Genomic DNA, 121718 nt, shown 5'->3' with positions numbered 1-121718 from the left:
TCTTGAGATTTACAATGGCATTGCTGTCTATGGAGGCCTCACTGAGCCATCGGATTTTATCAAAAATATAGTGTTCCGAAGATTAACAAAGGTGAGTAATAAATTACATTATTTTCATTTTTTGGGTGAACTAATCCTTTACGTCACCAGCGGCCATTAGATGGTGTGGCAAAACGCTATAGTTTTAGGACCTGGATACAAAATATCAAGTTATCTATTTTAAGAAACATGCACAAATATAAAATATTTGACAAAAATAAATTTGCATGGTTTGAAATGCTGAAATGGTAGAGGTTGAGTTGCAAATGAGGAATGCAAATGGAGTATGGTGTGATTTTTAGGATTGTGGTTAGTGGATGTGATTTACTACACTGTGTGAAATGATTTAATACATCCAATAAAAATCATCAAAACACCAGTTGATTCGAATACATTAGATAGGAGATAATGTTATTATCTAATGCAATAGATTTGTAGTATTTATGTGTATATATATAGTATGTTTTCAAATACTTTTAGGGATTCTGAATCTCAGCAAACTGGCAGAAACTAGCATGGGATTTCACTCTGGACTAATGCACTTTCCATAAATCCAGGTAATTTGCATTTAGTAATTAATCATGCGAGCATTAGCCTGCATGTCCTCATTAAATCATATATATGAAGAACACTTTTTTGAACAATATTAAGTGTTGTTCAACCATGAACACTAATGAAGACCGAACTTTATTGTCTCGATCAAGAACTGAACTTATGTCAGTTAACAGTTATCCTGTTTCCTCAGAGGATAAGTATATTTATAAGATATTCATGATTCAAGCAGCGTTGTCATTTATTAGAAATGAGACATTTGAAAAAGCTATGTAATAATACACACACAATGATAGGCATAGTCCGTCAAACAGCGTCTTCACAGAAATGCAATACTTTTTCGCCATTTAGTTGATCCTGTCAGAAACTGTAAAGAAATTAGAAAATGTGGGTTATTCCCCAAGTCAATCTTCCACAGAAATCCTTTAGTTAAAACTGTTTGAGAAACTAAGCCGGAAGTAAATTACAAATTTTAACGACAATTTCCCCAAAACCGAACTATTAATCAAAGAGAAAACTGTGAAGCTAATTACAAAGTTGCCATGCTAATACTTAATTTGATCGACAGTTTCTCCCTTCATACAGTCAAGTTCCATATATTTACTGTTTTTTTTTCTGATTCATACTCAAACTAATTAAATATCCATTATTGTTATATATTTTCCATGATATTAATGAGCCAAAGGCCATATTTCAAACAAGTATTGCTCTGTAATGCTAAATCAATATTAGCCAACTGCTAAGCAGTTAGCCAACAGAAAACCGTTTAACGAGTTAAGAAAACCTGAAGATATCACAAAAACCAACATATTTATATTACTGAGTTTGTCAGTGTTGTTTCTTTAGGGTTTTTATGTACTCCGTGTGTATGTAGCATTAGCAAGATGCAATAAGCACTTCATAAAATCAACAAGAATGTCTGTTAAACAACATTTATAAGTAACAGTTCACCCAAAATGTAACTTATCTTTATTTACTCACCCTCAAATAGTTCCAAACTTTTATGCTGTTTTTTTCCCCCACAGAATGCACACATACACAATAAACAAATAAAGTTATTAATTAAAAATCTCAACATATTCAGATTTATTCTGTTTTAAGAACCAAACAGCAACTGAATCTTGCACATCATAACCGAACCAAACATAACGCACTAGTCAAATGGGCTATTTTTATGTTTTATGTCTTTTTTGAAGCTTTACAGACTATTAACTGTCATGAAAAATAGATGTGAAAAATCTTCTTTCCAATTATAACAGCATACAGGTTTGGAACATGAGAGTGAGCCGTTTCTTTAATCAAATAAAAATATTAAAACGTAATAGGAAGTGTTGCGTAAACAAGTTATAACCGTTTTCATCAGAAATCATCATACAGAGCATTTGTACAACATTCAGTTTTTGAAATACTCGTCTCTCTTTCAGATGAAGAGCGGTGGAGACGTCAGACTGTGTCCCAGACTTCAGACTGGAGATATGAAGAAAAGTGTCCGATATTGCAAGGAATGTGAGAGGTGATGCACCCAAAGTATCTGAGAGAAAGAGCCTCCGCCGTCCTCCCTGTAGGATCTTTGTTTAGTCTTTGTGCAAAGTCTGGTTAAGGTGCAGGTAAAGTGGTTTCTTCGTCAGGAGGTTGAGCTTTTTCCTCTTGAAGTCAGTTGGTTTCTTGTACCTAAAACCAGATTGCATTGCATATGAACTAGGGGTGTAACGGTACATGTGTTCGTCCTGAACCGTCACGGTTCGGTTCATACAGTCAGACGACGAATACAGTCAGTCACAGGCGATCCACACTCCAATCCAGAAGGGGGCGCACACGGTAATGCAACGCTGTTTGATAACCGACACAACAGGAAAAAGTGCAGAAGAAGAACAGACGATCTATGCATAGATATGTTTACATATAGTCTCTCAACCAGTGTTTCAACCGCAGAAAGACAACAATAAAACAGCTTGAGAATAATATCTCACGTAGCATTACATTTACCTCAGGCAAGTCATTCAGTGTCCACAGCATGTTAGTTCACTAGAGAAATTAACTCTAGAGGGAGCATTTCACTAAATATATGCACTATATTAGCTTATATATTCATTATATTTACTTTACCTGTTAGTAATATCTTAATTATTTAATGTTTAAATAAATATAAAAATATATTTTAGAGATACGTCGATATATCGGCTAATAATCGGTATCAGCCAATAAAAGCAAATTTTCACACTATTGGCTGACAACCAGAAGAAGGCAGGAAAATGCACTGCATTTGGGCTTTGTGTAAAGAAAATGCTAAGAAACCAGTTTGATGTTCAATATTAAGTAGTTATACAAATTAATAACATCCCGAAAGTTAAGAAATATTAATTTAATTGTGTTAATATTAATTTGATGTGTTTATAACAGATACCAGATACTCTGAAACAAGTTGATGAAATTGAGAGAGTTTTTATTTGCATTCCTTTCAAAATATAATAATTAAAAATATAAATATTAATTAAAATGAAATTATCATTAATTCAAAAGAAGGTATAAAAGGCAGAACCCCCAAACTATCGGTATTGTTATCGGTATCTGCAGAGATCACTCTGAATAATCGGCTATCGGTAACGGTGGAGAAATTTAGTATCGGTGCATCCCTAATATATTTAATAAAAATTAAATTTAATAGTTTGGGCTCTGTTGTGAATTGTAATTTTTAATATTATAGTAATGTGCAAGAAAGTGCTCCCTGTATATAGTTTACAGCTTTAGATGAGATAGAATTTTTTTTTATCCTTAAGAAAATGTTCATTATAATTGAATTTATTTGAAGAGAGAGACACAATTTGTTCAATAAACCACTGTTTAATGAAAAAAGCAAATTCATGTTTAGTTTTCTCCCCCCTGCTGTACCGAACCATGACTTCAGTACTGATGTACGTCATGTTTGTGTACCGTTACACCCCTAATATGAACTATTTGTTTATTAATTAAATGCAATTGTACTCACAGTTCTATAACAATGGGACCTGGTTTGATTTCATCCATTTCCATGAAAGCAAAACACTTAGTGCTGGTGAATCTTTTCTTGGGTTTGTAGTGTTTGAATTCAAAGAAAATAGCTGCACCTACAGAAGAGACAAACGCAATAATGATTAAGCGCAAAAATATAGTGCAGTGCTAACACCTTACAATAAGGTTTAATTTGTTATCTACATTATTTACCATGAACTAACCATGAAAAATAACTCTAAAGCATTTATTAATCTTAGTTAATGTTAATAATAATATATTATTAAACTCAAAAGTTGTATATGGACCCGAATTAACATGAAATGACAATGAACAGTCGTATTTGTTTTAACTAACATTAATATTATTGATTATTGCACATTGTTAATGTAAGTTAATGGGACTTAATTGAAAGTTATTACCAGTGTAATATATATCATGCAACATCCAAAACAAGCATGACTGCAACAAGCAATGCACAATGATTTTTTTTTCTGTCACTTCAGTTACTCTTAAGAGCAAAGTGAGACCTTTTGGTAGTTTTTCTAGGTGTTTCTGGATTTCCACTTCCACACTAAAATGAATATACGTGTCCTCCTTCCGCGTGGCCACTGGGGTGTCCTGAACTGGATTCAAGTCGATACCGTTCAGATCTGGAGAGGGGAAAAGGGAGTATATGTATGAAAAGGTCAGGGCAGAAAACATGACGTTAAGAACCGCTGCTGAGCTCTACCTTTAACACTGACTGTGATGTACGGGTCAATGCACTGTCCTGCATCCTTCAGACCGATCTTCTCTATCGTCAGCGTCAGCAAAGTCATTCCAGGCTCCGAGGGTAACCGTGGCAACAGAGTACCTGTCAAAGATGTCAAACTTTCATTAAAAAAATAAATTAACAAATGAGATTTTGTTTGCTTATTGACAAACAAAATGGATCAATTGGCCAGGGTTATTATTATCTTTAACTGAAACTGAAACCATAAAAATGTCCTTACTTGAAATTAAATAAACGTTAACTAAAATAAAATATTTACTAAAATATTTAAAAATGAACTAAAATAAATATTAACTAATTTTATTTCAGCTAGTTGCCAACATTTCTCATTTTTGTTTGATTTACGTTGACGTAGTAAAATAACTCAAACAAACTACAACCTAATGAAAAGTATACAGACATATTTAAAAATAAAAATGACAAAAACACACAACAAAATTACTAAATTTAAAAAGAAAAGAGAAAATATAACACAATTTTCCTTACTTGAAATTAAATAAACATATTAACTAAAATAAAATACAAATTAAAATTCGGGCAAGGCAACATTTCCCGTATCTAATTAATTTAAATTCTTTTTTTCCCCCAATTTGTTTGAGTGAATGATTCAATGACTCACTCATAAAGACTTCACTTGTTTCATTACTGGATGAATCAGCGTTTCTGAACGAATCTCTTGAGTGAATGATTCAATGACTCGCTCATAAAGACTTTACTTGTTTCATTACTGGATGAATCAGCGTTTCTGAACGAATCTCTTGAGTGAATGATTCAATGACTCGCTCATAAATTCTTCACTTGTTTCATAACTGGATGAATCAGCGTTTTTGAACAAATCTCGAGCGAATGATTCAATGACAGATACAACAGTAACTTGTCGCCACCTACTGGTGTAACGATGCAATTGATACAATCTTTATTTGAAGCATCAAGTTACTTTCAAAAGGTGATTTACTCGATTTTGATTTACTCGCTACTGTAGACATCAGTTTTTATATCCGAACTATAAACTTTTATCCCAGTACTTCTGTGATCATCTGAATTACTGTAATGCAGAATAATGATACTGTGTGGTTGAAAAGACTGTTTGTGAAGCTTTTTCATCTATACATGACAACGGCTCTCTCTGGATCAGAACGCATATCTGAATGTTTGCTGTGATTGAACTTGTTAAAAGTTTTATAGACAGAGCCGTATCACTGCCATTTAGGAATAAGATCACATGGGTGTTTGATTCGAACGTCATGTACTATGCAGTAAATCACCTGGCACCCTTGATGGGAATGACGGTGTTGAACCTGCTCCAGTACCAGCGTCCAGCTCCTCCTCAACCTCAAGGTTTTCCTCCTCACCTGGTGCGAGAATCTTCCTAAAAACACACAGAACTGTATCAGTAAAACATGTTTCATCTGTGAAAAGTAAATATAGTAAGTCTTGTAAATATCTTTGAGGTATAATATTGTGTAGATAATCATTATAGAGTGCAACAGTCGATTCCGGAAGTAAAAACTCCATTCAGTTTCTCTGTAGGATTTTTAATGATAACTTATAAACCTTTAAAGACAGTACTGTGAACAACAAGGTTGTTAATTGATGGTATTTGCTTCTGCTGTCAGCCCACACTATTTCAACTTAATTTTAAAATAATCGTGTTTAACAGCGGAATTCATGGTGAAAAACTACATTACCCATGATGCTGTACAGAAAATTCCACCAATCAGAATTGAAAAAGCAACGGCAATAGAGCTCTTTAGCTCCGCCCACTCACATGAAGCACTGCAAATGTATATCAGCATTTCTAAATGAGTAGTTTTATATTTCTGTAACATTTTTAATTCGATTATGCTGTTCTCAATGCTTCATGGGATTGTAGTTCTTTCCCTCACTAAAGCTGTTAAGTTCACGGTCTTGTGCCTTTGTATTTTTGTCTGATTTTTAAATACGTTTTGGCTTCAAATCAAAGTTTGTAATGTTATGATTCTCCTCGTAGCTGATGGGCTTGGTTCATGCTTTATAAGGCTTTAAAAACTTTTTAAAATGAGAGAAATTAATGGAACCAACACTGCTGAAAAAGGGGGTGGGCACTAATGCACTCTATAGTCAGAATCACTGGACTGACCAACCAGCATCCAGGACCAGAACTATCCGTTCCATAAATAAACATTGAAAAATTACCTCAAAGGCACTGGTTGGACATCAAAAGGGAAATCTTTGTTGTAAGTCAGAATGTTCTTAATAACTGTAGAGAAACAGAAGAATAGCAGTGATAAACTATTTTAACAGATATCAGCACTGTTGTTGTTTTAAATGAGTTTTAACCCTGTAAAATGGGTTATTTTTGGAAATGGAACAGTTTATTGAACCTTTAGACAAAATATAAAAGAAAATCTAAAAAAAAAAAAAAAGTTTGCATGTGTATTCTGTTTTGTATATAAAAAAGTATTTATTCAGGGGCACAAACTGAGCTAAAATACGCAATTTATTACATTCATATCCACATATTTCAATTATTCATATCCACGTGTACATACTGGGTTCCAGTTTTTTCAGGTCTTCTAACTTGAACTCCTCTTGAGATTGTGTGCACTAACAGAGACAAACAGCAGAATTAGTTTAAAAACTCATTAAACATTAAAAAGGCACTGATAATTTATTTATTATTATTATCAATTATTATATTCACAATGTGAGATAATAAATACACTGCTGGTGGGGTGATTTTAAAAATATCAATAACTAGATATTTACATTTCCTGAGCAAACTGTAAGTGGTGTTTGGCTGTGCATTAACCGCCATAATGACTTAAAGATGTTGTGGTTGGTTGTCAAGGTGTTGCCATGCAATTGCCTTAGCAACAAAACTAATTAACTTTCATATCGTCCTGTAGAGTCGTCAAAAACAATACTAACCTGTAAGGCTGCACTTCGCATTTCAAGGCATGTTGCAAACTTTCCCAGGGTTTTCTGGAAAATAAAAATGTTTATTTTGTGAGATAATAACAGACAGAAGATCTAAAATTAGTCTGACCACAAAATATCTTAATTTAAAATATGCTGTCAAATCGATTAATCGCATCGAACATAAAAGTTTGTATACATATTGTGTGTGTGTGTGTGTAATATATATATATATATATATATATAAATATAAAAAATAAAATTATATATACGCACACAAACTTTTATATGTGATTAATCGATTTGACAGCACTTTAAACATCGAGTTATAATTCAAAATTTGAAATTGCATTTACTGTCAACATGAAATCAAAATGGACAATTATTTTTTTTATGAAATATTGCAGTGTTTATTATAAATGCACATCATTATTTTTGTTAAATTCATGTGCCTCAATATTGAATCAGAATAACTTCCCCTCTGATGACGAGGGCGGGGCAACCTGTCACTCACATGAGATCCACCAATAGCAAACCACAACCATCCAATCAATCCTCCACAAACAAAATCAAGCCCCTGCCCTACATTTGTTCTGGTTTGTGAAGCCGTTTCACTCGGATATACGTCACAATAGGGAAGAAAAGACAATCGCAACTTATGTTTCATGTTGACTTTAAAATAAGTGATTGACAGCTGTCAACACATACCTTCTGTTCCTCTGTAAAATCATGCAAGTTTGATGACTGCACCTCTTTCTGAAGTTGCCTTGCGAGTCTGATGAAAAATCACAGTAATACGTTAGTAAATCATAATGTTTTCATTTTAACATGGAAACACTTAATATTTTTCTATTCACACGTTTCTGTTTCATAACTCACGAAAAAAAAAAAATTAATTGAAGAATTAAAACATTTGGAAAGTTAACTTTATGAATAAAATCCATGTTCTGGATGACAATATAAGGGAATAAGAGTCAGTTTTCTTTGTGGATAGTAAATGCAGTTTGTGTTCCATGAACAATAACACATAATCTACGTTAAAACCACAAAGAAAAGGCAAAAGTAGAGTGTAAAGAGCAGAAATGCTGGAGCTCTTGTGTCTGATGGCTGTCAGCATTGACCTAAATGGCATGAATTCAGATGAGGACAGACAGTGAAGCTCCACCCAGTACTGGAGGGTGTGGCGCGCGAGATAATGCAAACAGGCTGTCAAACACTCAACAGTTATTCACTCACTGGACATGATGCACATCTAGAACGCATTTCATGCATTAAATCGAACAATGCAAGATCATGCAAAATGAAGTACAAATAAATCTATAATGCGCCCTTGTGAAGGGAAATAAATTGCAACTTTGTGTAATTGCAATGCATCACTTGTCATGCCTTGTTCTATTTTATTTATTTTTTAGAGTAAAGAAAAAATTCTATCCAGCTCTGATCCAGACATCGCCAAACACATTTTTTTTTTTATTTTGATCAGAAATACGCAACTTACATTTGATATTCATCGATGGCTTCCACCAGCTGCCCCCACGAATCAAAGTCCGTGCCCTTTTTAAAACTCGCGTGCCATTTCTGAACGGTCTTGGTGACATCTGACATCTTCTCGGGTTAAAGTCGCGCGAAAGCTTTGGGTTCTGACATCGCTGGTGAAGTTTTATCTCCAGCGCCGCATTGTTGCGCACCGCCGGGGAAACACACTGGGCTCCGGATGCACCGGTGGCACCGCCACACACCGCCACAGGCCTGATGCGAGTGCAACCGAACTACCTGCTACTGCACCGGAAGACGAGCTTACTAGTGGCGTTTTCAAAATAAAAGTCCTAATACATGAGAGAGGGATCTCTTCATTATAATTCATGAGAACTCCGTTGACTTGTGATAGGAGTGTAAAACTAGTAAGTAATTGCGTTATATAAATAAAATGTACTTGCCTTAGTAATGCGTGATTAATATCACATCCATGTGAATTTTGTAAAAATTCAGTGTAAAAATTTTGTAAAAAAGGATCATATTTAACATAAAAGTTTTTATGTATGTATGTGTGTGTGTGTGTATATATATATATATATAAATTAATCACATTTAACATAAAAGCTTGTAAATATATAATATGTGTGTGTATATATACAGGTGCTGGTCATATAATTAGAATATCATCAAAAAGTTGATTTATTTCACTAATTCCATTCAAAAAGTGAAACTTGTATATTATATTCATTCATTACACACAGACTGATATATTTCAAATGTTTATTTCTTTTAATTTTGATGATTATAACTGACAACTAAGGAAAATCCCAAATTCAGTATCTCAGAAAATTAGAATATTGTGAAAAGGTTCAATATTGAAGACACCTGGTGCCACACTCTAATCAGCTAATTAACTCAAAACACCTGCAAAGGCCTTTAAATGATCTCTCAGTCTAGTTCTGTAGGCTACACAATCATGGGGAAGACTGCTGACTTGACAGTTGTCCAAAAGACGACCATTGACACCTTGCACGACACAAAAGGTCATTGCAAAAGAGGCTGGCTGTTCACAGAGCTCTGTGTCCAAGCACATTAATAGAGAGGCGAAGGGAAGGAAAAGATGTGGTAGAAAAAACTGTACAAGCAATAGGGATAACCGCACCCTGGAGAGGATTGTGAAACAAAACCCATTCAAAAATGTGGGGGAGATTCACAAAGAGTGGACTGCAGCTGGAGTCAGTGCTTCAAGAACCACTACGCACAGACGTATGCAAGACATGGGTTTCAGCTGTCGTGTCAAGCCACTCTTGAACAACAGACAGCGTCAGAAGCGTCTCGCCTGGGATAAAGACAAAAAGGACTGGACTGCTGCTGAGTGGTCCAAAGTTATGTTCTCTGATGAGAGTAAATTTTGCATTTCCTTTGGAAATCAGGGTCCCAGAGTCTGGAGGAAGAGAGGAGAGGCACACAATCCACGTTGCTTGAGGTCCAGTGTAAAGTTTCCACAGTCAGTGATAGTTTGGGGTGCCATGTCATCTGCTGGTGTTGGTCCACTGTGTTTTCTGAGGTCCAAGGTCAACGCAGCCGTATACCAGGAAGTTTTAGAGCACTTCATGCTTCCTGCTGCTGACCAACTTTATGGAGATGCAGATTTCATTTTCCAACAGGACTTGGCACCTGCACACAGTGCCAAAGCTACCAGTACCAGGTTTAAGGACCATGGTATCCCTGTTCTTAATTGGCCAGCAAACTCGCCTGACCTTAACCCCATAGAAAATCTATGGGGTATTGTGAAGAGGAAGATGCGATATGCCAGACCCAACAATGCAGAAGAGCTGAAGGCCACTATCAGAGCAACCTGGGCTCTTATAACACCTGAGCAGTGCCACAGACTGATCGACTCCATGCCACGCCGCATTGCTGCAGTAATTCAGGCAAAAGGAGCCCCAACTAAGTATTGAGTGCTGTACATGCTCATACTTTTCATGCTCATACTTTTCAGTTGGCCAAGATTTCTAAAAATCCTTTCTTTGTATTGGTCTTAAGTAATATTCTAATTTTCTGAGATACTGAATTTGGGATTTTCCTTAGTTGTCAGTTATAATCATCAAAATTAAAAGAAATAAACATTTAAAATATATCAGTCTGTGTGTAATAAATGAATATAATATACAAGTTTCACTTTTTGAATGGAATTAGTGAAATAAATCAACTTTTTGATGATATTCTAATTATATGACCAGCACCTGTACATATATACACACACATATAATATATTTACATATATAATCATATATATATATATATATATATATATATATATATAAACACATGTACATATTCCAACTTTTATGTTAGATGGGATTAATCGTGATTAATCGATTTAACAGCATTGATATATGATTAATCACGATTAATCACATCTAACATAAAAGTTTGTAAAAATATATGTGTGCAGATATATATATATATAATCACATTTAACACAAAAGTTTGTAAATATATAATATGGGTGAGTGTGTGTGTGTGTGTGTGTGTGTGTATATATACACACACACACACACATTTATAAACTTTTATGTTAGATGCAGTTAATCGCAATTAATCAATTTGACAGCATTTATATATATACAGTATGTATGTGTATATATATATATATATATATAGGCCTATATATATATATATATATACATCAATTTGACAGCACTAATATATATAGACACACACACACACACTGGTATTTAGTCCTTAAAATTTGATTTATTCTGTGTAATAAAAGTTTAAGAAATTCACACGGATGTGGTAGAGCTCTAATGTAAGTTGAATTAATTGGATTAATTTTTTTCTTCTTCTTTTTTTATGTTGTAACTCTTGTTCTTCCTTTCACCGAGTCGTTCTGACTTATATCGTTTTTTTGTGGTTTCTGTTCAGATATAAGTGAATATTTGCATCCATTTCCTTTAGGCTATATCTCCTTGCGTATACAAATTATTTTATTTCACATTCAAGTTACCAAAACATGCATCAAAATAAATTACGTAAGTGGGCGTGTGCATGACGTCACCGCACGAAATACGTCATACAGGAAGAGCGTTTATTGTTTTGGCGTTTCCTGATCCACATCTTTGGAGTATCGCCGATTAAAACAACAAACATCTGACAGTCGATACATCTCTGGTATTAATACATATCTCTTTTATTTAAAAAAACAAGCGTTATAAGTCTGTTGTCAGGTTTGAGCCGGTTTTGAGCTGCTGTGTTTACTCGAGGACTGCTGTTGAATAGCGAGTCTCTGACTCGGTTTGATTTTCTCTCAGGTTGTATTCATATTACGGACAGTATTAAGATCACAGATCAGCGTGTTTATATAGACGATAAAGCATCAGCAGTAGAGTTTTTAGCCAGTGTTTTGGTTCTGTGTCTGTTTGTATTCATATAGAGCTGTTGATAAACAAGGCCGAGATATAATAATGGACCTGCCTTATCAAATGACTCATTCACAGTTCACACAGCACTTCAACCGATATACAGTAGTTTGATCCTTTGAGTGATCTTTTGTTCATTAAATGTACTGAATATTAATCGATGTGAAATATGCTCAGGCATTTAGTTGCCCGTAACTTGTCTATCTGTCACAAACATTGAAAATGTCAATGTTAAAGGGATAGTTCACCCAAAAAAATGAAAATTCTGTCTTCATTTACTCACTCTCAAGTTGTTCCAAACCTGTTTGAGCTTCTTTGTTCTGCTGAACATAAAAGAAGATGTTTTGAAGAATGTTTGTAACCTAACAGTTGTGGAAAACAATACTAGGGAAGTCAATGGTGCCCCACAACTGTTTGATTAAAATGCATTAATAAAACAGAAATTGATAATAGCTTCTTTCTATTTGTTCAGGTATCTGGTTCAGGTCGCCATGACTCACTGGTTCCACCGAAACCCTCTGAAATCCACAGCGCCCGTGTCCTTCAACCTGTACGGGGTGGCGTCCAGCCCCGCAGCCAATAAGATCTGCAAGTGAGGATTGTATTCTGCTGGTATTATATACATTTTGTGGGCCATCATGATTGTTATGGTATAAATGTTAAATCTCTGTCTCAGTGACCTGAGAACGACGCGGGCCAGACTGCTGGACATGTTCACAGATGCCACGTGTACACCAGAGATAATGAAGAAATCCAGTGATGAATATTTCGCTCTTTTACAGGGTTTGTGAACTATTATATTTCATCTCTTGTGGCTCCGGTCAGATATTTCCATGTTGCAGCTTTTATTCATTTGCATTTATTTTGCTCAGAGGCATATTGTTGTTGTTTTTGTTGGCACTGTTGAAAGTTTTTCTAATTTCTTAATGCACGTAGGATTCATTTTGCCGCTGGATGGTACCACACAAGAGAACAAGCTCCGGTTCATCCAGAACTTCAGATGGACCGACACTTTACAGGGAAACATCCCAAGGTAACGATCACGCAATGTGGTTTTCAGCTGGTTTCGTATTTTACTGGCGACTCAACACAAAGTAGTTTATTGTGAACAAAGAAAAATCACTTTACTTTATATATAATGCACTATTAAATGCATCAGTTATGCCTTGTAATACACCTTATAGAAAGTATAACGCATCAAAACACATGACAAGAAACCAATTTCAGATGTAACAAGGAGTCTGGAAATATTATAATGCATTTTAACTTTGGTTACAAATATTTATGAAAAGATATAATGCATTAAAGTGTACATTATGAATACCTTTATATTGCATTAGACATAAAAGCTTCACGTTCAAACACTGAAATGTATTAATTATATTTATCAAGCTAGTAGTAATTACACAAAACAAACTTCAAATGAACCTGTATTTTCTTTTATCTTGTGTATTTTTGTTTGTGGTTTTTGAGGATGAAAGCAGGTCATGTGACATGTCCATGTTGACATCGATCTGATTTGACGAGCTTCTACCCAACGACAGATGAATTTGAACTAAAATAACATGGTTTGATTAGGCTAAAACTGTTGAGTAGGAGGCATGACCCTTTAAAAAGACATTCTGTGTTTTTCAGCGCGCAGCAGGATGCGGTTTTTGAGCTGGTGTCTATGGCGTTTAATGTCGCCATCTGGTACACCAAGTTTGCCTCACGATTGGCTGGAAAGGAGAAGTAAGTTCTTGGTCAGTGACGGCTTTTAGACAGTTTGTAAAAAAAAAAAAAAAATAATAATAATAATAATAAATAAAAAAAAAACTGTCAGAAAAGTTGCATCTACATCTTCTAGAGATGTACACATGCAGACAGGCACATCTAATGTTTTCAGAAGTTCAAAATAGTTTTTTTTTAAAGGCAACCAATTTCCCACATAGTTGTGCTAGTTTCATTTTTCTCCAGCGTTGGTGACACTAAAATGAAAACCTATTAAAAATAATATATATTTTTTTATTTGAAATAAAGCTGAAATAAAATAAAATTTAAATATTAGAAGAAAAAGTAAAACTTAGAAAAAATAGAAATGCTAAACCTAAATAGAATAAAAAAGCTAATAAAAGTGACATATGTAAATAAAATTTAAACTAAAATTAATGAAAATGATCATTAAAAAATGTAAAACTATTGGTAACTAAAATTAAAACCATTAAAAGTCACATTTTTTTATTTTATAATTCTAAATAAAGCCAAAATAAAATAAAATAAAATATATATATATTAGATGAAAAACTTAAACTCAGAAAAAAATAGAAATGTTGCCTTGGTACTTGAAGTATTAAAATGAATAAAACTAAAACTAAAATTGAAGCTAAATAGAATAAATAAGCTAATAAAAATGACATAAAATTTAAACTAAAATGAATGAAAATGATCATTAAAAATGTAAAACTATTGTTAACTAAAATTAAAACCATTAAAAGTCAAATTTTTTTATTTTATTATTCTAAAAGCCAAAAAAAAAAAAAAAAAAATATATATATATAATATATATATTAGGTGAAAAACTTAAACTCAGAAAAAATAGAAATGTTGCCTTGGTACTGGAAGTACTAAAATTAATAAAAATAAAAATAAATTATAGCTAAATAGAATAAAAAAACATACCATTTAAACTAAAATTAATGAAAATTAAAATTAAAAAATGTAAAACTGAAAATATAAAAATAAAAGGTAATTAATTATAAATAATAATAAACAATATAATGGTACATAAAAATACTCAACTTCATTGTATAATTTTGCTCTTTTTCTTCCCATGTAATTTCAAAGTCAATATTTAATTTATTCATTTTGATAAATAGCCTTGTAATAAATGAGATTACGTTCTGTAAGCTGGTCATTATCGCAAATTAAACTGACTGGACAACACCCCAGTCTGTAAAATACAAAATAAATTCTGTCAGGGTTTTTAGTTTCAATATTTCATTAAAGGCATTTTTACAAGTTTTTGGTTTTTACATTGTAGCATCACAGAGGATGAGGCCAAAGACGTTCACAAGAGTTTGAAAACCGCCGCTGGAATATTTAAAACCCTCAAGGTAAATTGTGCCTGACTTATGTTGTGGTGAATTAAAGCAAAAAGCCATGAGAGACCGTGCATTACGGTGATTTTACAACACAGAGTGCCTAAAACCCCTTAAATGTGGTAAAACCACTGTAATGCATGGTCACGAGTGGCATACTGTTTGATCCATGGTAATATTTCGCTTCTTTCCTGTCAGGAGACTCATATTCCTCGGCTCATCACTCCAGCAGAGAAGGGCCGAGACCTGGAGCCCCGAGTCATCGACACCTACATTGTGCAGAGTCAGGCCGAGGCTCAGGAGGGTAAAACATGCCTCAGTTTACAGTATCGCTCTCTTGTGTGGGTGTGTGTGTGTGTGTGTGTGTGTGGGTGTGTGACGGTTCTTGTGTGTGTTTTTAGTGACCATTGCCAGAGCCATCGAGCTGAAGCACAACGCCTCCCTCATCGCAGCGCTGGCATTCGAGACCGCAAACTTCTACCAAAAGGCCGGTAGGTTTACTACTGCTACTGTGTAATTTACTTTTTGCTTCTCTCTATTTAATTCTGCATTATAATTTGCCTGTATTTAACATTTTTGGGGTATATATTTACAACATGTTATTTATACAAACAAAAGTTTGGCATCATTTAGAAAGAAATTAAATCGATTAAAATTGACAGTAAAGACGTTTGTGATGTTACGAAACAAATAAATGCTGTTCTTTTGAACTTTCTATTCATCAAAGAATCCTGAAAAATAAAATGTATGACAGTTTCCACAGAAATATGACGCTGAATAATGATGCTGAAAATTCAGCTTTGATCACAGGAATAACAGTTATTAAAATTGTAATAATATTTTACAATATTAGTGGTTTTACTGTACTGTTAACTACATTAGCTAACATAAAATAGCAACAATCTTTCATAAAGTATAGCAATACTAATCATTTCATAATTTACTAATACTTTAGTTGTATCTGTTAAGATTAATAAATGCACTATGAACAAACATTAATGAATTTCTCATGCTTGTTGTACATAGGTTAAAGTATATAAAATAAATAATGTAAATTTAAAAAATTAAATACAGATGAAATATTGATTTGAATTGAAATAATTGTATTATGTGAGAAACATTGAGAGCATTTGTTTAGAAATATTCAAGTATTCATCAAATACCTCAAAGAGCCGTATAATAAAACATTATATATCATTTAGAAGATTATTGTTTTTCATATTATTTTTCAGATCACACTCTGAACACTTTGGATCCAGAATGCAGCAGTAAATGGAAGAAATACCTGCAGCTGAAGCAGCACTTCTACATGGCTTATGTGAGTCCATCTGAACAAACACATCAGGCTGTCTGTGATCATAATAATTTAAAGGGCCCCTATTATTCTTTTTGAGATTTAATCTTTCATGTAGTGTGTAATAGAGCTGTCTGTGAATGTAAAAGTTCTGCAAATATCAAAGTGCACGACAGATAAAGTTAAGAAAGAATCGATTCTGAACTGCCTGAAACGTCAGTAATTCCAGTCTTACTTCCTGCTGAACCTACATAGGTTTATAACTAATTTGCATAATGCCAGCCCTGTGGTCTTCATTGGCTGAACAGCGTCTACTTTGCCCCGCCCTCAAACACTGTAGTTGTAGCTGAGAAGAGTTTGGTTCGTGTTGTTCATGTCGAGAAGACTTCCAAGGGATTCAGACTCAAATTGATTCTGTAAAACTGACGCCACTGTTACTGTTCGTATCACTGTCTATCAGGCTCTGAAATTCAGATATGGTATTGAGTGTTTGGTTTCCGACACGAACTATAAGCAGTCAACCAATCGCAACAGACTGGGCCGTCTGACCAATCAGAGCAGAGCAGGCTCTCGGAAAGTCGGGGGTTTAGAGCTGATGCTGCAATAAAGTGTTTTTTGGCCTTGGATGCATGTATGTATGGAAGCTTGTTTCCACCACTGAATAATTTTTTTTTTTTTTTTTTAAATAATTGCAACTTTTTATCTCACAATTCTGACTTTTTTTCCCCCTCAGAACTGCGTGATAAACTTGCAACTGTAAGCAAAATGTCAGAATTGTGAGCTGACTTCTTTTCTCAGAATTGTGAGATATAAACTCGCAATTGACCCTTCGCAAAGACCCGCCCCCTCTTAGTTACTGTTGCTTTGTCCGACAAGCCATGGCGCCGTCACGCCACACAGAGTGAAAAATACATCGCGGAGCAAAGAGGACACTGACAACACTTCGACAGACAAGACAGAGCAGGTTACTTATGATATTAAACAAAGTCCCAACTTTCAAACTGTAATTTTTTTTTAAGAAAATCGAACAATAAAAAACGTTTTGTGGCTCTTTAATGTGTTGTGACAGATCGCTGTAGCGCCTCAGCTTAAGCAGCTTGTGAACCGATCATCTCTTCCTACTAGTTAATTTATAGCATCAAATAAACATGAATGAACATCAGAAGGTATGTTGTTTCAAACGCGGAAAGACGTCAGTACACACCATTTTTCAAGTTCCATTCCACCGAGGTTAATCTTCTAACTTCTGACTGCTTGATGTGCCATCTGAATGGCGGATTCGGCGTTATGATTGGTTATATTGCTTGTCAATCAAACTCCCGGCGAAGGGCCAATTGCGAAATATAATGTCCAGTTCTGAGGGGGAAAAGTCAGCTCACAATTATGACATTTTCTTACAATTGCAAGTTTATATCACACAATTCTGAGGGGAAAAAAGTCAGAATTGTGAGATAAAAAGTCGCAATTATCTTTTTTATGTTTTATTCAGTGGTGGAAACAAGCTTCCGTAATGTAAGGACCTTTCAAATGGGGCATTTTAACATTCAATATTGACTCAACCAATGGTTTTAGTTTGAGGTGGGACTTTCTATTAGTTTGAACAATGGCAGAGGAGTGGAATGTTTGGATGTGATCACTATTTTTGACATTTGGCAACACTATTGCAATCAGTATTTTACTGTGTGGTTTATATGATTTGCAGGCGCACTGCTATCATGGACAGACTCTTCTTGCGGGTGATAAATGTGGAGAGGCCATCAGATCCCTGCAGGAGGCTGAGAAATGTACGCAAAATTATGATGTGCTATTGGGTATTTTAGTGGACATATTTTGGTAACACTTTACAATAATCTTAAGGTTTACTAAGATCAAGTTTCTGATTATTGAGAGCTTTTAATAGTTAAATCACATGTGTGAAATCCTGTCTTCTAATGGCTGTAATGGCGGCAGGTTACTCGCGCGCTGAAGCCTTGTGTAAAGAGTACCGTCAGATGAAGGGTCCCGGCAGCACCGCCAAACCCTCGGAGCAGCTCTTCTTTAAGAAACTGGGCTCGTTCATCAAAAACACCCTGGAGAAATGCCAGAGAGAGAACGGCTTCATGTGAGTCAACAAACACATCTGAAGAAAATACTGTATGCTTCACATAAAGGGGCTCTATTATGCATTTTTTTTACATGTTCTTTAGTGTGTAGTGTTTGAGTTAGTTAATAGTGTGTTGAAACTGGAGGTTATGGTAAGGAGAAGGACATTTCCCAAACACCAATCACAACACACTGCTCCAGCCGACCAATCAGAGCACATTGTGCTTTTTAGAAGGAGGGGCTTCATAGAGACAGGAACTAAACAGAGCGTTACTGACAGACTGAGAAGAGCTGCAACATAATGAACATTCAAGCAGGAAAACCTGTTCTAGTAGGGTAGACTTTGCATAATAGGTCCTCTTTAACATGCATGATTATGATTTAACAAAAAAAAAAAAAAACTTTACTAGAAAACTCTATTTTCACAGCTGAATGTCTTTGTCAGTTACTTTCATAAGGTTCCTGCTGAAGCTCCTGCTCTGGAGTTGAAGGCCAGTTATGGATTGGCAGAACCGACTCCATTCGAGCTCCCGGCTCTCAGCGCTCAGTGCACACCTGAAGTCTACGCCACCTTTGACCTTACCAGAGGACCGAAAGATGACAAGGTGAGGAGATATTTCCCTTCCCGCTAATATATATATATATATATATAATATAGTCAATGGTAACCAAAACAGTTTGGTTACCAACATTCTTCAAAATATTTTCTTTTATGTTCCACAAAAAAAAAAGAAAAGTCATACAGGTTTGAAACGAAATGAGGGTGAGTATATGATGAGTATATGGGTGAACTATCCCTTTAATGTTTTTTTTTAATTTATATGAAAGTATAATATTATTTTAATGAAAAGATACTCTAAATAAGAAACTAAAAATGTCAGTAGGTGGCGTCTGAATGAGTAAGTCTTTAGGCTCGTTCGAGATTCATCGGCGCTGCACAGACCGATCGCGTATGACATCAAAGTACTCTCGCGGTACTATGCATCTCGAACAAGCCTAACGAGTCATTCATTCATTTGATTCATTCAAACAGCTGATTCAATCAGGAATGAAGTAAATGGCTCTCTTCATGAATGAGTCATTGAATCATTAGTTCACCCAATTGATTCGTTCAAAGCGTAGATTCATTCAGAAATGAAACAATTCTGTGTGTTGCTCGGAGATGCACAACAGTTCTGCTCTGGCTTTATTGGTAATATTTTGGTTGGCAAAATTGAGCAAAAACAGACAATATTGTGTCTAAAATATAAAACAATATTAACGTCTTATTTACTGAACTGTTGTATATAATCAATGTCACTTGCACTCGTGTTATTCGGGACAAAAACAGCACTTTTGTGATACTGCTTAACTGTATCATATGACAAAAAAATGAGACAAACTCATACAGCAGCATTTTTGCTCTGATATCTTGAATTTTATGGTCATTCTGACTGTAATCTATAGGCTCTATCATGCAGTTGTTGCTCATGTTCGTCACCATTACAGGGTTGCCAGGTTTTCACAACAAAACCCACTAAATCGCTACTCAAAACTAGCCCAGTTGCGTTTTGGGAGGTCCGCTGGTAAAATTAGCATAAATATCATGTTATTTGGGGTCGCTTCAACCTGCAGATATGAAAAACAACCTGCGGCAACAGTGTTAAAGTAGCCCAATTGTGTGTGTGTGTGTATATATATATATATATATATATAATATATATATATATATATATATATATATTAGTATACTAAACACAAATACTTTTATAGTATTTATTTACATATTTATATGCAGTTTTATGCAGCCAAAAGAAACCATTTTAAATCAAGCTGTATACTGACTTAAGCACTAATAATTTTTCCCTCCTTCCAGGCAAAAGCGAAGCATGATGAGGAGATCAAGCCAGTGAAGGAGCCGGATCTGAAGCCGCAGAAAGACACGGGCTGCGTCGTCTCTTAATCGCAGCGACGGACAGGTTCAGCATGATGTCCAGGATATCTAGAGGAGTCTGTAATCTTCAACACAACTGCTCTTCTTCGTGTCTCTGCTCAAATATATAACAATATAACATAGTGATATAACAGTGGCGTCTGTCTCGTGCTCGGATTCTGTTTAAGGTATTTTATCTACAAACGACAGATGTTATAATGAAGGATTGAGTGAGTTTGGTCATTAATCTGATGAAGAGTTAATCATCATAACCCAGATAATTAATCTGAATTACATGACCATTTAATACGCACTTGATTATCTTTCTGTAGTATTATACAGATTTTATTGAGATTTTGAAGGTTTATCGGGTCCACTGATTAGAGAATAACTTCTATAGGTCACTAAATTCATGTTTTCTCTTAATGTTTATAATTTGGCTCTTCATGTTGATGCTGGTAAATAAGACATTGTTCAACACAAATGCTAAAGTTTAACAGTCTTTAAACCAGGTACATTTCAGACAGAATTGTCATATTCCACCCCGTCTAAAGAAATAATTTGTGCATAAAGACAGTTCAACCATTTTAAGACCACAAATTTTCTGCATTAAGACATTGTTCTCAAAAGAAGTGAAATCATATATATATGGGGATATATAATATATATATATCCCCATCCCCTACAGTGGAAAAAAAATATAATGAAATAAACAAATATATTTTGATATTAAATTATAATATAAATATATTTAATATTATAATGTAATATTAAATATATTTATTTCATCAAATATATGTGTGTGTGTGTGTGTGTGTATATATATATATATAATTATTATTATTATTATTATTATTAATAATATTTTTTTTTTCCCACTGAAATATATTTCAACCAAAATATATTTATTTCATTTTATATATATATATATATATATATATATAAAATGTATTTAATTATATATTTTTTTCACTGTATATATATAATATATATAATATAATATTCTTGAAAATAATGTCTTAATGCAATAAATAGGGGTCCGAAAAACAGGCTTCATCCAACATATAATTTCTTGACTATTATTGTGAACTTCACTAAACAGATTATTACCTGTAACTCACTTTATACACATGAAATATCTGCTGTATGATTAATATTTGTTAGTGGGAGGAGAGGACAAGCACACTTTTATTTGGGTCGTGGTATAAAAGAAATGGAACGGTATTTTAGTTCATGAAAACATCCCAGATCAGGGACTCGTCAACTAGGTAGCAGAACTAAACAGGGTGCTGTGACGTGCCATCTGATTATAATCTCACCATCTATAATATCAGCTTTCAGTGGACGTAGTTTCATATGTATATATATTTACAGTCATATTTTCATTTGCTGATTTGAAACAAGTCCAAGTAATCCAAATATGGATCGTAGTGAGGGTCGTGCTGGACAAAACTCATGTCTTGATACCATCTGCTGATTTTCCCAGTGGTTTTGTGCTGGTTTGATTTGATAGGCTGGTTGTTTATTTTCTGTACGTTCAACACTGATGTTTGTCCGAATAAGTTCAACCATCTTTACGTTAGTAAATGTGACACTGACAGGTGCTTAGAAAAACGTATGCACTTTCACACCGAACACACGCAGGTACAGAAATGATCACTAAGATTGTTGCAAAAACTGTATCGCGCTTGTTATTTCGCTCCCTAACTTTAATTCAGACATGACAGAACATTGAAAATCAAGAGTTCATGTAATTATTAAGGGTAAATGATTGTCAAATATTTTGCTGTATATTTATTTAACACAGTTCTGCAGAGAACAAGACTTGTCAAATGACACTCCAGGGTTGCGTTTAGTTTTTGTAATTATTTCTTTTTCCATCTATGCAGTTGTATGGATATGTATTCATCATCGAATATACTCACAGATTATGATGTCAACCTGTAACTCACTGTCATGCATTTAATGGTTTTTCCCATTAAAATGTGTGTTAACTACACCTTGCATTGCTTGTTTTGTTTGTGCTCCAGATATGATTCCTCAAATCATACGTACCTCTTTCTGTAATACTGGTGATACAGGTATATCAACATTTATGAAGATGTCTACGTCAGTAAATATGTGCTTCGTCTGTCCTGGAACTAAGTTAGACAAACAACATCCGGGTACATGAAACTTACTTCCTCCTGTGATGGTGAAGGAAACTTTCTGCCGACTGTGATGGTGTAAGAAACATCACTATTTGAGGATTTTTATTGATTTTTTTTTGGAAGATATTCTCACCAAAGGAGCACAACGCAAGAAGGTTCTGGTAAAGTCACATCATGCATGCAGTCGTAAGTTAAATCATTAGATCAGCCGTCTTATCTCAAGAGCAGCAGGTCTGTATTGTCCTAGTTTTAGCTAACTTTTAACCAAGCCTTTATTTAATGTACATGCACTTATTGCAGCACCTGCCCTTGGTAAACACACCTTCACACTGCACTCAAAAAATAGGCTTAATTTAAGATTTGCACTACTGTTCAAAAGTTTGGGGTTGGTAAGATTTGTTAATGTCTCTTCTGCTCACCGAGGCTGTATTTATTTGATCAAAAATGCAGTAAAAACAGTGATATATTTTTACAATTTAAAATAACTGTTTTCTACGTGAATATATATAGTAAAGTGTAATTTATTCCTGTGATCAAAGCTGAATTTTCAGCATCATTACTCCAGTCTTCAGTGTCATATGATCCTTCGGAAATCATTCTAATATGCTGATTTGCTGCTCAAGAAACATTTATGATTATTATCAATGTTTAAAACAACCATATTTTGGTGGAAACCGTGATATATTTTATTTTTCAGGATTCTTTGATGAATGGAAAGTTCAAAAGAACAGCATTTATTTGAAATAGAATATTTTATAACATTATAAATGTCTAATTTTTGATCAATTTAATGATTAAAAGTATAAATTTCTTAATAAAAAAAAAAAAAAGAACTACTGACCCCAAACTTGCATATAAAATTTCCATCCATTTGGATCACACAGTTTTGGTATAAACTAATAAACATGTTTCATATGCAATATTCAATCTAATACTTTTCAATTAAATATTACTTCACTAGCCATATTTTGACCATGTTCATACTTTTTAACTGAAATTTAATTGCTTTCACAATGAACAGATACACAATTTGAATATATGCATTTTAAAAAATATGATTATTTGAATAAAATCAAACAAATGCATATATTTAGTAATAAACTGTCATGATTTTTGGAGTGCTGAAATGTTACCTGTTGTACTTGTTTCATTTATGATTTATGCATCATATAAAGTGTATTAGTTTATATTAAAACGGTCCAAATGAATGGATAATGTATATGCTATTCAAATACATAAATCTTAAATTTAGGCCTAAATATTTTTTGAGTGTAAAGAAGAGAACAAAACAATGCTTAAATTCCCTTGTGATGTTACTTATTAAATATTTGAAAAAGAAAAGATGAAGAAAAATTCTGCTTTAGTTTGTAAGTTAAAGTCATCATGAAACAGAAGTCGCCCTAGTCTTTTCTTTACTTTTGTGACGTACTGCTTCACAAACAAGAACAAATGTAGGGCGGGGCTTGATTTTGTCCGTGGGGAATTGATTGGATGGTTGTGGTTTGTTATTGGTGGATCTCATGTGAGTGACAGGTTGCCCCGCCCTCGTCATCAGAGAAGAGATGCTGCAAGAGGGAGGGGAAGTTATTCTGATTCAAGATTATGAGGAACATGAATTTAAAATAAAATAACAATGTGCACAGATAAATAATTTATTAGAAATACTGCAATATTCCATGATGTGCAGGAGCCGACGGGAGACGTCAAACCCCGACAGGTGATTCATTTCTCTAGTGGAGAGATTCTGACAGAGGATGACAGTGAGGAAGAGGAGGAACAACATCAGCTTCATCAAGCGCCCAGTGCTTCTGACCAGGTCAGACTCAATAACAGAATAATAGACCTTTTCTAAAATCTATGTCAGGTATGAAAATAATCAAAGTTCGTTTCATATTTTTACCTTTTAGAGAAACTGGACATGGAGGGATTATTCTCGGTTTTGGGGAACACAGATTTTAAGAACATCTTTGAGATGTAAGAATAACCTAAAAAGCACTTTTATTTCAAAGGTCACTGTGTATTTTTTCAAGAAGGATTAAGACAATAGCAGTGATACTTGCTTTAGTAAACAGTAAACTAATTAAAGCTGCAAGCAGCATTTACCGGGGTTCAAGCATTTAAGGCCTTTAAGCACATAAAAAGGTATTATATTTTATTTAGCAAGCATGTAGACACTTAGATCATAGATGGAAAAGACTGTTTACAGGCAATAGAGGCAATTTAGTGAGGAAAAATAGGGTTTTTAAAGGTTTTTTGACAGTTATAGCGCCACCTATTGCCCGATCTACACCACTTTTTTTTGGGTGTCCTCAGAGTGTGCCCATAAATATGCGTGTTAATTTTGGTGAAAATATCTTATTTCGTTTTGAAGTTATAGATACTTATATAGATGAGAGCATAAAATATGACCCAAGAACATGTTTGATTGCATTTTTTTGCCACTTCCTATCAAAATTTTGACATTTAGGCTTTCACGTTTAGTTAATCAGCTTAGGTTTGGTGTTTCCTACGATGGTTTCGTCTCGATTGGACTAACGGTTTCAAAGATATTCGCAAAAGTTTTTGAAGTGCTAAATCACAGCGCTGCACAAACCATAAGCTGAAACCTGACAAGTCTGGTAATGTTGGATCCGGCAAGGTTTCAGGAGTCTAAGCACGTGACTCCCATGAAAATAAGTGGACCACACCCAAAGTTATACACATTTTCATCCAAAACCATTAAAAACATATGTTTTTAGCAGTTATAGCGCCACCTATGGTCCGATCTACACAAAAATTGACCTGCTTGTTTAGAGTCATATGCTGCATGTCCTCACCAATTTTTGTGAAGTTCTGAGTTTACCTTTAGGCTTTATAGGCTTTTGGGTATATTTAGCCACGCCCACTTTTTTAAATGACCCTGTTACAGCACCCAAAAGGTAAAGTTCAACTTTTTTTGATAATTATTGATCTAGAGAGTCCAGAGAATTGTCCTGCACTGGTTTCGTTCCGATTGGGCGAAACACCTAGGACTAGTTCGCAAAAGTAGGTTTTTCAAATATTTGCAAATAATTAATGAACGGTTTGATTGACTGCATTGGTTCTTGAGGCAAAGTTGTTCAGAAAGAGGAGATCTATCCAATGATATGCATATTATGTGGATCTGTTAAACACCATGTGATTACTGAGGCATAAAAACTCGTTAGTGGCCGATTTCTTTTAAAATTCTTACAGACCTCTAGGCCCATGAGTCGAACATGCCCACCGAGTTTCGTTCCGATCAGCCTCCATTAACCTTGTCTAATAGGTGCTCAAACTTCATTGGCCGTTGGCGGCCATGTTTTTTGAGACACGCCAGTTTCCTCATAGACCATCATGCCCCCTTGGACCAAGACACTGCACGCCAAATTACAAGTCAATCGGACTAACGGTCAGGTGGTTATAGCTGTTTTCATGTTTTTTTCAAGTTATAGCGCCACCTAGTGTCCAATCGACACAATTTTTTTTATCCTGACCAAAGATTGAGCCCATATGTTTCGAGTTTGGTGCAAATATCTCATTTCGTTCTCAAGTTATAGCCATTTTAGTAAAAGTGGCTCCGCCCACATCATACATTTTGGGGCCCCTTAGTGACCGAGAATCAAAATTTCAAGTTTTTTTTTGATAATTATTGATATTCAGACTCCAGAGAGTCTTTCTGCACTGGTTTGGTTCCGATCGAGTGAAAAACCTAGGACTAGTTCGCAAAAGTAGGTTTTGGACAAAATTCAAAATGGCAGAAAATTTTTCCAGGCGCAAATGAAATCGGAGATATACGTTTTGTTCGTCTTGAGCCAAGGATTAGTGATATAAGACACTTGATTAGGACAAAGGACAAACGGTCTAGGAGTTATTAGCAATTTTCAACTTTTGATTACTGTAGCGCCACCTATTGACCGATTTTGACGAGTCCTTACAGTTTGGGCTGCCCGATCAGTTTTAGGGAAGAAGAAATAAAATAAAAATCTGAGCAATTACAATAGGTTTTCAGCACTTCATGCTTGAACCCCTAATTAAGCTTTTTAGTACAATACATCACAATATGTAATCAAATTAAATCACTTCATTTCTTTATAGTTTGTGATTTTCTTGGAGAGAAAATGGCTGGTTTACTGGGACTGAATGCTGCCAAATATCAGTATGCTGTTGACCAGTATCACAGAGATCATAAGGTAGTTAACATGTGGGTCATTTTTTTGTCCAAAAGCCTTAATAATAATAAAAAAGATATGACATCCAAAGTATTACAACTAGATCTCTTTTATTGAATCCAAAAGGTTTTAATTATATTTTGCTACATATAAAGGTATTTTAAAGATTTTGAAGTGTCAAAAGGTCATTTGGTTTAACTGTCTGAAGCACAATACAGCCATTTCATTTGAGATTAAAATATCTAAAAATGTAATAAATGTATATATTTTTTATTCTGGCATGATTTTATAACATCATATATCAACATAGTGCAAAACGGTATTAAAATTATGTGTAGAAGTCGTTGCTTTGTTATGAGAAAGAATGTCCGGAAAAATTAATTTCATTGATGTCATTTGGAGTAACCAATATAAAGGGGCCATTTTGGATCAAGTCATGTGGTCAATATCATGTGACCACAAGGAACACATGGTCGTGAGGCAAAGTAACTAACTCTCTCTTAACTATTTGAAAACTTGTTTTCACTTGCTCATACAATACACATGTCCCGAAACATCATGTCATTCGGTACAACCGCTATAAAACATGGAAAATGTTGTAATATTTTAAAAAACGTAAAATGTTTGATAGTCCTTTAGCTAGCTAGATATCAGCCTGTTAGCATTGTTTGAAAATATCATCATTTGGTATAACCAAAAGTGTCATTTGGTAAAACCGAAATTTTGGTTAAACCGAATTACTTTTTTGATGGCAAAAATGTCAAAAGCAGTGTTAATTGATTATAAAAATCACATAATCTCATAATCTCAGCAGAGTCTAAACCACAACTATATCGATAACAACACAGAGGAACGATTTTGTTAGACGATCAGCCAATCAGAATCCATCCTGCTTTAAAGAGCTCGAGCATTTAAAGCGACAGACGACAAAAATGCAGCAGCAATAAACAGAACGATATCGTACGCCGGTTTGGGACGTTAATAATATAGTTAAACGCTATTGTTATCGTTCATGGGCATTAATAGGCTAAGACACTTTTGAAAACGTAAGTACAAATGGATAACTTTGAGTGTTTTGTTTGTGCAGAATGAAACGGAAGGAGAGGTTTTGTCTTCAAGCACCAGCGTGAATGAGGAGAGAATTGATCTGTCAAAAATAGTGAGCAAACAGTATGGAGCCACAAATGTACAGGACCCGACAGAGCAACAAACCCTGAAAGAAACACTACAATATAAAGGAGAGCAGAATGAAGGATACAATTCTAATGAATAATGTGAATTGTAAAATTTTCCTGTTTAATTTATGACCATTAAACTAAATATGAAAGGCATTCTCTGGTACACTTGGTTCCTTCATGTTCAAAGTCTCATAAGGTTTCTAATACCTTTGCTCTCTCTTCACAGAGACCATATAGGCTACATTGACGCAGCCTGTGACTGAAGAGTACGCATGCGTGGGGCCCCTCACTACTTCAAACAGCCAGAAATCGCTGTAAGACTTATAAAGGAATAGATAGAGAGGCTAGAATGGCAACATAAAATATGTATCTAACATTTTTATTTATGATTTGTCAGGTACGATGTGTCCAAATGGTAATTCTATTATTTTAAATCACTTTTAAATTCAACGTTCAGGTGTAAATCACCGTCGAGACCGTTACTGACGCAGACGTCCATGAGACATTGTCACGTGTTACGTGTTACTTTTCTCAGCGCTGGTCATGATGAACTAATCACAGCCGTTTGTGATTGTTAGTTAAGAATTATTTTAAAAAAATGTATAGGGAAGCGACTAAGACAGATTTCTTATTTGTCAAGCACATCATAATTCTTATAAATAATAGATTAAAAAGATTATACATGTTTTTTGTCAAGTTTTTGTAATAAGACAAAAACAGTGCTGAAATTTGAATACAACCCAATGAGAATGAGGGATTGTGGGCCACCGAGCGCCCTCTGGAGGAATAATCGTTCATACCTCATAGGACACAGTTATTAGCTAGTAACATTTGCCGCCCAATGCTAACAACAATGGAGGAGAGGTTAATAGCAGCGGTGTCCGACTATCCCGAGTTATACAATTCTACAATAAATTCATATAAAGACGCTGCTAGAAAAGCCAAAGCATGGAGAGCCGTGAGTCTACAAGTTGAAATACCAGGTAAGACTTGAGGTTTATGAAGTTGTTTCTTGCTTACTAAACTGCTAGCTATCTGCTGTTAGCTTGTTGCAGAGTAGGCTAACAGGAATCCAGATTTAAAGATATAATTAATACCTCATTGGTACTGTTTTCATCATCATACAACTAACAGAACGTGTTTTTGAGCTCCAAAGGCATTTGATGGGTTAATCGGATAGATTTGACACTTTATTATATGAAAACCTGAGTTGTTTTGAGTTTGGTGACCTGAACAGTAACTAGTGAGATTTGATTTCATCCAAAGTTTGAGTTGCAAAGCTCAAAGAGAGCATTTTAACCAGAGTTGCATCAGTCATATTTGTTTTTGTATAGTCAAATAATAACAATGTTCAAAGTGTTACATATTTAGTAACGTTTCTGTCAAATGTGATGTATATGCATGCATACTTTTTTTTGATTCTGTATAATTTAGATCATAACTTAAAAAAGTACATTACTGATTATGTTTTATATATACAGGTGCTGGTCATATAATTAGAATATCATCAAAAAGTTCATTTTTTTTATTATAAATTATTTTTAAAAATGAAACTTTCATATATTCTAGATTCCCTACATGTAAAGTAAAACATTTCAAAAGTTTTTTTTTTTTAAATTTTGATGATTAGAGCGTACAGCTAATGAAAGTCCAAAATCCAGTATTTCAAAATATTAGAATATTTCCTAAGATCAATCAAAAAATGGATTTGCAAAACAGAAAAGTTCAAGTTCTTTAAAGTATGTTCTTTTGTGCACTCAATACTTGATCGGCAGGACATATTACAGCAAATGACTTGCTCCTAGCACAAATTACTGCATCAGTGAAGTGTGGCATGGAAGTGATCAGCCTGTGGCACTGCTGAGGCACTATTGAGCCTTCAGATCATCTGTATATTGTTGGATCGACTGTTTCTCATCTTTCTCTTGAAAATATCCCATAGATTCAGGTCAGGCATATTGGCTGGCCAATAAAGCACAGTAATATCATGGTCAGCAAACCACTTGGAAGTGGTTTTTGCACTGTGGGCAGGTGCTAAAGTCCTGCTGGAAAAGGAAATCAGCATCTCCATAAAGCTTGTCAGCAGATAGAAGCATAAAGTGCTCCAAAATCTCCTGGAAGATGGCTGCATTGACTTTGCACTTGATAAAACACAATGGACCAACACCAGCAGACGTCACGCCCCCCCCAAATCATTATTGACTTCAGAAACTTCACACTAGACTTCAAGCAGCTTGGATTCTGTGCCTCTCCAGTCTTCCTTCAGACTCTGGGACCACGATTTCAACATGAAATGCAAAATTTACTTTTATCTGAAAAGAGGACTTTCGACCACTGTTCACTTTCCAGTTCTTGTTCTCCTTAGCTCAGGTAAGATGCTTCTGACGTTGTCTCTGGTTCAGAAGTGGCTTGGTAGTCCTTTTCCTGAAGATGTCTGAGTGTGGTGACTCTTGATGCGCTGACTCCGGCTTCATTCTACTCATTGTGAAGCTCTCCCAAGTGTTTGAATCGGCTTTACTTGACAGTATTCTCAAGCTTGCGGTCATCCCTGTTGCTTGTGCACCTTTGCCTACCCAATTTCTTCCTTCCAGTCAACTTTGCATTTAATATGCTTTGATATACACTCTGTAAACAGCCACCCCATTCAGTAATGACCTTCTGTGACTTACTCTCTTTGTGGAGGGTGTCAATGATTGTCTCCTGGACCATTGCCAAGTCAGCAGTCTTCCCCATTAGTGTGGTTTCAAAGAACAAAAGATACCCGGATTTTATACTGTAGGGATGGTCATTTAATGAAACTCAAATGTAAATATTCTAATATTTTGAGATACTGGATTTTGGACTTTCATGAGCTGTACGCTCTAATCAACAAATTTAAAAAAAAAAACTTTTGAAATGTTTTACTTTACATGTAGGGAATCTAGAATATATGAAAGTTTCATTTTTTAAAATAATTTACAAAACTTTTTCACGATATTCTAATTATATGACCAGCACCTGTGTATGTATATAATATATATATATATATATATATATATATATATATATATATATATATATATATATATATATATATATATATATATACATTCATACATTTTCCATGCAAAAAACTTTTGTTATTGTTCCATTATTTTTTTTTTGTTTTTAATTAAATATACATATGCTTAATTGACTATTTGATTACTGTAAAATGTATTGTTTATTTATAAATTACTATGTATTGATTTATTGTTAATTATATTATTAATTTAATATACATATGCTTTAAGTACATCGTATTGATTATTATAAAGATAAGATTATATTAAGAACCTACATGTGCGTAAATCACTATCAATTTATTGTAAAATTTATTGTTAATTATATTATTAATTTAATATGCATGCTTACTCATATATTATTGTAAAGTTTAATTATATTAATGAATGAAATATACTGCTTAAATTATTTATTGATTATTGTAAGATTTACTGTTAGTTAAATTAATAATTTAATATACATATGCTTTAATTGCTACGTATAGATTATTGTAAAATGTAATTATATTAATGAATTATTATTATTATTATATACTTGTGCTTAAATGACTACTTATTGATTATTGTAAGATTTGATGTTAATTATATTAATTAAACCTATGTGTAAATTATTGTAAAAAATAAATATTAAATTAATAATTATACATATGCTTAAATCACTTATTTATTTATTGTAAATTATATTAATAATTTAATATACATATTCTTTAATTACTACATATTGATTATTGTAAAGTTTGGTAATTATATTATAATTAAATATACTTGTGCTTAAAATACTACTTATTGATTATTGTCTAATAAACCTATACGCAAATCACTGATTATTGTAATTTTTTGTTAGTTAAATTAATAATTAAATATACATATGCTTAACTTACTATGTACTTATTGTTAATTATGTTATTAATTTAATATGCATATGCTTTAATTACTACATATTGATTATAGGTTAGTAAAGTTTAATTGTTATTAATTAAATATACTTTTGCTTAAATTACTACTTATTGATTATTGTCAGATTTATTGTTAATTATATTAAACATACAAGTGCATAAATCACTATTGATTATTGTAAAATGTATTAAATTAATAATTAAATATACACATGGTTTAATTACCACATATTGATTATTTTAAACTTTGTTAATTATATTATTAATTAAATATACTTGTACTTGCATCTTACAATAATCAATAAGTAGTAATTTGTTTAATTTATAGAATTATCGATAAATGTTTTTTTTTTTTTTTAATTATCAATAAATGTGCATAAATCACTATTCATTATTGTAAAATTGATTGCTAATTATTAAATATCCGTTTGCTTAAATCGCTATACTTATTATTTTAAAATGTATTGTTATATTATGTAAGTATACATATGCTTAAACAGTAAAGTGCAAAAAAAATAAAAAAAATAAACTTGGTCTTATTCCGAGTGCCGATGATTAAAATCACGTCACTATAAATTTCATGTCATTTTTATGCATCATTTGAATGCGTATCATGCATATGTTAATCAGTGTTTGTTGTTTCTCTGGGCAGAAGAGGACTGTCGCAGGAGATGGAAGAGCTTACGGGACATGTTCATTAAAGACAAACGCGCAGAGCAGCGCAGGCGAGCGTCAGGAACGTCCCATCGCAGCTGGAAGTACAGTTGGCAGATGTCGTTTCTCACGCCTTTCATTCAGTCCAGATCGCTGGCCGCAGACGAGCCCGAGGAAGACCGAGATGAGGAGGACAAGGAAGAGGAGAGGACAGCGGACGGAAACTCATCGTTTGGCGTCCAGGACTTTGAGGGGGATCATGGGATGTTGGACGCATCCTCGCACTACTCTGCGTCGGGCTCGCAGGGACCGGGCCGCAAGAGAAAATGGCAGATGGAGGCCAATGAGGACTTGGAGGACGAGATGTTCTTGTTTAGTTTACTGCCGTATCTGAGACGGCTGCCTTACGCTAAGAAGAGCGCAGTCAAGTTAAAAATCCACCAGCTGTTGTATGAGGCAGAGTTTAAGTGATGTAGTTTCTTAATATTTTTCTATCTTTTATTGATATTGAAATTCTATCCACTGCATTTTTTTAACATTCATAACATATTGTATCAATGCTGGTAGATGTTTGTTTCATCAGAAATCAGTGATTAAACAGACATGTGCACTCTGACGATTATGTCTGAATACACAAATTCTTCTTTGAAGCTCTGTTTCAAAAAGGTGAAGCTAAAACATACGATTCTGGTGTATTATTACACGGTCTGTACACTGGGAAAAACGGTTTAGATGTACACTGTAACTTTTAGCACTCTAGTGGTTAAAAAACAAAACTTGGTGCATTTTGCTTCGGCTCTGCATGACTGCGGATGAATATGGTTAACCTACTCATAAAACATTCACTACTAGGCTTAAGATGTATAACCGGTTTAGATGACTAGCTTAAGACGTTACTGTAGCTATAGCCATTAATAGACACAGTACTTCCTTGAAAAACAGCCCATAATGAAATGACCTCTTCACAATAGATAATGCTTTACAATGAACTCTGTTAGAGAAATTATCTGTTCAATAAAATACATTACTCTGCGTAAACGGCAGACATTTTGAAATCCCTCAGTTCTCAAAAAGCTAATGTTGATTCTTGTTTTATTACAAGCTCTGTTGTGTTTTCTTTTTGCCAGCAGACCCTCCTCTGTTCGGTGTTTTTTTAAAACTGGTGATTCTCCAGAGGTTGGAGATTTAGCGGCTCCATTTCAACCTTTCTCGCTCGTTGTGACAATTAACCTCTGCCACTGCCACACCATACTAACTAACCTATGCTAATCTATGCCTCTCCCATACTATACTAACTAACCTATGCCACACAGTTAGTATGTGCCGCCACTCCCACACTATACTAACTAACCTATGCTAACCTCTGCCACTGCCACACCATACTAACTAACCTATGCTAATCTATGCCTCTCCCACACTATACTAACTAACCTATGCTAACCTGTGCCACTCCCACACCATACTAACTAATCTGTGCCACTCCCACACCATACTAACTAACCTATGCTAACCTGTGCCACTCCCACACCATACTAACTAACCTGTGCCGCCACTCCCACACCATACTAACTAACCTATGCTAACCTGTGCCACTCCCACACCATACTAACTAACCTGTGCCGCCACTCCCACACCATACTAACTAACCTATGCCACTCCCACACCATACTAACTAACCTATGCTAACCTCTGCCACTGCCACACCATACTAACTAACCTATGCTAATCTATGCCACTCCCACACCATACTAACTGACCTATGCTAACCTATGCCACTTCCACACTATACTAACCTATGCTAACCTGTGCCGCCACTCCCACAATATACTAACTAACCTATGTTAACCTGTGCCACTCCCACACCATACTAACTGACCTATGCTAACCTCTGCCACTCCCACACTATACTAACTAATCTATGCTAAACTATGCCTCTCCCACACCATACTAACCTATGCTAATCTATGCCACTCCCACACCATACTAACTGACCTATGCTAACCTATGCCACTTCCACACTATACTAACCTATGCTAACCTGTGCCGCCACTCCCACAATATACTAACTAACCTATGTTAACCTGTGCCACTCCCACACCATACTAACTGACCTATGCTAACCTCTGCCACTCCCACACTATACTAACTAATCTATGCTAAACTATGCCTCTCCCACACCATACTAACCTATGCCTCTTCCACACCATAGTAACTGACCTATGCTAACCTATGCCACTCCCACACCATACTAACTAACCTATGCTAACCTCTGCCACTGCCACACCATACTAACTAACCTATGCTAATCTATGCCACTCCCACACCATACTAACTGACCTATGCTAACCTATGCCACTTCCACACTATACTAACCTATGCTAACCTGTGCCGCCACTCCCACAATATACTAACTAACCTATGTTAACCTGTGCCACTCCCACACCATACTAACTGACCTATGCTAACCTCTGCCACTCCCACACTATACTAACTAATCTATGCTAAACTATGCCTCTCCCACACCATACTAACCTATGCTAATCTATGCCACTCCCACACCATACTAACTGACCTATGCTAACCTATGCCACTTCCACACTATACTAACCTATGCTAACCTGTGCCGCCACTCCCACAATATACTAACTAACCTATGTTAACCTGTGCCACTCCCACACCATACTAACTGACCTATGCTAACCTCTGCCACTCCCACACTATACTAACTAATCTATGCTAAACTATGCCTCTCCCACACCATACTAACCTATGCCTCTTCCACACCATAGTAACTGACCTATGCTAACCTATGCCACTCCCACACCATACTAACTAACCTATGCTAACCTCTGCCACTGCCACACCATACTAACTAACCTATGCTAATCTATGCCACTCCCACACCATACTAACTGACCTATGCTAACCTATGCCACTTCCACACTATACTAACCTATGCTAACCTGTGCCGCCACTCCCACAATATACTAACTAACCTATGTTAACCTGTGCCACTCCCACACCATACTAACTGACCTATGCTAACCTCTGCCACTCCCACACTATACTAACTAATCTATGCTAAACTATGCCTCTCCCACACCATACTAACCTATGCCTCTTCCACACCATACTAACTGACTTATGCTAACCTATGCCACTCCCACACCATACTAACTAACCTATGCTAACCTATGCCACTTCCACACCATACTAACTAACCTATGCTAACCTATGCCACTTCCACACTATATTAAGTCAAGTCAAGTCACCTTTATTTATATAGCGCTTTTTACAATGCAGATTGTGTCAAAGCAGCTTTACAGTGATAATTATTGGTATATAATTTTGGCTGCACAGCAGCTCTTAAAGAAAATGGTGTCATTGTCCAGCTTAAGTAAATTCAGTATTGATTCATTCCATCGTAAGAATCAATAGTTATTAATTTAGTTAATTTATCTATGTCAGCACTGGAGTAAACAGTGATGTCATCATCCAGCTCAGTTCAGTTCGCATACAATGGTGTCGATGCAGGCAGATCAAAACACTGTTGAATATCAAATGTCAAATTAACTAACCTGTGCCACTCCCAAACCATACTAACTAACCTATGCCACTCCCACACTATGCTAACTGACCTATGCTAACCTATGCCACTCCCACACCATACTAACTAACCTATGCTAACCTATGCCACTCCCACACCATACTAACTAACCTATGCTAACCTATGCCACTCCCACACTATGCTAACTGACATATGCTAACCTGTGCCACTCCCACACCATATTAACTGACCTATGCTAACCTGTGCCACTCCCACACCATACTAACTAACCTATGCTAACGTATGCCACTCCCACACCATACTAACTGACCTTTGCTAACCTGTGCCACTCCCACACCATACTAACTAACCTATGCTAACCTATGCCACTCCCACACTATGCTAACTGACATATGCTAACCTGTGCCACTCCCACACCATATTAACTGACCTATGCTAACCTGTGCCACTCCCACACCATACTAACTAACCTATGCTAACGTATGCCACTCCCACACCATACTAACTGACCTTTGCTAACCTGTGCCACTCCCACACCATACTAACCAATGCTAACCTGTGCCACTCCCACACCATACTAACTGACCTATGCTAATTTTTAGTATTTCTTTTAAAAAACGTCTATATAGTTTTTATTAATTTTTATTCCAGTTTTAGTTATTTTAGTACAAGTTAAACTAAATTAAAATGAGTCAAATCTGCCAAATGAATAAAAGTAAATGTAAAAAAAGGTATTTTTTATGCTTCATGTTTTATTATTTATTTATTTATAAGTAAATATTTCAGTATTCAGTGTTTCTGGTTTTGCACTAAATATATGGATAACACTACATTGGTCACAATGTGAAATGTACCATATTATGACTCATTAAATATCAGACTGCCAAAGGTTAACTCAAAATTGAATTAAAGTCCATAATAGTTAATAATTATTTCTGAGATAACTGGACACTTGCTGAATTAAACATGCCACATGATAGCATTCTGTTTAGCTTGTTTGAAAAATAGTATGCAGTATATACGGTACAGTATTCAATAAACTAGTACATCAAACAAGGCCTTAGTAAAATGTAGTGCATTAAAATACTGTGCATTGTATATTCCATACTTCTGAAATGGTACGAGTAGTATGGTAGTGTGTTATTTGGGACACGGCCCGAGTGTTGTGTCCGGCTGATCTGCGCAGGTCTTGTGTGCTGTGAATGTTCTCGGGATCTGCCCCTCACTTCCTGTAGTTCCTTCCCACCCACCCAACCAACCAACCAACCAACCAACCTGTCCCATCGCGCATTATCCGCGAGCTTCAGACGCCAAACGGCTACCGGACGCGCTCGTGCTCTCACTGAGGTAAGATGCATTTGGCGCGCCCGCCGCTGTTAGTTTGTATCTTTAATCCATCATGACGTGTTGTCCACTATGACGTACGCGCATCTGTAAATCAGTGCGCTCTGCTACGAGCCCCTTCTGCGCAGGCACCGTGTTTTTCACTCTGTGTTATGTTGTATTCAGCTTGCAGTGGGCGAAAAATGTCTTGCGAATGTTTTAGGGTACAACTTTTCATTTTCACCGGCATGTTTTGTGTTTCAGGATGTTTTGGTGTGTAGTTCAGAGGTTGTATGTAGCGTGCGCGCTCGAGCCATGTTGTTTGACTGCAGCTGGATGTGTATTGGCGTGTGTTAGTGATGGGAATGTATGGGATGGTTGTGTTGAGTTGTATTGTTGAGGAGGGATGCACTGCTCAGTATTGTTATGCAAGATCCTCTCTCTCTCTCTCTCTTTTCTCTCTCTCTCTCTCTCAGTGTGTGTGTGTGTGTGTGTGTGTGTTTGCTCTTCCCACCAGAGAAAACTGTTGCAGTTCACCAGCACCCCCCCCCCCCATGCTTTAACATACATGTGTCCCAGGTTTCAGCTAATATATATATATATATATATATATATATATATATAATTACATACATATACACACGTATACATAGATATATATAAATATGTATGTATATATATATATATGTGTATATGTATGTAATATATATGTATGTGTGTATATATATATATATATGTGTGTGTGTATATATATATATATTTTTTTTTTTATGTACGTGTGTGTATATATTTATGCATGTATGTAATATGTGTGTGTGTGTGTGTGTGTGTGTATGTATATATATATATATATATATACATATATATATATATATACACACACACACATATATACACACTCACACATATATATATAATGTATGTATGTGTGTGTGTGTGTATATATATGTATATATATGATCTTGGGATGAAATGTGACCTTTTTTAAAGCAGCTCATAAAACATGATATTTATATTCTTGAGGTCTGTAGGGGTATATTTTCAGGGTTCCGACATTTATGGGAAAAACAGAGAAATTTAACATTGTATGCTAATTTCCAGGCATTGAAAAGCCGTGGATATTTCTGTTGTGAATATATATATTTTTTTCTAGTTATACTCTGTTCTAAAATATTTCATTGGAAATTGCTCTTTATGAGTCTGTAAAATTATATTTAAAACCCTTCTGCTCTATATGAACAACTGGAAAAGTATGGAAAAATCATGGAAATGTCTTGGTCCGAGAAGTGTTGAACATGTATTCAGTCATGTAGTGCTCTGCTGCAGGTCTTCTTCTCATTTGTCCTCTGATATGTTGCTGTTTGACTAGTTGCTGACCCAGATTGTAAATGTTTCACTGAAATGCCCTCGTCTCTTCCCTTGAAGTCGAAGCGTCCTCTCAGGGAGATATATTGTGTCTGGGAATGACTTCAGGAGTTGCTTGAGTTTCGCTCATCTTTCCTTGCTGGATCCGTGCACCTGGCTTACTGATTAATTTCCCCCCATTGTTTGCTGTAATACTTCATCAGCGATTCCAGGACAGAGAAAAATTACAATAAGTGGCCGAGAGGGCAGACGCTGAAAATTCAGCCATGTTTCCCAAAGCTTTTCCACGGAGAACATGGAAATGTTTATCTCCCTGTGCATGTCGTTAGAGTTTGCCATAGGCTGCCAGACGTGCTCGGAACGAAAAAAGCAATGAAATGGGAATTTAATTGAAGTTGACAAAATGAATTTTTCCCTCAAGCCAAGGTTTTGTAAGTGCAGCCAAAACAGACAGAGAAAAAAACCTGATGTTCAGTTTCCCTTTACATAAAATACTTCTGCCTACTGCATATAGAAAAACCTTTATGTGCGCAGAACAAGCCAACTTAAGATTACATCATGACTGTAATGATACAGGAACTCGATTTGATCTTTTCTCTGTCACTGTTTCTGTCTTAATGTTGTACGGTGTTTCACGGCACATGTGGGTGAATCTCATGAAACCTGTAAACATGTTCAGGTCATATTTTAATATTTTTATTTTATTTTAATATTTTGGAATAAACAAGAAATAGGGGATAAATGTGCTTAATTGTCATGTCAATAATATTGCAATAAAGTTTATATAAGTGCTGTCAATTGGATTAATTGTCATTAATCACATCTAACATAAAAGTTTGTTTATATAATGTGTATATATTTATATATCAAATGTGTATACGTGTGTGTATATATATGTGTGTGTGTGTATATATATATATATATATATATATATATATATATCTCAAACACATGTACACATGTATTACATAAATTATGTTAGATGTGATTAATCACGATTAATCGATTTGAAAGCTTTTTTATATATATATATATATATATATAAAGCACCAATTTTTGCTTATTGTAATTATTTAATGTATGTATATATAAATGTATGTATATTGCTGCTTTCATAAATTAAAATAAATATCACAAAGCATATGCAAAACATGTGAGCATGTGGAAAATGTGCTTCGTTAATATGACAATATTGCAATAAAAAAAAAAACTCCTAATGGATTTACACAAGACTTCTTTATGAAAAAGCATTAAATATCATTTCTTGTTTTTTTTTTGTGGTGAATTGTGAGCTGGATAATGTTTTTGGTGAGATTCATCCACAAGAGGGTGCCAGTTTACTAACATGTCCATTTCAAGTTAGTATTATTTAGTGACCTGGAGTGAGTTGGTTACCGCTAAGGCTGGATGTGAAATATTGCCAGACGGACCAATTATATGAGCCTCAAATGTGTTTTTGCTTTATTCAACCTTTACCCTGGATGACAGTAAACACTGGCAACCAACACAAAGACCTTGAAATCTTATATCCAGATTCAACCCTGGTGATTTGTCACTCGTGTCCCTTTTCATTGGCAGGATTCTGCCGATGGCTGGCTGGATTTTTCTTTCCGCTCGCACAGTATGTGTCCCTTCGAATGGGACGTTCCAAAAGGGATAAAAACCAATAAGGAAAACAGATGTTGTTCTGTTAACTCTGGGCTTTCATGATAAGAGGCTGTAAAAGCGATCTGGGACAGAAACAAGTCCAAAGATACATACTTCTCTTCTGCTGGAGGGTTTGATGGTGGCTGGTTCGTCGTGCGTCTCCCTACAATCCCATAGTTTAACTTACCGGTTAATATCCTCTGAATTAAACTGAACACAGAGACAGAACTGAACCTGTTTCATTTTCTCCCTCATGCACTTGAAAGAGCTAGCTTTATGAGTCTTTTGTTGTCTGCAAGTACCATTTTTTTTTTTTCTGTCCAACAACCATTTTGAGTCACTTCAGCTGTTTTATAGCTTGGATCTGAATGTGTGTGAAATCGGTTCAATGGGTTGAAGGTCCAAATGTCAGTTTCAGTGCAGCTTCAAAGAGCTCTACATGATCCCAGACGAGGAATAAGAGTCTTATCTAGAGAAACAATTGCTCATTTTCTAAAAAAAAAAATATATATATACTTTTTAAGCACAAATGCTCGTCTTGCGCTGCTCTGCAATGCGCCACGCATTACGTAATCATGTTGGAAAGGTCACGCGGAAGTATCGATCCAGTGTCTACAAAGTGAATGTGCAAAGATTAAGCCAAACGGCCTTTACAAAAAAAGGTAAAACAACGATGTCGGACAATTTTGAAGTTGGAGGAGAAAATGCCCTACCGCGGTACTTCCGCCTACGTCACGTGTGACCTTTCCAACATGATTACATAATGTGTGGTGCATCACAGAGCAGTGCAAGACGAGCATTTGTGGTTAAAAAGTATATAATTTTTTATTTTTTTTTTAGAAAATGACCGATGGTTTCGCTAGATAAGACCCTTATTCCTCATGTAGAGCTCTTTGAAGCTGCACTGAAACTGACATTTGGACCTTCAACCCGTTGAACCCCAGTGAAGTCCACTATATGGAGAAAAATCCTGGAATGTTTTCCTCAAAAACCTTAATTTCTTTTCGACTGAAGAAAGAAAGACATAAACATCTTGGATGACATGGGGGTGAGTAAATTATCAGGAAATTTTAATTCTGAAGTGAACTAATCCTTTAAAGAGGCTAGATTACGCCCTCTTTCAAAGTCTTGATGTTGTTTTTGGGCTCTAGAGAACAGGTTTTCATGCTTGAATGTTCATTATTTTCCTCATATCCTCCATTGTTGCAGCTCCTCTCTTCCCAGTCTGTCAGTAACGCCCTGTCTCTATGAAGCTCCTCCTTCTGAAAAGCACAATGTGCTCTGATTGGTCGGATGGAGCAGTGTGTTGTGATTGGTCAGTCGCTTCAAGCGTGTTTAGGATAGTGTTGTCAAAAGTACAGACTTCAGAACCAAGTCGGTAAAAATGTGACGATACCAGCATTTCCCCCTAGCATTTTGAGCGCTGCTGATTGGCCATTGTGTTCACACACTCAACAGATATGTCTGTGATTGGCTACAATGATCACCACTTCAAAAACATGTTGTAAATAGAAACCTTTGATGCTCTTTCACCGCACCTTTTCACCGCTCAACAGCACTCAAAATGCTAGGGGGAAAACACTGGTATCATCACATTTTTAAAATTTCAGTACCAACTTGGTACCGAAGTAGAAAAGCATAATAGGAGCCCTTTACTACCACATTCTAACAGCTGGATTTTGATTTGTGTCCAAAAGTAGTGTAAAAAATGCGTCCATTTTGAGAATGAAAATTCAATGCATCAGTTAGATAAATTAATAATCGATTATAGTTACTTTAAGAAAGCATGTTGCAAAAGTCACTGCCACAATTATAGGTTGTTGTGTGTAGTTGCTGGAGTGTTGCTAGGATGTTGTGGATGGTTGTTAGGGTGTTGCTAGGGTGGTTTCTTACTGTCTCAAGACATGATTTGAAGAATTGCATTATTTGGAAGTGCACAGTGATGCTTTGCAGTCAACACAGCATGCTTATTGATCACTTTCAGTCATGTTGCTTTATGCTTGACATTTGAAACAATAAAAACTGGTTTATTGGCCTATTTGGATTATGAATGACAGAACTGATTGAATCAACCACAAAATACTTCAGTTTGACACTCTCTAGACTGTAAGTGTCTTCTAGAGTTCATGGGTGAAAGCACAGGCCAGACTCGGGTCACTGGAAGCAGATTTGACCCCGGATGACCTTTGCTTGTAGTAGTTGCTCACAGCACCAGATTGTGTTACAAATGCAACCCAAACACTGGAAAATAAATGGCGAGAGAAAGAGAGGAAATTAGTCATTAGCTAGAGTTTTCTTTTGGAGGCTGTGACTGAGGGTTTGATTTCAGGGTTAGATGTGATGTCTCGATTAAATACCCTGCAGAAATGTGCTCCGATTTAGTGGAATTGTTGAATTATATCTGTCATAACATTTATACAGGAGCTGACAATGGCAGTTTCAGCACTGTGAATATCACAGTGATTTTTAATGTGCTTAGGTTCAGTTAACTGATGCAAATGATTAATTCTCTTGCTGAAATTATATTCACAGGTTTACAAATTTGATTTATATATTTATAGGTAAGATACAGATTTATAGAGACTTCTTTAAAAAAACTACAACATTTACTGATATATTATTTTTATAAATATTATTATTTTTTTATTAATTTATATATATATATATATATTAGAGATGCACAATACAAAATTTCTCCACCGATACCGATAGCCGATTATTCAGAGTAATATCTGCCAGTACCGATACCGATAGTTTGGGGGTTCTGCAGTGCATTTTCCTCTCCTCTTTTGATTGACAGGATATTTGCTGTTTTTAAACTATCAGCCGATAGCCAAAAGTGTGAAAATTTGCTTTTATCGGCCGATACCAATTATTGGCTGATATATCGGTGCATCTCTAATATATTGGTGCATCTTTAATATATATATATTTTAATAAATTAATATATATATATATATATATAAGTAAAATAATATGTATAATATATATAATATTTATGTTATAAATATTATTATTATTATTATTATTATTATTATTATTAATATATACAATATATCTGTACTTTTTTTTAAAAAGTCTTTTCTGCTCACCAAGGCCTCATTTATTTCACCAAAAATATAGTAAAAATTCTGAAATATTATTACAATTTAAAGTAAGTTTTTTGTATTCTAAAAATATTTTAAAATGTAATTTATTCCTGTGATCAAAGCTGAATTTTCAGCATCATTACTCCAGTCTTCAGTGTCACATGATCCTTCAGAAATCATTCTAATATGATGATTTGCTGCTCAAGAAACATTTATGATTATTATCAATGTTTAAAATATTTTTGTGGAAACCTTGATACATTTCAGAATTCTTTGCTAAATATAAAGTACAAAAGAACAGCATTTATTTGAAATCAAAATATTTTGTAACATTATAAATGCCTTTAATGTCACTTTTGATCAATTTGATGTATCCTTGCTGAGTAAAAGTATTCATTTCTTTAGAGAAAAAAAACGTTGAATGGTAGTGTATATAATAGGGACGCACGATATATGTGTGCCACCATATCGGTATTGGCTGATATATTTTCTTATTTTCTTATTAAAGCCGATAAATAATGGATTATTTCCTACAGCTGAGACACTTCAGATGCACACTATCTGTCATTATGGATTTGAATTGCTTGAAATATGATTGAAATCACTTCAAAAAGGAAAAAAAAGTTAAGTGCAACATACAGCGCAAATATCATATCGGCTACATAATATTATAATGAGAACATCATTATAATTGTGTGCTTTGGAAATGACTTTTGTTTTTGTAATCAGGCTCTCAAAAATTATACATAAATTTTGATTTAGATTTATTGGCCAATATATCGGTTATCGGCTTTCAAATATAAAGAATTATCGGTTATCGGTTTTCATATCGGTGCATCCCTAGTATATAATAAGCCCTAATCTATACTAGTTGATGATCAGTTCGATATTATCCATTGTCCCATATCTCACACCCTGGCATATCATGGTATGGATATATATATATATCACTTTTACAGTCCTGGTAATTGGATCCAGTAGTGTTTCCTCTGAACCGGGCCTTAGATGGGAGAAATCGATAGCGTATGACGGCGTTCAAAAGTCAGATGTGAAATATTACAGACGAAGCCTCACGTTTGGCTCTCGGCTGTTTGACCTGAGCCTGTCAGATTGTTCTCTCTCCGTCTCCATCCATCAGTCCGCACAGCTGTCACTGCCGGTATATTTGATATAATGGGGGGTGTTGAGCAGAAACAGGTGTTGTGTATTAGTTCCACTTTTTTTATTTCCCCCCCAAAATGTCACTTGGCTGGATAGAGTTGTCAGAGCGCATTATTGTGAAATACAGCTGGAGGTTTCTGTTTGACTATTGCTGCAAAACATTTTCTTTCACTGTGTAAAGAAAAATGGGGAAAATGTCGTCCAGGTGGAGTTACCTCAGAAATGAATGCCAAACAAGACAAAGGCTTTGAACTGGTGAAAGATTCCTGCTGCTCTTTGTTTAGCTGGTTATCCTCATTATAGAAGTAAAATGGGTCGCAAATGCTATTTGTAATTGACTTTACAATGTGTTTCAAAACTACTGTAATTATTATTATGTACCATTATACCTTTTATTAATAATTTGAATTAGTTTTTATTTTGCTATGTTGTTTTTTTTTTTTTTTTTTTTAGTATTTTGTGCTTTTGACATTTTTTTCAATATTACTATTTAGCTTTATTTTATTTCGGTTTTGGTTCAGTTTTATTTTTATTTTTTCTGTTTTAATTTTAGTTTAGTCATTTTGTTATGTACTTTTGTTTTTATTATTAAATGAGTCTATTTTTTAATAAATTATTATTTTTAAATTTAAATTTTTTTAAACAATTTTTGTTTTTTTAATTTATTTAAATTTATTTATTTATTAACTTTATTTCAGTTTAAATTTTCCATTTAATTTATTTTTTCTGTTTTCATATTAATTTTAGTCAAATTATTTAGTCATTTTGTTATGTGCTTTTGTAATTTTTATTAAAGTATTATATTTTAATAAATTATTATTTTTAAATTATTATTAACAAATTATTACAACATTTTTTGTTTTTATTTTAATAATTTTTAAATTTTTTTTTTTAAGGTATTTATTTAAATGTATTTATTTAGCTTTATTTCAGTTTTAGTTTCCATTTAATTTATTTTTTCTGTTTTCATATTAATTTTAGTTTTTTAGTCATTTTATGTGCTTTTGTAATTTTTATTAAATGATTATATTTTTAATAAATTATTATTTTAAAATAATTAACACATTTTTATTACAATAACTTTTTATTTTTATTTTAATAATTTTTAATTAAAGTTATTTTTAAAATGTATTTATTTAAAATGATTTATTTAGCTTTATTTCAGTTTCAGTGTCAACTTTTTTTTTTCTGACTTTAGTTTAGTTTAAGTTTTTCATCTAATATTTATATTTTATTTCGGCTTTATTTTAATTAACAGAAAATGTTTTAATTAAATAGTTTTAATTTTAGTTTACGCTATTAATAACCCTGTTCCAAACTATTTTTAAATATTATAAATATTCTGCTTTTGTTGATCATTTTTGTAAGGTGCTTCGATCAGATTATACCTGCTGCAAACTAAATGTTGCATGAGATTCAAATGCAAAAACATTATATCAGGCCCAGTTCTCCTCAATGAATCGAATCCACCAATGTTGTTCGGCTCAAGATCTCTACAGGACCTCTGCTCCTGTGACCCCCTGCCCTGAAATTCAGTTTCATTGCACAACCTGTTCGCATTTATCATGTTTTCAGCTGATGCCTTGAAGACGGATGGCTCTACTCAAGGTCTGGCTGCAGCGTCCAAAAGTCTGCACCCCTAATTCAATGAGATAAATTGGAAAAATGTGCAAATGCAAGTCATATTTACTAGCCAGCTTCAGGAGTGCATTTCGTAGCCCGTCTTGAAGCACAGTAAATCTTGCCAGAGTTTCAGCAGGGCTTGGAGAGATCATTAGCCTGACACTAACCAGAGGAGAGATCTGGGACGACGGCCTTCTCTGGACACGAACCAAACATCCAGCCTGTGAAGGCCCGACTCATGAGCGACTGCTGCTCGTTTTCAGGAGGTTTGTTTAAGCCTGGTTTGTTGGTCTGTAATGAAAAAGTAATATATGTTTGCTGAGACAAGCTTCTGTTGCACACATTTGAGACAGTAATATACTCTTATTAGAGCTGCACGATTCTGGATTAATTGAGATCACGATTTTTTTTGTTTTAAACAGAGATCATGATTCTCACACAATTCTGAATAACTAAACAAAATAACTTGTAATTTACTAGAGGTTCAGACAAAATGTTAATTGCTGCAGTCTATTTAAAGTGTTTAATTAATCTGAATAAATTCTTTTTAAAAATCGGGTTGAATGAATGATTCAATGACTCACTCATAAAGACTTGTTTCATTACTGGATGAATCAGCGCTTTTGAAAAATCTCTTGAATGAATGATTCAATGACTCATTCATAAAGACTTCACTTGTTTCATTACTGGAACACCCTAGCAACGCGTTGGCAACCACCCAGAGTTTTGCACGGGCCAACAGCCTGTTTTCTTGAGAAGATGTGAACATCTAGTTAGCAGATGCTTGTAGTTGCTGTCAAAGTGAGTTTGTTTTGTAGTTTATGTCAAGTTCTCCATATGATCTTTCACTATGTTTAAGTTGTTTAGTTGCGCTACTAAAACATAGGGATCCTTGGTTTTGATTGTGGAAAAAAGTAAAGGATATCTGAAAGACAAATGTGCTTCTTGATGCAAGAGGAAGTTGAGATTGAACAGAGCTGTTTTGGAGCTTTACTTGTAGAAATGTTTTGTGTGTGGGTCACTAAGTAAGGTTTAGGTTATTATTCCTTGGAAGTTCCACCATTTCAATTAACCGGTGTGGTTTGTTTAATTTCTGAATCACATCTTTGTGTTCTTCAGTTCTCCTTCATGACCTGATATCCTTTAGTTTTCCAGACTTAAGTACCTCAAGCTCTTTTCCTGGCACACTCTCTTGATTAGAAGCTAGCACTCAATTCTTAGGCTTGAAATATACTTTACGGTAGTAAACCAATGCAGATGTGAATGCTTGGCCAATACATTGCTAACACTCTTATCAGTAGAGCTGAAAGAGAAAACAGAAGATGGTTTACACTTTACCACAGTATACACTATACTATACTATAACATACTATACTATATTATACCACACTATACTACACTATACCATACTAAACTATATTATACCACACTATACTACACTATACTATACCATACCATACTAAACTATATTATACCACACTATACTACACTATACTATACCACACTATACTATATTATACCACACTATACTATACCACACTATACTATAGTATACTATACCACACTATACTATACTATACTATACAATAGTATACTATACCAAACTATATTATACCACACAATACTACACTATATTATACTATACTATACTAAACTATACCACACTATACTATAGAATACTATATGAAACTATATTATACCACACTATACTACACTATACTATACTATACCACACTATACTATATTATACCACACTATACTGTACTATACTATACTACACTACACCAAACTATATTATACCACACTATACTATACCACACTATACTATACTATACTATACTAAACAATAGTATACTATACCAAACTATATTATACCACACAATACTACACTATATTGTACTATACTATACTAAACTATACCACACTATACTATAGAATACTATATGAAACTATATTATACCACACTATACCACGCTATACTATATTATACCACACTATACTATACCACACCACACTATACTATTATAATATAAAGTATTAATGACCCTAAAATAGGCTTAATTTTCTATAAGAAAATGTTGTTTATTTATTTTATTGTCCTGACATAAGCTTAATTTTCTATAAGAAAAAAATATTTATTTATTTATTGTCCTGAAATAAGCTTCGTTTTCTAGAAATAGGCTTCAATATTTATTTAAATTAATTTATTTAACTCATTTAAAGTATGAATGATCCTAAAATAAGCTTCATTTTCTAGAAGAAAATGTTGTTTATTTATATTTAGTTATTTATTTTTATTTGTTTGTTTATTTTAAATTATGAATGGTCTTATAGTTCTTATTTTCTCTAAGAAAAATATATTATATTGCATTATTTATGTATGTATTTATATTTATTTATTTAAAATTATTAATGTTCCTAAAATGGGCTTCATGTTCTTCAAGTATTTATTTATTTATTCTGTCAAATGCAACCCAGACATGTTCTTAACTCATAGGGTGGACTAAATATTCCATCACAGAATACATTAAATGGCAACAGTGACGGTGTTTATTTTCCCAAAAGCCGCACCACAACATTTCCTTCTTCAAAGACCTCTACAAAAGAAGCCTTTGAATCCAGCGAGCTCTTTACGTATTCAACAAGCACTCAGATGCGCTCATGTTTGGCAGGCGGAGATGAGACTGACCTCACTTTCTCTTGACACTTGTTGATCGCCTCGTGATAGCACAGCGAATGCTGAATCACTCCGGCATACTAACAGATCTCTGCTCTATAAATTCAAGCCAGATTGAACGATTCAAAGGGCAAAGATCAGGATCGATCCAAGTGTGGGATGTGGGAATGAAAACATCCTTTGTTCAGATTGTGTTGCATCCACAAAATACATTTTCCTCAGAGCCAGACTGTAAGTGAAACAATATATGACTCTGTTTTGTCCATGTTTTATCCCACTTCTGCGATATCAATCAATCTGACGCAGCAGTTCATAGTTTTTATATGAGTGACACACATTGCTAGTGTTCAACCTCTTACCTGACTATATTTACTAGTTTTTTCTTCCTCAATACATCAAATCATCTTAGCAGTAACTTGTAGAAATATATTTTTTATTTTGAAAGCAAGTCGAGGTTTAATTCATGTAACCGAACAACATTTTTTTTTTTCAAGTCAGCCTTGTTTTGACTCCAACTTGAATTTGAAAAAGAAATTCAGCTTTGTTTGAGACATTTGTTTGAATCTCCAAACCACTTCCTCTTTCACTTCCCCCTAAAAAGCCAATTATCCGAGCAAGTGTTCCTAATGAAGGGAATTTATGAAGTGAATCCACTCCGATGTGAATAAAGCCTGTTTGTTCACCAACATCCAGGTGTTCCGACTTTTCCACTTTCATTTTTTTTCCCCTTTTCCTCATCGTTATTGTCATCTGTAGCTGGCAGCTGTGTTCTACATGTGATGCATGATGTTTACAGAAACACAATAGTGTCTTTTCTCATGTGCCTCCATTCTTTAGTGTCACATGATCCTTCAGAAATCATTCTAATGCTGATTTGCTGCTCAAGAAACATTTTGGATTATTATTTCACACTCTTTCCCCTTGTCTTCGTTTTTGCTGCCTGGACAACAAAATAGTAATGTGGTTTTGAGCTGACAAGGTGTGGGTGTGTGTGTGTGTGTGTGTGTGTGTGTGTGTGTGTAAGAGGAAGTTTCACAGAGCTCTGTGTCAGTGGAATGTCTCTGTTTACTAGGCAAACGTTCCTGTCAATCCAGAGAGACGGATTCTCTTAGGAATGGGAGAAATGCAGACATCAATCACAGGCGTTTTGCTGTAGGCTGGGTGAGATAATAATATTGTGGAAACCATAACTATTTTACAGTGTTTTTTTATTGGCCATTAAGTTTCCTGAAGATAGAGATGTGTTAATAGTGTCACTCATTTTTGCTCACTTCAGTATCAAAAATGCTGTTAGACTACGATTCATTTTGTGAATCAGTTCAGTGCAAAACTGATTCTTTGATTCATTTGCGTCATCACTCAAACATATTCACAGAATTCCCCCATTTTCCCTACATTGAATTGTTTTAGTAAATATATGTATGGAAAAATTGATGATGGGTCTTTGAATTATTAGAAAATAATGCACACCAGAGGTGGTAATGCAGGAGTTTGCATTATTTTCTAATAATTCAACAGATCAGAGTAAATTATTCTGCTTCTACTACGGTGACCACATCTCAAGACATTGAGTTTCAAGACATTTGTCAGGCTTTTTTCATTAAAACACTCTTGTGTGTAGGACTAATTTCTTACGCACCTCATCCCACGCCTCCGTTGCTAATTCCAAAACGTCATTTTAGAGCTAGTGATGGAGGCTTGAGCCATTGATAGCAGACTAATGCAGTTATTAATGCAGTTATTTGAGAGAGAGAGATTAAGCGTGTGTGAATTGCCTGAGTCTGTGTGTCTCTCAACAGTGTTCAGGCAGCAGCGTCTCGACTAATATCGAAACTGTAAGTTTATCTGCTTCAAGAACAGCGTTGTTATTTCCTCGCTAGTGAGAAATGTCATGTAGCTTTTAAGTTGCAAAACTATTTTACTGATTAATTCATCAGAGCAGCGCTGACAACACGTTTATGTACGGTGTGTGTCCGTACTGTGTGTGTGTGTTTGAGTGGGAGAAAGAGAGGATGTGCTTTTTTGAGCTTGCGAGCCGGCCGTGACAAATGGGGGCTCGTCCGGGATAATAAAACGTATTTATTTATTCTATTGCTTACTATATTTATTTGCTTGGTCAGTGTCATTGTGGGTTTTGGTTCTTTTGCTGTTTTTGGCTGAAAGGACCTTTGAAATAACTTAAATCATTTGGCGAAGTGATATGAAACTGTAATGTGGTCAAGACCTGCCTACTTTCGCCGTGCAAAATAATTGCACACCTTAGAACATTCGTCAACCAATCAGATTCAAGCATTCAACATCCCTGTAGTATAAATGTAGATAATTATTGTGGTTTATTGCTATGATTCGTTATACTGGTGCATGTAAATGAAAATATAATTTTAAATATAATTTTTTTCTTGTCTATTTAGTGAAAAACAGTGTAGAAAACATTTATTTTACTGTATTTTGCATTAAACATTTTGAATGTATACTTGGCAACAAATCACTTGTTTAATCTATATCAGAACAAATACATATGTATCTAGATTTATGTTTTCCAAAGGCTGAAAAATATTGAAATACACACTACTGTTCACATGTTTGGGGTCAGTATGATTTTTTTGAAGAAAATTAATACTTTTATTCAGCAAGGATGCATTAAATTGCTCAAAAGTGACAGTAAAGACATTTATAATGTTACAAAAGATTTCTATTTCAAAAAATGCTGTTCTTTTAGAACTTTCTATTCATCAAAGAATTCTGAAAAATAACCAGAAATGTTTCTTGAGCAGCAAATCATCATATTAGAATGATTTCTGAAGGATCATGTGACACTGAAGACTGGAGTAATTTGATCATAGAAATAAATTATACTTTAAAATATATTCACATAAAAAAATAAAAAAATGTATTATAAAAATAGTTCACAATTTTACTGTGATTTTTAAAATAAGAATCTATATATTAAGCTACATATTAACTGCATCAGCCTATAGTCAAAACAGAATCTTCCAGGTATTTGATTTTCATGAGTTTTCATCCTCTAAACACATGTGGCTTCTCCACAAACGTCTGCTGACGATCAGCGCGTCAGACTTCATTGCAGTAATTGGCCTGACTGCGGGGGACGCGAGTTTGAAATATTTTCTTAGCGGGATATATGTGATTTAGACTGCCAGATCATATTTAACATAAAAAGAAACAAGTTAAATGGTTTCTCTGCTTTTGTCTTCGAGGAAGTTAAGCTTGTTAGCTAAGATCCACTTTGAGATTTAACAGCTGGTGTTTAATATCTATGAATACAAACATAAGAAATGCGACATAAAGTCTGTGAATATGATTATGGGTCATGATTATTATGGAAATTCTGTTAGTTTAGTCATATTTATTTTAATGTTTTTTTCCCCCCTGTCAAATGCTAATGATGTGACTTGCCTCTGTAATGTAGACCACATGCTTCATGCCGTAAACATCTGCAAATGAATCTTGGATGCAGTTGTAAAGAAGGAAATAAGGTACCTAGGAAAAAAATGCATTAATGTAGTCTTGTAGTTTGGATGGATGACAAGAATTGACTTATGAATGTAGTTAGTTTTAGTTGCTAAGTCAAGCATTACTGTTTGTGCTACCTCTGAAAATAATGTGGTGTAGGATTTACTTTGAAACAGTTTTCGCTCAGAAGGTGCTAGTAATTTTCGCAGATAATAAACAAAGTTTCTATTCATCAAAGAATCCTGAAAAATAAAATATATCACGGTTTTCACACAAATATGAAGCAGCACAACTGTTTTCAACATTGATAATAATCTTAAATGTTTCTTGAGCAGCAAATCATCATATCAGAATGATTTCTGAAGGATCATGTGACACTGAAGACTGGAGTAATGATGCTGAAAATTCAGCTTTGATCACAGAAATAAATTACATTTTACTATATATTCACGTAGAAAACAGTTATTTTAAATTGTAAAAATATTTCACTTTTTTACTGTATTTTTGATCAAATAAATGCAGCCTTGGTGAGCAGAAGAGACATTAAAATATAAGCAGCAAGTAACACATTGAATTAAATGTGAAATTTAGAAAGACTGAAATAATATTTTCTTATAAAACTCCAATAATCTTTATTTGATTTTCAACTCATTTTTCACAGTGTGTGTTGTTGAGAATAGGTGTTGCATTACTTAAAAATCAAAGTTACGATGATTTTTCAGCTTGAGGGCAAGTTTACACAACAACGATATACTAAAAATGAAAAAGTTTCTCCTTTGCGTTTTTTTGCGTACAGACGACAACGTTGTCAAAATGATCCCCGTTCACACGGATCCGCGAAAACAACTATAAACGCTGTATTCTGCTGCGAGGCCAGTAGATGGCGATGTCACTTTGTAAAGAAACACTACACGCCTATAGACTGAACACATAACGCATGCGCATGACATCACTACTTTTTACAAATTTGCGTTTTTGTTGTTTACACAGAGACGATAATGGTATTGTTTTCAAAAACTTGCACTTTGAAATCCGATTGTAAAAGTTTGCATTTTCAGGGCCCCCAAAACGCCGTTGTCGTGTAAATGAACGGCCAAAACGCATAAAAACCTTTCCGTTTTTAGTTGAAAACGGTGCAGTTTAAACAGACCCTTATATTTCACTTTTTGAACATATTTGTCTGTAAACTTCTAAATTATTCTCTTTTCATATTTTTACGCATGTGAAGAACTTTTTTTTTAGATTTTAGACATGATGTTTGTGCATTTATCAGTTGGCTTGTGGGAAATTTCATGTCACCATGTTTTTAGGAGACTTTCAAGTGTCCGGTCAGTTTCTGAAATCTTCACTTTGACCCTTTGAAGCCTTATTAACGGCTCAGGAGAGGGCAGAGGGGTCCTGACCCCGCTTCTCTGAGGGCCGCGCGGCCCTTGCAGGAGCTGCCATTATAATGCAAGAGTCTTGAAGTGGCATTTGAAAACCCTGGGAGGTGTGTAACACTTTTCCCCCCTTTTTCTCCCAATTAAGCTCATTTTTGCTCCCAACAAGAGGCCTGTATTAGTAAAGACTTCATTCGCAAAATTGTTTTTTCAGAAAAGTGCTGTTAACTGAAGTTTACCACTGTGCGTGTGAAACTTCAAGCCTGTTCGCAGCAGACTATAGAAGAACTCAGAACAAATACAGTACATATATATTGAAATATACACCACCGTTCAAAAGTTTGGGGTCAGTAAGATTATTTTTAAAGAAATTAATACTTTTATTCAACAAAGATGCATTAAATTGATCAAAAGTAACAGTAAAGATTTCAAATAAATGCTGTTCTTTTGAACTTTCTATTGATCAAAGAATCCTGGGAGGAAAATTTATTGGTTTCCACAAAAAATAACAAAAATTAATCCTATATTTTATCGTAATGCAAAAACATCTCATTCTTGTAACACTGTAAAGATATTATTTAAATTGCAAATTATACATCATGGTACTATTTGTTTTATTTTATTCCGATTTAAGTAAAAAAAATAAAGCATTTTAATGCTGTAATGAGAATCTAATGAGAACCACCTTTGAGAATAATGGTAATTAATTAAAAATGTTTTTAAATGTCAATAAACTAATATCAAGTCAATTCACCTTTATATACTCTTTGAAACAATTTTCACTCAGAAATTGCTAGTAAATTTCACAAATAATTTCAAAGAAATGACGGCAAGTAACACATTGAATTAAAGGGGCTTTATGTAAGAATTTTCATGTATTATTTGCTTTTTTATTGCCAATGTGTGAACAGCTTGTAACGAAACTTAAAAACAAGACCTTCCCTGACTTCCTAGGTTGTCTTTTATGTGAAGGACTCGGGATGTTTTTGCCAGGAAAATCAAAAGAATGTGACGTTTACGCACTGCCGAGAGCCTCTCGACCTTCAGTGACATACAATGAATGCTTATAATGTTCAGGATAATGCCGAAAAAGCTATTCTGTAATGTAACTTCAGTGTGTCATGTCTCACACAGCCATATCTATACAGTCGATAGTCTCAAATATACTTAATAATCAAACTATCATAACAGTGTAATTTTAATTACCTCATCTGTCGTCATGATGCCGGTGAATTTCAGAGCTGCTGTAAAATCATTATTTTGATTAAGTAAAATCATTTAATGGCCACCGGTGTCGCTAATAACACACGTTTCTGAATTCTACATACAGCCCTTTTAAAATGAAAAATTTTGAAATAGAAAGACTGAAATAGTATGTTCTTGTATAACATACTCCAATATTTGTTTTTTGTTTTTTACAGTGTAGCACTGTATACAATACAGATTCAAAGCAGCTTCACATTGATAAACAGGAGAATAACAGTGTTAATGTTGCAAAGTTCTTCAATTATGAAACAAATACAATTTCATCGAATATAGCTGCAAGCAGTGATGATGGGCCCAAGCCCTGGCACCAGCACCACCCCAGTGGCTTAAGGAAACCTGTGCCTTGTGAGCAACATACAATCTTAATTTAATTTAAATCAAATAATGATTTTACAAGATATGAGACACTTCCTGTTTCCCTTTTTTTGTCCTTAATTTAATCCCTCACCATGGCAACACTGTTCGAGATATCCTACAATTGTTCGCAATTTAGCATCTTCAGTGTTTTTGTTTCATGTTGACCGAGTTTGGTGGCAATAGCGTGAATCTCCTATGAGGAGTTCTTAAAAACTCAGAGCCTGATTATTCAAAAAATCCACATTCAAACCAAAATATCTGACTTCCTGTTGGTCGGAGCTAATGACTGTAAATTAGAAAGTTGTGCAGCTTGATGAGAACAATATATGTACAGAGTTTGGTGACTGTAAGTAAGACAAACCCCCCTATTTTTGTCAGAAGGTGGCGCTATAGAGCCCCTCCTCCCCGTCCATTTCTAAGGCTTTGCCCATGACTACTGGCCGACAGCTTTGAGGTGTGTGTTGAGTTTCATGCAATTTGAGCCTCAAAAACAACCAAGAATATTATTAAAGTTTGACATGTTGCCATGGCAACAGTATTTAAGATATCAAGAATCCTTTCACATGTCTACATCTGCCATGTCTTGACATTATTCTGACAAAGTTTGAAGCGAATCGGGTAAAAATAAGAGGGCGATTTCAAAGCATTTTGAAAGTGACACACTTCCTGTTGCCAGTTGGTGGCACTATGACTTTGAATAACAATAGTCACATCCATGTGATCGGCCTCGTACAACGAACACACAGCTGGAGTTTCATCAAAATCAGTCAATGTTTGCAGAAGTTATAACACACTTCCTGTTTCCCTTTTTTTTCACCATAAATGCATTGCCTCACCATGGCCAAACTGTTTGAGATATCCAATATATAAAGTCTGCAATTCAGCATCCCCAATGTCTTGTCTTCATGTTGACCGAGTTTGGTGGTGATCAGATGATTCCCCTAGGAGGAGTATATCAAATTCCAGAGCATACGTTTTTCAAACAACCCTAAATAGCCCACTTCCTGTTGGGCTGGCGTATGACTTAGACGAAAGTTGTTCGGCTCGAGGAGCTCTTACTGTAGGTTACTGTAGGTGAAAAGGGATGCGCTACAGAGCCCCTCAAATACAACCATATAAAAGGGTGTGCCACAGAGATCCCCCATGTCCGGCCCTGATGGCCAAAGATTCCAATGTGTGTGCAAAGTTTTAAGAGTTTTTGAGCATGTTAAGAAACCCAAAAGTGCCGAAAGTTTGAAAAAAAAATAAAAAAAATAAATAAATGTACCTAAGGAAAACAATAGGGCCCTAATAAAGCAGCTCTACAGATGACAGTAAGTGTCACAATGCTTCTAAAATCCAGGCTTTGTTTTGCACAGTCATTCCTTTTGATTTTTGTTTGAAGTGTTTTCGTGAGACAGTTTTCTTGTCGAAAACCTCGTGTTGATGTCATTGTCTGCAGTCACGGGTCTGTTTCATTAATTATTAAAAGGTGAGACTCGCACAGCTGCAGAACTGTATTTAATTGGACCCGCAGACCGAAGACGAGACGAGGTGATTCGTCATGGAGGAAACCTCGTCTCCCAGTGTCAGAGTTTTGCTGCGAGGCAACCAAACAGCTGTGTTGATGGTGCAGTCGTAGATTACAAACAGCAACTTTCTGGCGAGCCAGTGTTTCTGCACGAGGACGTCCTTTGATCATCTGCCGTTGTTAAACTTCACGATTGCCCTGGCGTCAGATAAAACTCCTGATTACTGTCTTAATGACAGGGTTGAAGTCCAATACAGATCCCATGATGCTCAGCTTTCAGTGTTTGTTGTTTAGGCCAATAATAACTCGAGTGGCTTAAAGTGTATAGCTACACTCTAAAAAATGCTGGGTTAAAAACAACCCAAGTTCGGTTGAAAAATGGACAAACCTAGCGATTGGGTTGTTTTAACCCAGCATTTGGGTTAAATGTTTTCCCAACGTGCTGGGCAGTTTTATTTAACTCAACTATTGTTTAAAATTTACTGTATGACTGGCTTAAAATGAACCCAAAATATGTTGGAAATTAAAAATCAGACACATAATTACTAGAGGCAACAGTAATAATCAAAAGATGAACATTTAATGAATGTTTGTTTAATTGTTATTCATTAAACATATTACTAAATGTTCATTTCCAACATATTTTGGGTTCATTTTAAGTGAGCAATACAGTAATTTTTAAACAATAGTTAAATAAAACTACCCAGCAGGTTGGGCAAACATTAAACCCAACCACTGGGTTAAAACAACCCATTCCCTGGGTTAAACCAACCTATTTGCTGGGTTAAAACAACCCATTCCCTGGGTTAAAACAACCTATTTGCTGGGTTAAAACAACCCATTCGCTAGGTTAAAACAACCTATTTGATGGGTTAAAACAACCCATTCCCTGGGTTAATTCGCTGGGTTAAACAACCTTTTTGCTAGGTAAAACAACCTATTTGATGGGTTAAAACAACCCATTCCCTGGGTTAATTCGCTGGGTTAAACAACCCATTCCCTGGGTTAAAACAACCCATTTGCTTTGTTTTAATTTATACTAAGCATGTATACCACTGTTAAAAAATTTGGGGTCACTAAGATTTTTTAAAGTTTTGGAAAGTCTCTTCTGCTCACCAAGGCCGCATTCATTTGATCCAAAATGCAGTAAAAAATGTGAAATATTATTACAATTAAAAATAACTGTTTTCTATGTGAATATATTGTAAAATGTAATTTATTCCTGTGATCAAAGCTGAATTTTCAGCATCATTACTCCAGTCTTCAGTGTCACATGATCCTTCAGAAATCATTCTGATATGATGATTTGCTGCTCAAGAAACATTTGATTATTATCAGTGTTAAAAACAGCTTCATATTTTGTGGAAACTGTGATACATTTTATTTTTTCAGGATTCTTTGAAAAATAGAAAGTTTAAACGAACAGCATTTATTTGAAATCAAAATATTTTGTAACATGGAGACTTTGAGTGTTTTTTGTGTGCTTTGCATTGAGCGAAGGGCGTTCTGTTTTGTTTCTATCCACCGAATCCCTCACAGTCTTGATCGATGGTGGTTTGCGCAAGCTGCTTTCAAAGAGTCTCTTACTGAAAGGAGTCAAAGCTTTCCACTAAATGAAAGAGTGTAAGTGATGGTTGAAGATGCCGAGATCTCCGGTTTGGTCCCAGGAAGGAGATCGGAGGCCTCTGACCTCTCGCTACAAAGAGGGTCTTCTCATCCTAACATCCTAAGCTGGGAAGAGCAAATATTTAGCAGCCTCACAACAATGACGGACTGGGAAAAATGGATCGCTAAGTGTGTTTCATTCTTCAAGACCTCTAAGCTCTTCAGAATGGGGTGGAAAAAAAAAAAAACAAGTACTAAGAGTAATTATTGAGGTTTCCTCTGGGCTGGATTTGCTCTAATAGCCATTGGCATTATGGCGGTAGATTTTTTTTCTTTATTGAAAAAGTGTGTTAGGGTTCCTCCTATAAATCCTTGAGGTGGATATTCGCTCAGAGCTGTTTGGAAAACTACTTAAAGCCCATTATATGCCACAAAATATTCTCCCTCCCGTCTCAGACGTTCACACTGGTTTGATTGTCTGACACACTGGTACCATTTTTATGGCTCTAGTTCTGTTTTGACAATGTCTCTTACCATGTTGTCCACCCATTTTATGCCACATTAATTGCTTGTTCTGTACATATATACAATTGTGCATCAAAAGAATGGTCATCTTACAGAAACAGGAGGTTTTTAAAATGTGAAAAGCATTTCATTTGGATCAACAGGGTGATTTATTGAATCTCAGTGAGTTCACAGGTGCAGCACGATGGTTTGTGAACGAGGAACCGAACGTTTGGCTGATAATATTCCCATTCCAGCTTTCTGTAGATGCGAAAAGGTTTTTTTACACACTATTGTTCAAAAGTTTAGGGTTGGTAAGATTTTTGTAATGTTTTTGAAAGTCTCTTCTGCTCACCAAAGCTGCATTTATTTGATCTAAAATACCGTAAAAATTGTGAAATATTATTACAATTTGAAATATCTGTTTTCTATGTGAATATATATTAAAATGTAATTTATTTCTGTGATCAAATCTGAATTTTCAGCATCATTACTCCAGTCTTCAGTGTCACATGATCCTTCAGAAATCATTCTAATATGATGATTTGCTGCTCAAGATTTATGATTATTTATGATTATTATTAATGTTGAAAACAGATTAATATCTTTGCAGAAACCGTGACACATTTTTTTTTTTTTTTTTTAGGATTCTTTGATGAATAGAATGTTTAAACGAACAGCATTTATTTGAAATAGAATATTTTGTAACATTATAAATGTCTTTACTGATACTTCTGTTTAATTTAATGCGGCATTGATGCTGCCTTAAAAGTAGCCTAATAATTGTGCCATGGCCATAACCATGTCTTGAACATTGGGGGGGGTTGGTATTTTTATTTAAAGTAATTAAATAATTAAAGGATTTAAAAGCGATTTAAGGGAATAAAGAAGAAATGGTAAAAGAAGTTCTAGGTCTAATTATGGCATGAAGTTGTGAAGTAGTTCATTTAAACTCTTTGCAAATTATATTTTATTTAAAAATATGCACACATTCACTCGTTTGTATGTCTAATATGTCAAAAATGTAAAAAACATCTCTTGATGCTAATCGAGTAGATGTATGCTATACTAGTACATAAGCTAACAAAAAAACCCAATAAGAATGAGAAATGCTTGATTTCACAACCTATAGCTTCAGTTATATATATGAACCAATCAGGCGCTAAAAATACTACCCATTAAAAGTCTGTTGAACCAATGGGATCACTTGGGGTCCTAAAGGAGACCCGATTACTGAGGGGACTCGATTTCTCACCACACCGGATTACATTACTCACATTCATACTATATGGAACGTACTTTTTTAACTCGAGAGTATGCATTTCAGATGCAGCCAGTGTCTTTACACATTTTTATGACACCACATTGAACATACAGAGCGTTTGCCGGATGATATAAGTTTAGCTGCTGACTTCTGGAAAATCAGTTTATGCAGGAGACGGACAAAGTCAGTATTCTTCCTATTTCTCAACTTCACAGATTTTTTTTTCTTCCTGGGAAACTCACAGTGTAACGTCCACTGAGATTTGCTCCTGTCAGACCTGCTCCTGATGTCATTGATGTTAATATGTTTTGAGCTCATTTAGCGGATGAAGGATTAATCGCAGGCCCCAGCAGGTTCTGGGTGGAGAACGTGTTGTAGTCAACTAGTCATTTTTACAGCAAATTCAGTTTAGAGATCTTCTCGCACACTCTCGTATAATCATCTAATAAATCAAAGTATGGCAAGACCGTATGTGTTTCTCGGTTTTAGGGTCTTGGATATCAATATTTGGCTGCCAAAAGCACTACGCACACCCCGTTTATTGTGAAAATTTGTGCTGAGTGTTTTGGAACGACCCTCGTCTGTTCATACAAACAGAGAGACAGATTTTAGATGGACGTTAGGCACAATTAGAGCTGCACGATTAATCATTAAAAGATCGCGATCTTGATTCAAACACATGATCTTATTCCTATGACAACGATTTGGCTCTGTCTATTGTCATATATAAGCATAAAATGGCTTCACAAACAGTCTTTTTAAACCACATAGTATCATTATTTCTGTCTTACAGTAATTCAAATTATCACAGAAGTACTGAGATAAAAGTTTATAGTTTGGATATAAGCACTGATGTCTACGGTAGCGAGTAAATCATCTTTTGAAAGTAACTTGATGCTTCAAATAAAGATTGTAATTACATTGTTACACCAGTAGGTGGTGACAAGTAGGGCTGCACGATATATCGCACGATACGAAAAATAACATTGAACTTGAACGCGATTATCGCTTATCGCTTAGTGCGATTATGAAATCGCAAAGGCTGTGATTGCTTTTTTTTTTATGCACGGCTTGTCAGTGAACTATGGCTCCAAATCTGAAAGTACTGCGAGTTTGAGTCGCTTATAATGTACAATTGAAAAAGCAACACGCATCAAACATCTTTTCAGACATGAGAGGCATTTATTAACATCTTATCCAACAAAAGACAACATTTAATAACATGTTTTACTCCAAACTCACTTCATAACGACAGCTGAGCATCCTTCTGTGAGATGATGTGGCTTCTTTCACAGAATAAGGCAGTCGTGTGTTTATTAGTCATGTTTAATCAATCAAACCGTTTCAATCTTCTGTTTATTCAGCTACAGCGATATGACGCGTGTTATCTTCTTCTGCTGCAGGGCATATTTTGAGTTTCTGCGCAAGAGCGCCCTCTGGCGTTCAGATGGAGAAGCATTTACTACTGATCACAGAAACGTAAAGCTCTGACAAGCTGCGCATTAAATAATTGCAGCCTTTGCCAAATCGCGTGCGATTATTTCGCGATAAATCATGCAGCCTTAGTGACTATTAAAAATGTATTTGTCATTGAATCATTCATTCAAGAGATTCGTTCAAAAACGCTGATTCATCCAGTAATGAAGAATTTGAGTCATTGAATCATTCATTCAATCCATTTAAAAAATATTTCAAATTAATTAAATATTACCTATATATTTTTAAATAGACTGTAGAAATTAACATTTTGTCCGAACCTCTAGTAAATTCTACATTATTTTGTTTAGTTGTCTATTCAGAATCGTGGGAGAATCGTGATCTTTGTTTAAAACAAAAAATATCGTGATTCTCAATTTATCCAGAATTGTGCAGCTCTACGCACAAAGCATAGAGATAACATTATAACAAATATAGGTTTGTTAGAGACATATAGATTGTATATAGATAATATTTTTTTCTTTTGTGTGATATGCAGTATTGTTGTATTGCATATAAGCATCAAGTGAACTGCTATGAGAGCAGATGTCCGTTTGTCCCTCTACTGACACCTGATCATGTTCTTTTAAAATACACAGGGTTAAACACACATATGCACCCGGATTTCTCATTTCCGAGCCACTATTACTGTACGAGCATGATATTTTTCTGCCACAGTATCACTTTTCTTACATTATTTGTCGTTAAATAGAGGAGGAAGTGAAGGCAGGACGCTAGGAACATCCCAGCACTCTCCAAACCACATCAGAAAAACAGACTTGTGTGATTTTCAATATTGAAACAATGACACACACTCCGCCTTAGAAACATTAGTGTGGCAGACAAGAGTGCACACATGTTTGTATTTATAGGACACGTTTGTCAAAGCACACATTAATCATTTCGGCTTGCTCGTGGTCTGTCTGCTGGTACCCTGATGCTACGGTTTCAGATGGCAGTTTTCAACAAAAATGTTACCGTTTTGCAGACTTGACAATTGTTGCATTTTAGTGCACGCTAATCAAATGGAAAATGCCTTAATTAGCTGGACTTAGCATGAAACAATGTTTGCAGCCCATTTTACTTCCATAATGTGACTTTTCTTTTAACAATAACTATAACACCAACGCACTATATCGATCTGTTTATTATAAGCACGCGCTGCAGTTTCGGTGTCTGTCGCTTTAAATGCTCGAGCTCTTTAAAGCAAGATTGATTCTGATTGGCTATCAATGTTTTTATTGTTTTGCTCACACCCAAATAGGGGGAAATTTGACAAGCTATAATAAATGATCTGTGGGGTATTTTGAGCTGAAACTTCACAGACACATTCTGGAGACACCAGAGACTTATATTACATCTTGAGAAAAGGGGTTCCCTTTAAGAAAGTAAATCGATTTTCATTTCATGTTGACTTTTAACATGTTTAAATCAGTTTGACTCATCAGACATGGACAGTATTTCACAAGGTTCTGTTCACAGTTTTGGAGATCTGACTTTCCTTGATCTTGACTTTTTAAATTATTATTATTTGAGTCTTTTTGCTTGAAAATTTCATGTTTGATTCAATGCGTTACTTTCCATTTCTTTAATTATTTGTGAAAATGGTTTCAGAGTAAATCCTGCAACAATTCAGTGTTCCAGCTGGAGACAAATATCCAGCCGCCCACTGGTGCTTGTTTTTTGCATTGTCAGCATGCTTGGAAGCGTTTTCAAGATAACAAATATGCAATAATAAATCTCATTTTAATCTTTTTTTTCCCCCAGAAGGACTTATGAGGTTTTTTGAGGTGACTTGGAGCAGGAAAGTGAGGATTACAAAACACTACAGTATCACCAATACATTAAAACATATTGTTTTACAGGCATATTTGATGCAAAAGTTGTCCTCATACAGTTAGGGGACAATTCAAATGCAGGTTCGGTGATCTGACACAAAATATAGGTCAAAATGGGATAAGCTTACAGCTAATCTGGAGGTGAATAAATACATAATGCATGAAACTCACCACAGAGGCAATGAAGGGTTTGTGTGAGATGGAGATCTGTAATGAAATATGAACAGATTTTTTTCTGTGTGTGTGTGTGTGTGTTGTTGTGTTATTTTCACATTTTTAATGCGGCCAGCAGGTGTTGGTTCACGATACTCATTGGAAACATGACACAGGCAGGACGCCAGCAGTCTTTCCCCAGCAGAGTGCCGTTAGTACGGGCCTGCTCATTAAAATCAGACCCAGCGTCCGTCTTTCCTGGAGCCGCTGAGTGAAATCATGCAGGGTGAGGTGATTTGGTTTGTGTTGGCATGAAAGCGGAACGAGACGCAGACCAGGCTGCCGCGTTTGCGGGTGTAACCGCATGGCAACAGCTGAAATTTATTATGCACTTATGATTTTTTTGTGGGTTTTGTGGTCATTTATCACAAATGTAGTCATAATTTTTGCAGTTTTTTTGTGGTTGGCTTTCACAAATGTTTGTGTTAAATTTTCATCAGTTAAGGATTTATGATTTAATTCTGTTGTGTGGAATCAACTTTAATAAAACCATGTGATATTGGTGTTAATGCATTCTAGATGCATTTACAGTAATGCTCAAGTCATCCCTAAAAGGACAAATTAATGTGTAGAAATGTGAAGCTTGTATTTTTGTATAATTTTTTTGGTCAAATGTGTGCATTTAGGGACTACTTTAGGTTTGGGGACAGTAAGATTAATACTTTTATTCAGCAAGGATGTGTTAAATTGATCAAAAGTGACATTTATAGTGTTCTGTTTCAAATAAATGCTGTTCTTTTGAACTTTCTATTCATCAAAGAATCCTGAGAAATAAAAAATGTATCACAGTTTGCACAAAAATATTGTTTTCAACATTGATAATAATCAGAAATGTTTCTTGAGCAGCAAATCATCATATTAGAATGATTTCTGAAGGATCATGTGACATTGAAGACTGGAGTAATGATGCTGAAAATTCAGCTTTGATCACAGAAATAAATTACAGTTTACAATATATTCACATAGAAAACAGCTGTTTTAAATTGTAATAATATTTCACAATTTTGCTGTTACTGTATTTTTGATCAAATAAATGCAGCCTTGGTGAGCAGAAGAGACTTCTTTCAAAAGCATTTAAAAAAAACAAAAAAACAACATTATTTCATAATTGGTATTGATAGAAATGAACTTGTTTTGAAACCCAGAACATTCTTTTGAGGGGGAAAAGAATCGCTTTTGTCTGAATTTTAATTTTAAGAAAATCAATTCTTAGCCTAAATGTTTAAACTTTTTTTTTTTGCTTTTTCCTGCTATAATACAGTCAGACTGCTGTTTCTTTTCATTTTGGCCTTGAGACATCATGTCAGAATTCCTCTGGCCCCTGAACCTCCCTCGCTTCGGAATCTGAGGCCCCTAGAGACATTTGACATCCACACTCCAAAAAGTGGGTGGAAGTCCAGAAGACTGTGTCTGACAGACGTACTCCCTTCTCCGGCCGCTCTGTCCCTCTCACCCCCCTCGTCCACCGGAGGAATTCCAGAGCCGCTTGCTGTTTGCTGAGCCGCAGCCAGATCTCAGATTGACTCTGGATGGCCGGCGCAGCGTTTGGGACGTTCCTCAAAGGAAGAGCCGAACAAATGCTGAAATAGATGCTCTCTCTGATCTCTCATCTTTCTACCAGCTCTATCAGTCTGTCTGTCTATCTGGACACTTTTGTGGGCAACAGGATCCAGGATTTAGGATCAAACAGGAGATTTTCCCACCATTTGCTTTCTACCAATCAAAATTTTATCATATCGATCTATCTATCGTTCTATCATTCTATCATTCTATCTATCGTTCTATCTATATCCATCCATCAATGAATCAATCAATCAATCAATCGATAGATCTATCTATCTATCTATCTGTCTATCTATCTATCGTTCTATTGTTCATTCTATCTAGCGTTCTATCTATCTGTCGTTCTATCCATCAATCCATCAATCATTCTATCTATCATTCTATCAAACTATCAATCAATCAATAGATCTATCTATCCATCTATCGTTCTATCATTCTATCTATCTATCGTTCTATCATTCTATCTATCGTTCTACCTATCTATCGTTCTATCATTCTATCTATCATTCTAGCTATCAATCAATCAATCGATAGATCTATCTATCTATCTATCTATCTTTCTGTCTATCTGTCTATCTGTTTATCTATCTATCTATCGTTCTATCTATCTATCATTCTATCTATCTGTCTATCTATCTATTGTTCTATCGTTCTATCTATCAAACTATCAATCAATCAATCAATAGATCGATAGATCTATCGTTCTATCTATCGTTCTATCTATATCTGTCTATCTATCTATCAATTGTTCTATCTATCGTTCTATCATCTATCTATCTGTCTATATCTATCTATCTTTCGTTCTATCTATCTATCGTTCTATCATTCTATCTATCGTTCTAGCAATCAATCAATCAATTAATCGATATATCTATCTATCTATCTATCTATCTATCTATCTGTTTATCTATCTATCGTTCTATCTATCTGTTTATCTATCTATCGTTCTATCTATTGTTCTATCATTCTATCTATCAAACTATCAATCAATCAATCAATCAATCGATAGATCTATCTATCTATCGTTCTATCTATCATTCTGTCTATCTCTATCTATCTATCTATCTATCTATTGTTCTATCTGTCGTTCTATCATCTATCTATCTGTCTATCGTTCTATCTATCATCTAAACGTAAACTAAATGATCGTTTGTCACATACTGAACAGGGTTGCTGCTCTCGTTCGCACCTGAGAGCCGTTAGGCAACACTTGTATGAGGAATGTAAATCAGGAACACACTCCCATATATCATTTCCAGCCAAAGTCCCATCCCTCCCTGCTTTTATGGATCAACATTTTTGTAGCATAGAATAAAAGGCTGCATATGAATTTACCAGCGCCTGCCGCATGCATGACTTACATCTGCAGCTGCATGCACTAACGTTTGCTAAACAACGATTAATCCGAATGCTTTGAGTAAATTAAACGCTACTGTCATTATACATTTTTTATTAGATATCTAAATATTTACTTAAGTCCTTAAAAGTTCCCAACTGTTTTGCTTTGATCTGCTCCATAATTTGCTTGGCGTATATTGATCTTTCTCCAGTAAAACACATGTGGGACTCAGAGGGCCCGAGGAACCAGCCAGGACTCGTCCGTCCTCCTCAGAGAGGCGTCACAGAGATTTGATCCCCTAGAGTTTTGGAAAAAAGTCAGACACTCTAGAATTCATAGGACGATTTGGGGTTCAGATCCTTGTTGAGGATTGCAAATTAGGGATGAGTATGAGCACCTATGCACTAGTGCAGGGGTTCCCAAACATTTTTGTCAGCCAAACCCCTTATGCCGGGTTCAAACTACATAATATTTTGATCTGTTATGATAGAATCAGAATTACTCATTCAAAATAAGTACCTACTCAAGAGAGTATGTGATTTCGGATGCAGCCTTTCTGTCGTGACATTGTGAAGCATCACATATGCGTGGTCAGAATTGCGAGATATAAACAATTACGAGATATAAAGTCAGAATTGCGAGATATAAAGTCAGAATTGTGAGATATAAAGTCAGAATTGCGAGATATAAACAATTGCGATATATAAAGTCAGAATTGCGAGATATAAAGTCAGAATTGTGAGATACAAATTCAGAATTGCGAGATACAAATTCAGAATTGCGAGATATAAAGTTAGAATTGCGAGATATAAAGTCAGAATTGTGAGTTATAAAGTCAGAATTGTGAGCTATAAAGTCAGAATTGTGAGTTATAAAGTCAGAATTGTGAGTTATAAAGTCAGAATTGTGAGATATAAAGTCAGAATTGTGAGATAAACAATTGTGAGATATAAAGTCAGAATTGCGAGATACGAATTCACAATTGCGAGATATAAAGTTAGAATTGTGAGTTATAAAGTCAGAATTGTGAGATATAAAGTCAGAATTGCGAGATATAAAGTCAGAATTGTGAGTTATAAAGTCAGAATTGTGAGATATAAAGTCAGAATTGCGAGATATAAAGTCAGAATTGTGAGTTATAAAGTCAGAATTGCGAGATATAAAGTCAGAATTGCGAGATATAAAGTCAGAATTGTGAGATAAACAATTGTGAGATATAAAGTCAGAATTGCGAGATACGAATTCACAATTGCGAGATATAAAGTTAGAATTGTGAGATATAAAGTCAGAATTGCGAGATATAAAGTCAGAATTGCGAGATATAAAGTCAGAATTGTGAGATAAACAATTGTGAGATATAAAGTCAGAATTGCGAGATACGAATTCACAATTGCGAGATATAAAGTCAGAATTGTGAGTTATAAAGTCAGAATTGTGAGATATAAAGTCAGAATTGCGAGATATAAAGTCAGAATTGCGAGATACGAATTCACAATTGCGAGATATAAAGTTAGAATTGTGAGTTATAAAGTCAGAATTGTGAGATATAAAGTCAGAATTGCGAGATATAAAGTCAGAATTGTGAGTTATAAAGTCAGAATTGTGAGATATAAAGTCAGAATTGCGAGATATAAAGTCAGAATTGTGAGTTATAAAGTCAGAATTGCGAGATATAAAGTCAGAATTGCGAGATATAAAGTCAGAATTGTGAGATAAACAATTGTGAGATATAAAGTCAGAATTGCGAGATACGAATTCACAATTGCGAGATATAAAGTTAGAATTGTGAGATATAAAGTCAGAATTGCGAGATATAAAGTCAGAATTGCGAGATATAAAGTCAGAATTGTGAGATAAACAATTGTGAGATATAAAGTCAGAATTGCGAGATACGAATTCACAATTGCGAGATATAAAGTCAGAATTGTGAGTTATAAAGTCAGAATTGTGAGATATAAAGTCAGAATTGCGAGATATAAAGTCAGAATTGCGAGATATAAAGTCAGAATTGTGAGATAAACAATTGTGAGATATAAAGTCAGAATTGCGAGATACAAATTCACAATTGCGAGATATAAAGTCAGAATTGTGAGATATAAAGTCAGAATTGTGAGCTATAAAGTCAGAATTGCGAGATATAAAGTCAGAATTGTGAGTTATAAAGTCAGAATTGTGAGATATAAAGTCAGAATTGCGAGATATAAAGTCAGAATTGCGAGATATAAAGTCAGAATTGCGAGAGATAAATTCAGAATTGCGAGATATAAGCAATTGCAAGATATAAAGTCAGAATTGCAAGTTATAAAGTGAGAATTGCGAGATATAAAGTCAGAATTGCAAGTTATAAAGTGAGAATTGCGAGATATAAAGTCAGAATTGCAAGTTATAAAGTGAGAATTGCGAGATATAAAGTCAGAATTGCAAGTTATAAAGTGAGAATTGCGAGATATAAAGTTGCAATTCTGATTCTCAGAATTGCAAGTTTATATCTTGCAATTTTACAAGCTTACATAAATTTATTGTTATTGGTGCATATCTGTTTTAAAAAAGTTATATTTTCCACTTAGTAGGTGGTATTAGCTAACTTCCGATATAAACTGATTTAAAAATAAACTGTTATCATTTTGGAATAGAAAGGTATATCCAAGGCTCAGGCAATGACAAAACACACCCTTCCTCTGTGACCCTCATCTTTCTGTGATTTTCTTTTCCCTTTTTTCCCCTTCTCTCCCGCTGTGTTGTTGGCTGACCTTGTCAGCTTTGATGAACTGCTGGCGATCGATACAGGGTTCGCCCGGAGCGCTTTGATTATGGTTTCATCCAGTTACAGTGCCCTCTCTTTGGAAGCCTCTTCCCTTTGAAGTTCAGCTGCCTGTTGTTATTTCAGAGGAGCATCTTTACTCAGACCCTCATAGTCCTGCAGCTGAGCATGAACATGTGGAGTAGGGATGGATTGTGGACTGTTTCTCATCATCTTTTTATACATCCATCCATCCATCCATCCAAAAATGGAGGGATGTGAATGTGAAATATTGTAAAATATGAAATCGTAGGTATATACATACATCCTTTGTGACCTTTCAGACTCATGTTTCCTATAGACTATATTTAAAAATAATCCAACTACTGTAGAAATCACACTTCTAGACAATACTTCATTATAATCAGTGCAGCTCCCTTGATTCTAATGAGAGCGCTCTGATTGGTCAGCGCACCGCTGACGTCAGGGATTCCGTCGCTTGCGGTGTAGGCAGCCTGGTTGGATGGCTTCATGGAAGCGCTGTAGTATGTTGCGTCGCGTAGATGGAGTGTTTGAACGCGCTCCGTTGTTCTCAGCAAATGCGTGATCTAACTCGCTCCTTTCGAAAGGATTACAGCGTTTTATTGTGATTGAGGAATATTATTCGGTCTCCGCTTATGAAACTGTACTTTTCGAGCAGAGTTTAAGTTTGTTTACGGAGTTTCGGACGCGTTTGTTTGGATGTTTGTGGCGCAAAAGTTTGTCGAGTCCAGAAGTAAATAACGCGGTTTAGAGACACTGTTGGCGCTTGAGCAGATGATATATTGAAACGATAATGCGCCTGATGAAGATATCTGCACATAATATATGATTACATCTTAGCCTGTCTCACTAAAAGGCTCTTTTAAATCAGTTTTGGGTTTATGTAATGAGTCTAAAAGGAATGGAAAGCTGGGATCTGTCCTAATCTCTGTAAGTGACCAGAAGTTTGTCTTTTTTGTTATCATGTAACCGTTATGTTTCACGTTGACACGATTCTTTCTATCTATCTATCATCTAGTATTTTTCCTTTTAGCTGTTCATGTTCTGTTGGGATGTCCCATGAATCACTGTCTTTTAGTTTAATTAAAGGAATGAATGTGTTTTTTCAGGTTACTGCTTGTCCTGCTCTTATCCTGTCAATTACGTTAAAAAGAAAATTAATTACAACTTGTGCGTGTTTGAGTATTCAGTATTACTTTCTTGTCCAAATTCAAAGTTAGTCGTCATGGTGCAGTTTTTGTTGCCAACCTGGTCCATTATTTTTAAGAATGACAGCACAAATACACTTTACGTATACGATTTGGATTGATAAATCAATACTTTAAGTCATCAAGAAAATTCTGTGTCACTTTGTGAAACGTTAGTACAACATATTTAATGTGATTCCTCTGCGGACACCTGTGTGAACTTGAGGAGAACTGACTTCATACATCCACTAAAGATAGTGAGACTTCAAACATGATGGAAACATGATGCAATGGCATTCACACATTCATAAGTGTGACTTAAAGGCACAATATGTAAGATTTTTGGATTAAAATATCCAAAAACCACTAGCACAGCTTGTGTTGACTTGTGTACTTGCATTATCCCAAATGTTTTCAACACTGTTTAAATCCAGATAAATCAGCTATTTTAACCAGTGTGACGTCCCGTGTCATTGCATCTCTTGTCAATGACGTCATGCCATCGATTTCCAGTTTAACTTTAACCATGGAAACACTGAAGATGGTTTAATATGTTATGTATTTTATTAGACACATGAGCAACTCTTTGGATACATTCATCGACAGAAAACTAATCTTTGTTATATAGCTCAACACGGTTAGTCTTATTAGCTGTGTTTCCATCCAAAGTTGCGAATTTAACTTATGCGCAAAATTGCAATATCGCAAAAAACGTTTGCGAATAAAGCACCGTTTCCATCCAGCGAGTCAAAGAGAACAAATTCGATAAACTGGTGCTAAATATCGCGTAGGAGAAGCCACCGTATATAATAATTTTCGTATATAATAAATTATTTGCATCTCAGAGCGCGCAGATGAAACTCAATAAACGCGTTATCTTGCTTTCAGAGGCGGATGCTGCTGTTTGGGAACGCAGTCATGTGAGAGTTCTGGGAAGAATTATACCGAACCACACTGACGACAGACTTCTGAATGACTAAAACAGCATTTCAGTTGCTTTGCAACAAGATGTTTCCGCTGGTTAGTACGGTTATGCCGTCCTATCGTGCAAAGTCACATGATTTTTTTTTTTGATGCGCATCGAGGAATTTATTCGGTAAATGTGTTTCCATCATAGTTTATCCACATGTTTTCTTATCGCGTAGAAAATTTATCAGACTCAAACGAGCGCATACGTTTTTTTATGCGCGTTTTTAGAATTTATGCGTCTTGGTGTTTCCATCCAGCGTTTTTTGATGCGATATACCAAAATGTGCATAAAAATTGGTGGATGGAAACATAGCTATTGTTTGAATCTCTTGTTTTCTTGATTTACCGCGAGTAACATGTTTGTACCATGACAAAACACTATTCTGTCAGATATGCTAACATGGCTAACATAGCTTTATTTGTAGTAACACTAATATAGCATTTTCTCCATCATACAATGTTTTAAAATGAATTGCATGCCATTTAGCGACACAAGCCATTCATTGTTTATTAATATGATATTCTAATATCGATCTAGCTTACTGCAATGTGCAACAAGTATCTCATAGCAGCCACAGAGCAAACGCACGAAGTAATGTTATAATATAACTTTCAACACACTTGTTTTGACCAAGTAAAACAGCGCTGCGTTACCCCACCATTTTAATTAGTCAGATAAACTGACCTGAATGTGTAGTAATTCACCACTCGCGGCTGTTTTATTAGAATGAAATAAAATAATGTGAATTTAAGTGATCAAATGAAACTGTAACAAAGTTCAGGGAAGACGGAGGCTGACATTAAACGTTACTTTAATCGTTAAGTAAACATAAACAACAAAACGAAAGGAGCGGCCAACTGCGGCATATAAGCATAATAAAAAAAGCAATGTAAAATGTCCCACGGCTCTCGGCTTCGCCTTGCTTCATACCACAATAACGTTAATAAACTTTAACACATTAGCTCATCCATGAAACCTATTCCCGATGAATTGCTGTGAAGTCGACCGCTCCCATGATTCCACGGTCATTCATGGCGCCTTTATTGTTTTGAATAAGCGACCTCTAGTGGCGAAAATTTACATATTGTGCCTTTAAGTGTCCAAATACATTTCGAGGACACTCTATATTATATAGTTAGAAAAATTTACATTTGTCTCGACACATTTTGAGAGATAATCATTGCTTTAATGTGTCCATCTCCCTTTTGTGCCTAGGCCAGCAGAATATATATTTATTCCTTGAGGGCAGATAATTGTTTAAACATTTTGTTTGTTATCTCCCTCTTGTGCGTCATCCTTGTGGGCCTCGTGAGGCATCCAGTATTACACTGAGCATTCATAGTGCTCCATGTGTTTTCCCTCCCTTGGGTTTCCCTTTTCAGAAAGCGCTCTCTATCTGCCTGCTTTTTAAATGGATGCGGTTCAACTGCAAACACAACCGGATTTGTTGGTGTGAGAGGGTATTTTGGACACTGTGTTTACAGCACACACACAGGACAGTCAGAGGGGAAACCTGCTCACCACTATATCAAATGAGATCTTTCATGATCCTGGCCACTTATTTTGGATGCTCTGTGAGGTGTTTTTTAAGCAAAGTTTTGGCCTGTGGTTTGAGACGATCTTCGTTTTCCAGTGGAGTCTTGCAGGTCTCCACCTGTCACGTAAGAACGTGGGTGATTTACTTCACAGAAAGCGCTGACCATGGCGTCGGTGTGTGTGTGTCTGGGCAAAGTTCCAGTATCACAACTGTGCGTTTACCTGAGTTAATACGGTTGGGTCTTATTTTACTGTGATATGCATGGCTTGCACTTTAAAACATCCAATGTAACATTTAATATCGGCCCATGTCATTCCTCTGCAACAATTTCCTGGCCATGGGGGCTGAAATTCAAGCATACCATGAAACATAGACTCCTCTGCTGTCTGTCCAATGTGTTTGAACCTGTTCTTTTCAATCAGACAGCGCCTTTGAAATTCGCTTTGTTCACAAAGCCATTCTTCCCGATATTTCCCTAGTGTTAGTAATCAAAAACCGGTTTGCAGTCAAAGTGGTTCTTTTTTTTTAAAACGCTGCAACCAAATGATTTTTCCTGAGATTGTTACGATGACGGTTCTTGAACCACAGTGTTCTGGAACTAGAATCCCATTTAGTTTCTTTATAGAGAAAATTATTTTTTAGCAATAACATTATAGATATACAAATTCTTCTGTAGAAGCTCCATTTATATATTCATTTATTTTCCATTTTTAGAAAAATGGTGTAAAGCATATTAACAGAAGAATTATTTAATAATATATATATATATATATATATATATGATCAGTTTATTTTTTGCTTTAAATCAGAGTTTGTAAAGTTGTGGAGTTTGTTGGTTTGGTTAACTTTTTAATGAAGATTTATTTTTTAAATCTCTATGGAGAAAATAAACGAGCAAAATACTTTAAGAATCAAGGCTGTCAAAACAAACTTTTGTGAACAAACGACTCTTATGAGTGATTCGGTCTCAAACTCATTTTGCTTTGAATCAATCAAATGATGTGAATTATTAGGGACTGAAATTATGATGATAACAACAAAATCTTCTTTTAAGTGGAAACAGAATTTTATATTTCCTACATTTCCACCAGGGTTATTATAGTTAAATACAAACTAAAACCATAAATTATTTTCATTAATTCAAATAAAATAAATTTGATTTAAAATGAAGTAAATTGCAAACAAACAAACAAACTTTAACTTATTTTATTTCAAGGCAACATGTCTCATTTTCATTTAGTTTAATTTGATGTGCTAAAATATGAAATAAATAAAATAAAAATGAGTAACTATATAGACAAAAAACTAACACAACAAAATTTCTAAATTCAAATGATTTAACATAAACAATGCATTTTCCAATTTATTTGCTTTAAAGTTGTGATTCATCTTGGAGTATGTTGGTTTAGTTAACTTTTTAATTAAGAATTTTTAATCTGTAATGTAGAAAATAAATAAGCAAAATACTTTCAGAATCAAGGCTGTCAAATAGATTAGTGAACAAACGACTCTTACGAGTCAGTTATTTTTAACGATTCAGTCTCGAACTCATGAGTTATTGGTTTGATTCAGTCACTAAAAAACTAAAATCATAAAAAAATCATTTTTGTTAGTTGAAATAAGAATAAATTTTAACTTAAATTAAATAAAAAAAAACCTTATTTTATTTCAACTGGTTTCCAAGGAAAAATTTCTCATTTTCATTGAGTTTAATTTGATGTACTAAAATATGAAATAAATAATAAAAAAACAAATGAATAAAAACTATATAGACATATTTAAGAAAAAAAAAAACTAATAAAAATGACAAACGCAACAAAATTTCTAAAATTAAAAATAAAAGCCACAATAGTAACTCAGTAATGCTAAAATATAACACTAGTTTCCACACACATTCAATCCCTTCAGCCTCATCTAAAGGTGTAGTTAGTTAGTTATCGATGCGTGTAGCTGTTATCAGAAACCGTTTGTGTACATGAGTGACCGTGATTGTGTGTTTATTTTCAGATTAAGTCCTGATCAGCGTGTGGTCCGTGGGCAGGAAGGATCATGGCCCTGAGCGAGGGCTTCACCGACCTCCGGCCCCTCAGCAACGGTGGATCCTCGACAGCTTACCCTGCCACAAATGCCAACGAAAACCCAGACGAGGACCAGGGAGTATCGGCGTCCACACAGCCTGATGAGCAGACCCAGCTGACGCACTCGGGGCAGAACGGCGGGCTGAAAGCGAACGGAAGCGCGTGTCCATCTTCGCCGAGCTCCTCTTCCACAGATTCTCAGAGGTTGGCCGTTCTGTTGCCCAACGCCCTGCCGCCAGCCTGTTGTGTTTACTGCTCGCCGCGGCAGCCCGTCTGCTGTAATGGGAACCAGCAGGATTGCGCTCTCTTCCAGAGCGCCGTGTCTCCCGCTGCGCTTCACATGGGCTCCTGCTGCGTGCAGGGCGTGCGCTGTTTCTGCATGCAGCATCACTGGCAAGAGCATCTCCAGAACCAACCCAACATGGCCACGCTGAGGTGAGCATCTGTTCTGCACCGCAAACAACTTGTTACATAAAAACTGGATCATTCTGTGGGTGTTTACTGGTGTTCATGTTCTCAGACAATTATATGTTTGTATGGCAACGCTCATAATGTCAATGTGTGCAACTTTATTAATCACACGTCATTGCTACATTAAAGGATTAGTTCACTTCAGAATTTAAATTTTCTGATAATTTACTCACCCTCATGTCATTCAAGATGTTTATGTCTTTCTTCAGTTGAAAAGAAATTAAGGATTTTGAGGAAAACATTCCAGGATTTTTCTCCATATAGTGGACTTCACTGGGGTTCAACGGGTTGAAGGTCTAAATGTCAGTTTCAGTGCAGCTTCAAAGAGCTCTACATGATCCCAGATGAGGAATAAGAGTCTTATCTAGAGAAACCATCGCTCATTTTCTAAAAAAAAAAGAAAAATTATATACTTTTTAACCATAAATGCTCATCTTGCTCTGCTCTGCGATGTGCCACGCATTACATAATCACGTTGGAAAGGTCACGCGTGACGTAGGCAGAAGTACCGATCCAGTGTCTACAAAGAGAAGGTGCAAAGACTAAGTCAAACAGCCTTTACAAAAAAAGGTAAAACAACGATGTCGGATGATTTTAAAGTTGGAGGAGAAAATGAGATGGAGTTTTTCGCCCTACCGCGGTACTTCCGCCTTTACTTTTTTTTTTTTCGCGGTACTTGTGACCTTTCCAATGTGATTACGTAATGCGTGGCGCATCAGCAAGACGAGCATTTGTGGTTAAAAAGTATATAATTTTTAATTTTTTTTTAGAAAATGACCAATGGTTTCTTTAGATAAGACCCTTATTCCTCATCTGGGATCATGTAGAGCTCTTTGAAGCTGCACTGAAACTGACATTTGGACCTTGAACCCGTTGAACCCCAGTGAAGTCCACTATATGGAGAAAAATCCTGGAATGTTTTCCTCAAAAACCTTCATTTCTTTTCAACTGAAGAAAGAAAGACATGAACATCTTGGATGACATGGAGGTGAGTAAATTATCAGGAAAATTGAATTCTGAAGTGAACTAATCCTTTAATTTGTCTCTATATTCAATATTTGCAAAATATTGAAGATCTAAGAAAGCACTTCAGGCAACATACAAACATGTTTTACTAATTGTAAACTTGCGATTTTTACTGTTTTAAACTCATCAAGATTACATTATGGAAACTTGTTTCCGCCACAGAATAAAACAATTTAAAAGATGATTGCAGCTTTTTATCTCACAATTCTGACTTTTTTCTCAGAACTGTGTGTTATAAAGTCAGAATTGTGAGAGATAAACTAGCAATTGTGAGAAAAATGTCAATTGTGAGACATAAATTTGCAGTTGAGAGTAATAAAGTCCAGTCCTGAGGGGAAAAAAGACTTTTTTTGTGAATGTGAATTGTTTACTATGTGAATATATAGTAAAATGTCATTTATTCCTGTGATCAAAGGTGAATTTTCAGCATCATTACTCCAGTCTTCAGTGTCACATGATCCTTCAGAAATCATTCTAATATGATGATTTGCTGCTCAAGAAACATTTCTGATTATTATCAGTGTTGAAAACAGTCATATTTTTGTGGAAACCGTGATACATTTCATTTATCATGATTCTTCGATGAATAGAAAGTTCAAAAGTACAGCATTTATTTGACATATAAATCTTTTGAAACATTATAAATGTCTTTAGTGTCACTTTTAGTCAATTTAATGCATCCTTGCTGAATAAAAGTATTAATTTCTTAAAAAAAAAAAAAATAGATTAAGGTCCAATTCTCACTATTAACTAACTATTAACTACGACTTTTGTTCAATAAACTCCCAATTACTGCTTATTAATAGTTAGTAAGGTAGTTGTAAAGTTTAGGTATTGGGTAGGATTGTGGGATGTAGAATATGCGCATGCATAATAAGACATTTAATATCTGCATTAATATCTGCTAATATGCATGCTAATAAACAAGTTAATAGTGAGAACTGGACTTATCTTACTGACCCCAAACTTTTGTACTGCAGTGTAAAGGCATGTGGAAGTAGGATTTTAAACAAACATTGTGCTTCTTTATAGCTGTATTGGTCTGGACTTTATTGATGAGGCAGGTTGCTTTAGATGGTCAGAGATGAAGAGGAACCACATGGGTCACTGTAAATCAACATCTTTTACGCAGACAGGAGCATGTCAAGTATCTGTTTGATCTGTTTCTGCTGGATTAAGTTGAGGATAATTGGCAATGACGCAGACGATCACCTCCATGATTCTCCATCAGCCTTTTGATCTCACCTGATTTGAAATCACGCATGCACGTCGTGTCTGTGTGTGATTCATCTGATGTTTCTTGAATCTGGGCAGCCTTTCTGCTTTCTTTTTTGAGCAGCGGGTGGTTGAGAAGCTCATTGTGCTGTCATGATGTTGGACTTTTCTTCACTGTTATCTGGAAGCACATGAGAAAGATCTGTGGAGGTTGGCAGCGTTCTGAACTTCATTTATCCTCACGTGCCACTCAGGATGGAAACACTTTAGATTAATATTTATTTTTTTTGTTTTGTTTATATTTGTTTGTTTAAATGAATAATTATTAATTTAGCTAAATATTATTATATATAGATAGTTAGTTAGCTATTTAGCTACATAAATAACCAAATAAATAGATAAAAGTAGCGAAATAATACATACAGTATCTCACAGAAGTGAGTACACCCCTCACATTTTTGTAAATATTTTATTATATCTTTTCATGTGACAACACTGAAGAAATGACACTTTGCTACAATGTATAGTAGTGAGTGTACAGCTTGTATAACGGTGTAAATTTGCTGTCCCCTCAAAATAACTCAACACACAGCCATTAATGTCTAAACCGCTAGCCACAAAAGTGAGTACACCCCTAAGTGAAAATGTCCAAATTGGGCCCAAAGTGTCAATATTTTGTGTGGTCACCATTATTTTCCAGCACTGCCTTAACCCTCTTGGGCATAGAGTTCACCAGAGCTTCACAGGTTGCCACTGGAGTCCTCTTCCACTCCTCCATGACGACATCACGGAGCTGGTGGATGTTAGAGACCTTGCGCTCCTCCACCTTCCGTTTGAGGATGCCCCACAGATGCTCAATAGGGTTTAGGTACCTTCAGCTTCTTTAGCAAGGCAGTGGTCGTCTTGGAGGTGTGTTTGGGGTCGTTATCATGTTGGAATACTGCCCTGCGGCCCAGTCTCCGAAGGGAGGGGATCATGCTCTGCTTCAGTATGTCACAGTACATACTGGCATGTACAGTACAGTGCCGGCAGCACTCATGCAGCCCCAGACCATGACACTCCCACCACCATGCTTGACTGTAGGCAAGACACATTTGTCTTTGTACTCCTCACCTGGTTGCCGCCACACACGCTTGACACCATCTGAACCAATTAAGTTTATCTTGGTCTCATCAGACCACAGGACATGGTTCCTTAGTCTGCTTGTCTTCAGCAAACTGTTTGCGGGCTTTCTTGTGCATCATCTTTAGAAGAGGCTTCCTTCTGGGACGACAGCCATGCAGACCAATTTGATGCAGTGTGCGCCGTTTGGTCTGAGCACTGACAAACACAACCTCTGGATATGACGCTGAGCACGTGCACTCAACTTCTTTGGTCGACCATGGCGAGGCCTGTTCTGAGTGGAACCTGTCCTGTTAAACCGCTGTATGGTCTTGGCCACCGTGCTGCAGCTCAGTTTCAGGTTCTTGGCAATCTTCTTATAGCCTACGCCATCTTTATGTGGAGCAACAATTCTTTTTTTCACATCCTCAGAGAGTTCTTTGCCATGAGGTGCCATGTTGAACTTCCAGTGACCAGTATGAGAGAGTGAGAGCGATAACACCAAATTTAACACACCTGCTCCCCATTCACACCTGAGACCTTGTAACACTAATGAGTCACATGACACCGGGGAGAGAAAATGGCTAATTGGGCACACATTGACACATTGGCTAATTGGACATTTTTACTTAGGGGTGTACTCACTTCTGTGAGATACTGTAGCTAAATAAAGATTTATTTACTTACTATTTATATAGATTTTTATGGTAGTTTTTTTTTGTTTGTTTGTTTTTAGCATCTAAATAAATAGCTAACTACAATATATATATATATATATATATATATATATATATATATATATATATATATATATATATATATATAGTAGTTAGCTGTTTATTTAGATTATAAACTGTAGATAAAAATGGCTTATGGACATTGAATCGTGTGTGTGTGTATGTATATGTGTGTGTGTGTATATATATATATATATATATAAATATAAAACACTACTGAAACAGGAAAAAAAATGGCTAAATAAACATAAAAGAGGCATTATTATGCATTATTTATTTACTTTTTACTTTTTATATTGCTATTTTAAGAATTTTAGTATTATGTATATTATATATATATATATATATATATATATATATATATATATATATATATATATATATATATATATATATATATGATATACCTAAAATAAGCTATAATTTTTAGCATATATAAAGCTATATATATATTAGCATATTGCAAGTTTTAGTAATAGACACATGTATATCACACAAACTGGTTAATAATCATTATTTGAGCATGTTGAGACTGTGATATTAACATCTCTAGCTGATAAATTTGCAAAAATTGGCCGTAACCAATATGGTTTGGTGATATATTGTGCCTCTCTAATTGTCATAGTAGCTGCAGGATGTCCAGGAATGATGCAGCAGAGACTGACGGCAGCTGATCTTCCACCTGAGGAATGATTGATTGTTTTTGTTGACTGAAAAAAAGGGAGCTGACATGTAGCCATCTGGGTTCATGTCACATGTTTAACCTTTTCTGACACGCTTCATTTACCTGACCAGAACTTTTCTTCTGCATTTCCCACCCTGCCCTAACCAGGTGCAACACGATGAAGCGAGTGTGAGATTTGGATGTGCGAATGACATTTTGTTGGTCAGTTAGTTTCTGCTCCCCTCAGCTGCTAATTAAACATCAGATATGTTCTGATTGGCTGATTTTTTTCAGCATTACCACTTTCACTTAGGACAGAAACAATGCTTAAGAGAGGAAACTTGTCTTGTCGTGCCTGGTTAAGACTGCGTAAGTCAACAGATGCTTCAGTCAGCTTTTCCAGTTCCTTTTCAGGAAGATGTTTAATCAATGTCAAACAGAAACTTTGATAAATTTCTCCCAGTGTTTAAAGAATCACATGAAGCTTCCAGTTCTTTGTTGCAGGACAGCCAGACTTGGAAGATATTCATGAAACATGCAGAGCTTTGTTTGTGTGTGTGTGTGTGTGTATGTGTGTGTGTGACAGCTGCAAGCCCCAACCAGCCAACTAGCCTGAAAATGATCTTTGTGTTCTCAATTTCAGGGTGTCATTTTGAGAAGCCTTTACATGTTATCAGGAACAACAACTGTTTAGCTCATGTCTCTCAATCTCCTTAACTTGAATTCTGATTTTGACACCTGCGATTTATCTAATCATTGAATGCAAGCGAATTCTCAACCGACCGTCTTGATCACGTGATCTTGATCAAGAGATCCAGTAACAAGCGGTCGAGTTTGCTGCAGAGTTCTTCCGTACAAACCCGAAAATTATACTAGTTTATAGCCAGATGAAACATACTGACATTCTCAACAACAGGAGAAACATTGAGCCACAACGATACAGCTAGAAGGCTTTTCAATCCACAAATCACCAACATTTACCATGGGTTTACTGTTGGAAAACTAACTGAAACCATGGTATGTGGAATATTCATATTGAATTTTATTGTATGTGGGATATTCATATTGAATTTGATTATATTATTCATATAGATATTAAATGTATTAAATTGGACCTATAATGGCCCTTTCTCAACATGTAATTTAAGTCTCTGGTGTCTCCAGAATGTGTCTGTGAAGTTTCAGCTCAAAATACCCCACAGATCATTTATTATAGCTTGTCAAATTTGCCCCTATTTGGGTGTGAGCAAAAACACGCCGTTTTTGTGTGTGTCCCTTTAAATGCAAATGAGCTGCTGCTCCCGGCCCCCTTTCCAGAAGAGGGCAGAGCTTTAACAGCTCACGCTTCGGTTGCTCAACAACAACAACAAAGCTGGAGAATCTCACGCAGACAAAATGACGAAAGTGTTCATCCTTACATTGTTCAGACTGGAGTCGGACACTGATGGAGAGACTCAGGAAGAAGTTACAACATTTAGAATGAAACTGGACGTTTCTGAATGGTTAGTGGATAAATTTATGTAGTTGCTGTGGAGTTGATTCAACTCATCGACTAGCATGTGCCGTCATGTTAATCTTTTGTGCAAATCCAGCGTTGAATTGACCGTCGTTTGTGAAGCAGTCCGGAGTAAAATGACGGCATGGTAACAACACTCTACTACAACAACTCTTCCTCTTCTCTAAAGCAGCATAACATGGCCTCGCCCCCTTTGTTGCGTGTTTTCGGGGGCGGGGTTTATGTAAATTTTGGGGTTTGTGTTGTCACTAATCTTGAAAGTTTGTTGTAGTCCTTAAACAGAATTCTTTAAAAGAAAATATCTCCCTTTGCGTTGAACTTTGAGAGTCATAACTTTGCAGATGTTGTTTATACTCAAACAGCAACATTACACACTAACTAAAGTTTAAAAAAAAAATGTTCCTGTTTTTGTTAATGAGCATAAATTTACATCTGCATCTCAACTCAAGCTACTGCTACTGTCAAATATGCATTTCTAAGAGACAAAACATATGTAATATTAGGCCTAATTTGTGAAATTTTTACCTTTTTAGCAAGTCTTTGTCATATTCTGATGATAAAACCACAATTAACTGGTTTCCACAACTTGTTGGGAAAAAAAGGTGTCCAGCCTTAAGCTACACTTTTTCTCTTGGTGTTTTGGATGTTGAGTTTTGCTTAAAAGCTTTATTAATGCTGTCATTTGTTTTCTGAATGTGTCACAGCCCTGGAAAGATTGATACACAAACACTACAAGCGTTTAATCCCTGACCGGTCTCGCTTTAGCTCCAAAGTTTGCTCTGCACTCCAAACAGGAACACATGCAGCCGAGCGGAACCAGGGTTTCCAAACCCCCTCGGTGCTCCTGATCTACCATACCGCCACTCCACTTACTTCAACATTACTTTTGGCAGCTCAATTGCATTTTAGCACCGGCCAAAGGATGTTTTTTTAGCTAAATGGTGCCATAAGCAGTTTTATTCCATTATTCATTGCATGCATAAATGTCAAAGTTTTGGGTCCGCTTTGAAAACTACTTTTAAGAGGTCTTGTCAGGTTCTGCTCAGGTTTTTAGCTTTTGAATGTTGTTTTGCATGCAATGCAAGGTCAAGAGGTGCATGTGTGTCTGAGCTGCACGCTAGCATGAATGAAACAATTACAGTTGATGCATCTTGAGTCTGTTCGTGTATAGGGTGCGTGAGGAACCCTTAGAGCTGGTGAAGATGCCCAGTGAAGATCAAAGCCCACCTGATCCCATAAACCATGATCAAAGACACCGAGCAAGCAGGACCCAGTCATAACCTCAAATTAGGCCGATGTCTAGCTTGCTTATTCTCGTTTACTAAACAGATTGAAGCCTGTAGAAGGGTGAGGGAACAGCTGGAATGTATTAAGTCGATCTGGGAGCGTCTTGTATTTGATGCTAACGCTACAGGTGCAGTTATTATTATCCTGATCAAAGAGAAGATCCTTGCAGCAATTGCACTAGAACGTTTTTAGTCCACTTCTAATAAATCGTGGCTTTATTAAAAAATGTTTCATCAGGAACCGTCACAGCATGTACAGTTAGCCCAGGGTTTTCATCCTGGTGTCTAATAGTTGAGTGCACAGGTATGCAACTTTTACAGAATCTTTAGTATTAAGAGAAAACAATATTGTTAGAATCACTTGAAGAACATTTTTTTTCCAGCTGATGAATGATTAAAAACAATGACAGCCAATCAGAATCCACCAGACTTTAAAGAGCTTGAGATTTTAAGCAGCAGATGGAAAAACTGCAGAGTAAATAATAAAGAGAATGATATCATCCGCTGGTGTGGACGCTATTATAGTTATCGTTATACTTATTGTTCTTGGTGTGAACAGTCCTTAAAGCTTCTTGTTTTAAAGCAGTACATCATGTCACACATGGTTAGGACATGGTTGCAATTGCAAAATTGCAATACTAATATTTAAGTTAGTATTAATTTTCAAACATTAAGCTTTTATTTTGATAGAAAACGGCAGGGAGCTTCTCCTTTGTTGATTAAACGCTTCTCATTACAAATTTGGGAAGATGATCATGTTGCATTTTCAAGTGCATGTTTATAAGTGTCCCAAAATCAGAGCAGGTTTGTCTGGAGTGACATTTATTGTGAATCGAGACGCTGAACACACCAGATCATGAGCTGCTTGCGTGTAAAAGAACACAGTGCCGTGCTTCACTCTGACACACGCAGCGCATATATTTAATCAAACTGCAGCCTTTGCTATTATTTAAAGGGGACCCATAATACAAGATGTAATATAAGTCTCTGGTGTCTCCAGAATGTGTCTTTGAAGTTTCAGCTCAAAATACCCCACAGATCATTTATTATAGCTTGTCAAATTTGCCCCTATTCGGGTGTGAGCAAAAACACACCGTTTTTGTGTGTGTCCCTTTAAATGCAAATGAGCTGCTGCTCCCGGCCCCCTTTCCAGAAGAGGGCGGAGCTTTAACAGCTCACGCTTTGTTTGCTCAACAACAACAAAGCTGGAGAATCTCACGTAGCCAAAATGAGGATTGTCAGTAACGGTGTTCAGCCTTACATTGTTCAAACCGGAGTCGACACTGATGGAGAGACTCAGGAAGAAGTTACAACTTTTAGAATGAAACTGGACGTTTCTGAATGGTTAGTGGATAAATTTATGTAGTTGCTGTGGAGTTGATTCAACTCATCGACTAACACATGTTAATCTTTTGTGCAAATCCAGCGTTGAATTGACCCTCGTTTGTGAAGCAGTCCGGCGTAAAATGACGGCATGTCAGCAACACTCTACTACAACAACTCTTCCTCTTCTCTAAAGCAGCCCAACATGGCCTCACAGCCTTTGTCGCGTGTTCTCGGGGGCGGGGTTTATGTAAATTTTAGGGTTTGTGATGTCACTAACCCGGGAAGAAGCTCGTTGTAGTCCTTAAAAAGCGATTTCTGTGAAAGAAAATATCTCCCTTTGTATTAAACTTTGAGCGTTGTAACTTTGCAGATGTTGTTTATGCTCAAACAGCAACATTACACACTAACTAAAGTTAAAAAAAGTGAAATCAAAATCAAGGACCTGTTTAATTGCACTGAACCATATCAAGATTTCTGCTTCATTTCGATTAAATGTGCAGCCCCTAAGATCCAGTAAGGAATTTTCCATAGAAGTCCCGTCTATCTGTCTTGGCATCTCTCAAAGTCTCGCTCTCTTACCTGTCTCTGCAAATTTCCTGCCTTCACCTTTCATTTCCTCTCGTCCTGGTTGTGTTTTCCTCTCTCATTCACACTCAAAACCTTCTTTCTACCTTGAATCCCACACCCTCCTCTAAGACTCATGAGAAAAACACCAGTACTGTCTGGCTTTGCGTCTGGGGTCGTGAACTTGTTGCTGAGAAGATCCTGTGGCCTACAAAGAACCTGAATTTAGTGAGAGAATCAAGCTCAACCTTTGAATTCTCAATCAAGCTTTTTGCCTGTCTGATGTTTGCTGAAGCTGCATCATGATATTGTACGCAAACAAAGAACTCTGCCTGCGGTGTGCCGCTTGCTAAATGAGTTTGGCCCATGTCTAGACATGCTTGATATCAAAGCAGAGTCTATGTTGCTATTCACGCACTCTAAGAGTTGAATGAAATGATTCTCAAAGGGCACCTATTATGCTCTTTTTCAGTCTTGATGTTTTTGGGCTCTACTAGAACAGGTTTTCATGTTCATTATTTTCCTCATATTCTCCATTGTTGCAGCTCCTCTCTTCCCAGTCTATCAGTATCGCTCTGTTTAGTTCCTGTCTCTGAAGCCCCGCCTTCTGAAAAGCACAATGTGTTCTGATTGGTCGGCTGGACCAGTGTGTTGTGATTGGACAAGCGCTTTGAGCATGTTTGGGAAATGTCACGCCCCTTACTATAATTGCCAGTTTCAACACACTACTAACTAACTCAACCAGGCCCCGCCCCTTTATTCTGCGTATGAATTATTTAAATGAGGAATATTTGTTCCCGGAAGAATAACTCCCGCTGGAGTTCCATTTCTTTTTAAATAGTGGAACAGAATAGTGTAATTCGATTCCAAAAGGCAATTCTTTTTAACACATTCAAAACATACAGCGACTAGTATAGTCCAAACAACTCTTGAATAAAGAGTCTTATGAGTCATTTCTTTTTAGTGAATCAAACACTTCATGTGTTTAGTCTTATAAGAGTTTAATCAGTCCCTTGAAAGGTACTCAGATGAGTTTTATAAAAATTGAATGAATGGCAGATTGTTTTTGAATACGTAAACGCTAGAAAAAAGTGCAACACTTAGTCTACAAACATGAACTGAACTTTATTTCTTTAAAACAATTGTGTTTCACTTCAAGGATGACATTTTAACTTTTTGAGTTGAGTTGGTTGATCATCAATATTTGGTTTGTTGAATACATAAACCCATATTTTTATTGCATTTATTTAATACATAAAACTATATATTTTTTTTTTCATGCATGTATTATTTTACATTAGTTTATGCATTTGGCAGACACCTTTATCCAAAATGACTTGCATTGCATTCAAGGTATACATTTTATTTATTGGTTCATGGATTCACTGGGAAATGAACCCTTGATCTTGGCAATTTTTCAACTATTTCTTCATCAAAAGCACTAAAGAATCATTGTAGTAATCAAAAAGTGGATCAGGATTGATAAATCCCTTATGATTCATAGATTTATATTCATAATTGAAATGAATGTACAAGAACTACTGGTCTGTGGCGATGAAAATCATTCGTTTCATTATGTTTCTAACATGATGGTTGGAGGTTTCTTCAAATATGAGTGATGGTAATAGTTGTTTTTGCCTTAACTAAATCACACTATGCAACAGAGCTGAACATTTACATTAACAGACATTTATTAGAGGTGCTAGTTAACCAAAGCTAAATAATCTTTAAAGGGGTGGTTGATTATGATTTCACTTTTTTAACATCATTACTAACAATCGTTGTTTTGGCTGCGTGAGATTCTCCAGCTTTGTTGTTGTTGAGCAATCGAAGCGTGAGCTGTTAAAGCTCCGCCCTCTTCTGGAAAGGGGGCCGGGAGCAGCAGCTCATTTGCATTTAAAGGGACACACACAAAAACGGCGTGTTTTTGCTCACATCCAAATAGGGGCAAATTTGACAAGCTATAATAAATGATCTGTGGGGTATTTTGAGCTGAAACTTCACAGACACATTCTGGAGACACCAGAGACTTATATTACATCTTGTGAAAGGGGCATTATAGGTACCCTTTAATTCACAAAATATCTTTTACACTTGAGTTTAGTACTTTATTTGGGCATTTATGCCACAGCAAATTTTGATGCATTTTGCCCAATTTATGTTAAATTTAAGTGCCAAGAAATGTGTTAATCACCCCTGATTTCTCACAGGAATCGCAATTCATCATATTATTCAAAGCGTCATTTGTTCTGCATTTCGTAGTTTGGCACTTAAGCTGTCGAATACTTGCAGTAGGAGGCCAGTAGATAATGAAGATGTTTCTTGGACAGCTTGTAACTGTTTGCCACAGTGTTGAAATCCAGCCTCCCTGCCTGGAGTCCATATATCCACATATGTCAAAGCAAAGAATGTGGAGATATCAGGCGTTGACCTCTAGACCTCGCAGCGCTCGTGGATTGAGCCTTCTCCATTTCTGCACATGTGTGCATGTCATTCACATGTGTGCGTTTGGGTTTGTTCTCAGCTGTTGCTATTATAGTTACAGTAAAGCCAAATAAAAGCTGTAAACATTTTAAATTTCAGCCTGAAGATAATTCTGATTTGCAGTGTTTTGCTCACCAAGGCTGCATTTATATATTTTAATCTATTTTAAGAATTTTCAGCATCATTACTCCAGTCTTCAGTGTCACATGATCCTTCAGAAATCATTTTAATATGCTGATTTGCTGCTCATTATTATCAGTGTTGAAAACAGTTTTGCTGCTTCATATTTTTGTGGAAAGCATGATGCATTTCTTTCAGGATTCTTTGATGAACAAAGTTCAAAAGAACAGCATTTTTTAAAAAATGGATGTTTTGTAACATTTGTCTGTAAGAGCCATAATTTGAATAATTAAAATTTAACACTAAAAGCATAAATGCTTGAGTAGATGATATTTACATTTTTTTCGGTTTATTTAAGTACATTCGTTGAGTACCCCCTTTTTTACTGTTTTTCTATTGGACTGCATTTAGGCGTCTTTAGGAATTGACATTTCCTTTACGAAATGAAAGAAAGATGGAAAAACACAGTTATTAACTGGACTTTACTTTTGTTTCCCTTTCAGTAAACAATTTAAAAACCTGAATGAAGACCTGAGTCAAAAACATTGTTACTACACTGTCGCTTTTGATCAATTTAAATCATCCTCGCTGAATAAGTGTTAATATCTTAAAAAAAAATAAATAAATAAATAAATCTTACTGACCCAAAACTTTTTGAATAGATGGCTTACATAATCATATCTTGATAGTTTTCAATATTTGGCGATATTCAGTACAGATCTAAATATGTCAGTGTTATGCAGCACTTTTTCTTGGATTTCTCTTAACCCTTTGGTGTTGCTCACGTGGCTGTCAAAAATGACCTTTCTAAATGAAATGAATGTACTATTTTAGTTAGATAATGCTTTTTTATTGAATGTTTTTTATTTTTATGGGATTTTATGGTACTAAATCATATTTATGCAGTAGTTATAATCCATTTTTTCACTTTTTGAGCATAAACTAAACTTAAACTGTCATAAATCTTAAAAATTTGGTCTCTTTTTAAAGACAACACTTGGCAGATTATTGCTGACTTGAAAAACGTTTTAGAAAGTTAACTTAAACTTATAGAATTTTATGCTTATTGTTATGAAAAATGCACTAAAATACTATATTTAATGTTTATATAACACATTTTGCTCTAAAACTGTGAGAAAATCAAAGTCATAAATCTAAACAAGTTGTGTTCCAAATTTGAACTTGATATCTCAAAAAATGAGCTTTCAGTAAGATTTTGTTTGAGCGCAGTACCAAACGCTTCCACTAGATGAAATCTGTTTCCCATTCATTTCCAATGCGCACATTTTTGACCAATTTTTTTTTTTTTTTTTTTCAGGAGAATTTTACTTTTTCTAATCAAGTCCATGATTTTTTGTGTGTGTTTACTTAGCAAGTGCCAAAACCTTTGTGATATTTCGTACCATTACAATGAAGTAAAAAATCAAAAAACAACCACAATATTTTTCGGTCAGAAATGACGTAGAGCACCAGAGGGTTTAACAGCTGAGAAGGTCAGGCAGTAGATCATCAAGTGTGCATGTACTTGACTGAGCTTGAATGTTTTGTGGTGTTTTCTCTCTTCCGAGACTCCACACATTTTTCCATCTTCCTTCTTTGACCTCTGACCCTCGCTCCCTCCGCTACCATTTCATCCCGTCACCACACTGTTGTTTGACCCACTGCCCTGTATTTTCTTCAGTATTTAACCTCCTTAGCTATAAACATTTGTTAGTTCTTAAAACAACATTTCTCCACGCAGTGAGTGATGCAGAAAACCATGCTGTTGTGATGTTATAAAATTGTAATTTTTTTTAGATGCACTATTTAAAAAAAACATGAAATGAGAAGATTGAATTCCACATTTTTTCAGAACACATAGAAAACAAGTAAAGATTTTGGATATGCTATACTAAAATACTGAACTATACTCATTTCTTTTTCTTTTCTGGCTAACCAGAGAACAAAAGTTGCACACATCCAAATATGAAATCACACAGGGGGAAACTCCCAAATAGCATTCAAGAACTGTTGCACTCCAGTCGAATAATCCATCCCGATATCTCACAAACGTTATTCCATTTTGGACCATCTCTCATTCACGCCCTTGAATTCCACAGTCTGTGGCCCAAACATGGAGCGTTCGCTGATAGCGCACTTTATAAATCATTGGATTGGTTTTTTTTTTCCTTGTCCTCGCTGCGTTAACACAGGAAGTGGAGGAAATCTGGTCCTCGTTATTTACTTTTGGGTTTGGTTATTTGATTATCGGCTGTCTGCATGTACTTCTCTCTGATTGCACGGAGAAGGACACATACCTCTGTTTTTAAAGCCTAATGGGACTCACCTTGAGCCCAATATGCAGATGCTTCAAAGTCTGAGTGGTTGCAACATCTGGTTGTTGTATTAACGTGTCCGTTGAACTTTCAAAGGGATTTACGGCCGCTCTAGAAGTCGCCCTGTGGTGAAAAATTCTTGCCAATGGCTTTTGTTCATCTGTGCCTCCCAGTGCCATAGCAACCACTAATTATAGCATTCCATGGATTCCCTTTTAAGACGACGAGGAAGAAAATTACAGCCACCTCTTGGCCCTGTGACCCTACTGCTCCCATCACTATGTAATATAGCAATATTGGTTGCCTTCAAAGATGGCCTGTCTTATGATTTGTTATTAGTTATGTTTGTTTAGGCAAGCACCATTATTACTGTTGCTCATATGTAACTCATCCCGCACCAGACCAGGCTTTTGTCTCAGTAGTGCACCTGTGTGTAGGCCATTATATGATCGATATATGACATATATGCGTGAAGGTTGCTGATTGTGAACAGCTGTGCATTGAGTGCACGGTGATGCGTTTTGGTGTGAGAGCCTCTAATATGAACATCCATGATGGTTTTGATTCAAAAAAAGCAGCAAGAAGAAACTTGGAGACAGCTGTGATTTCCCCACAGGAATGCGTGTTTGAACGGAGAGATCTAGACCTCATACAGTGTGCAGTTGGTTAAAAATACACTTTCATGAAAAAACATGTCTCTCCACACAGGTAGTTTTTAATCCACTGTTTGGCTCTTAAATCTAATTGATTTATGCTTTTTACTTTTGTCTTTCAGCCCTCCAAGGCCTTTCCGTTTTCCCAAAAGGTAAGCTCACCGTTGAATTTATTATAATTTAGTATATTTTTTTGTTTGATAAATTATTACAAAGTTATTTAAAATTATTAATTTAAATACTTTTTAAATCTTTATTTTATTACTTAATTGTTTTGCATGAATTTTAAATGGTAATATGTGTTAAATGTGTGATTAAATGTTCTCAATTGCAGTTATGCGGAGCTCATTGCTGATTGGCCGGTGGTGGTGTTGGGGGTGTGTACCGTTCTCATCGTGGTTTGTGCCCTGGTTGGTATCCTCGTGCCCGACCTGCCTGACTTCTCAAATCCACTGCAGGTGAGCCTGAGGAATATTTTTTTGTAGGGATGCAACGAAATTCCAGCTACCGAAAATTTTCAGCTGAAACGGCTATTTTCAGAATGGTTTTGGTGGACTGAAATCTACGGAGCCCTGCACATGACATGCAGAAAAAAGTAGGCTAAATCATGTGGACGATTTACTATTTTGTTCCCTCGATTTGCTAAATCATGCACACAATTTATAAATCGAAGAAATGAAATGGCAAATTGTCCGCACAATTAAGCAAATCGAGGGAACGAAATAGTAAATTGTCCACACAATTTAGCAAATCGAAGAAATGAAATTGTCCGCACAATTAGCAAATCGAAGAAATGAAATTGTCCGCACAATTAGCAAATCGAGGGAACGAAATAGTAAATTGTCCACACAATTTAGCAAATCGAAGAAATGAAATTGTCCGCACAATTAGCAAATCGAGGGAACGAAATAGTAAATTGTCCACACAATTTAGCACATCAAGGGAACGAAATAGTAAATCGTCTGCGCAATTTAGTAAATCTAGGAAATGAAATAGTAAATTGTCCGCACAATTTAGCAAATGGCAGAAATCGTAATAGTAAATCGTCTGCACAATTTAGCAAATCGAGGAAATGAAATATTAAATCGTCCACACGATTTAGCAAATCAAGGAAACGAAATAGTAAATTGTCCACAATTTAGCAAATCGAGGAAACGAAATATTAAATCGTCCGCACGATTTAGCAAATCAAGGAAACGAAATAGTAAATTGTCCACAATTTAGCAAATCGAGGAAATGAAATAGTAAATCGTCTGTGCAATTTTGTAAATCAGCAAATTGAGGAAGCAAAATTGTACATCGTCTGCACGACGATTAGCAAATTGCGGAAATGAAAATACTAAATCACACAATTTACTTTTTTTTTCTTGCAAGTCACATGCAGGGCTCCGTAGAAATTAGTGAACAAAACAGTTTAAGGCCGCATTAACATTCAAGTGACCCAATTCAGATTTTTTTCCTCCCATGTGGCACAGATCGGATATGACCCACAAACGTGTAAGCAGGAAAAAGGCACATGGGTTGCGATATTCTCAGATCGGTTTCAGGCCTCATTCATATGTGGAAATGAATATGAATCGGATACATGCATTTGCGTCTCCCATGTAAGCGGACAGATCATTTCGTCTGCGTCCATTGCAAATTGCACCGTTTTAACTTCCTTTTCGACCTTAGATTGTCCGGGTCAGTATGTCTACTTATATATATATATATATACAGTGGGTACGGAAAGTATTCAGACCCCCTTAAATTTTTCACTCTTTGTTATATTGCAGCCATTTGCTGAAATCATTTAAGTTTATTTTTTTTTCCTCATTAATGTACACACAGCACCCCATATTGACAGAAAGACACAGAATTGTTGACATTTTTGCAGATTTATTAAAAAAGAAAAACTGAAATATCACATGGTCTTAAGTATTCAGACCCTTTGCTCAGTATTTAGTAGAAGCACCCTTTTAAACTAATACAGCCATGAGTCTTTTTCGGAAAGATGGAACAAGTTTTTCACACCTGGATTTGGGGATCCTCTGCCATTCCTCCTTGCAGATCCTCTCCAGTTCTGTCAGGTTGGATGGTAAACGTTGGTGGACAGCCATTTTTAGGTCTCTCCAGAGATGCTCAATTGGGTTTAAGTCAGGGCTCTGGCTGGGCCATTCAAGAACAGTCACGGAGTTGTTGTGAAGCCACTCCTTCGTTATTTTAGCTGTGTGCTTAGGGTCATTGTCTTGTTGGAAGGTAAACCTTCGGCCTAGTCTGAGGTCCTGAGCACTTTGGAGAAGGTTTTCGTCCAGGATATCCCTGTACTTGGCCGCATTCATCTTTCCCTCGATTGCAACCAGTCGTCCTGTCCCTGCAGCTGAAAAACACCCCCACAGCATGATGCTGCCACCACCATGCTTCACTGTTGGGACTGTATTGGACAGGTGATGAGCAGTGCCTGGTTTTCTCCACACATACCACTTAGAATTTAGGCCAAAAAGTTCTATCTTGGTCTCATCAGACCAGAGAATCTTATTTCTCACCATCTTAGCAAACTCCATGCGGGCTTTCATGTGTCTTGCACTGAGGAGAGGCTTCCGTCGGGCCACTCTGCCATAAAGCCCCGACTGGTGGAGGGCTGCAGTGATGGTTGACTTTCTACAACTTTCTCCCATCTCCCGACTGCATCTCTGGAGCTCAGCCACAGTGATCTTTGGGTTCTTCTTTACCTCTCTCACCAAGGCTCTTCTCCCCCGATAGCTCAGTTTGGCCGGACGGCCAGCTCTAGGAAGGGTTCTGGTCGTCCCAAATGTCTTCCATTTAAGGATTATGGAGGCCACTGTGCTCTTAGGAACCTTAAGTGCAGCAGAAATTTTTTTGTAACCTTGGCCAGATCTGTGCCTTGCCACAATTCTGTCTCTGAGCTCTTCAGGCAGTTCCTTTGACCTCATGATTCTCATTTGCTCTGACATGCACTGTGAGCTTTAAGGTCTTATATAGACAGGTGTGTGGCTTTCCTAATCAAGTCCAATCAGTATAATCAAACACAGCTGGACTCAAATGAAGGTGTAGAACCATCTCAAGGATGATCAGAAGAAATGGACAGCACCTGAGTTAAATATATGAGTGTCACAGCAAAGGGTCTGAATACTTAGGACCATGTGATATTTCAGTTTTTCTTTTTTAATAAATCTGCAAAAATGTCAACAATTCTGTGTTTTTCTGTCAATATGGGGTGCTGTGTGTACATTATTGAGGAAAAAAAATGAACTTAAATGATTTTAGCAAATGGCTGCAATATAACAAAGAGTGAAAAATTTAAGGGGGTCTGAATACTTTCCGTACCCACTGTATATATATATATATATATATATAATATTGTTAAATGATTGTATACAATTAATTGAAATGTTATTTTTATTATGACTTGTAAATTTTATTACTTTTGAGTTTGCCATGAATATAGCCTTTGATGCTGATATGGCATTAAATGATAAATAAATAAATAAATTGAATAAATCTGTTAATATAAAACTCTGTTGTTATAAAAACTGCCTTATGTGCAATTTAAATGTTTTAGCTATTTTAGTGTTGATTATTAAAAAACTTTGATTAATTGATTATTTATTTTTGCTTTCAGTTTTCGGCCAAGTGCCTCAAGTTTCGGCCAAGAATTTTCATTTCGGTGCATCCTGAATTTTTTGTGTTTATCGGATATAGACAGTTTTCAAAAACGTGCTGCAATGCTTCTTTTGCCATGGTTCTTTTTGGAACTTTTTTTTAAATAAACCTTTCATAAATTCTATAGTAATTCAAATTAATTAACATCCCTGGTCTTATTGGGATCATCAAATCCTGATGGAAAAATGTCCTGCCTTAGATGAACGACACATATATGGGCAGTTTGAGTGAAGATTTGTTGTCATTTGTCTTATTAGGGATTTGAACCGAGGGGCACCGCAATAGGCCAGCGACTTGTGACATGGAACAACATGGTGAAAAACACAGGATACAAGGCAACGCTGGCCAACTACCCCTTCAAATACGCAGATGAGCAGGCCAAAAGGTAACGGAGTCCATTTCTTATCTGATAACCATATTTTCCTGTTTATATACATCCAGAACAACACTAGATGAATGATGTGAGGATCAGAACTCAGGCCAGGATTGGCTGAAATTGTTAAGGGATTGCAGTGTCTGCAGGATTTTGGTTTTGCAGTAGGGGACTTGACCTTTATGTTTTGCAAATATGTATCTTTAATGCACTTTGCAAAAATCAGCACATCAACCCACAATAAATCTTGGTCAAGCTTACTTATTTTATCTATTAGAGAAATCTAATATATTGGTGGGCCACCCAAACGACTGCTCAGCCAAATACAGGAAAATCACTTTTAATGCATTTTTTGCTCCTGAATAGCAGTGCTTGGTAATAAGATGTGTGTTGGCTGTATCATGGCTTATCTGATCTGGATCATTGTGAGTTGGATTATGGATCATGACAGAAGCGTCCTGAAAGAAAATGAGCGTCTGTATGGCACGGCTCCGTCTCAGCATGTGCATCGGCGTCCTCCCTCTGATTAAAGAGACTTCCTGTCTGTGGAACAGGATGTGCTGTCAGCAGCAGTCCTGCCCTCTGTCAGTAATAATGATAACGGTCATTTCAATCGCAGATCTCTAATGGCAACAATGTGAGGAGGGTTTCCTGAGGCTGAAATTGTATGCTGCGTCATGCTCTGGAATTAATAATTAGCAAGGATTTTTGTTTCAATAAAGCTGTCTAATTCCGACAAGAATCAGATTGCAGGTTAAGAGCCGCTAGATTATGGTTTCGGGTGACAGGGAATTGAGGTTTTATTTGGGTAACTTTGAACATAAAGAACAATGGTAGACCAAAGTCTTAATAGATACATATTTAATTTTACACAAATGAAAACAAAGCTGTGAGGGACAGACATGCAGTCAGAGCCACATTAAATGTTTTCATTTTTTAATGCACGACAGTTAAATACATTAATTTAATTTGCAAATGCTCTCCTTTTTCTGTTTTAGTCACCAAGATGACAGGTGGTCCAAGGATCACTACGATAGAAAGAAAAGACAAGCAGAATGGGATTTCAGTAAAGACAGTTTCTTCTGTGATGTACCTGGTGAGTTTTTTTTAGCATTGTCTCTCTCTTATCATAGAGAAATTACCGCCATCCAAAACAATATGTCCTCATAACTCAAATCATATAGGTTTGAACATGTTTTTTTACTGTATTTGAGAAAATACAGTAAAAGCAGCCATATTGTAAATATTATTGCAAATAATTTAAAATAACCATTTTCTATTTTAATATGTTAAATTTTAATTTACTCATATGATGACAGCTGAATTTTTTAGCATCATTACTCCAGTCTTCAGTGTCACATGATCCTTCAGAAATCATTCTGATATGATGATTTGCTGCTCATTATTATCAATGTTGAAAACAGTTGTGATGCTTCATATTTGTGTGGAAACCAACATTTTTTCAGGTGAATAGAAAGTTCGGCATTTATTTGAAATAGAAATCTTTTGTTAGATTATAAGTGTCTTTGTCACTTTTGATCAGTTTAATGTATCTTTGTTGAATAAAAGTTTTAATTTCTTTTTAAAAAAAACACTAACTGTGAACGTTGAAGCATTAAGTAACAGTAAACAATTATTTTTTTTATAGCCTTTGTTAATCCTGGTTAATGTATAAAACTATTGCTAGTTGTTAGCTTAGAAGTATTATTTCTTTATTTCTTTTGTAAAGTGTGACTGTTTGTATTCCTTGTGTATTCTGCACTTCATTTCTTGAACATCTGTTTACTATATTAACTACTTAACAGGTTTTGTGTGCATTAACAAATGTATTCTGGAGTTAACATACTGCCAAAATAAGGCACAAATGTATGAAATACACACACATACTATTGATCAAGTCTGCCACCTAGTGGACCATGGAGAAAGGCTTTTTGGTTTAATCACCGAATGTTGTCTCTCTACAGGTGACAGCTATTCCCGAATCGTATTTGCCTCTGCAGAGGGAAAGAACTTGTGGAATATACAGGCAATAAAGTCCATGTGCAATTTTGACAATACACGGGTATGTAGCATTTAAGTATTGGTTATACCACTTGTATATGCATAAAGTGTAATGTAGGAAATGTGTTTTTATACTGGTGTTTTTCATGTCTGGTTCTTCAGGTTCGCTCCCATCCCCAGTACTTGGATTTGTGTCAGCGCACCACTGCTGCCTCCTGCTGTCCCAGCTGGACACTTGGGAACTACATAGCCGTCCTTACTAACAAGTCCTCCTGCCAAAAGATCACAGAGCGAGACGTTTCCCACACCCTAAAAATCCTGCGCTCCTGTGCAAAATATTACCACAATGGCACCCTTGGTCCTGAGTGTTGGGACATGACCACCCGTAAGAAGGACCTCAAGTGTGGCAACGTGCCACGTAAGTGTACAAAATACAATGCCGTGTATCAGATTTTTCACTTTTTGGTGGACAAAGACTTTCTGAACCCAAAGAACACGGACCACCTTCCACCTAACCTCAAGTACAGCATGCTGTTCTCTCCCACAGAGAAAGGAGAAACAATGATGAACATTTACTTGGACAACTTTGAGAACTGGAACTCCTCGGATGGGATCACGACCATCACAGGAATAGAATTTGGCATCAAGCACAACTTGTTTCAGGACTACCTGCTGACAGATACCATGTATCCCGCGATAGCTATTGTGATCGTGTTGGTGGTTATGTGCATCTACACAAGGTCAATGTTCATCACCCTTATGACCATGTTTGCTATCATCAGTTCGCTGATTGTCTCGTACTTCCTGTACCGTGTGGTCTTCAACTTTGATTTCTTCCCCTTCATGAACCTCACTGCGCTCATCATATTGGTGGGAATTGGCGCAGATGATGCCTTCGTGCTCTGCGACGTCTGGAACTACACAAAGTTTGACAAACCCAATTCTGAGCTCTCTGAAGCAGTCGGCGTCACGCTTCAGCACGCGGCGCTCTCGATGTTTGTCACCAGTTTCACCACAGCCGCTGCCTTCTACGCCAATTACGTGAGCAACATCACTGCCATCCGATGCTTCGGTGTATACGCTGGTACCGCCATCTTGGTTAACTACATACTGATGGTCACCTGGTTGCCAGCTGTGGTTGTCCTACATGAGCGGTACCTGGTCAACCTCTTTACATGCTCTCATTCACAACACCACCAGACGCAGGGCATTGCGACGTTTTGGATAAGCCTGTGCCAGATGGTCAACAAGTGTCTTTTTAGCATCTCGGAGGCCTCGCGGATTTTCTTTGAGAAAGTTTTGCCTTGGATCGTGATCAAGTTGCGCTACTTGTGGCTCTTGTGGTTCCTGGCTTTGACGGTGGGTGGTGCCTACGTTGTTTGTGTGAATCCCAAGATGAAACTGCCTTCTCTGGAGCTGTCAGAGTTTCAGGTGTTTCGTTCCTCCCATCCCTTTGAACGCTACGATGCAGAGTACAAAAAACTCTTTATGTTTGAACGGGTCAACCACGGGGAAGACCTCCACATGCCGATCACCATCATTTGGGGAGTTACTCCAGTTGACAGTGGAGATCCCCTGAACCCCAAAAACAAGGGTAAACTGACACTCGACACAACCTTCAACATTGCGAGTCCTGCAAGTCAGGTGTGGATTCTCAATTTTTGCCAGAAGCTTAGGAACCAAAGCTTTGTGTTCCAGTCAGAGGAACAAGACTTCACAAGCTGTTTCATGGAGACTTTCAAGCAGTGGATGGAAAACCAAGACTGTGACGAAGCTTCTGTCTATCCCTGTTGTAGTCAGTCCACGTTCCCTTACCGGCAAGACGTCTTTGAGTTGTGCATCAAAAGGGCCATTATGGAGCTTGACCGAAGCACCATCTACCACCTTGACAGCAAGACTCCAGGGCCAAGGTTTGACATCAATGACACAATTCGAGCAATTGTGCTCGAGTTTCAAAGTACCTACCATTTCACTCTGGCGTACGAGAAGATGCATCAGTTTTACAGAGAAGTGGATGCTTGGATTCAAGAGGAGCTGACGGATGCTCCTGAGGGACTGAGCTACGGATGGTTTGTAAGCAATCTGGAGTTCTACGACCTACAGGACAGCCTTTCGGATGGGACTCTTATCGCTATGGCATTGTCGGTGGTGGTGGCCTTCAGTGTCATGCTCCTGACCACCTGGAATATCATCATCAGCCTCTACGCCATCATATCCATCGCCGGAACCATATTTGTCACTGTTGGGTCGCTGGTGCTCTTGGGTTGGGAACTAAATGTGCTTGAATCAGTGACTATCTCAGTTGCTGTAGGTCTCTCTGTGGACTTTGCTGTTCATTACGGCGTGGCGTACCGCCTTGCCCCGGAACCAGACAGAGAAGGGAAGGTGATTTTCTCCTTGAGCAGGATGGGCTCGGCTATAGCTATGGCAGCACTCACAACCTTTGTAGCCGGTGCGATGATGATGCCATCCACAGTTCTGGCCTACACTCAACTGGGCACGTTTTTGATGCTAATCATGTGCATTAGCTGGGCCTTTGCCACCTTTTTCTTTCAATGCATGTGCCGTTGTCTGGGTCCTCAGGGCACCTGTGGACAGATTCCTTTGCCAAAGAAACTCCAGTGCTACACCTTTACAGAGCACACGTCTGAAAACCAATCTAATCCCAGCCTAGGTAAACTTGGTGCTTGCTACACGACCAAGTACCAGATAGATAACACAAGAACTGAGGGTCGACATGAACACTATGAGCTTGAACCCTTGGCGTTGAATGTCAGAAATGAGGAAAAGGCCTCCGATGAGGAACATGAAGCATGTACACAGTTGCACAACGGCATCACTCCTAATCACGCAACTTTGTGCGCACCCCACAACACCGACTCAAGAGAACCCAACCCTGAGCTTGAAAATGGCTTAGAACTTTCACATCCCCATCAGTACCCTTATAGTACAAGGTGCACCTGTGAGAACTGTATGCATCATTATATGAGGGCGCGACAAAGGACTACTTATCATCCTTGCAGCCAATCTCGAGAAACCCCATGCCCCGCTAAACAGACCAATCGCTTACCTGTGGGTCAGAACCTTCAGCCCTCACGGGATACGGTACACACTCCGGCTAACTGTGGCCACTTCCAACATTGCTCACAGAGCCAAACATCAAGGCCAGCTCCTCACAGATGTTTCCCTGGAGGCTACAGCATGCACACAGTGCACCTTTTGCATCAGGCACTGTTGTCCGATACTGCAGTGCACGATGAGTCTCACATCAGCGCTTGTAGCCCGAATTCGCCTCTACCAGAGAGCCAGAACATTCCAGCTAACATTCAGTTTCCGGATGTTCAGTGCTGCTCTTTGCCTGACACAACTCGAATCTGTACTGTTAATCATGATACACAGAAGACAGGGGACCTAGCATTAAATTCCCAGACCCCTCAAAAAATACCATCGAACCATATAAAAACAAAAGTAAATGGCACTTGTGTTTTAATACAGGACAGTCGTGAGATTCGCGAAACGATTCCAGCGGTACCGGAAGAAAGTGTCAAATGCAATGACAAAGACAATAATGAAAGGGCAGAGCCTGTCTCTCCCAAAAAAATTAACTGTTTTAAAAAGACTGCAAAAGTGAAGTGCAATTCTGTAGAGTTTCACAAGCCAAAAACCAGTGTGCCTACTATTGCCATTAATTCAAAAGCCTCATCTGAGAGTTTATGCTAACATGTGAGTAAAATGTGAGTGTTCGATTGCGATGAGAACATATTGCAATATTGTTAAGATTTAGCATCTGGTTGTTTCCTGACAGGAAAGAGTTCCTTGACATTATGTGCATGAGAATGCTGACATGACGTCAAGGAAAACATTTATATTTTAAACGAAGTTTGATTTAAGAAGACACTATTTTGACCCACTGGCTGGTATTTGTGTGACATCTCAGTGTTTTTAGATTATTTTTTTAATATCACTTTTTCATGAGATCAGAAAAGCATATTCAGAATTTATTTTCCTGCACATTTCATATGAACTTGTATATATATTTTTGTGTGTATTGTGTATGTATTTGAGTCATGCACTTTTTTTGTTGATGCTGATTTGAATGTTTCGCCTATAAAGTAAACTTCAGTAGTTTATGCAATGGTGAACTGAAAGACTGATTGTGCTTTGTTTCAAAGTTGTCTTTGTTTCTTCCCAGTTTCTTGGATAAAACTGCCTCTTTCAGCAGTGTGCAAACATTTACATTAGCCTCAGGACTTCAGGAAAATTGAGTCAGTTTATGTGACTTTACACTGAAGATTTTTTTTTTTTGTCAAATATACTAAGTGTGAATTTAAGTGTACAAATGTGTCCTTGACATATATGGTGTTATATGTGTATGTCTCACCCAAACATTTATTTATTAACTAAATCATTTTAGAAAATAAGGGAGTTGTTGTTTTTTGTTTTAAGAAAGATAATCACCAATTTTAAAGATTTTTCTATACAATTGATTTTTGGTTATTGATCGGGTCTACCAATAAAGGTTGCTATCTGGTATAATAATAATAATAATAATAGTAGTAGTAGTAATAATTTAAATATATAATAAAAATGTTTATGGTTCTAATACATATACATATACATACATTATATAAATGTGTCATCTGATATGTCCTTTTTTGGAGTAACCATCAGGTTTATTAAAATAACTGAATCCAATTATCTATAAGTAGTGTCCCACAGATATTTAGACACATGGTGTGAATTCTAAGACTTTATATGCCAAATCCTGGAAAACTATGATGAAAAAAGGTGATATAAATGGAGTATTTACATAATAGATAAAAAATGTCACCGTTCCACTGACATTTAACTACCCCAACTGACTCTGAGAAGTACATACACATTATGGATAATACAAAATAAACATTTATAACTATACAATACAGTATGGTTTCCAGCTTTATATGCTTAATATTTGTTGATGTCATTGTCCAATGGAGAGAATTTCAACAAAGTAGGATGGATGAGAACCTGGGAGCAAAGCAAGGAATTATACAAAGTCCTTTATAGTTACACTGCAGTGTCTGCTTGAACATTTGCTGCGTCAAGATTTTTTTCACCCTCATTGACTTTAGTATTTGTTTGTTTAACCTTGGTGTTTTTTCTAATTTTATGCAGAAGTTGGTCATAAAACCACTCCAAGTCCTGGCTGTCATCGGGCCACAGAAGGTATCTTCTGTTCTCAATGTAGGATCTCAGTTGTTCGTACTTCAGTAGCCTGTACTGCGGTATGTTCCCTACAACCAGCACCACCAGAATGTCCTTTAGCTCCACTAGCATCCTGCACTGTGCCAGGGTGAAGGTTTCTAGGCACCAGCCGTCCTTCAGGAAATGCTCAGACACCACACAAAGGGTTTTATGACTATTCTGGATAGCATTTCGCATGTTGGTAAGATTGTCCTCCCCGGGTATGAAGTCTCGCTCCTCAAAGCAGCAGCGGAGTGTGTTCTGCTCTGAGAACTGAGAGTCTAGCCTGTTCAGCAGTGCTCTTTCTACCCACTTAATATCATTGGAACTAAAACAAAGAAACACATCATACAAGAATTGGTCAGGATCAGGCTCCTCTCGCTTTCCATCCACAAGTTTGCCAATGAGTTTTTTGTAAAGCTTGAAGATGTAGCCACGTCGACGGACATAAATGATGGCGCTAGCAGTGAGTAACGTGATAAGTGCGGTACAGAAAATAAAAAGCACAAGCCTCAGTTTTTCAGCGTTTCTCTCGTCCTCTTCATCCTCACATTGTATGCTGGATCTCACAACCGGAACCATGTACTGATCCTCAGGACTGGCACATATCACATCCTCAATGGAGTGAGAAATGAATACATTGGTTTGGTTTAGCCATGTTTTGAAATCCCTTAGGTTGCAATCACAACGGAAATCGTTTTTTATCAGGCTGAGGTAGCTGAGGGTGCTAAAGAGATTTGGATCTACTGAATAAATAGAATTATATTCAAGATTAAGAATTTGAAGACTTTCAGGGAATATACCATTTGGAAGGTACTTCAAAGAGTTGAAGGACAAATCCAAAAAGTACAAAGAGGTAAGGTCTTTAAAAATGTCTTTGGGAAGAGACTGTAGCAAGTTGTGACTCAGAGAAAGCTGTTCTAACTGGTGAAGATTGTTAAACACGTTTAAACATTTTCCTTCTGACCAGATAACTTCCAAACCTGCAAATGCAAGATCAAGGATTTGTACTTTTTGTGAAAGCACTTTGTGTCTTTCATTAGGGCAATAAAGAAGCTCATTACCTCGAAAAACAATTTCCTCAATTTGAGGAAATTCCTCTAGTATTGTGAAGAGATCTGACAAGGAAGAAAGTATGTTATGTTCCAGGTAAAGGGTTGTAAGATATTTGGAAATTTTGATTAAATAAAAGACAGATAAAATTTTGTTGTCACCCAAGTAGAGCTTCTCCAGTCTTGGTAAGGTTGCGAATGCATGTAAATGTTTGAGAGCATTTCCTGTTAAATTTAGGTTGAGTAGATTTGGAAGCCCTCGAAATGATTCATATCCAAGCATCCATATATGATTATAAGACAAATCAAGCACCTCAAGCTTCTCTAGATTCTGAAATGTATTAGAATCAATATTACCAAGGAAGTTTTTGGACAGGTTTAGCTTCAGCAAATTTGCCATACCCAAAAATGCACTTTTTTCAATCTTGTTGATCCGACTTTCTGCTAATGTAATTTGTTCTAGATCTGACAAACAACTAAATACTGAATATGACAGAGCAAAAATGCTTGAATTGGAGAGATCGAAAATCTTAATACCACTCGCCTCAAGACCCTTAAATGTGAATTTGTTTGGATCTTTTGAATTATTACCAGAAGAACTGCCCATGCTGTGACTGTTACTGAGAATGAGACTTTGTATTTTGGTACCAGTGATTGCATCAAAGAAAAGCTTTGCATTGTTATCATTAAAGCCATTTCCAGATAAGTCCAATACACTTACGGACATGTTCTTAAATGGGTTTCCACACTTTTCCCATCCTAACCAGTACTCATTCATGTCTTGCAGTGTCACTGAGGACAGCTTCAGAAGCGTGAAATGTTTACCCTGAAAGCTGAGGAGGTCTTCTTCACAGATGCTCTTCACTTTGTTGCGAGAGAGATCGAGCACATGGAATCTCCTCATATTTAAAAAGAACAATGCTGGCTGGATTCTTTTAATGTTGTTTTCACGTAAGACAAGCATCTCAAGAGACACCAGAGGTTTGAGGAAGTCACCAGACAAAATGGTATCCTCTAAACTGCACTGAGTAAGAGTGAGATTTTTAAGGTTGGATAATCCGTTAAACGCTCCTGTATCCATTCGCAGGAAGTTGTTGTAGTCAAGCTGAAGTGATGTTAAGTTAGAGAGTCTTCTGAATGTGTTGTTTCTGATCACAAGTCTTGTTGTTTGGTGCATGAGTATAAGGACCTGTAGACCTTCCAGATGAGAAAAGGATGTTTCATTGAGTTCAGCAATATTGTTCTTACTCAAATCCACTTTATTTACATATGGAGGAAGCTCTGGCACATCTTGAAGACCTTTATCGATGCAGAGGGCGACAGAAGCACCAACCGAACACACTGAGGTGCATTTCACAATTTGAGTGCTGACGCATAATCCAAGGAGGATCAGAGATAATGTGTGTATTGTTGCCATTGTGAGATCCCTGTAGAATACAAAGGTTAAAACAGTTTACCCACAAATGAAAATGTTATCATTTACGCAAAGATTTTTTCCTTTTGTACTCTGCAGCAGCTGCAATTCAGACAGATTTGCTACAACACAATGATAATTATATGATGGTAACATTTTCGGTAACACTTTACTTAAAGCCTTTATGCATAGTGCACTATATAAGTTGGATTAATGGATTAATTATGCCTTGTAATGCACATTTTAATGTATGGTCTCATCATGAATAATTGTCACCACAGTTATAATACTTAGCTATTCGTTGTGACACCTAGAGAAGGTATAATGCATTAAAACGCATGAAAAACAAAATATTATAATCCATTTTAACTTTTGGTTACAACTATTTATGAAAAGTTATGAATAATTATGAAGTAATGTGCATTTTAAGTTTCTAAATCCAGTGTGGTCAGTAAACATATAGGTTATCTGAATATAAAATGCATAAAGGACAGCCTGTACTTCTGTACAACTAGTTTATCTTACTAATTGTTTGCTAAACTAGTTCAAGGTTCAGTGACTGCCTAGTAAAACACCACAGTAGTTTTTAATGTACCATACATGCGGTAATTTGGGAGATTTGCTACAGAATTCATGTCTAATAACAACCCATCGATATTTTAGAGTCTTACCTTTTCTGAAGAAGTCATTTGACAGTCACATAGCCAACATGTAAAGTTTCAAGTACGGCGATAATGCGGAGATGTTCTGTTCTCTCTCTTTTCGTTTGTGTTTCCCAATGTTTCTAAAATAGGAAATAACTTTCTGACCCAGTGACTCATTTTCCGGTAAGAGTTATTCAAGTTTGAGTACTGAACATTCTTCAGACACTGCAAACAATCTGTGAGATTCAGCGGTGTATGTTTGCTCGCTATACCCCGCTGCCTTTTCTATCCTAAGCCCCAAAATTTGCAGTGTTTACTCCGCTCTGCGCTACGCTGCACCGTGCTCGTCTTGTACTGTAGGCGGCGTAAGACTGTACGCAGCATACTACATAGGGGCAGTGCATGTTATTGATATAAATTTGTATGTTTTATTCTTTAAAAAAAAAAACAGTTATGACTTTAACAGTCGATGTTCTACGCCTACTTTAATAATAAGCAGACATGTTGTGCCTGTAAACTGTTCAAATACAGGATAGCCTACTAACAATTAGATAAAACATGAGTTCAGCATTTAAATAAATTAATTTAGATGAACGTTTTTAATCTAAGAATCAAGTCGACAGTGGCTGAGTAGCATCTGCCTGCACAACCGGAGACTGCATTTTCAGGACCCTACATTTTAGTGACAACGCCACCTACCGAATTAACATTATTTGTTTAATCGCCACCTACCGAATTGTTTAACATTAAAAACAATTGTGATGCATTTAATTGCAAAGTGATCGTGAGTTACTAAATAGTCTTGAATGCACTTTATAGCCAAGCTTCTAATGCTGTAAAACTAATTGTTAGCATATTCGTTTAACAAAACTGTAGCACGACTGGCAAGTGACTATGGTATGATTAATAATCCTAGGCAGTACAACTTCGTTGTAAAATCTTGTTAGTTACTCAATGTTTTTCCATTTTAAGTAAGTTAAAATAATCTTAATGTTTTACCTGTCACATGCGTGCTCACTGTCAGCCTGCCCAGGTCAAAAAATACTATAGTAAATACAGAGCTCTCAAGTTTTATTAAAAATCTGTTAGGGGAGGAGCCACTCTGCCCCACCAAATTATCTCAAGTTTTTGCTAGCAGTTTAATTTTACCTACAGTGTTGTTCATAATTGACCAGCGCAAATAGAAATTATGCTGCTTGTTGACTGAAGTGCCTGTTCTTTGGCCTGATGACCTTTATGTTTTATATGCCTGTTCACCTGAGTTCTCCCGTCTGCAAACAGAGCACCAGTTGAGCTGCTGGTGCCTATGGTAATGAATGGCCATTTGGTTGACCGCTCACTCTTTAAAGTACACCTGGTGGTTGCTACACTTAATGCTTTCTTCTTCTTCCCTGTCTTGTCCACTATCTCCTCTATGGTCTCTTCTACTTTCTCTCCAACTGTCAATCTTACTATCTTCTCCACCGTCTCTGCCTCCACCTCTTCTACTGTCTCCTCCTCTGATCTAGCAACCTTTTTAGGGGGTGCCCAGAATGAAATAATACTCTTTTGCTTTTTCTCTGACATCTTTGAAACAGACAAATGCAATGATTAATCTATGCATTGCCAGTAGATTAAATATTACTGAAATAATAGCCAGAGAGCTCTGCTTTAAGAGATGTAGTCTTAACATTGCTGAAAAGAGTATTAATACAGTAGAAGTACATCTCTAGTACTTTCCTTAGTTTCAGATAGCCAAACTAAGCTAAAGCAGTTGGGAGAGTTTTTGACTGCATCAATAATAATTTAGCATGAATTTGGCTATATTCCCCAACATCAGCTCTCACTATTTTTGATCACAGGCAAGTGATTTCCTCTAGGAATTGTAAAATCAAAATGCTAAAAATAAAAATGAAGGGGTTGGGTGTAGTTTTGGTTTGAACATTGAGGGGTTTAGCGGGGTCACAGGGCATGCTCCCTCATGAGATTTATTTGTGCGCTTATTTGTTTATTTTTGTCTTTTTTGTGGTTACATCCACATACAAAGTTGGTTAACATAGCTGCATGTATTTTATATTTAAGCATCTAAAATCTTTTTGACAGAACATTACTCAAATGGTTCTTATATTAAAAATGTTAATTTCCTGTCATCTGCTAGGTTTTTCCTAATATCTGTAATTATTAGCAGAACACATTTTACACATGGGGAAAATCAATTGTGCTCTTGTCTTAATTCTAACTTTTGAAAAACTATAGTTCTTGTAATTGTCTTGTAATATATTTATAGAATTTGTTACAATAAGGATATAATTACAGGTAAAAGCAGCCTATGCACATAGTAACTATAGCACAGTATGCCACAGTTGTAATATAAAAAATCTATTCTCTTAACAGATAATCTATTATAAATTCTACAAGTTAGTCAATTTACCACAATAAATACAATAGGTAAATTCTAGTAAAGGTGGTCTTTTTATTTTATGTTGGTGCAGGATGATGTTTTCTCAGCGTCGCGATAGGAACGGCTCGCACAAATCTTAATCACACTTTTGGAGCGCACTGGTGAACGCGCGCCACGCATGCGCAATTAAATAAACTGGGCTTCGGTCATGTTGCGCAGATAATTGGTCCGTTCCGTTCGTACGGGAACTTGGTGCTTATAATAGTTCAACGCGCGATGTATAATAGCCTCCTCCATGTGAAATGGTTGAAATGCGTGTGTCTCACGGTGAATGCGTGAGACTTGAGAGAAATACTATAATGTTTTTGAACCATACTATAGTAAATTGTAGTAACTTATACTGTATAAATAATAGTATTTACAACACTTTGTTAATGAATCCTTCAGCATACTGTAGTATACAGTGAACTGATAAACTGTAATAAATACTGTAGTATACTTTTTACTACAGTAAACTGTAGTGTATATTGCATATACCCTATAGTTGTAGAAAAGTATTGGGTAAAATAATTTGATTATATTACTATAGTTATGTTACCACAGCAACTATAGAATTACCACAACAAATCAATTCAAGTACTTTACTTTATAGTACTATAAATTACTATAGTATTTTTTTACCTGGGCATGTTTACCCTACAATACATGTTATGAGCATGTCTCTTCATTTTGACATTGTTTTTGTAATGTTGATTGAGGCATTTGACAATTTTAATAGTCAGACATAACAGAGAGGCCATCATAATAATAATACCACGTGTTAGACTGTGTCATGTACTGTGTTCTCTGTAAGTGATTTCAGTGCAGGCAATATATGACAAAAGAATAATAAATAAATTGGTCAAGTACTAGGCTTAGGCCTAATTTATGTCTATTTATTTATATGAAATGAACTTAAAATGTTTGATTTGACCAATCGGACTCTCTCTTTTTCAAGAAACACATAACAATCCAAGAAGGAAGATCCTTTCCTGGACTTAAGAGATGCACCACATGCTGCAAGGAGTTCCTCTGCCCGTTCTGCAGTTCTGCTTTGTTTCACCCAACAAAGTGGAGCAAAGTGAAATCCCATTTGGAGAGCCATTTCAAATGCAGTTCTCTATGAAGGTAACATTTGCAAACATTCTTTTGGGAGATGCAATGTTATGATTAATTCAATTTGACCTCAATTCCTAGATCTGTGTATATTTCAGTGAACAATTTTCTTTTGATAGACCATCATATATGGCCTGGCTGGGCCGCAAAATTTCGGATTATCATCACATGTAAGAGTAGAAAATTTATTTTTTTTACACAGTGTCCAGTGTATCATTTTTTTAAGCATTAACAGTATTTCTGTTAACCCAGCAGTGGTTATGTTCTCCATTTACTATTTTAGTGAAGTGGAAGAAAAGAGAAAAGAGGGGAGAGCATCCGTTGGCTGGTAGTGCTGCTGCATACTTCACAATCTGTACTTTAAATATTTAAAGGTCAGGAAAAGTCATGTCAATAACATGTTATTTCTATTCAGATTTCTTGCATCTCTCTCTATTATTTTTTTTTTCTCAGTTCAGATGGGCTTTATTGACCTGAAAGTTTCAAGAACCTTTGTTCCCACAGCATCAAAATATTTTTTTTTCCAAATCTTTGAACAGTATGCAATAACAGTAATATGAACATTAATTGGTATGAAGATTGATATAATTATTTTTGTATCGTATATAATGCGTGTGCTCTGTGGTGACTAAGATCTTTTAAATATGACCTTTAAAATTAGAGAGTTGAACATGAGAGTTGTTCCTTATTTCATTCACTTCTCTCTCGCTCTCTCTCTCTCTCAGGAGTCAGTGAGGACGTTGTCGCTGAAGTTCTTTCTGTGTGGTTCACGTCATGAACAAATTTGTTTTTGTGTGTTCAACTGTTGTAATATATTATTTTATAAAATATACACAATCTTAAATCTACCCCCAGAGTCATCCTTGTGTTTCCCCTCTGTACTTGGAAATGTGGTTCATGTAGTGACTGAAAAGCTATACCATGATTCCTTATGAGTTATTATATTATACTAGTTAGTCACAATAATTACTCAACATTCAGCACGTAGCAACCAGGTTTAATTGCAAGAATGAAAGTAGTATTTGGGTGTTATAAACCTTTAAAAACCTCTAAAACTCTTAAGTAGTTAGAATTGGGTGGAAATACTGCCTTGGTGGCACTTTTTTCGGTCCTCCTAAACTAGGGTCCTGGCACTGCGGTTCTCCGATTCGGTAGGTGGCGCTGTCACAAAAAACGAGGGTCCTGGGAATGCGGTCCTAGAACTGCGGTCCTGAAAGTGCAGCCTCCGGTATTGCAGTGGCTGCCTGCTTTAAAAAAAACGCCGCTCGAAAAAGCGCGGGCGCTTACAATTCAAAAAGTAACGGTCATTTTGGAGAACAGACTCATTATTTTCCGGACGATTACTTTAATTACAAAATCGCTCGTATGTGTGGTTTGTTAGATTTTAAAAACCCATCACATTTTATAAGATATGGCTGTTTTTGTTTATTGGCAGACTGAATCTGCCCCCCGCAAAACAAAGCAGTTCAAAGGTAAGAAATTGTTAAGACTTGTTAAAGTGATCTGCGCATTAAAAAGTGCAAAATATTTTGCTGTATATGAATGCTATTAAGTATGTTTAATGTCAGGTTACATAAGGGGCCACACAAAGGCTCTTAATTTATTTAGATAAATGAATTTATTTGATGATAAAGTATTCCTCTTTTATGTTAAGGAAAAAATGTCACAAAGGTTATAGAAACTGCAAGTTACATATTTATAGTTTTATGATGTATTAAATGTATTTATACGATGACCTACATTATATTTTTGTAGATGTCTTTGTCAGCCAGAAACAAATCAGAGCTCTTATCAATAGAAATCTGCATTAGCTGAAAACCTGGCCATGTGAAAAGTATTATGTTAATTTTGAATGTAATATGTAAGTAGAAACATAATTAATGTAGGCCTACTTCTGCATTTGCCTGTTTTAAGTCGAATAATGAGGTCATTTATGTAACAGGAGCAACATTAAAATGTACTTGTCATAAAATTACTGTTATGTAAAATGTTGCATCCAATTTAATGCAGTTTTATTTATAAATGGTTTTATAAATGATTTTCACAGAAATCTGTTCTATTCATACTTAGAGAAAAACATGAATGAGAAAAAAGCAAGAATGAGTTTTTAGATATATTAGTTTGTTTCTATGTAATGGTCTTTTTCACGTTTAGTTAAAACGGAAGAATTATCATTCAACACCATGGAGTAAGATGGGAGTAACTCTCAAAGCCAACACAAACAAAGTGTTTTTGATTGCACAATGGACCTGACTTCTCAATGGGGATATTTTAAATGCAAGTTCCTGCATGTGCCCAAAGAAGGAACTGTTGTTAGGCAATCAATCTTAATGTCACAATTGTGTGAAATAAAATATGAATACAATATAAATACTATACAATTAATGTTATATGGCAATTACTTTTTTTTTTTTAAGGGAACAGGAAATGAATTTGAAGGCTATTCTTTGGTCAGCTATGTTTGCAAAAGGTGCCACTGAGAGATTGCTTTCTGTTTATGAAGCACAATGCAGAATGTTAATATTAGTTTTGCAATGTTGTCTTCGTGTGCAGTGTGCCTTATTACAATGAAGGGATCATAACAGGAAATTTGGCCAGATGGCATTGTGAGGTCAACCAAGAATTTATTATTATCAGTTCTTCGGTGAAGACCATGGAATTATAGTTGTCAGCCATGGTAAGATTTCAATTCAATATTTACTTAATCAGACATGTGACCACGGTGCAGGTTGTTGCTGTGGGCCCGCCCATCGTTCTCCCCTCTAGCGACAGCCCTATTGCTACATTTCCAAACTGTTCAAAGTACACAGGCCATGACAGAATTTGTCAATACTGAGGTTTCTTTACAGATTTCATTAACAATGTACAAACTGTGATTACCCAAAAGCATAAGGCCAGATTGTGTCAGTGTTTTGACTAGTGGCTTCCTAGTTTGCCATTTTGCCTGTATTCAGATAAGATAAGGTCAGAGTACACTGAGTGTCTTTTTATCCAGTTAACATTTTTAGGTTGTAAATTCATAGTTAAATGTAATTTGCTTAATTTCTTCATTTGTAATTCACATTTTATTAAAGATTTGCAATTGTCAAAATCACACAGGTGGTTGAAGATGTTAAGATTTTGCAAATTTAGCAGAGTCTTTATCCACTGGCAGCGGGACACGCATTCTGCTAGAATTAGCATTTCAGATATTTACTATAATTATCAGCAGGTTTACAGACAAACATTTTTACAAACATAGGAAACATGAGATAATGCATAATTATACCTAACCAAGATCTGCATTATGCATTGTAACAATCTGAAAATCTAAGGTAATTAGGTAAACTTTTACAAAATATATAATAAACAGATATATCATAATTATACTGATGTGTTTGCATGGACATTCAATGCTTCAGGCTTTGTTTGTTTGGTTGGTTGATTTGTTTGTTTAACCTTGGTATCTTTTCTTATTTTATGCAGAAGTTGGTCATAAAACCAATCCAAGTCCTGGCTGTCATCAGGGCCACAGAAGGTATCTTCTGTTCTCAATGTAGGATCTCACTTGTTTGAACTTCAGTAGCCTGTACTGCGGTATGTTCCCTACAACCAGCACCACCAGAATGTCCTCAAGCTCCACTTGCATCCTTCTTTGTGCCAGAATGAAGGCCTCTAGTAACCAGCCATCCTTCAGGAAATGTTCAGACACCACACAAAGGGTTTTATGACTATTCTGGATAGCATTTCGCATGTTGGTAAGATGGTCCTCCCCGGGTATGAAGTCTCGCTCCTCAAAGCAGCAGCGGAGTGTGTTCTGCTCTGAGAACTGAGAGTCTAGCCTGTTCAGCAGTGCTCTTTCTACCCACTTAATATCATTGGAACTAAAGCAGAGATACACGTCATATAAGAATTGGTCAGGATCAGGCTCCTCTCGCTTTCCATCCACAAGTGTGCCAATGAGTTTTTTGTAAAGCTTGAAGATGTAGCCACGTCGACGGACATAAATGATGGCGCTAGCAGTGAGTAACGTGATAAGTGCGGTACAGAAAATAAAAAGCACAAGCCTCAGTTTTTCAACATTTCTCTCGTCCTCTTCATCCTCACATTGTATGCTGGATCTCACAACCGGAACCATGTACTGATCCTCAGGACTGGCACATATCACATCCTCAATGGAGTGAGAAATGATTACATTGGTTTGGTTTAGCCATGTTTTGAAATCCCTTAGGTTGCAATCACAACGGAAATCGTTTTTTATCAGGCTGAGGTAGCTGAGGGTGCTAAAGAGATTTGGATCTACTGAATAAATAGAATTATATTCAAGATTAAGAATTTGAAGACTTTCAGGGAATATACCGTTTGGAAGGTACTTCAAAGAGTTGAAGGACAAATCCAAAAAGAACAAAGAGGTAAGGTCTTTAAAAATGTCTTTGGGAAGAGACTGTAGCCCATTGGCAGTCAGAGAAAGCTGTTCTAACTGGTGAAGATTGTTAAACACATTTAAACATTTTCCTTCTGACCAGATCAGCTGCATAGATGAACGTCCGAGATGAAGAAGTTGTAGTTGGTCTGAAGCCACTATTTGTCTTTGATTATAACAACTCGAAAAACTGTTACCTTGAAGAAAGATTTTTTCTATTTGAGGAAATTCCCGTAGGATTGTGTAGAGATCTGACAAGGCCTGTAATTTGTTCATTTCCAGGTCAAGGGTTGTGAGATTTTTAGCAATGTTGGGTAAACTAGACAAAGATGAAATTCTGTTCTCACCCAAGTAGATTATCTTCAGGTTAGGTAGGGTTGCAAATTCATGAACTGACTCAAGAGCATTTCCTGTTAAATTTAAGTTGAGTAAACTTGGGAGTCCCTGAAACGATTTATCGCCAAGCACCCTTATATGGTTATAAGACAAATCAAGCACCTCGAGCTTCTTTAGATTCTGAAATGTATTGGAATCAATATTACCCAGGAAGTTTTTGGACAGGTTTAGCTTTAGTAAATTTGTCATACCCCAAAATGCATCAATTTCAATAATGTTGATCTGATTTTCTGCCAATGTAATTTGTTCTAGATCTTGAAAATGACTAAATACTGAATTTGACAAAGCAAAAATTTGTGATTTGGACAAATCGAAAATCTTAATACCACTATCCCCAAGACCCTTCAAAGTAAATTTGTCTGGATCTTTGAAATTGTTATGACCAAAAGAACTGCCCATGCTGTAACTGTTACTGAGAATGAGACTTTGGATTTTGGTACCAGTGATTGCATCAAAGAAAAGCTTTGCCATTTTAACATTAAAGCCATTTCCAGATAAGTCCAATACACTTACGGACATGTTCTTAAATGGGTTTCCACACTTTTCCCATCCTAACCAGTACTCATTCATGTCTTGCAGTGTCACTGAGGACAGCTTCAGAAGCGTGAAATGTTTACCCTGAAAGCTGAGGAGGTCTTCTTCACAGATGCTCTTCACTTTGTTGCGAGAGAGATCGAGCACATGGAATCTCCTCATATTTAAAAAGAACAATGCTGGCTGGATTTTTTTAATGTTGTTTTCACGCAAGACAAGCATCTCAAGAGACACCAGAGGTTTGAGGAAGTCACCAGACAAAATAGTATCATCTAAACTGCACTGAGTGAGAGTGAGAATCTCAAGGTTGAATAATCCATTAAATGCCCCTGTCTCTATTTGCAAGAAGTGGTTGTAGTCTAACTTAAGTAATATTAGATTGGAGAGTCTTCTAAATGTGTTGTTTCTGATCACAAGTCCTGTTGTTTGTTGCTCCAGTTTAAGGACTTGTAGACCTTCAAGACGAGAAAAGGATGTTTCGTTGAGTTCAGCAATGCTGTTAAAATTCAGATCCACATAATTGATGTACGTGGGAAGCTCTGGCACCTGATGAAGACCTCTAGATATGCAGAAGGCTGCATAGCCATTAACTGAACACACAGAGGTGCATTTCACAACTTCAGTGTTAATGCACAATCCAAAGAGGATCAGAATAAATGTAAATCCCATTCTGAGAGAACTGGGGGAAAAAAACAAAAAAAACATGAGGCTATTTTTGAGAGGATGTGCGATTTAAGTTAATACTTATGTAGAACAAGTTTATCTTTCTCATTGTTTGCTCAAGTTAAAAGTTCAGTGACTTTAAGAAAAATCTTTTACTATATAAGTTTTTACCGTGGAAAGAATCTGATACATGCAGTAATCTGAAAGCTGCACTATAAAGTTGATGTCCAATAATTTAGCGTCTTACCAGATTCGGTCCCTAATCCATACAGAGCTTTCTGAAGTCTTGTCGTGGCATTAAATAATGAGAACGCTTCAATAATCCTTCAGCCTCAAATAAAGAACAACCCGTCCTCTCGCTCGAGTTCTGGAGATAATGAGTTCTCCCTCCGTTCTCTCTCCCTTCATTTCATTAGTGTTTCTCAACATTTCTGAAATAGGAAATAACTTTCTGACCCAGTGATTCATTTTCCGGTGAGGAGTTCTTCAAGTTTGAGGACTGTAACTCTGGAAAAATTACTATTATTTCAGCTTCATTAACAAATTCGGAGGTTTTTCAACGGTAGCAATAGGCTATTTTAGCATTAACAACAAATTTTATTGAATACTGTTATTTCGAACTAGTTTCCGAATCGGCGTTAATTTGTTTACAAAAAATTACAGCGTAGGTTATATACAATAAGTACAATACAGGAATGATCAAGGATTAGCCAAATGAAATGACTGGACATTAACTCTTGCCATTTAAAGATACAACACTAACCATGTGAAGCTGTGTATGAGTATGAAGTAACCAAACTTGCATTTGAACTAGTTGTTCCTTAATGCCCACTAGAGGACGTTATTCACCAACATCACTGGGAAAACCAGCACGTAAGAGGGCAATGCTGGAAATAAAATGAAATAAAACGTTTAGAAATACTGTTTATTAATGCTTCCAGTGTAGGCCTATGCATATTTGGACACAGATGTTGCAGAGAGAGAACGAAACAAGGTACAGTAAATGAAATTTTGCTACACTTTATATTAAAATATATTCTTTATTCTCTTCAAACACCACCATTCAGGAATACTGACATTGTTGACTTATTCAAACTTGTGCAAAGTTTCTGACACTGTATAATACATTTATTTACATTTAAAATCAAATAAATGTACTATTTACATTTCAGTTTGCATGACGTCTGGCTTTAAGTGTCTCTTTTTAAATACCGATTTGGGAATGACTGTTCAGTGCAATTTTTTCAATGATCACCTGTTGAAAATCGTAGATATTTTCGTGACCTTTGTGCACATCGTAATTGTGCATTTGACAATAACGTCTCAATATGCAGTGAGCGAGGCAGACCAATACAAGAATACAAACAACAATGGCAACCATTATTGCTAAAAGACTGGCCGTTGAGATTGATATTGGCTTCTTGGTTGGGGGTCTGCTTGTAGGTGTAAAAATGTCAAAAGGTGTTGAGCTTCCTGAGCCCTCAAAGTCTTCTTTCACACATTTAAACTCGTCCAAAAGCTCGAGTCCTTCTTTCAAGGATTAGCCAAATGAAATGACTGGACATTAACTCTTGCCATTCAAAGATAAAACACTAACCATGTGAAGCTGTGTATGAGTATAAAGAAACCAAACTTGCATTTGAACTAATGCCCACTAGAGAGGAAGTTAATTACCAACATCACTGGGAAAACCAGCACGTAAGAGGGCAATACTGGAAATAAAATGAAAATAAAACGTTTACAAAATACTGTTCATTAATGCCGCACTGTCTTTTCCAGTCTATCCGCATATTTGGACACAGATGTTGCAGAGAGAGAATGAAACAAGGTATAGTAAGTGAAATTTTACTACACGTTACATTAAAATATAATATTTATTGTCTTCAAACACCACCATTCAGGAATACTGACATTGTTGACTTATTCAAACTTGTGCAAAGTTTCTGACACTGTATATTTGTTTACATCTAAAGTCAAATAAATGTACTACTATTTACATTTCAGTTTGCGTGATGTCTGTCTTTAAGTGTCTCTTTTTAAATACCGATTTGGGAATGACTGTTCAGTGCAATTTTTTTCAATGATCACCTGTTGAAAGTCGTAGATATTTTCGTGGCTTTTGTGCACATCGTAATTGTGCATTTGACAATAACGTCTCAATATGCAGTGAGCGAGGCAGACCAATACAAGAATACAAACAACAATGGCAACCATTATTGCTAAAAGACTGGCCGTTGAGATTGATATTGGCTTCTTGGTTGGGGGTCTGCTTGTAGGTGTAAAAATGTCAAAAGGTGTTGAGCTTCCTGAGCCCTCAAAGTCTTCTCTCACACAATTACTCTTGTTCAAAAGCTTGAATCCTTCTCTGCAGGAACATACATAATCTCCAGGTGTATTTACACATTCCTGGTCACAGTAACCACTATCGCATTCATCATGGTCAACGCATATTTTTTCTCTTTCTTTTTCTTCAAGTAAGAAACCATCGGGGCAGTTGCACTGATCGTCGTTGTTGGGGTCACATTCAGCTGGGCACTGGAATTCCGTACACTGCATCTTACATTTGCTCATGTCCTCCGTCGACTTTATGAATCCCTCATAGCATTCACATTCATAACCACCTTCAATGTTATTACATTCGTGCTCGCATGGTGCAGACACGCATTCGTCCTCATCAACACAAACCCCATTTTCATTGCTATAGCCGGGCTTGCAGTCTTCGAAAGGCTTTACAACTTTAAATGCCAGCTCAGGTTCCTCCTTGCTGCATGTGACTCGGTTGCTGTCGAGTTTAAATCCCGGCTGACAGCTGCATTCGAAGTTTTTCCCGTTCGAACCACACTTATAATCACATCCACCACCAAAAACCTCACAACTCCAAGGCGCCTGAATCCAAACGCCGTCGAAACAAATGTGTCTCGTTCTCAGCGGCGGCAATGTCGCATTGGTGCCTTTGGGAATTTCTTGGAGTTCGTTTGCCTTAAATCCCAAAGGAATTTCATATAATACGTCTGCTTCGTTGCTCAGCGGCTGACAGTAATCGGCATTGTCATATTCACACAAATATCCCTCGATTCTATCATCGCAAGGTCTTTCGGCCAACTTCTGAACTTTTTGTGATACCGATGCACATTGTGGAGAACAAATCGCTCGGTCGCTTTCCCAGTTTACGTAGAGGCTCGTATCATCTCCAGTGACCCATTTGTATCCCTTTAACCCGTCGTTTGAGCACTGATATCTCAGCCCAAGCCAAAAGTCTCCAGAAGTTCCCTTCAGCAACTTAGTAAGAACATCAGCCGATTTTTGGGTGCGTACGGTCATCAGATGCCCTCTTTTTTCCCGACAGACTTTCTGCGCCACATCAAAAGTCGCACTGTCTGTTTGGACGGAAAAGCATTTTCCCTCCACACAAAAACCTTCATCGATGTTTTCCCCGTTAACTCTCAGAACAACGAGCGCCAGCGCCATTCCTAGGATCTCTCTCATCTCTGCTGACACGTTATGTAACGATATTCACGAAGTTATGGCGAAGTGACCAGCGTACTTCACATTCATGAGTACGAGGTGTGCCGTGCCGCATTTATAATGACATCCATGTCTCCAAAAATTAAAGGAAGTTCGTGTTATCTGGCAGAGATCCCGGAGCTCCACTTAACTGTTCCTCTCTCTCTTTCTCTCCTCCTATCAGTCGGCGCGCATGTGTTTGGATATATGATATCCATCTGAGGATTTAATTTCCAAATTAGTTACCGCGAATAGATGTCGCCTTTTCGCCTAACTATGTTTTGGTCAAGCTATACTCTTCCTATCTTCCTAAAATAAATAGATAGATAGATATATAGAAGTTTTGTAAGATTGAGTAGTCATTTCAGTTGTGTAATTTGGGGTTTGTATTGAGTGTGGATGTCACAGTAGCCTAAGTAAGGAAAACATCAACATAATAAATTCAATATGTTTGAATGAGATTTAGACTATTTACAACCTTTTTCCAAGTTGATCCAGTGAGTAGTTAATTACTGGTATACACCAAAGGGTGGAAACGGACGCTTAATTTATCAGTGTCCTACAGTGTTCCTACAGTATATCATTGTTTCCATGAGTTCAAAGAAACTGGGTGTATATCGGTGGACTCAACCAAAGGAGTTTATTTAGATTTTGATACTACTAAAGGTCTGTAGGTGTGTGCATGATGACTGATAAAAAAAACGGCGTTGGTCAAAGAAAAAAAATGCAGCCTACCCTGACCCACCCTGAACTACTTTCTCCTCATTTCCTTTCTGTCACACGTCAAACAAATTGTACATTAATCATGTAGGAAGTTTTCATAGATCAGTCTCCAGAACAATCCATGAAAGGAAAACATTGCAAGAAGATTGTTTTATTAGTGACAAAGAATGAAAACAGAACATAAATCAGGCAGAGAGTGGGCGAAATTAAGTTTTGTAAGGATGCCTTGATTATTAAATACCAATCAAATCCATGTGATTACTGATTTTGGTTAAAGACAGGATATTCTGTCAGCATATTTAAATTTTCATTTGTGTGATTGTTGATTTTTCAATTCAGTGACATTCATGAGATGCTCCTGTTCTTATTTTGGTGACCTTTTCATGGCAGGAAATTGGAGGGAATTGTCATGAAACAGTCATTTAGTCCTTTTCCATTTTTAATCGGTGAGTTATGCACGGTCAAGCACCACTCATATCATCAAAATGTAATCATGCAGTCTAATTTAGAAATCGTTCCTTATCTTGTATTAGTTAGTGATATAATTTCTCAAATAGGGTGCAGTCAAATCCTTCCTGCTCAGGTATTGTAACAGCATTCTTTGTTACTTTCTTTCCAGTCATATCCTCAGGAAGAAAGGAAGGATGTCGTTCTTCTTTCTTTTACAGAGTACTGAAATTTTGTGCACCTAGAAAAAAGCAGTCGAAAGGCTCTGGATCTGGATCTTGATGAAACAATAAGAGAATCATTTGATAATGTTATCCTTTGTTTCACATCACAGTTAATGTTATCTGTATTGTAAAATAACTGTAAAAAACTAAACAAATTTACACCGTAAAATAACGTTTTCCATTTAAACAGTAATATACTGTAAAACAATGCATTCTGGGTAATATTATTCGTCATTTTCGAGAGAGTAACCTATAAGCTACTTTCTCGAAAACGACAGAATGCATTGTTTTTACAGAATATTACTTTGGTGTATTACAATGCATTCTGGGTAATATAATTTGTGATTTTTGAGAAAGTAGCCTATAGGCCTCTTTTCTTAAAACGACAAATATTACCCAGAATGCATTGTTTTTTGGGGTATATTACTGTTTCAATGGAAAATGGATTTACTGTGTAAATTTGTTTGGTTTTTTACAGTTATTTTTTAGAGTGCTGTGTGAAGAACAGACTTTAATCAGGACAAGACACAAATTCAATTTAAATTGTCATTAAAAAAATAAATTATCAATAAAAAAAATAATTTATTTCGTCATTCATTGGAAGTGTTAAACACAACCTCACAAAAGGACCTTCATGAACCTTTGAGTTATAAATTCACATTTCACACATTTCCATTGTGCTCTCACAAAGCCTGTCAAAAACATGTCCGGGTCATATTTTAACCAAAAATCGAAAGAATTGCCTTTAATTTTATATATATATATATATATATTAAAAATAAAGGTTCTTTAATGGCATCAATGGTTCCATGAAGAACCTTTAAAATTCATGGAACTTTTCCATTCCACAAAAGGTTCTTTATTGTCAAAAAAAGTTTAAATTTTTTTAAAAAGTTCTTCACATTAAGAAAAAATAGTTCTTTAAAGAATTATTCACTGAAAGGTTTTTTGAGAAACCAAAAATGGTTCTGTTGCATCACTGCAAAACCACAAAACATTATTTTTTAATAATGTTAAAGTTTATTTAGAAAAACTGTAATTTTTGTATTTTTTTCCTATTGATTTTGCCCTGGACATGTTTTTGGGGCATTCACTTTACTCCAGGTTTCTCTTGGATGACTGTGCAGCACTTCCAGTAACAGTTACAACAACAATCCCTCTAAAAACATCTACTAAATCACTCCGCTTCACCAGTTAACTTAACACACTATGTTCTTTTTAACCTATTCACCAATGTGCACATCCACCAAAAAAAATGAACATCCAAATCAAGGTCTGAGTGTTGCCGTCTCTACCCTTGAGAAAACAGATCTCTCCCTGCAGTCAAAGCCGTAAAACACATCCTCCCTTTCCTATGCTCTTGTTTTTGGAACCTGCTGACTTCTGACATGGGTTTTATTGCTTTGCCGTTCACAGACGAGAATCTGTTGCTAACACAGTGAGCTGCCTATGTAAGCAACATTTTAAGACATCACTCTTGACGCAAATGATTATCCTGAAGGTAGGCAACTCTTAAAATACCTTGTTGCAACATAAATTGCAGTTTCACTGAGAAGAAAATCTGAAAATGCAGATGAATTGAGATGAAATGCCGATATACAGTATCTGCAGCATGTGGCGTGATAGGGCTATGAAGAAATGGATGATTTAAATTTTAGTCCAGTTTGTTTACATTTCTAGGTTCCTGTTATTTACTTTTCAGGCATTCTGAAGGAAGGCATTCTGTGCCCAAAGCCCGTCAGCTGTAAAAATAAAATAAGGATTACTGAACTATATTATAAGAGAATACCATTTTAGTCTTTCTACTTAAAAAAATCACATTTAATTCAATGTGTTACTTGCCATTTCTTTGTAATTCTTTTCGAAATTCAAAATTTACTAGGAGTTTCTGAGTGACAATGGAAATCCAACACCAATTTATTTTTCAGTGCTGAAATGCTAAGGTTTGGAGGTGAAAAGCCACAATATGTTGAAGCAGGTTCAATAATGTTTTGGACTCTGCTGGACAGACAAACAGGCTAGAAACTATTTCTCCGTA

The 121718-nt window shown here is 36.0% G+C and overlaps 8 protein-coding genes and 3 long non-coding RNA genes across 32 annotated transcripts in view; 6 read left to right on the top strand and 5 right to left on the bottom strand.

The window, feature by feature from the left end:
• Positions 1-807: 807 nt before the first annotated feature.
• Positions 808-9051, bottom strand: aida (axin interactor, dorsalization associated). 3 transcript variants are annotated; one of them, XM_051875598.1, is made up of 10 exons: positions 8751-9050; positions 7961-8027; positions 7265-7318; positions 6886-6940; positions 6530-6593; positions 5620-5723; positions 4313-4435; positions 4110-4232; positions 3578-3695; positions 808-958 (listed from the first exon to the last, which is right to left on the bottom strand). In XM_051875598.1, exons 1-10 carry the CDS (start codon positions 8855-8857, stop codon positions 952-954), a joined length of 822 nt encoding a protein of 273 aa, XP_051731558.1. In that variant the 5' UTR covers positions 8858-9050; the 3' UTR covers positions 808-951. The 3 variants fall into 3 exon arrangements, with proteins under 3 accessions (XP_051731558.1, XP_051731554.1, XP_051731557.1); XM_051875594.1 differs by having other exon boundaries at positions 808-2262; positions 8751-9049; XM_051875597.1 differs by lacking the exon at positions 808-958 and adding an exon at positions 2230-2420 and having other exon boundaries at positions 8751-9051.
• A 2735-nt stretch (positions 9052-11786) lies between these two features.
• brox (BRO1 domain and CAAX motif containing) lies at positions 11787-22517 on the top strand. The gene is made up of 13 exons (XM_051875260.1): positions 11787-11905; positions 12626-12745; positions 12830-12936; positions 13090-13186; positions 13789-13884; positions 15173-15245; positions 15429-15534; positions 15632-15721; positions 16463-16548; positions 18227-18308; positions 18475-18625; positions 19052-19211; positions 20462-22517. The coding sequence occupies exons 2-13, from the start codon at positions 12645-12647 to the stop codon at positions 20546-20548; spliced, it is 1236 nt and encodes a 411-aa protein (XP_051731220.1). The 5' UTR covers positions 11787-11905; positions 12626-12644; the 3' UTR covers positions 20549-22517.
• Positions 22518-22670: 153 nt separating this feature from the next.
• LOC127502355 (protein FAM177B) lies at positions 22671-28168 on the top strand. Its single transcript, XM_051875262.1, has 5 exons — positions 22671-22854; positions 24356-24484; positions 24576-24642; positions 26764-26858; positions 27925-28168. The coding sequence occupies exons 1-5, from the start codon at positions 22843-22845 to the stop codon at positions 28108-28110; spliced, it is 489 nt and encodes a 162-aa protein (XP_051731222.1). The 5' UTR covers positions 22671-22842; the 3' UTR covers positions 28111-28168.
• A 557-nt stretch (positions 28169-28725) lies between these two features.
• LOC127502354 (uncharacterized) lies at positions 28726-33222 on the top strand. Its single transcript, XM_051875261.1, has 2 exons — positions 28726-28998; positions 32605-33222. The coding sequence occupies exons 1-2, from the start codon at positions 28857-28859 to the stop codon at positions 33075-33077; spliced, it is 615 nt and encodes a 204-aa protein (XP_051731221.1). The 5' UTR covers positions 28726-28856; the 3' UTR covers positions 33078-33222.
• A 188-nt stretch (positions 33223-33410) lies between these two features.
• Positions 33411-37134, bottom strand: LOC127502356 (uncharacterized). 16 transcript variants are annotated; one of them, XR_007926833.1, is made up of 5 exons: positions 36605-37134; positions 34483-36484; positions 34364-34442; positions 34284-34323; positions 33411-34220 (listed from the first exon to the last, which is right to left on the bottom strand). It is a non-coding gene; the product is annotated as an uncharacterized LOC127502356 (long non-coding RNA). The 16 variants fall into 16 exon arrangements; XR_007926828.1 differs by having other exon boundaries at positions 33411-34077; positions 34108-34220; positions 34284-36484; XR_007926827.1 differs by having other exon boundaries at positions 34364-36484.
• A 230-nt stretch (positions 37135-37364) lies between these two features.
• disp1 (dispatched homolog 1 (Drosophila)) lies at positions 37365-101058 on the top strand. 2 transcript variants are annotated; one of them, XM_051874023.1, is made up of 8 exons: positions 37365-37521; positions 75331-75836; positions 91002-91031; positions 91214-91337; positions 94800-94927; positions 95914-96011; positions 96880-96977; positions 97079-101058. In XM_051874023.1, the coding sequence occupies exons 2-8, from the start codon at positions 75373-75375 to the stop codon at positions 100634-100636; spliced, it is 4500 nt and encodes a 1499-aa protein (XP_051729983.1). In that variant the 5' UTR covers positions 37365-37521; positions 75331-75372; the 3' UTR covers positions 100637-101058. The 2 variants fall into 2 exon arrangements, with proteins under 2 accessions (XP_051729983.1, XP_051729984.1); XM_051874024.1 differs by lacking the exon at positions 37365-37521 and adding an exon at positions 70087-70559.
• Positions 95760-105613, bottom strand: LOC127501828 (toll-like receptor 5). 4 transcript variants are annotated; one of them, XM_051874029.1, is made up of 3 exons: positions 105280-105611; positions 103916-104621; positions 95760-95943 (listed from the first exon to the last, which is right to left on the bottom strand). In XM_051874029.1, the coding sequence occupies exons 2-3, from the start codon at positions 104609-104611 to the stop codon at positions 95941-95943; spliced, it is 699 nt and encodes a 232-aa protein (XP_051729989.1). In that variant the 5' UTR covers positions 104612-104621; positions 105280-105611; the 3' UTR covers positions 95760-95940. The 4 variants fall into 4 exon arrangements, with proteins under 4 accessions (XP_051729989.1, XP_051729987.1, XP_051729985.1 ...); XM_051874027.1 differs by lacking the exon at positions 95760-95943 and adding an exon at positions 101654-102757 and having other exon boundaries at positions 105280-105603; XM_051874028.1 differs by lacking the exon at positions 95760-95943 and adding an exon at positions 102336-102470 and having other exon boundaries at positions 105280-105612.
• Positions 105614-108261: 2648 nt separating this feature from the next.
• Positions 108262-109635, top strand: LOC127501831 (uncharacterized). Its single transcript, XR_007926730.1, has 2 exons — positions 108262-108799; positions 108907-109635. It is a non-coding gene; the product is annotated as an uncharacterized LOC127501831 (long non-coding RNA).
• A 2185-nt stretch (positions 109636-111820) lies between these two features.
• On the bottom strand, positions 111821-115694 carry LOC127501829 (toll-like receptor 5). The gene is given in 3 exon segments (XM_051874030.1): positions 111821-112294; positions 112296-114798; positions 115030-115694. Coding segments are annotated over 2 exon segments (2637 nt in total). The 5' UTR covers positions 114789-114798; positions 115030-115694; the 3' UTR covers positions 111821-112150.
• A 943-nt stretch (positions 115695-116637) lies between these two features.
• Positions 116638-118463, bottom strand: thbd (thrombomodulin). The gene has a single exon (XM_051874031.1). The coding sequence runs from the start codon at positions 118266-118268 to the stop codon at positions 116805-116807; it is 1464 nt and encodes a 487-aa protein (XP_051729991.1). The 5' UTR covers positions 118269-118463; the 3' UTR covers positions 116638-116804.
• Positions 118464-120592: 2129 nt separating this feature from the next.
• Positions 120593-121718, top strand: part of LOC127502908 (uncharacterized) — a 7545-nt gene continuing 6419 nt past the window's right edge. Inside the window, exon 1 of the long non-coding RNA XR_007926953.1 lies at positions 120593-121181. This is a non-coding gene — a long non-coding RNA (uncharacterized LOC127502908). The remainder of the gene's footprint in view (positions 121182-121718) is intronic.

This window comes from Ctenopharyngodon idella, chromosome 20, assembly GCF_019924925.1.
Source record: "Ctenopharyngodon idella isolate HZGC_01 chromosome 20, HZGC01, whole genome shotgun sequence".
Lineage (NCBI taxonomy): Eukaryota > Metazoa > Chordata > Actinopteri > Cypriniformes > Xenocyprididae > Ctenopharyngodon > Ctenopharyngodon idella.
Note: the sequence above shows the minus strand (reverse complement) of the source record. Positions and strands in the feature narration are given on the sequence as shown.

What these genes read in the sequence shown, in the direction of transcription:
- aida (XM_051875594.1), bottom strand. Translation starts at nt 8,857, where the DNA reads ATGTCAGATGTCACCAAGACCGTTCAGAAATGGCACGCGAGTTTTAAA. An exon ending in TGCGAAGTGCAGCCTTACAG is followed by an intron (nt 6,941 to 7,264) that starts GTTAGTATTGTT and finishes TGTCTCTGTTAG; the next exon opens with TGCACACAATCTCAAGAGGA. An exon ending in ATTCCCATCAAGGGTGCCAG is followed by an intron (nt 4,436 to 5,619) that starts GTGATTTACTGC and finishes CATCTTTGACAG; the next exon opens with GTACTCTGTTGCCACGGTTA.
- brox (XM_051875260.1), top strand. Translation starts at nt 12,645, where the DNA reads ATGACTCACTGGTTCCACCGAAACCCTCTGAAATCCACAGCGCCCGTG. An exon ending in GAATATTTAAAACCCTCAAG is followed by an intron (nt 15,246 to 15,428) that starts GTAAATTGTGCC and finishes CTTTCCTGTCAG; the next exon opens with GAGACTCATATTCCTCGGCT. An exon ending in TCAGGCCGAGGCTCAGGAGG is followed by an intron (nt 15,535 to 15,631) that starts GTAAAACATGCC and finishes GTGTGTTTTTAG; the next exon opens with TGACCATTGCCAGAGCCATC.
- LOC127502355 (XM_051875262.1), top strand. An exon ending in CGCCCAGTGCTTCTGACCAG is followed by an intron (nt 24,485 to 24,575) that starts GTCAGACTCAAT and finishes TTTACCTTTTAG; the next exon opens with AGAAACTGGACATGGAGGGA. An exon ending in TTTAAGAACATCTTTGAGAT is followed by an intron (nt 24,643 to 26,763) that starts GTAAGAATAACC and finishes ATTTCTTTATAG; the next exon opens with TTTGTGATTTTCTTGGAGAG.
- LOC127502354 (XM_051875261.1), top strand. Translation starts at nt 28,857, where the DNA reads ATGCTAACAACAATGGAGGAGAGGTTAATAGCAGCGGTGTCCGACTAT. An exon ending in TCTACAAGTTGAAATACCAG is followed by an intron (nt 28,999 to 32,604) that starts GTAAGACTTGAG and finishes TTCTCTGGGCAG; the next exon opens with AAGAGGACTGTCGCAGGAGA.
- disp1 (XM_051874023.1), top strand. Translation starts at nt 75,373, where the DNA reads ATGGCCCTGAGCGAGGGCTTCACCGACCTCCGGCCCCTCAGCAACGGT. An exon ending in TTTCTTCTGTGATGTACCTG is followed by an intron (nt 96,012 to 96,879) that starts GTGAGTTTTTTT and finishes GTCTCTCTACAG; the next exon opens with GTGACAGCTATTCCCGAATC. An exon ending in GCAATTTTGACAATACACGG is followed by an intron (nt 96,978 to 97,078) that starts GTATGTAGCATT and finishes CTGGTTCTTCAG; the next exon opens with GTTCGCTCCCATCCCCAGTA.
- LOC127501828 (XM_051874025.1), bottom strand. Translation starts at nt 104,611, where the DNA reads ATGGCAACAATACACACATTATCTCTGATCCTCCTTGGATTATGCGTC.
- thbd (XM_051874031.1), bottom strand. Translation starts at nt 118,268, where the DNA reads ATGAGAGAGATCCTAGGAATGGCGCTGGCGCTCGTTGTTCTGAGAGTT.